This window comes from Cygnus olor, chromosome 3, assembly GCF_009769625.2.
Source record: "Cygnus olor isolate bCygOlo1 chromosome 3, bCygOlo1.pri.v2, whole genome shotgun sequence".
In the NCBI taxonomy this organism is placed as follows: domain Eukaryota; kingdom Metazoa; phylum Chordata; class Aves; order Anseriformes; family Anatidae; genus Cygnus; species Cygnus olor.
Window position 1 is genome coordinate 59736161 of NC_049171.1, and position 142784 is coordinate 59878944.

At 41.2% G+C, this 142784-nt stretch overlaps 6 protein-coding genes, 2 long non-coding RNA genes and 4 other non-coding genes across 16 annotated transcripts; 7 read left to right on the plus strand and 5 right to left on the minus strand.

Moving 5' to 3' along the window:
- Positions 1–208: 208 nt before the first annotated feature.
- On the minus strand, positions 209–1207 carry TAAR1 (trace amine associated receptor 1). The gene is given in 3 exon segments (XM_040551109.1): positions 209–367; positions 369–553; positions 556–1207. Coding segments are annotated over 3 exon segments (996 nt in total).
- A 13938-nt stretch (positions 1208–15145) lies between these two features.
- On the minus strand, positions 15146–23251 carry LOC121067174 (pantetheinase-like). Its single transcript, XM_040551329.1, has 7 exons — positions 23010–23251; positions 22772–22902; positions 21498–21690; positions 20558–20849; positions 19224–19594; positions 18886–19056; positions 15146–17790 (listed from the first exon to the last, which is right to left on the minus strand). The coding sequence occupies exons 1-7, from the start codon at positions 23220–23222 to the stop codon at positions 17671–17673; spliced, it is 1491 nt and encodes a 496-aa protein (XP_040407263.1). The 5' UTR covers positions 23223–23251; the 3' UTR covers positions 15146–17670.
- Positions 23252–26875: 3624 nt separating this feature from the next.
- Positions 26876–41116, minus strand: LOC121067175 (pantetheinase-like). The gene is made up of 8 exons (XM_040551330.1): positions 40954–41116; positions 37155–37396; positions 36917–37047; positions 35225–35417; positions 31772–32066; positions 30210–30583; positions 27632–27802; positions 26876–27380 (listed from the first exon to the last, which is right to left on the minus strand). The coding sequence occupies exons 2-8, from the start codon at positions 37365–37367 to the stop codon at positions 27282–27284; spliced, it is 1476 nt and encodes a 491-aa protein (XP_040407264.1). The 5' UTR covers positions 37368–37396; positions 40954–41116; the 3' UTR covers positions 26876–27281.
- Positions 41117–43608: 2492 nt separating this feature from the next.
- LOC121067173 (pantetheinase-like) lies at positions 43609–49823 on the minus strand. Its single transcript, XM_040551328.1, has 7 exons — positions 49376–49823; positions 49146–49276; positions 47552–47744; positions 46738–47029; positions 45124–45497; positions 44345–44515; positions 43609–43918 (listed from the first exon to the last, which is right to left on the minus strand). Exons 1-7 carry the CDS (start codon positions 49586–49588, stop codon positions 43799–43801), a joined length of 1494 nt encoding a protein of 497 aa, XP_040407262.1. The 5' UTR covers positions 49589–49823; the 3' UTR covers positions 43609–43798.
- A 1493-nt stretch (positions 49824–51316) lies between these two features.
- On the minus strand, positions 51317–67725 carry SLC18B1 (solute carrier family 18 member B1). 3 transcript variants are annotated; one of them, XM_040551331.1, is made up of 14 exons: positions 67562–67725; positions 67096–67235; positions 65273–65368; positions 63610–63683; positions 62673–62820; positions 60302–60458; positions 58664–58800; positions 56874–56975; positions 56074–56165; positions 54817–54912; positions 53955–54029; positions 52475–52568; positions 52328–52374; positions 51317–51882 (listed from the first exon to the last, which is right to left on the minus strand). In XM_040551331.1, the coding sequence occupies exons 1-14, from the start codon at positions 67605–67607 to the stop codon at positions 51810–51812; spliced, it is 1377 nt and encodes a 458-aa protein (XP_040407265.1). In that variant the 5' UTR covers positions 67608–67725; the 3' UTR covers positions 51317–51809. The 3 variants fall into 3 exon arrangements, with proteins under 3 accessions (XP_040407265.1, XP_040407266.1, XP_040407267.1); XM_040551332.1 differs by having other exon boundaries at positions 67096–67232; positions 67562–67719; XM_040551333.1 differs by lacking the exon at positions 65273–65368 and having other exon boundaries at positions 67562–67718.
- LOC121067178 lies at positions 67725–69735 on the plus strand. Its single transcript, XR_005818144.1, has 3 exons — positions 67725–67863; positions 67984–68250; positions 69365–69735. It is a non-coding gene; the product is annotated as an uncharacterized LOC121067178 (long non-coding RNA).
- Positions 69736–72080: 2345 nt separating this feature from the next.
- On the plus strand, positions 72081–76755 carry RPS12 (ribosomal protein S12). Of its 3 annotated transcripts, XM_040551334.1 has the most exons (6): positions 73003–73097; positions 73232–73283; positions 73724–73840; positions 75374–75476; positions 75979–76080; positions 76673–76755. In XM_040551334.1, the coding sequence occupies exons 2-6, from the start codon at positions 73270–73272 to the stop codon at positions 76733–76735; spliced, it is 399 nt and encodes a 132-aa protein (XP_040407268.1). In that variant the 5' UTR covers positions 73003–73097; positions 73232–73269; the 3' UTR covers positions 76736–76755. The 3 variants fall into 3 exon arrangements, with proteins under 3 accessions (XP_040407270.1, XP_040407268.1, XP_040407271.1); XM_040551337.1 differs by lacking the exon at positions 73003–73097 and having other exon boundaries at positions 73259–73283; positions 73649–73840; XM_040551336.1 differs by lacking the exons at positions 75374–75476; positions 75979–76080; positions 76673–76755 and having other exon boundaries at positions 72081–73097; positions 73649–73746.
- LOC121068853 lies at positions 74495–74569 on the plus strand. Its single transcript, XR_005819113.1, has one exon. It is a non-coding gene; the product is annotated as a small nucleolar RNA SNORD101 (small nucleolar RNA).
- On the plus strand, positions 75825–75911 carry LOC121068863. Its single transcript, XR_005819123.1, has one exon. It is a non-coding gene; the product is annotated as a small nucleolar RNA SNORD100 (small nucleolar RNA).
- On the plus strand, positions 76202–76336 carry LOC121068861. Its single transcript, XR_005819121.1, has one exon. It is a non-coding gene; the product is annotated as a small nucleolar RNA SNORA33 (small nucleolar RNA).
- Positions 76756–77091: 336 nt separating the features above from the next.
- LOC121068864 lies at positions 77092–77176 on the plus strand. Its single transcript, XR_005819124.1, has one exon. It is a non-coding gene; the product is annotated as a small nucleolar RNA SNORD100 (small nucleolar RNA).
- A 43227-nt stretch (positions 77177–120403) lies between these two features.
- Positions 120404–125736, plus strand: LOC121068344. The gene is made up of 3 exons (XR_005818817.1): positions 120404–120735; positions 122765–122948; positions 123991–125736. It is a non-coding gene; the product is annotated as an uncharacterized LOC121068344 (long non-coding RNA).
- The last annotated feature ends 17048 nt before the right edge of the window (positions 125737–142784 follow it).

Sequence of the window (142784 nt, forward strand, 5' to 3'; positions counted from 1 at the left end):
CATATAAACAGCTAAAGCAAAACACTACATATAATTCCCGGTCTTGAATGAAAGAAGACATAAAACACAATAGTTTCTTATCTGCTTGACCAAATTTGATAAGTGAGTAAACAAATATGAGTTGCATCTGTCATTTTCAGCTCTTGTTTCCTGGAGGTCAGCCTCTAGACAAGATCTCAAAGCCAGGAATCCAACCATTTAAAGGACGTCACTCTAAAAATAATTGAATCCTTGAAGAGTCCTTTTGAAAAATGTTTCCAAAAAGAATCATCTTTAATGCTTTGCGAAACCACATGTAAAAAAATGCATAAACAATTGGATTAAATGCAGAATTTAAATAACCAAACCAAACCAAAGCATCAATGAGAAACAGGAGGAGCCACATAATTCATAAATGGATCAGTTGCTGTAAGGAAGAAGAATGGACTCCAGCATATAAAAAATACTCCCATTATTATACATAATGTCTTTGCAGCTTTCCTTTCTCTGCAGCATGAAATGTGGTGCTTCATTTCATATCTCTTCTTTTGGCTAATTGCTTCAATGGATCTGCATGCCTTTTGGCTACAGAGTATATTTTCCTATAGACATACAGCATAACAAATCCAGGGATGTAAAAAGACACTATGGAGGCCACAACACCTGAAGTTTCACTAAAGAAGACAAAACATCCTCCTGCACAATGGATGTGATTATAAATCTCTTCTGCTCCTAGCAAATTTAGTTCTAGAAAGATCATCCCAAAAGCAAAACCAGCAGGGACAGTCCAACTTATGAATATCATGACCAGGATAACAAAAGTATTTATCTTTGATTTGTATCTTAGAGGGTCACACACAGCATAGTAACGATCAATGGATATGAAAGAAAGATGGAAGATGGAAGCCGTGCTCAACATAATGTCCATGCTTGTGTGGATCTTGCAGAAGAAGTCACCAAAATACCAGCAGTGCTCAACAGAGCGCACCATGCTGCAAGGCATGACGAGGAATCCCAGCAAAAAGTCAGCTGTAGCCATGGAAAGTATCAAGAAGTTGGTAGGTGTGTGGAGCTGCTTAAAATGTGATATTGAGATGATAACCATCAGATTTCCAAACACTGTGGCCAGAATAATGCAAACCATGAAGATATACATGGAAATGCGGATACTGTTCGACCAGCTGCTCTTTATGCAAGAGCCATTTACAGATTCACAGCACAGTTGCATCCTTACTGAGGTACCAAATCCACGCAGCGATATGGCACAGCTTATATGGCACGTCCTAATGCTGAGGAATGTTTGCAACCATTTTTTCTTTTCTTTGTGAGAGAAGCTGAAGGAAGAAAAAAAAAAGAGCAATCATAAATGCCTTCATCTAGTTGAACGTGTAGAAAATTCACATTTCATTATTTATGAAAGATGAAGTTATTTTGCAATTATACATTTAATAGAACGAGACTTTTATCATGAGGCTTCTCTTGAAGCACATATCTCATTTGATAAAATTAACTGTATAATTGGGTGTCCTCACACCCGAATAACAGTGGGTCCCATTGCACTGGGCAATATACTGGGTTTTCCTGGCAAATGTTTGGTAGCAGGTGGGCTGCAGGGGTGGCCTCTTTGAGCAGAGCCCAGCAGCTGCCCCATGTCAGGTCAGAGCCAGCTCCAGCTGGCTCCAAAAGGGACCTGCTGCTGCCCAGAGCTGAGCCAGGGAGCGACGCTGGATCGCCCTCTGAGAGAGCAGATTTAAGAAAGGGAAAACAACCGCTGTGCAACAGCAGCTGGGAGAGGGAGTGAGAAACAGCCCTGCAGACGCCAAGGTCAGTGAAGAAGGAGGGCAGGAGATAAAAAACAAACAAACAAACAAAAAAAAAAAAAAAAAACCAGTAAATATACTCTTAGCCTTCTTCAGCAATGTCCGTCTGAGTCCTGCAGCTTTCACTTTACCCTTGAAAATCAGTCCAGGCTCCATCAGGCCCTCAGAAGACCTCATGGCTCAGGGCTGGGCCCTCCCTACGGCCTGTTCTGGGCTGCTTTGCCCGAGTGCATGGCAGTCTCCAGCCCCACAGGCTGACGGCCTCTCCTCCAGCCCTGTCCCGATGGAGGGGGCTGAATCCACTGTGCACCTGGCAAAACCAAAATATTTCCATGAACCCCTTGTTTTCAGGCAGATGGCACTGCTTGGCCAGACCAAGTCTTACTGTAAAATCCTGTAGGCTCTAGCTGTGAGTAGGCACATAGGGAAAAAAATCTAAGAGGAGAAATAAATTTTCTGATCTTACACTGCCAAAATGTAATGGAAGAGTCTGATTAATCTGAAGCCATTAAATGCCATTTAAGTAAACATCTTTAATGTCAGGCTCTAGCTTATTTCAGTGGTAGCAGTTTAGCGTTGTTATGTGTAATTATCATGTTGATACTGTTTTAGAGAAGGACAGACATGGAGAGAAATATTCGCTGAACATTGCTTTAGTCTGCTTCTTTATTTGCTTCTTTAGGATGCAAATATTGCTGTCCTCTTGTGAGCTCAGTAATTTGACCATTTTGTGAGTCTCTCTTTTTTTGCAAAAGCATTTCATGACAGTATTCAAGCACTTGGCAATCAACATTCATTCTGGTTTTCCTTTAATTAACAGAAAAAAAATATTATAGTGAAAAAGAGATCATTAGCATATGCTATTCAGTATCATTATCATTGTGATATGACGTGATTGTTAGAAGTCAGGAAAATATTGACAGAGCAATTCAACCACTACTAACTTAACCATTTGCTTTGGGCTTTGATGCCTGTGTTTATGTTGGGCAGAACATAACAGAATAATGTGTTTTCCCCACAAACTGAAACAAATATTCTTACAAGTGCACCATGCTACTAAAGCTAACTAGAAGACAATACGGAAGATAAACTATAGCTTGCAAACCCCTGACAGCTACCATGAACACTCTGTGTTATACAGACAGACTTTCTAGTACCAGACATTGGCTGTCTGATTTTATGTGGTGGCACCCAAGCACCAGGGATGCAGTGTACCCAGGAGGTACCTTCAGGAATACAGGACACATGGAATCTGAGTGCATACATTTATTATTTAATGTGTGCGTCTTGCTTCCTCTTTTTCTACTTGCTAATTATTTAAGAGAATCTTTGCTTTTTTTTCCACTTTTCTGTAAATACCATATTTTGTTTACTTTTCCTTCACCTTTAAGTCAGTATTTTCATACTGCCTATTATTCCTTCCTTTGGCATATTTCCACCCAAAATAGAGAAAGCACAGCCAGCTGGATTTTATTAACCCAAATTTTCACAGCAGAAAATATTAGATGCCAATTTAACTATATATACTGGACCGAATTAGAAAAAAGGTTTAAACTCATTTAGGTTATAAATGTGTCACATAGATTTTTACCTTCTTTTGTTTTATGTGTAAAGATACTAAACAAATATGGTAAAACAGGATATGAAGCCAACCAAAATAATTAAGGTGTTATCTCTAGTTTCCTTTTCAACTTTTTGTTGTCTCTGTTTCTTTTGTTCTCTGACAGTGCAAGTGTTTAGCCTAAAGGAATATGATTTCCCATGGAAATAATTTTTCTTTTAAAAAATCTTATTTGCAGGGGATTTTGTTGTTGTTGTAGTTGTTGCTGTTAAACCAAAAGAAGAAACTCCATCCAAAAAAGGAAAATGAAGAAAAAAAAAAAAAAGAATAAATTGTGCAATTCTGCTCAAGTGTGTTGCTTTGCATGAAAACAGAAGCAAAATAAATCTAAACTCCTGTGGCAAACTGTCCAAATGAGCTGAATGCTGAAGAAGTTTTCAACAAGAAAGTAGAATACTTCCCTTAATTACAATGAGCAGTTGGCTTAAAATATCATAAAATATGAAGCACCCTTTCAACAAACTGCCCTCCTACCTTTCTCTCCTGATGGTCCATGACCTGGTTTAGCTGCTTCATCATATAGGCTGCCCAGGGAAGTGGTTGAGTCACCATCCCTGGAGGACTTTAAAAGACATTTAGATGTAGAGCTTAGTGGTATGGTTTAGTGGAGGACTTGTTAGTGTTAGGTCAGAGGTTGGACTCGGTGATCTTGAAGGTCTCTTCCAATCTAGATGATTCTATGATTCTATGATTATATTATGTGCACAAAAATTAAAACAAATTCAAAAAAATCAGTTCCCTTATTTTTCTTGCAGACTGGGGTGTTACAATGCAAGGTTCTCCTTGCAATGGGAAGAGAGTTTGCCAACTAAAAAAAGTGTGAAAAAACTTTCCGGCTGAGTGAGAAATCACTTGAGATAGTCAACGGGATAGAGAGGAGACAGATCCAATTGCTTAGAGCTGGAAAAATGTCAAAGAGATGCTAGGCACGCTTGTCTCTGAGAGGAGACTTCACCCTTTTGAAATTCATGGCTGTGAGCCTTCCTTGGAGCCAGGCATTTCTCTTTGAGGGCTGAACATTTAGGACTTGGTAATTACCATCTTGTAACACGTTTTACAGGAAGGTAAAATTTAAGGGAACAAGCTAATGTTGCCTTAGTTTGTAGCAAACTCATAATTATGAAGAAGTCTGTTGGCCAGCTCACTATGAGGACTTAGTCAAAGAACATACATGGATGCACACACACTGCTCTCCTGCCATGCTTCTCCTTTGAGAGGTATGGGGGCCAGATCTCAAAGGACTGATCTGGAAAAGCAGCTCTCCTTGATGTGCTTTCAAGCAGAGCTTTCATGTGCTTCAGAAGCAGCAACTAGCCAAACTCCTACATCCTCTGAGGTCCCACTGCCACCTGCCACCACAATCAGGGCAGACAATCTGGAAAGCCTATACATGCTATGAGCAGCTCTGCTCCTTGAGCAAACATCTAGTTAGGAAGTCTGTCTTTTCTTCTCCTTTTCTTTCTTCTTTTTTTCTTTCTTTCTTTTCTTTCTTTTCTTTTTTTTTTCTTTCTTTTCTTTCTTTTCTTTTTTCTTTTCTTTTCTTTTCTTTCTTTCTTTCTTTTCTTTTCTTTTCTTTTTCTTTTTTTTTTTTCTTTCCCTCCTCCCTTCCTTCCCTTTCCTTTCCCTTTCTTCTTTCTTTTTCTTTTTTTTCTTTCTCTTCCTCTCTCTCCTCTCCTCTCCTCTCCCTCCTCTCTATCCTCCCTCCTCTCCTCTCTCTCCTCTTCTCCTCCCTCTCCTCTCCTCTCCTCCCTCTCCTCTCTCTCCCCTCCTCTCCCTCCTCTCCTCTCCCTATCCTCTCCTTCCTCTCCTCTCCCCCTTTTCTTCTCTTCTTCTCTTCTCTTTCTTTCTTCTTTCTCTTCTCTTCTTTCTCTCTTCTTCTCTTCTCTCTTCTCTTCTCTTTTTCTTTCTCTTCTCTTCTCTTCTTTCTCTTCTCTTCTTTCTCTTCTCTTCTCTTCTCTTCTCTTTTTTCCTGCCTCCGTTCACAATCGCATTTTTTAGTCTGGCCAGTGGGTGCTTTCCTTCAGTTTCTGATTTACTATCCAGTCTTCCTCTTACGTGTCACATTTCTCCAGTAGGCAACTTGATTCTTTTAAATTTGCTCAGGGCTATGGAAGGGTTAGGAGTCCTAAGGGAGGGTGAATAAAATGAGGAGGAAGAGCTCAAAACCTGATGATAAAATGATATGTTGTAGGGTTATTATATTCATCAGATAGCTTTATGACAGTCATATCTTGTTTGCCTGTGTTGTGCAGTTATCTTTAGAATATGCTGGTGGAGAGGAAGTTCAAACAACAAACCTGAGAGAAGCCATTTTGAGTGTAGAACCCCTGGAGAAAGCCACGTTGCTCTCTAGCTGACTACAAGTAATGTCTACATAGTTTGAAATAATTAAATGTATTTGAAAAGAAAAATAGAGAGAAAGGGACCTGGTCACACTACAGGAGATTTTTTTTTTTCCCCTGATGTGTGGCTGGGCTCTCACCTTGACTTCACCCTACAGAAGAAAAGACTGATCCTCCAGAGCCTCCCATGGCTGTGGGGCTGGCCAGCCTTCTGCTCCTACCAAAATCTCAGGTGGCTAAGGGAGAAGGAGAAAGCTGCAAGTATAGACAGGGGTGGTGTGTAATAGCATGCTTAGTGAAATGAATGTAGCAGTTTCTAAGATGCCAAGATAATTAACTATTTAAGCAGGTCAAATTGTCAACTAATGTAGAGCAACAAAGAAATATTGGTAACAAGTGTTAATGTTATTGGTGCGTCTGCTTTATATAGGCATTTTCTTGGTGCTTGATACTGATGTGGATCATGAAAATATTCTCAGTCTTACAGTATCGAAGAGATATATGTCAAGCTCTATGTCTGGATCCTCAGAGCACTTATGAATAGTCACCATTCAACAGTCTTTTGAGTCTGTAATATTATAGTAAAACAGTTATATGTCAAAATTCAGAGTGAAGACTTGTCTACAAAATCGTTGCTGTGGCTTTCTTTTTTGCAAGATTTACATTTTTGTAATAATTAGTTTGCAGATTCTTGGATACAGAGAAAACCAAGAAAAAGAGATGTTTTCACATAGCCTATCATACATGGGTTACCTACATTAAAAATAAAAATAAAAATAAAAAAATAAGTATAAGATTATTAAAACAGGAAAGACAGGAAAACAACATCCCAGGGAATGGAAAATAGCACTTTTTCCAGATCTCAAACTCATCTGAACGTGTTCCAAAACTGGTTCTGTCCTTCTTTGGGAAGAATTTTGGCAAGAATGTCGAAAGGACACTGGAAATAGGAAGGAGCAGAATGCGGCTAAGGAGTCAGAACAGTTCCCATGGGGGAAAAAAAAAATAATATAAAAGCTGGACAGCAGTGATTTCAGCTGTGGCTCTTGTTTGCATTTATGTGGGCATGGTTTGGTCATTTGGCAGAAAATGTTGTTTTGCAGTATCCATTAGACAGAGGAAAGTTTCTCATTTTCATATGGTTCATTTTAAAAACTGGATCTCTCAAAGGAATTTAAAACTACTGGAGGCTCTGAGATGGCCCCATGGTTGAAGAGGAATTTTGAAAGTATGTAACTCCACTCACCATTTATGCAGTCCTCAGAAAATAAAAGCACATCATTACAAGAAGTTATCTTCTTAAGTTTCCATTGTACATTTGAAATCTGTGGAAAATGCACAAATTGCCAGTAAGCCATTAATTCAAATTAATATTTAATTATATGTGTTAAATGAGAAGATGTACCAACTACTGAGCTGAACATTATTGCTGCAAAACTGGTGTAATTCTGGACAATCTGAAGTTAGACCAGATTTATAGCAGGGAAATTTGAAGAACAGATGGGTTGATTGACCCCTAGATATTTTTCCATTGTTTATATTCTTGCTTTTCAGTGCAAAACATTACTTTTCCTTGCCAAGTAGAAATAGCTGTTTATACAGAGAAACGTGATGTTTATGCAATTTCTTAGAGTGTATTTTTTAGGGTCAGCCCCCAAACGAGATAAATGCAACTCTGGAATTTCCTTACTCCTCTGAAGAGGAGTAAGAGATTCCAGCAAGAAAAAAATGTTTCTACAGCAACGCAAAACACATCCGTCCAAAACCAAGAACACTCTCTCTGCACAGGGAGGGTTGTAAATCTTTATAGCCATGCTATTAGCAGAAGATGCTGCCCTGACACCAGCTTCCCAGAGGGCAGGAGCAACCCTTTGGTGCTCTCCCCAGGAGGGCTGGCAAGTTCCCCGAGCCGTGGTGCCAAAGCAAGGCAGGTTCTCTGTGCTTCTCTGCTGTCCCCATGCACCCACCAGTCCCACGGCAGCGCACTCAGGACCGTGGCCAGTTTGTAGGCATTTGGTGGCCTCCAAACACACCTCCAATGTGAAGGCAAAAACGGAGGAGGGAGGCAGCAAGCAGCAAGCACGTAGGATCCCAGCTAGGTCACTCCACACCCTCATGGCCCTGGAATAGCTCCACAGAAAGCAAAGAGCCTTGTTCCTCATTCAGAGCTGTGCCCGAAAAGAGGTTTGCCCCCTGGCTATGTTCCTCTTTCAGGTATTGGGAATTAACAGCTTTTTAAATGATCCTCTGAGCCACTACCAAAGTCTTACTGCTGTTGATGCTGTTGCTGCTCAGTACAGAAAGAATAGTAAGTGCTAACCATGGAAAATTCGTCACTGAAAAAAAAATTATTTCCTAAACTAGCATATTAGCAACTATCTGTATATGAGAAGGTGAGACTGTACCTGCTCAGGAGCTATTTCCTCGTCACGAACCGGCGCAACCTGCGGATACAGCACAATAGCGACTCATCCCACACAGAGCCCACAGCTTGGCAGCTGCCTACTTTGGTCTGACTCTGGATTACAGCCTGCTGGAAACATCTCAGCAACAGAATGACGTAGATATTAAATATCCAGAAAAGCTAAGCAGACAATAAATCTGTTCTGTCACAAGCCAGTTGCCTATGCAAAGATGAATGAATCTGAAATAAGTTAAAGCCAGGCTCATGGAAAGAAGCATACAAAATAAAAATGAATGTTTATTATGGTTAAAGTCTAGATGGAGCTAACAGCACTGAAGTGTTGCTACTAAGATAGCCTCATGGTTTCTACCTCAGGGCTCTACTTTCAATTTTGTTAGACTTTGACAAGCTTTAGCAATTTGAGTTATTTTAGAAAATTTGATGTGTCTATCCAAGACTTTCAAAAAAAAAAAAATAATACAACCACAGAACTTCAACAGTATCTGAGAACAAGACAGACTTAAAAAAGAAAAAAGAAAATAAAATGATATTGTTTCTTCTTGATTAAAAAATTCTGCTTATCTTCTATTTACAGTGCCCTGCTGTTCATATGCTTTACAGCAGAGACTTAAAAGGTGTTAATTCCGTATTTATATCTTTTTCCATCTCAGAGGAACCTAAATATGGCCAAATTGTAAATCAGCAGCAGTCAAACCACAATTTGTTTGTTTTTGAAGCACAGCTCATTTACCAGCATGAGTAACTCTGAGGTTTCTCTGAGCCCTGAGCACAACGTGTGTGGCTCTGGTCACAGCGTCTCCCTGGGGACTTGGTGTTGGGGCAGGTTAGGGAGGGTAACAAAGCATGGGCCTGGCAAGGTGGCACAGGGGACATGGGACTGAACAGGAGGGACAATTCGTGGTGAAAGGAAGGTCTTGGAATGTCACATTTTGGTTTGGAAGGGTGGCTGCTTTACGGGAAGCCACTGAAAAATAAATTGGCCCATAAAGTCTTATATGTCAATAAGCAATCTCCTGGAGTCTGTTCTCCACAGTACTCTCTGCCACCTTTCACAAATGTTGGATTTGCCTATGATAGGCGTTGTTTGCCTAGAAACACTGAGCAAATCTGAATGTTTCTAATTGCCCATCTGTAAGCCCAACAGACTGCAGATGCCAGCGCTGCTGCACCGTGGGCCATTTTTAAGGGGAGGAACCTACCTGTGCCATCTTCTGCTTCTACAGTTGTTTTCTGCTGCAGGAAGCAGCAGCACTGTGCATGAGCATCTCTGGTGCCATGGCACTGCAGGTGCAGCAGTTCAACCTACACAGAAACTACCAGCTTCAGAAGCTATGCCCTTTCATGCCCACCCTCTGCTGCCCCATCTCAGGAAGATATGCATGGGCAGTCTGACTTTTCACCAGAACAGCTTCCTCAGTAGCTGCCATATGTTATTTAAATATGCTTTGGGATCGCCAAATGGGAGATAAGGACCTAATGGATTCAGTTTGAATTGATTTATTATTTGCTATCAAGTTCCTGCTTGCTAGCCGTCTCCTGCACAATACCTGTGAGACTGGAAGGAACAGATGGCAGGAACAGGAGGTTTACATCCTTAGGTGGTTCTCCACCAGCCTGCATAACTTTTTGTTCTTGCAAGTGATGGTTGGTGGAAAAAAAGAAAAAGTAAATCTCTCTCTCTCTCCCTCTCTCTGTGTGTTTCTCTGTTTTGTTGTTGTTGCTGTTTTCCCTTTTCCAGTGAGCAATGTTGTTCACATCTGCAACCTTTGCTGCTTCTTCTGTTCCTTGCAAGCCCTGTGTGTCCACACGGACTAATGCTCTAAGTGGACCCTTGTACAGGTCCCTATTCTCATTTCCATCCCTTCTATCATGCTCTATATGCATCTGTTAACACATGGTATTAGGTGGGTCATTGAACATCTTCTTCATTTTCTGGGTTCACACCAAGAGCTGATTTTTACAAGTAGCTTGCAATTACAGCTGAAGTCAGTGATAACAATGTTTTGAATGCTTTTTAAATATATAAAGTATTTTTGTAATATGTAATATATTCTGGCATCTCAAGTTATTTTTGGCTACTGTAAACATCAGTTTATTTGCACTTCATCTCCTCCTCTATGCAAGAGGATAGAAATTATTCCTTAATTTGTGGAAGTGCTGCTATGGCAAATGTTCATAAGATATCAAGATATCATCAAATGATAAGCCTTAGAAAATCAAGGAGGGCTATGTGTTGCATCCTTGGTGAAAGAAGAGCAATGATCTTTAAGAAAAGATTCAGTAAAAAACAACTGGTATTGTAAGACTCTCTTGGTAAAATCCAAGAGAGGTTACATGAAGTAACTGTTGTAGGAACCCCAAATGAGAGAGGTTGCATGCCTACTTTTGATTTTGTCTAACGCTGAACTTGGAAGAATCCCTGCAAACAGAGGCTAATGTTAACATGAATAAACAATCTGAATGTTTAGTGCAACATTAAAGAAAGGCTTAGGAAGTCTTCAACAAAAATGAATGTTTAAACCTGTTGCTAAGCAATGTAAATGATCAAACTTAAGTTTTACTGTTTTAAAACTCTGGTCTTTATAAATAAAGCCATCTGATACTCTTGAGGTATAGCTAAATGACATCTGTTATGAAAGGCACCACACATGTACTTTTACCCACACCTGCCAAACCTTTCTATCTTTCAGTCTAGCTACCCGGAAGTACATCATTGTGCATTAATGGCTGTGTTTTAACAGCTTGCTCTTCCCTTTTTTATCTCAGTGTCAGATATATTTGATTTCTGCTTGGGCAAACATAATTATTCTTTCAAACAATAACTTTCCATGAATGGATTATAATGTGCTTTTGCAATTTGGAATCACGGTATATCCCAAATTGCAAGGGACCCACAAGGATCATCGAGTCCAACTCCTGGCTCCGCACAGGACCACCCAAAAATTAAACCATATGTCTGAGAGCATTGTCTGAACATTTTTGAACACCAGTGCTGTGACCACTGCCCTGGGGAGCCTGTCCCAGTGCCCGACCACCCTCTGGGTGCAGAACCTTTCCCTAACACCCAGCCTGACCCTCCCCTGTCCCAGCTCCATGCCGTTCCCTCGGGTCCTGTCGCTGTCCCCAGAGAGCAGAGCTCAGCGCCTGCCCCCCCGCTCCCCTCATGAGGGAGCTGCAGGCCGCCATGAGGCCTCCCCTCAGCCTGTTCTGCGCTGGGCTGAGCAAACCAAGGGACCTCAGCTGCTCCTCATACGTCCTGCTCTCAAGAGCCTTCACCATTTTTGTAGCCCTCCTTTGGACACTCTAATAATTTTATGTCCTTCTTAAAGTGTTGTGCCCAAAACTGCACACAGTACTTGAGGTGAGGTGGCACCAGAGCAGAGCAAGACAATCCCTTCCCTCAACTGGCTAGCAATGCTGTACTTCATGCACCCTAGGACGTGGCTGGCCCTCTTGGCTGCCAGGGCACACTACCAGCTCATGTTCAACTTGCTGTTGACCAGAACCCCCAGATCCCTTTCTGTGGGGCTGCTCTCCAGCCTCTCGTTCCCCAGTCTGTAAGTATAGGAGGGTTGCCCTGTCCAAGGTGCAGAATCCAGTACTTGCTGTTGTTAAATTTCATATTGTTGGAGATTTGGTTATGTTACCTGTTGTGTCCAACTCAGTGTAAGAGCATCTCTGAGAAAGTTAGAGAAGACAACTACTAACCAAGGAGGGGGTGGAAGAAAACAAATGTTTGTACATTTTGGACCAATTTTTGTACAGTTTAGTTTGTCAGCTGGGTGACAAAACAAAGTATTAGGAATTCTGTGGGGCCGGTGAACCTAACTGCTGCCAAGGTAGAAGCTATATGGATCACCATCTATAGGATCTCTCCTGGGCAGAGCCAATGGCTTCCAACCCTGGCCAGGCCCTGCTAAGTGGTGTGAGGGCTACCATGCAGGGTAGACTGAAAAGAAGACAGAGTCCAGCTGTCTGAATTCAAAAATAAATGTAGAACATCTCTTTCTCTGCAGATGCATAATCAGCAGATGTAAACTGACGTACCAACATTGATTTTAGTAGTAGTATATCTACCTCACTGTCCCCATTTGTCTTTATCAGACCTCAATGAAAAGATCATTAGGTTAACATGTTTGGCTCTTAGTGGAGACAAACTGAAAAAAGGAAAGAGAGATAGCATGTTAGATAGCAGTATTTAGCTAGCACAATAATAAATGCTATATGAAAAACTTTGGAAGGTCTCTGACGAGGATTGGGGAGTATATCCTACAAAGTCTATAACATAGCAGTGACTACCTCACTAGGCCTAAAGTTCACTCTATTCTTTTTGCTCAATTTAAGGGACTTGGTGCTAAAATGTTAAAGCTTCTTGTTATTGTATATTTTCCCTAAGATTTTCATAAATGTTTCAGAATGATGTTTTGATCTTTTCAAAGCTATTCATAAATTTGACAGAAATTACTAGGGAAGTTTTGCCTGAAAATTAAACTGAGCTGGATATTTTTGGTGGTTGGTGTCTGTGAGGAAGAAAAAGAATTCAAACACAAAGTTCCTGCATTCACAGTGAGGGTTCAAAATCACTGGAATTGCTCAAGCCACTAGATGATCATTAAGGCTTTGCAGCACTTCAGTTTTCTCTGAAAATATGAGACTTCCTTGTGCTATTTTTCCCATGAATGCTCATCACAAAATGATATCAAGCAGCGGGCATATGTTTGTGTTACACCTGAAACAGAAGCTGAAATTTTGCCTTCCAAAGGTTCTAGACAATTGAAGGAATTAGGCTTTGAGGCCCAGATATGAACCTCACGTCTTAGCACATGGTAGTCCTCATGCAAACAATTAGTCCAGCTCTTTGCCAAGTTTTAGCTCTTCACTAATGCTTATAATTCCTCAAAAAGTCAACACAACTTTCATGAAAAGCAGCTACACCTGTGTGTAGTAATTTTCATTACTGAAATCTATTTTCTAATTTCTACCTAGCAGATTGGAAGGTAAGTGCGTAGCTGGTTAACTTTCTTAGAATTCAACATAAACTCTTCTAGGTGAATAGGATTTGTTGCATTCTTCTCCAGCTTCAGAAAGATTTTTATAAATTAAAAAATAAATTATAAAATTAAATTATAAAATATAAAATATAAATTTGAGTGGTATTTGAAAGCTACTATGGTCTATATGGTGAAATATCTTTCCTTATTTTTACGTCTTTTCCTTCTTTGTTTTAGTTAAGAATTACATTACAGACAAAGATTTTATTGTCAATTCTATTTCATAGCTTCAATTTCAATTTCAATTGAAATAATTGAATAATTTCAATTAATAGAATGTGTAGTAAACTTCAGTATGCACAGTATCAGATTATTCCAATTTTAGTTGGTCTTGTTCTGCCATTAAAAAATATTAACTCCTTCCTACACTTCTTTTTACTCCTGCATCCTTACAGCATCACTGCTACAACGCTAGGAGGTCATCAAAATCCACATTAATGTTAAAAGCAGCAAATGATGATGGACAGGCAGAGTTAAAATCATGTAATTACAGTGTGCTTTTTATACTCTATATATTTCTAGTGCAAATTCAGTACTGCCATGAGAATATCTGAACAGACAATGGAGTATGACTTACAAACTTAAAATATTGAATGGTTGCTGTAAATATTTTAATACTTTCACAGATGGAGGCTACAAGTGCCTTTGTTAATTCTCAATTGTTTTCTAAACTGATAGATAAATTAAGATATTGCTGTCAATAAGCTAAGGTTCTGCTTCACCAAGACCAGTCATCTCTAGCTTTTCTAGCTGATACACGGGTAGACACTAGGTAAGACTGTTACGGATATCCGTGGCTTCTGTAGGAAGTGCTGTTTGTCTACAGCATCAGTTTTTGGGACGTTCATTTTTAGAAGGTGTGCTGTAATTACTTCCGTGTTGGGCTCCATGACATGTTACAGACTTCCATAAGCCTGAGAAGCGTTCCTATATTAGCTGTGGTAAGCCTTATAATAATTACTGATGTCTTTATTAACCTTTGCAAGTTATTGCTCTTTTTCAGTTTTCCTGCCTTGATGGTGGACAGTGACATGGCAAACAATATCTGGATGAAGTGGGGCTAGAGTTTGATTCTTGGTTAATTAGAAATATATGAATTCTTCACCTCAAACACAGGTCATGGCCATTCTGTCTGTCATCCACTAAATCTGCACTGAATCTGTGTACTTAGGAATGATTACTGCCAGTAATTCACATGTGATAACACGAGTTGTTCATAAACATTTAGTATTGTATTATTGTGGCTAATAGTTGTACAATCTCTGACTGTGCCTCACTGGTCCATGCTATTTAATGGATAACTTGAGGTTATAATGATTAAAATACGTGTACAAGAACAAGGCTGTAGCGTCCTGTTCTCTTAAAAATAACAGATTATTATGATTCTGTCACTCTACTGTTGCTCAAGGTCTGCTTGCTTTAATCCAATGTGGACAATATAATACATTAGATTTTACCCAGAGCTTAAGTTTTCCCAAAGGTGTTACCAGTCTTACTTAAGTCAGCCATAAGAGTTGGATTACATTTATATTAATGCAGTATTTTTCTACCTTCATCTGAAGTCTTGCATCAGTAAAACCTATTAAGGACTTGTTTTTCTCTCTGTATGATCAGAGACACTGTGTAAAGGCGTGTCTTGTTTGCTTTGGCCACCATCAAGGAAGAGTATTGACAAGAGAAGAGAAAGCTTTTCCAGTTCCGAGAAGGATGGAGTTCATGAGGATACCATCTGGAGTAGCTTTTGGGGTGGAGTCACTGACATGAATTACATTAAAAATTAATTTGATTCTTCTTTGGCATATCTATCCCAGAGTCAGCAAACACTCTTGATCTTTCAGAAACTCAAATACTTTCCCCTAAGGAAAACAGAGAAGAGGCTGTTTGTTTGTTTGTTTGTTTATTTATTTCCCAAAAGATGAACTAAATTATCTCTTCTAATTTCTACCTAGCAGGTGGGAAGATAAGTGCATAGCTGGTTAACTTTCTTAGAATTCAACATAAACTCTTCTAGGTGAATGGGATTTGTTGCATTCTTCTCCAGCTTCAGAAAGATTTTTATAAATTTCATGTCCATTTGGAATGCATGAAATACTCAGGATTTAGAGTATGAACATCTTGCAAAATGCTGTTTTGAGAGTGACACTGATGATCTGTGAAGCATGGAACATCTAAAATGTCCCAAAATCCTCATTTTTTTTTTTTAGATTAACATGTAAAGCTATTGATGCCAACCAGTGAAATAATATTTTAGTCAGGTGATTTGACTGCAACAAAAACAGAAGTTAAATTACATTCACATGCAGCTACAGCAGAAGTTCCTCTTCCCCCCCCCCCCCCCCCCCCTTTTTTTTTTTTTTCCCATGCTAGCAAATCTAGGCAGGTTAATAAAAGCATATTTTGCCTGAAGTGCTGAAGGTGCAGCTGAGTAAGAGATGGAGGTGAGTGGCAGGGTTCATAAGAAGGAGGTCCCTGGAGTTTGCTGCTCTTTCAGCACCTGTGTGGTAAGAGGGCTGCAGGAAGCAGCCTTTTTAAAATTTTAAGGTCATTTTCAGTATTGGAGTTTGAATGTCAGGGTAGCACTTGCCTTTCTCAGAAGATTTGTGAGGCATTGGTTACTCTTTTACCTCTTTAGGGGCACATGGATGAGTGAGCAGCACTCGGAGGATGGATGGGAAAGCACCACCTTGGGAACCACCCCCAAGGCAAAGCTCCTGGCTGCTCAGCTGCAGAGACACTTCTCACTATATGTGTGTGACCCCAGTGAAAATCAATGGACCTACATGGTCAACATGATGACACTGCAGATCTTCACAACCAGCATGTTTATTCTTGTTTGCCCTTCAGAAACTGCTGCCAGTTACAAACCAGAGAAGAGGTTCCTGGAGTGTACCAAACTGGCTCGGGGAGCAGGGATCAGCTCTCACCCATCAGCATGGTCTTCTACATCTGGATATTATGGACCCTGTACCCATTACACACCCAACAGTACTGCCACTGGGGAGTCAACTTCTCTCTTAACCAAAACCTGTTTGATGAAGGACTGTCCTGGGTTACAACCATAGGCCGGGTGAGATGCTGGACAAGCCACAAGGAAACACAACCTTGCGGGCTTGCAAGTTTGAATAACTGCTCCCAAATAGCACAGTCCCTCCCCTGAATACGAGCTCAGATGTTTTATTTCCAGGATGAAACAAATCCTAGGAAGAACCTCCAAAGTTGGGTGCTGAGAACCAGCACCACAAGGTAAACAGAAATCAGAGGATTACAACAAATTCTGGATAACATATGTTGGTGTGCTTGTGGTGGGAAGCCACAGAGTTTTTCTTATGTGCCATAGTTAGGGCAGCTCAATGCTAAGCATAGTGCATGCTGTATGCCAGTGATGTGAAGGGCAGCAGGTACAAAAGACTATGGGATAAATATTAAGGCAGGGACCACTCCAAGGCATACGTGGTGAAATGAGGCCTGTTTGCTGCAGAACATGGTAGATATAAACCAGGCCCAGGGCTGCCAAGTTTCACATGTCCCAGTTAATGGGACAAAGATATAATAATGGCTGGAAGTCCCAAATAATGCACATTTCTCACACTACATGGTCAAATGTGTCTCAGGTACTAAAACATTACATATTTCCTTCATTTTCACAGTTTCGAAGAAATTTTACAAATATCCAGTGGAATGTTCTAGTATACTACGTTTGTATGGTAAGTCTGATCTGAAATGCTTGGACCCAGCATGTATATGCCATGCATGCCAGGTGTGACATGCAAGCTTAGAGGGACTGCAGAACTGAAGATCCTTTACCGGGCAGACGTGGTGTCTGTGTGGAAAACCACTTTCTCTCTCTGAGGCTACACCTAAAACCATTTCAAATCTGTTTTTTTCTTCATTGTAAAGTACCTTGGTCTGAATGTCATCAAGGCCCATTGAGCATTAGGAAGGCCCTGCTGAATGGTGTGTAAGGCTGAGGAACATGGACACTTGTTCATGCAGTGTTCATGCAGTCTGAAAAACAGGAAGGGACGGAAGGGACAACAAGGCTTCTTTGGGGAAGATTTGTTCAGCAGTAAATTGGCAAACTTCACATTTCACACATTTCAGTATCAGTGTCTGACTAGCGTTATCCTGGCAACCTACATTATACCTTTGAAAAAAAAAAAATATAATCAGAGACTTCATGTGACTGAGCATAAATAATAATTGCATTGGCTCAAGCACTATTTAAATGATGTACCACTGATATAGGTACACAACAGAGTGTTCACATCTCTTTCTCCTAAATAAACTCAACTGCCACAGCTGCTAAGCAGAAGTGTAAGATGTAGAACAGGAATGATACAGGATAACTGCCACAACTCATGAGGAGCTCATGGATCACCATGGGAAATTCTCATCTTGTCTATGCTGACTGTGTAACAGTTAAGGAGTTACATTATGGGGAGTTTCGCAGGGGATGCTTCAGGTCCTTTTCATAACATCTTCCAAAAAGCGTTGCTGTTAAGAGTGGTTTTGATGTGCTATTCTTACTTTCCAGACGTCCATCAGGTAGCACCTAGTTGAAAAGAGAAAGAGTGATTCTATTACCCACTAACAGAGTAGCAGTATTGCATGGCACAGAAGGGATAGGCCTTAGAGGTCAAATAATTATATACAGAACTTTTTAAAGACAATCCTCTGTCTCATGCATGGAAATGTTCCTGCGCTTCAGGCACTGAAACAGAGCTCAGAAAATTGAAGTATCATGCTCATCTCTGCCACTGCCTTCCCACATTTCCTTGGACCTGAAAGTCTTTACAGTCCCTCCAGCTACATCTTTGTAAGAAAGATCATTTCCTCCATCTCATAAGAATACGAGAGTGGCAATAGCTGGTTTGTTATGTTTTCATTAGTTACTTGTACATGGTGATGCAGGTTATATCTAGGACAGTAATATTAAATCTTTTTTGATTTGTAGACCCCTAAACAATTTCCAGACGGAAGTAAAGAGAATTGCAGTATACTGGACATATGTTGCTTTTCTTAGCTACTTTTTACAGATCTGTCTGAAATCATTGTACACAAACTATGGGTACCTGGAACTTTTAAAGAGCCTCTATGACAGTCAATACGCATGTATATAAGATAAATTTGTTTCCTCTAAAGCTCTACAAACCTTTTTCACTGACTTCATTGTCTCTTGAAAGCTATTAAACAACTCTTACAAATCAATAAAGATTTCATCTAGTCTTTTACATAAATGTAATCTGAAGTTTATGAATGGAAACATATTTTGACAGAAATAAATGAAGTTCCATGTAAAAGAGTAATGAAACTGACAAACCCCTTAAAAATACCTTTCAGTATTTTTAACTGCATTGGATCTCTATCCTTATGCATAATACTCATTACTAATTGAAAACTGCTATTTATAGCTTCGGGCTGTGAAGTGGGAATGAATACTTGCTAAAGAAAACACTGAAGAGATTCTCAGCCTTAGCATCTGTATGTTCTTCTCAATGAGGATGAACTCAATCCATGCGTTTAAACGTCCTCTTGAGTTATGTTCTGCAGAACCAAAGTGGTTCTGACTTAGCTGCCATAGCAGTTTCCCTTCCTGTACCACAGCCTGGAAAACCTCATGTCAAACAGTTCCGGAGTGCCCCATTACCTCAAATTCCCCAGGGGCCAGCTGCACCCCGCTGTACAAGACCTCTGGAAAGACGTAGTTAGTGCCAAACGTGCCGCTGAGGGAGAACATGTCAAACTTGGTCTGCGCAGTCTCCACCGGCTGCCCGCATGTGCTCAGGTCTGTGCTCCTACACTTGAGCAGCGTACATATCTGTGGTGAGAGGATACAGAAAAGTAACATGCAGTAGGATTTCAATAATCAAGAGCTGGACTTGATAGAAAGAAAATTTCTTATGATGCAGGAATGATCAAGTATTTTGGAATGATTCGTTAATTTTGGCATATACAACCCATTCTCAACCCTTCTGAACAAATTACCTGCCAATGGTATTTTATGACAGAACCGTGAAGCCCATCAAATGCACCAAGTACATAAATTTCATCATTGTTCTTGTTTGACATCCTATAGGTCAAATGACAGCAGAGGTCCTTCTGGCAAACTGTATAATTTCCATCTTCGTGGTTGAGTTCACTGAAAGTGAATATATCACGCCGGACAGCTCCCAGAAAAGTGTTATCTTCTGTAAAGTTTTTGACGCTTGTAGCGTATGAGCTCCAGTTGACTGCAGGAGGGTAGGTGGGAGAAAGACGGGGTCGTGCGCTCAGCTCGGCTACCAGGAGACGTCCCTCCTCTGTCTCACTGTTGTAGTAGTAGGCAGCTGCTCCGCCGGGCGTGAACAGCCCGCTCCCTACAAACGACACGCATGGCGCCCACTGTCACCACCTCCTGGCGGGTGGCACTGTGGGCTCTGTCACCTGTAAACATGAGGCCGTCTTCAGACAACTCGTTAATGAGAACTGTGGAAGAACTTTAAATCGTGGAGACACTAAAATACACATCATAGTTAAAAAATAAAAATCTAAAATCCAAAGGTTTTGTGCTTCACTGAATCTTGAATCTGAGCCTTCAGAGGCAATTTCACACAAGGCCATACATATTTATAACAACTTAGATTAATTATGACAGAAATTAGAGCTCTGGAAGTGACATATATGCCAAGAAGGAAACTGTGGGCATAATTACATTTCATAAAAGGAAACTTAGAGCAGTGCCCAAATTCAACACAGTGTCTTAACGGCAGACAAAAATGTTCCTTTGTGGCTTTCACTTCTGCTTTGGGGAGTAGTTACATATGCAGCTAGAACAATGTTTTCTCAGTTAACAGAAAAAAAATGGCAGTAGATATCTATTCGGATCAAACCAAAATATACCATCTCAAATTTTTCAGCAGCAACAAAAATCTGAGAATGTTTTATTCAATACAAAGGAGAATTCCTTTCTTTTTTTTTTTTTTGTTATTAAGTTCTGTTTAAAACATTTTTATCCATTTAACTGTTGATTGAAATTTAAAAAACAAAAAAATGCTGCCTCTAAAGAAGAGGGTGAACATTTAACTGAACCTTTGTGCCATTTCTGAAAGAAAACCTTGCTTTTGAAATACCAAAATTTAATGTCATTCTAATTTTACCTCTCCCTGAACTTTTAACATTTTCTTGCCAGTAGTGGTTTACTACATTCAATACAACATCAAGAATATTTTTAATCTTCTTGAAATACTATTTTCCAGACACTTCGCTATTTTAAAACAATGTTGCCTGCTTCTGAATCCTGTACTATGAAGACTATTCCCCTTTTCCCCAAAGCAACTCACCTGTCATAGACATTCTGATGTTGTGAGTATTTGCTGACAATAAATTGACTCTCATACCCATAGCCCAGGCAGAGTGAAACTCCACGGCAGTCAGAAAGGGCAGGACGTTCATCCAGGCCGTTGGGAAGAGCACCGTGTCCACCTGTAGCTTGCTCACCAGCACCACGGCAGGCTCCCGGAAAAGGATGTCGAAGCAAGTGAAAATGCCAAACTTCCCAAAGGGTGTCTCGAAGGTGACAGCTTCTGGCTCTTTAGGGTAATTAAACTGTGTTTCTTGTCTAAATAGGTTGTACTGGAGGCAAAGAAAATGGCATATCAGAAACTAAAAATAAGGCAATATTACTAGCTGCCACTTTTTTACCTGAGATTAAAGCAAAACTGTGGGTTGAGATTCCTTTGGGTAAAGGTGGTTATCTGTATCTTAAAGGTCCCTCCAAGGCCACTGGAGATCTCTTGAGGAGGCTCAGTGGCGACTGGGAATCAAAGGAAGTAAAACCCTCACCCAGAGGTTTGTTGAGCAGGGGTTGAATGCATCCCTGCTGTCTACTGGCAGCAGTGCTGAGCAAATGCTAACTGCTAAATGCTGCCAAGGCATCACCTGGGAAAGTGCTGCCTGGTTTGGCTAAAACTGTGCTGAGAACCAGCTAACATTTACTGAGCATGGCCAACTGTGCCAATGTTTCATTCCAGTTTGCTCTCATTAATGTAGCTTTGAGGCATTTGATAGCCAGCATGCCTTCTGCAGCTGTGGTGCTCCTGGGAACAGTGCCCAGTGGATCAAGTGTTTGCCTGCTCTTCCCTCTGGCCACAAGAGCCTTGCATTGGATTGGCTGTCACTCTACAATTGCCTAACATTATTGTATAAACCTGTTGAAATTGGTGCCAGAGATGAAAGCATACTGATGATCAACTACAGGGTGATGCCGAAGTGCGTCTTTACCTTGTGGTAACGAGCCACCAGTTTCCCTTCCGAGTCAAAGACAACATTGGTGTTGTACTGGTAGCGACCGTCACTGGGGCAACTGGGATCACTGGAATTGCACGACTTCTTGTCCCCAATGTTTGCAACCACATAGATGGAGTTATTCCTGGCCATGCAGCTGAGACGTTCCAGCACTGGTGCCGGAGCAAATCTAAGGTGTTTTTGATGAAACAAGCAAAAACATCAACAACAAAATTACAAGTTTAAGTTTGGATGGGGAATGGATTCAAACTTACTATTCCACTAACTGCATATCCCCAGGTGGTGTAAAAGGGATAGATGGCTTCTGTTCTTTTTCTCCTCTCTGTTCATAGCATCATTTTAAATTCCCGGTGTCTTTTAGCTTTAAAAAATGGGCTCCCTGTGCTCTTCTTTCCTGTATGCTCATTGAGGCCAAGTTGTTATTTTCTGTGTGGATATAATTCTCAGCTAACATACATACAAAGCTATGGACAGCTTCAGAAAACAAGGGAGAAAAAAAATAGTCAATATATAGGTATAAACTTAACTTAAAGATTAATTTTCAGGCAAATCTGAGTCTCAGTTTCAAAAGACCTTTTTAAAAACTCTTCACTCTGTTTAAGGCAGCTGTCTATAAACTATTGGTAAAAAGTGGTCACAACATTTACAGACCCGAGGACTCTTGAAATCTTGCTTCATAAAGCCCCAGAACAGAAGAATACTAAATCTTAGTCTAGAGGCAACCCTTATCCCCTTGGTGTCCCCTGCTGACACACATTCAGAGCAGCCTGGTGTGCCATAGCAGACTGTGCAAGCAGTTGGATTTCTAAAAGGCATTTCATTCAAATCTAGAGAAATATTTTGTGCTATTTGATTAAGAAATCACCCCAGCCACATGAGCTGAGATCCGAATCACCTTGTTTAATCTATGCTTTTGCCATGATAATTAACTGGTTTATAGTTACAGAAAACTTTCTCAAGTAGTCAGAAGTGGTAAGCTTTTGCATGATTTCAAAATAATGATGTTGCCTAAAATTTCCTCATTTTCCTCCTTTTCTAATTTTCAAAAGTGAAGCTGTCTCAATGCTCTTTAGCTTGCATATTTCAATTACATTTAATTAAGAGTTCTTTTTGAAGCATTTAATTCATACAGCATTTGGGATTTTTAAGAGATTAAAAAATTCATCAGTTCTTAGGCATTTATTAGGAGCAGCTCACAACTCCATGGGACACCAGTTTAAAACCATACAAACTGGTGCAGAAGAAATCACCTTGTGGGATCAGTGCAGGGAATCCAGTTCACCTCTGGATCAGGAATGTCCTCCAGGTACGGGTAGATGGCTTCTCTTGTGAAAACCCAGCCATAAATGCCATCCTCAGGAGTCACAATGATGTGTGCGCCCTGGCAGAAGAGGCTCTGTTAAGAAGTCTCCATCAATGCATCCCTGGAGGGGGGTGGTCAGCAGGAGGAGAACACACAATTAACACCACTCAGGATACATCTCGTACCTGCTGGGCTGCTTCCTTGATGGCTCCTTCCAAGATGTCCATGTTCTTGTTCATCAGGGCCAAAGCATCTTCAGGAGAAACTGTCTTAGGAGCAGCACGTGGCAGGATGACGGTGTGCTCGTACACGGCTGCAATGAAGGTGTCTGAGGCCAGGGCCTGCAGGGCTGCCAGGGCAAACACCACAGCGTGCACCACAGGCTGGTGAAGGACCATGGCTGCTGCCTGGCAGTTGCTTGAATGCTCTGAGTCTGGAACAGTCGTGGGGAATATAAAGTAGATGGGAAGAGGAGGAGTAAAGTTTGTAACAGGTTTGTTTTGGAAGTAATCTTCTATTGAGTAATCTGGGGAAGTACAGTGCATGTCAACATTCAAGAACGTTCATTTATGGTAAGAAGAGAAAGAAACAGTTGCATGAATTGGATCATTTTCCATTTAAAATGCCATAAATAAAAGGTGAACAAAAAGCTAAGAGAAAGTGTTAGGAGCAACAGTGGTCTACAGGAGTCTTTGCAGAAGGATCTCTTACAAGCTCCGTTTGCACCATCTCCGGGCTTCCAAGCTGATCTCTGGGCTAGCCCAGGCTGTCATGGTGAGGGCACACTATTCCATACAACCTCGCTGTGTTTGGCTTCTATCAGTTAAAAATGCAGCCAGGGCTGAAGGCAGACCACCTGCATGAAGTGGAGCGTAGCTGTAACTGATACCACGTACAGTTATAAGCTGCGTGGTCCTGCCATGCCACGTTCCTGTGGCCAATGACTTATTATAGGTGGAGCACTTCAGAGTATCCTCCCTCCCAGGTACACACTGTGGTATATACTAACCCTTGAACTGTTCTGACCTTTTTGTCTCGAGCTGAAATAACCAACTTGTTTTGTGAAGATTAATTAAACAACAGACCTTTTTTGCTATTTTATGAAAAGCATTATTTTCACAATAATTAATTTGAAATTGCTTATAGCAAGCAATTTTTATTCCTCATGAACAATAATTTTTTGCATAATATTTTGGAAATAGCACTTCACTACAGTAGCTCCAAGTGCTTCATTAACAGTCCACTGTTAGAAGCTGTGCCGTGCCTGTGAGGATGAAGGAACATAACCTGGCTAATCATCTTGACTTTTCAGTAAGACATCAAAAAACATATTATTCATCCTGACAATATCTTCCTCTTCACTATGCAGCTCCATCCAGAAATCTTATTTCTGTCCATCAGCATCAAGGCCTCCTCAGGAGAAGTAGGCAAGAGCACGCTGTGCTCATAGACAGCTGCAATGTAGCTGTCCAGGGCCCAGGCCTCAAGAGCAGACAGCACCAAAACCACAGCAGAGGCACGAGCCCTCAAAAGCCCCATACCTGAAGTCTGGAAGCCACCCAAGAGGAGAACAGGGGTAAGCAAAAACAGGGGACTTTAATAGGGAAAGTCTTGCAGAAACCTGGGAATTCCCCAGAGTGACAGAAAGCCGACACCATGCGATGCAATCACTGTGTCCCTAAAGACTCAAACATCAAAGGTCGGAGAGCCACAAGCATTGAGCAATCCTGCTCCATGGTTCCACCACCGACAGAGAAGTTGCTGCTGTGCTGCAGCTGAAGAAACGCATTGCCGGCCAGATTCACCGAGTGTTCAGGCACGGCATTACTGTAACAAGTTGAAGACAAGCCCAGGTCACAGCGGAAAAACAAGCCAGAGGAGTTTAGGAAATCACAGCAAAGACCGGAACAGACACATTCCTGGGCAAAGTGCAGGGTGTGGGGTGCAGGCAGGGCTGCCAGACGTGGGTGCTGCTGCCTGGGCACCGCCTGTGCCACCCCTGTGGGGCCTCTGGGGGCCGCTCCACATCACAGCAGGGATGCCAGCAGGCTGCTTTTCTGGGCAAACCTGTTAGCACACTGCTCAGTAACTGAGCTCTGAGGATCTCTAGTCCTCAAAGATCTCTGTTAGAGCAGCATTGTCCTTGGGAGCAATAATTCCTAAATTTTGCCCATTGCACCTTGTTTTAGTTACATCTACAGATCACCCCATTGGAAGTCTTGAAGCTGAAGCTGCACGTGCAGAAAAAATCACATTTGCTAAGGTTTCTTACCTTCTTTGTTCCAGATTCAGCTGTCAGATAAAGAAATGTTTTATTTCTGCACTGGCCTGGAAGAACAGTCTGTTGTTATCAGTGGTTACGCACAGACTTATCTTTATGCACAATGAGTTGGTATGTGGACGAATGGGTAGATTTGGAAAGGATTATATTCTGTATGCCTGCCTCACTTCATACAACAACACATTTCATGATTATGAATATTATGCAATCTTTGCGGCAAAAAGAATTTAGTGCAATAACGGCTTATGCCAGCCTTCTATGAGAAAACATTCAACATTCAAACACATAAATCTACCTAGTCAGACAACAGTGGTCTTGAACCAAATCCTAAATTCAAGGTACTTGCCAGATTCAGGGTTGGGATCATATACTACCTGCACACACATTTTCTTAGCCAAAGGACTTGTATCAACAGGGAACAGTCCTGAAGGAGCTGCCTCCCAGCCTCACCACATGCTCCTACTACATCCTTCTGCACTGCAAGATGAAACCTCCTTGCATACCAGTGTCCTTTAAACTCAGATCCTTTTCTCAGGTGAGTTGCATCATGACCCGCCAGGTTCCTGGGTGATGAGGACAGTGTCTGCACTGAGTCTGTACACCTGGGAAGAGGATCAGACTGAATAATCCCTTGATAAATTGAGATCTATCTGTGGGCAGACAACAACTGACTCAAACAGTGAAGAAGGTTTTGAGAGAGCATGGCTCTAGCAGCACTGATGTTGAGCTTCCATGAGTCAGAGCACATGGTGTAGGGTTAGGAAGATTTGAGATTTTGACGAACAACTTTGTGCTATTGTGTTATGTCACAACTATTTATTTGTATTTGAAAGCAGAAAGGTCATATGGTGCCCAGCAGTGATAACTAGTGCTAGAGTCCAGATAGGATTTGCATTTCCACCTTCTTGTCAACTTCGTAACCAAAGTACGAGGATCTGAGGACCTTGAGAGTGCTGTGGTGGGACCAGAAATGGTGCCAGTGTGGGGAAAAAGGAAGTGAAATTGGGACTTACAGGGGTGTCTGACCCCTTCTAAAACACCACAGAAAGAGATGCATATCTCTATACACTAATATGCTAAAGGAAGAGGACATGCTTCCCCAGGTCATGGGGGAAGATGAGGAAGCAAAGACATGAACAGTGCTTTCTCACCGGGAGTTGCTGGTATCTAATAGAAATCTGAACCCCCTAATCCCAACAGTTAGTGCACTTGCAGGGCAGCACCGCCCAGCATTATTATCAAGAAGCAAAGGATAAGGCTTATTTCACATATGCTGGTGTTACATGATGGGGGAGAAATAGAAAAGATAGGAGGAAGAAGCTGCTACATGACACTGTCACTCAGTGATCCCTTTTCTGGCTACACACAGTTCCAGCACTGCATCCAGTACAGCCAACAGGTCTTGACAAACCTGTTCAGAACCAGCAAGCGGAATATTTTGGGTTTTCAGTTTCAAGTTTTGGTTCAACAGAGATTTCTGAAAAATGATGATTCATCTTCAGTTCTGTACAAAAAGAGCCATCAGATTTTGGTTCAGGGTGGGCTCTTTGATTGGAGTTCTAGCTTAGCCTCCATGATGCACTATTCTGTGCTGCTATGTGCCACACAATGTTAACCGTTGGCATAAAGACAACAAACCCAAAACAACACAAATAGGAGAAAGAATTGTGTAACTGTGATAAAAGAACTGACTTGTAAAGTAATTAGCACTTGTAGCTGCATATCAGAGACAAAGCATTACTGAGCTTTGTTACATGGAGCTGTCATGAATCACATTTTTCAGTGTTTTATTTACTGATTTCAGCAATCTGCAATTATAAAATATGCAATGCAATTTTAGTAAGAATTTATCCTCTGTCCCAAAATACAGAATTTCCGAGGGCTAGAAAAATAAAAATCCAGAAAACAGTGAGAGAAACACAACTGCTATTTTGTACTAATAAAAGATCAGTATTCTTATAATATAGAAATAGTTATTTCTCAATAAATGGTAGCAATAAAATAATGTTGCTGATTTTTTTTCTAAACAAATTACATTGAGAAGTTTGTTCACCATGAAGAACGAAACACAATCCTGATTATGTAGAGGATGCTGTATCTCATTTGGACGTGAGATTATTAGTGTACAGCTTCAGTTATGGTAACGTCATGGGAAGGCTGTCAGTTGTGGATCTTGTTATAGATGATCCTTCTCATACCACCGACCAAAAAGTGTCACAGTGACGACTGGTTTTGTTGGTTTTGTCTTACTTATCAAACGCCCATCATTCAATACCTGATTGGGAAAAGTAACAGAAAGACATAATTAGAGGAATACTACTATGAACAAAGAGCTCAGAAAGATGTAACAAAATGAGAAGGTACATCAGACCATATCACTTACAGCAACTAGTGACTTAACTGAAAAGTATAAAGTATGTCTGATTATTCACTATGAAAAAGTTCTCTTTGGCTGTTTTGATGTAGTCATTCCACTACTAGTCCACAGAAAGTCTAACACGAACCAGTTCCGGAGTGCCCCATTACCTCAAATTCCCCAGGGGCCAGCTGCACCCCGCTGTACAAGACCTCTGGAAAGACGTAGTTAGTGCCAAACGTGCCGCTGAGGGAGAACATGTCAAACTTGGTCTGCGCAGTCTCCACCGGCTGCCCGCATGTGCTCAGGTCTGTGCTCCTACACTTGAGCAGTGTACATATCTGTGGGGAAGACAAAAAGACAACATGTTGAGCAAGACAGAAATATTCTGATATGAAAGCCTTGTGCCATTAAATCTTGTGTGTGTTGGAATAGGTGACAGTCACAGGATTTCTTTTGTAATCTTCAATCAAAATCTCTTTCATAAACTTCACTTGTAGCTTACTTTTTCACCCTTGACCTGATTGGAGGGTATTACAGACCTGTACTGCCTTAATAGTTAGAAATAACCTTTGTTTCTGATGTAAGCACTGCCAGAGCTCTTTATTTGATCCCTGCAGGCCAGTGGCATTTCCACTAATTCTTCTAGTTGCCAGTTCTTATTTGAAGATTCCCTTCTCACAAGTCTTATTAAGATGAATTTGTGAATGGAAATTTTAGGAAAATGAAACAAAGTCCTCCTCATGTGTATACTGTATTACTGTACACACAAGTCCTCTTACTAGTATGCATACGTGTTGCTAATAACAGTTCATTAGATTGTCTAGTCGATCATGGGAAATCTGAATTTCATGTTCTCCATCCAACTTCTGGTGAATACTGGAGTATCATACTGAATCACCTGCAATACCGTGTCCAGTTCTGTCTGCCCCCTCCCCCCAGTACAAGAGAGACTTGGACATACTAGAAGGAGTCCAATGTAGGGTTACCAAAATGATCAAAGAACTGGAGCATCTCTCACGTGAGGAAAGACTGAGACAGTTAGAACTGTTTAGCCTGGAGAAGAGGAGGCTCAAGAGGGATCTTATCAACGTCTACAAATACCTGAAGGGAGGGTGCAAAGAGAATGGGGACAGGCTCTTCTCAGTGGTGCCCAGTGCCAGGACAAGAGGCCGTGGGCACAAGCTGGAACACAGGAGGTTCTGCTGGAACATCAGGAAGCACGTCTTTACTGTGCAGGTGAAGGTACTGTGCAGGCACTGAGCCTGCTGGAGTTCAAGAAGTGTTTGGACAACGCTCTTAGACATATGGTCTGATTTTTGGGTGGTTCTGTTGGGTGCCAGGAGTTGAACTCAATGATCTTTGTGGGTCCCTCACAACTTGGGATATTCTATGCTTCTATGATAGGGTCCTGGGCAACCTGGCTCTAGGTGCCTCTGCTTGAGCAGAGGTCCCTTCCCACCTCAACCATTCCATGATTCTGTAACAGATGACCATGTAATGAAGTCAGCATCCTCTGTTACAGTTTTGTATTAGCAGCTGCAGCACATAAAGGAAAGTAGGAATGGTAATGTTTTCCTTTTGTCCTTATGGTTTAACCATAAGCATTCTCCATCTTAAAGCTGATAAATGTTTACAGACACTATGATGAAATATGAAATAGGGCTAGCACTCCTGTGAAGATTCAAATGACACTGGCTGGCTTTGCTGCCAGGTGATGGAAGTGTTTGTCTACTCATGTCAGATACTGGGAGCCAGAAGAAGCATAGCTGCAAACAACCAAAGTATTATTCATCAGCATATATGCTTTCCTACTGAAATGCAAATATGCAGACATAAAGAATCTAATTCTCTCAGTGTGTTCTGAAGAAATTTAAAAAAACACTAAAACAAAAAAAGAAAAGTAGAAATTCCTGCCTGCTCTAGAATATTCAGTACTGGTAGAGACCATCTGGCAGCCTCCACAATCACTGAAATAGATTTTCCAAGTGAGCTCACCAAGAACTGATTTTATTCAAGCTGTCTTCTTAGATGCATTAGATGAGCTGTTCACTGGCTAAAACCTCTCTACATATCCTAGAGTCTATGCCAGCTGATATGCAAAGGCCCTGCTGGCAGAGAAAAGTAACTAGAAAAAATAAATCTGCTGGCACAATAACTTAATTATGAAGGCAAAGTATGGCTTTAAGCAAACTATTAGTTAGGACGCAACTCAGTGTCTTCCCACATATTTGATTAAAAACGAGGAAGAGTGGACATTACCAGTAAAAGTTGTATGCCATTTCAGTACAATTCATTGCTATAATTCGAAAAAAATGACAAAATATTAACTTCTTCATGAATCTGAATTATCAGAGCATTTCATAAAGATCAAGTGATTTTTTTAACAGCAACCATTTGATAAAGATTAAAGGAGAGATTCAGAACACTTACTACAGATACTCACAACAGAATACTAAAGCGTAGCTCCCTATTTAGCCAATATTGTATGTCTAAAAAATAGCATGTGGCCTCTGGGAACATAAAAGAGGTTGAGAGACCTCTGCACTGCATTTCTTGGATTTAAAGGCACATTTGGATATTTGGACATTTTAGCAACTACTTCCTACTGCTAACAAATAGGACACCAGGACTACAGCATACAAGAAATAAATCATTGTCCTTCTCCCCCCCTGCCCCAAGGAGCTGAAGGTTTCTCCCTGGAAAGAAACTTCCTAAAATAAGTAACACCCCCCAAAGAATCTTTACCTGCAGATAGTATTGTCCTTCAACAACATGAAGCCCATCAAAAGCACCTAGCACATACACTTCATCTTCTCGTTTCCTTGCCATCTTGTAGCTCAGGTGACAGTGGAGGTCTTTCTGGCAAACGGTGATATTCCCCTCAGGCTTAGTGAGCTTAGTGAAAGTGAACTGGTCATAGAAGATCAATCCACTGAAATCACGTTCATCTGGTATGCATTTTTCTACACCTGAAGCATATGAACTCCAGCTGACAGCAGGAGGGGAGGCAGGAGAAAGGCGAGGGTGTGAATCTAGTTCAGCAATGAGAAGATGGCCATCCTCAGTTTTCATATTGTAGTAATAGGCTCTGGCTCCATCTGGTGCATAAATGCCGCTCCCTGAGGAGAATGCAATTTTCAGTCCAAAATAGTTCAAACACTTCATATTGTCCTTTTAATTATCTCTATTGCTAGCTTATCCAGTCTTTTATAAACATTATAGAAATTTTATTCTCACCAAAGACAACTATTAGTAACTCAGTAGATAGAGATCATGCTTTGGCAAAGAGTAGCATTTATTTCTCTACATGAGGTCTGCTCAGTATAGCCTAAAGGCAGACGGTATGACCTTACGATTGTATTCATGACCTCCCCAGTTCTCTTTTCTCCTGCATGCAACAGAGTTGACTGAGAATTCCTTCTTCCTTGGCAATTTGATGTAAAAGGACTAACTACTGATTGAGACCATCCAAAACACCACACAGGCAAGTATCACAGGCCTGTCTTGATGGACACAGGAAGAGATAATAGCTGTCCAGCTCAGTTTATACCATCTGAAGACTCCGCACATAGGGAATTCACACCTGGCCAGTGCCAAGTGATGGAGGAAAATCAAGGAAAATCTGTCATGCCCATTACTGTCAAAGAGCTCTGCCCTTCAGCTACATAAAAAGGACAACAAGCAGTAGCCTATTAAGCATTTCAGTTGAGAAGCCCCAAGCCAATACTGCGATTTCAGGGCACAATGAAAGTATTTGTCTAGCTGAAATATGTTATCTCGTAAGCTAAACTCTAGAAAGTCAGTGTCAAATTCTTAAAAGAAAATGCACACGTCTTAGCAGTGTTGCCGCAATAGGTCTGAAAAAATGATTTCAACACTTTTCCACAACTGTGTTTAATACAGCTACAAATGAATCTTTCATTTGTCCAGAATAAATGGAGCCATGCATTGGGTGTACAATACAGTTCTGCATTTAAGAACAGATTTGGAGGTCTAAAGGAAAAGAGCTTAATTTTCAGAAGTTTCTACTCACGTAGAAGCAGCAGTAACTTACTACTTGTTTGGAGGCATTAAAAGAAAGAAAGGAAACTCCTGAGAAGCTAAGGAGGAGAAAAGAGAACACCAGAAATTTTACTGTGCCTTATATGCCACCAGTAGGGACAGGGTTTGGCAGGTTTAAAATTTGTTGGCTAAACTCTTCACCTTTCAGATAAACACATTATATTCCTCTGCAAAATGACCTTGCAAAACAGGGAATAAAGATTCCTGGTTATAATGATTTTTCAGACAAAGTTAAAATTAATTACCTGTCATGGACATGATGGTGTTGTGAGTATTGGAAGCTAGGAAGTTGACTCTCATGCCCATAGCCCAGGCAGAGTGAAACTCCACAGCAGTCAGAAAGGGCAGGACGTTCATCCAGGCTGTTGGGAAGAGCACTGTGTCCACGTGTAGCTTGCTCACCAGCACCACAGCAGGCTCCCAGAAAAGGATGTCGAAGCAAGTGAAAATGCCAAACTTCCCAAAGGGTGTCTCAAAGGTGACAGCTTCTGGCTCTTTAGGGTAATTAAACTGTTTTTCTTCTGACATAAACAGATTATACTATAGGGGAAGGAATAAAACCAGAAACCAGTTAAAGGTACCTACTGCCATATCCTGGAGTCATTCTGCAAAACTGTTCTGAATGACTTCAGGTTTTTAACCTGTGATGGAAGCCCTCGTATGTAGGAAGCCATCGTATATATGATCACCATAGTGCCCAAAAAGTTGACATGGGAAGACAGATATTGCCCTGGCATCTAGCTAGAAAAACATCTGGCTATCTGCGGGTCTACTGTGTCAGCTACCTGGAACTCCCATAAAAATGATCTTTCCCATCTCCCCACCGAAGTTTAAAAACCTGGTGACCCAAAAGGCACACAGCAGAGAAATGATAATGGAAGAGGAACACAGAGCATCTGGTGGGTTGGTAATTTTGATGTGAAGATGCATGGACAGACTGTACCAACACAACAGTACACGACAGTACCGGGAGGAAGCATGAGACAGCAAAAGACGACCACAAAACAGAAGAAAACAACGGCGGTGGTGGTGGGGAGGAGGCAAATTGTCTCAGCTGACAGAAAAATCCAAGTCTGTGACGATCCCTGCTTTGCAACATTTTCATTCTTCCTTTGGATTCGCCTTAACTAAAAGAGTCCTTTAATATACAGGCAGCCTAGGCAATAAACACGTAATCGAGCCAGAAAGTGGGTTCAGGGTTACTGATCTTGGCACTTGGCACCTGTGCCATGCCTGGTTGGCACATGGGGGACCAGCCTTGGCATAAGGCTCATCCAGTTTGTGAGCAAACAAGTATGTTGGCATCACCTGTGAAGAACTAGGTGGAATACTAGGTCCAAGGTGCATTAAATAAAAAACTGACTTCAGTCTAGCCACGTCAGTGTGATATATCTGGTATATGAACCCCAAACAACTTTGATGACCCTTACAAGTAGGTTGTCTTGGGTTTACATGGTGAGTGCTTGGTAGCAGGGGGCTGCAGGGGTGGCCTTTGTGAGCAGAGCACAGCAGCTGCCCCGTGTCAGGTCAGAGTCAGCTCCAGCCAGCCCCAAAGGGAGCCGCCGCTGGCCAGAGCCGAGCCAGGGAGCAATGCTGGTTGAGCCTCTGGGAGAGCAGACTGAAGAAAGAGAAAACTGCTGTAAAACTGCAGCTAGCAGAGGGAGTGAGAAAGTCTGGGAGAACCAGCACTGCAGACCCCAAGGTCAGTGCAGAAGGAGGGCAGGAGGTGCTCCAGGCATGGAGTAGAAGTTTCCCTGCGGCCTGTAGAGAGGCCCCCGGTGGAGCAGTTCTTGAAGAGCTGCTGCCTGTGGGCAGCCCCCGCAGGCTCAGTTCGGGAAGGACGGCATCCCGTGGGAGGGATCCCGCGTGGAGCAGGGGCAGAGAGGGACCGTGAGGGAGCAGCAGAGATGAAGCGTCAGGGAGTGACCGCAGCCCCCATTGCCTGTTCCCCTGCACTGCTCAGAAGGGAAGATGTAGAATGGGTTGTTTGGGGCGGGGAAGGTGGTTTTAGTTTGCTTTTAGTTTCTCAGTGTTCTGGTCCTCTAGTGATAGGAAATACATTATATTTATCTCCCTGTGATGAGTCTGTTTTGCCCATGACAATAATTGATCTCCCTGTCATTATCTCAACCCTTGAGCCTTTTCCATCGTATTTTCTCCCCCTTTTCCTTTGAGGAAGGGGAGTGAGAGAGCGGCTGTGGTGGAGTTTAGCTGCCCAGCTGAGTAAAACAACCACAGTCCTTTATGGTGCCCAGCAGTAGGGCTTGAGAAATTTGAGATGATGATAACTGAGAGAAGTAACAGGCAAAATCATGGACTGGACATTGTCTAGAATGCAATAGTTGTGAACAACTTAAGACAGTAGTAATTGTGAAGAATATATGTTGCAGTAATGTGGTGAAGGGACGAGGGGTGGCATGTGTGTATATTGCCCACTTTCTCAGTGTTGTGATGAATTATGTTTATTTTGATGTGGGGATTTTTATTTTTTTAATTTATTTGTTTGATATAAGTGAAGATTTTGATGATTGTGGTACAAGAGTATATTGTGATAATTCTAAAATAAGCTTTTCACAGAGGCAAGGGGTGGAAGGTAGCAGAAGATGATTACCCACAGACGTTCAAAATACTCAAAAGCTACTGTAATTAGCCCATACGGAAAGAAGGAGGAGGTACCATTCCTCATATCATCCACAAACTGACATCCAGAGGAGAAAAAAAAGAGAGTGGAATTGTTAATATTCTCACAGAGATAGTTCCCAGAGGACAGGGATGATAGCAATGCAGGGCCCGAATACCAGATTAGGCTCAAGGCCAGTGCTTTACAGCACAGTGAGCTGACAAAACCAAACACAGCCTTTAACAAACTCTCCGGCTTGATATACAGTAAAAGGGAGAACGTGGCATGGATCAGATAAAACAGGATCACATAGACAAATACTGAAACAAACCAGACAACACTGTGACTAGCAACTAAGTATGATAACTGTAAGCTCCCTCTACAGCTCTTTGATCAAATCTATTTATATCTCAAGCCTCCAAGCCAAATATTGGGCAAAAAAAAAAGATTGTGGTGGAGTTTGGCTGCCAAGCAGGGTAAAACCGCCACAGAAACTGAAAAAGAAAACTGAAAAAGAAAAAAGAATAAAAAAAGATACTTTCATTGGCTGTAAATGTTTCAGTGCTCTCATCACTTTTTGCTCTCAGCATAGGTCCACAAATCCTGTTATGCAAAAGCTGTCCTGAAGCTGTGCTGAAACATCATAAGAAAAACATTGATAGGAAAGGGCCTGTTTTCTTTAAATTGGACTGTTCATGTAAGATGAGATGCAGATGAACATTTTGAAATGCTGGAACACGAAGGGGTACTCTGGTAAAAAGCTGGCATAGAAAACTAGGGTTGCTCAAACACCAGGATTTCCAGTAAAAGGAAGTTAAACTGAGGCAGTCAACCAACTAACATTGGACCCGAGCAATCAGTCAAACTGTTTTCATTCTAGTCTGCTTTTAGAAACATGACAGTAAATACAAATTGAGTGTTAATACTTCACAGGAACAGAGAGATTCTTTTAAATTATAGCAAAAACCTATACGAGGGAGGCATCTGCCATGGAGCAATTACTGGCATTAAATTGTCTTGCCTAATGGAGACATTTTGGAAGATGTGGAAAAAAATGGCTTCCAAGGCCACTTCTTACCTTGTGGTAACGAGCCACCAGTTTCCCTTCCGAGTCAAAGACAACGTTGGTGTTGTACTGGTAGCGACCGTCACTGGGGCAGCTGGGATCACTGGAATTGCACGACTTCTTGTCCCCGATGTTCGCAACCACATAGATGGAGTTATTCCTGGCCATGCAGCTGAGTCGTTCCAGCACTGGTGCTGGAGCAAATCTAATATGTTTTAGACCAGGAGAAAAAAATAATAAAAAAGAGTAAGAAAAGATGTACTGACAATGGTGTCCATCACTGGATCTCTGAAGGCATGCCGACAGTATCCCTGATCCTGCAGTCACATCAGGGCAGGCATATATATAGGATGGCGGCAGTACTTCCTTGGATTGCCTTCTGTGCCTTGAGGCAGGTCCTGAAGCCTTCCCATTGGTATCCAGAAGGAAATGCTATCGCTGGACTGCCTACAAGTGCCCTGGGCACCCAGAATGGGGTCTGCAGAGAGTAGATAATCCTGGGGCTGGGAGAGGGCACTCTCATCACCGTTGTTTCGTGAAGGTCATACATGAGATGGGCCATGCAGGAGGACCATCATGCCAGATACATAGGGAGCACTGAGGAATAGAGCATGCCAGAATGTGGTGGCGGGCGTTACAGTCCCACAAGGCTGCTGCTGAAAAACCTGACTTAGGACAGTGGAAAGATACAGATATCACCTTCACAAAACCTAACTCCGGAACTGAAATAAAGACATGCTTAGACATGTTGCTACCCCCCCACACCTCACTTATTGAGAAAGACTCCTTATATTTTAGTTAACTTATGTCTCAGTAAGAAGCTGCACATCCTGCACTTCTCCCAGCATACATTCTCCATTGTGAGTCTTCCTCTTGAAACCATTGAGGAATCTCATTACAGATGTCATACCATGGTCTTAGCATCTCATCTTTGAGCAGGTGAAGAAAGCTGCATTGCAAAAGCCAGACCATGTTTGTATTTCTATGGCTGAGCACTTACTGCATACTGTATAGGTCTGAAATCCAGTGTGCAACTTCAGGTTACCACAGTCCTGCTGGAACATGACACCTGAGTGACAGGTCATGTTCCAGAGCACAGAGAGTCTAGCGATTAGGACTTTACCTTAATGTAACTGTGAAAAACTAAGACTAAAACTTTCTGGGTCTGTATCACTTGCAGATTTCGACTTTGACTAGCGACCTCATCACCTCTGTTACTAGCTTTTCAGAAACCAATTTTCAGCTGTTCACAAAAACAGTATGTGTGGTTTTATATGAACACAGCATTTATAAACAAAACAACAAAACAAATCAAAAACTAGCATTAAAAATTTCCAATTAGTTTCATTCAAAATAGTGTGGAAAAAAAATGAAAACAACAAGAAGCAGCATATCCTGGAATCAAAGCTTTTCCAAATTTAAAAAAAAAAAAGAAAAAAGTTTTGTCTACATTTAGCAACCCAAATTCAGTATATTTTCTGAATTTCTCTTTAAAGCGTCTCATTCAAAAAGCATTTTAACAGGTTTCCCTTGTCAATCTTATTATGTAATTTACCTTCATATGATATTATACAACTGTAATTCTGTAACTGAAACTTGCCTGATGTCAAAAGCATTAGCAGTTCTTAGGCATTTATTAGGAGCAGCTCACAACTCCATGGGACACCAGTTTAAAACCATACAAACTGGTGCAGAAGAAATCACCTTGTGGGATCAGTGCAGGGAATCCAGTTCACCTCTGGATCAGGAATGTCCTCCAGGTACGGGTAGATGGCTTCTCTTGTGAAAACCCAGCCATAAATGCCATCCTCAGGAGTCACAATGATGTGTGCGCCCTGGCAGAAGAGGCTCTGTTAAGAAGTCTCCATCAATGCATCCCTGGAGGGGGGTGGTCAGCAGGAGGAGAACACACAATTAACACCACTCAGGATACATCTCGTACCTGCTGGGCTGCTTCCTTGATGGCTCCTTCCAAGATGTCCATGTTCTTGTTCATCAGGGCCAAAGCATCTTCAGGAGAAACTGTCTTAGGAGCAGCACGTGGCAGGATGACGGTGTGCTCGTACACGGCTGCAATGAAGGTGTCTGAGGCCAGGGCCTGCAGGGCTGCCAGGGCAAACACCGCAGCGTGCACCACAGGCTGGTGAAGGACCATGGCTGCTGCCTGGCAGTTGCTTGAATGCTCTGAGTCACAGACAAATGGTGAAAAGGAAGCATACACAGAAAACTAAAAAGGGTCAAAGTTTAACTTAAATAAGGGAGGGAGGAAGTGCTGGCCAGTTAAAGGATTACCTTGTAATCAAATGTCTCTGGTTACATACGGAAAAGTAGGACGCCACAACATCAGAAAGTGAGGATGTCGCAACTCAGACTGAAGAGTTGGCAGAGCACACAGGCAGTCACAGAACTGTGGCTAATGCCAAGAGTAATAATGCCAATATGAAAGAATATTATTAAACACATGACTTGAAAGAGCAGTCCAATTTTTGCTGTTGTACTTTTTCTGTCATTGATTGCAACACACTTTTGCTCAACTCTGACACCCAGGTAAAGGTGGATACAGAGTCACAGAATCATCTAGGTTGGAAGAGACCTTCAAGATCACCTAGTCCAATCTCTGACCTAACACTAACAAATCCTCCACTAAACCATATCACTAAGCTCCACATCTAAACGTCTTTTAAAGACCTCCAGGGATGGTGACTCAACCACTTCCCTGGGCAGCCTATTCCAATGCCTAACAACCCTTTCAGTAAAGAAGTTCTTCCTAATATCCAACCTAAACCTCCCCTGGAGCAACTTTAGCCCATTCCCCCTTGTCCTGTCACCAGGCACATGGGAGAATAGACCAACCCCTACCTCGCTACAGCCTCCTTTAAGGTACCCAAAGAGCGCGATAACGTCACCCCTGAGCCTCCTCTTCTCCAGGCTGAACAATCCCAGCTCCCTCAGCCACTCCTCATAAGACCTGTTCTCCAAACCCCTCACCAGCTTCGTTGCCCTTCTCTGGATTCGCTCGAGCACCTCCATGTCCGTCTTGTAGCGAGGTGCCCAAAACTGAACACAGTACTCAAGGTGCGGCCTCACCAGAGCCGAGTACAGGGGGACAATCACTTCCCTAGACCTGCTGGCCACCCTGTTTCTTATGGAAGCCAGGATGCTGTTGGCCTTCTTGGCCACCTGAGCACACTGCTCATATTCAGCCGACTATCAACCAGTACTCTCAGGTCCTTCTCTGCCAGGCAGCTTTCTAACCAGCCTTTAGCGCCGCTTGGGGTTGTCGTGCCCCAAGTGCAGGACCCGGCACTTGGCCTTGTTGAACCTCATACAGTTGGCCTCTGCCCATCGGTCCAGCCTATCCAGATCCTCCTGCAGAGCCTTCCCAACCTTGAGCAGATCAACACACACACCTAACTTGGTGTCATCTGCAAACTTACTGAGGGTGCACTCGATCCCCTCATCCAGATCATCGATAAAGATATTAAAGAGAACTGGCCCCAGTACTGAGCCCTGGGGGACTCCACTAGTGACCGGCCTCCAACTGGATTTGACTCCATTCACCACGACACTTTGGGCCCGGCTACCCAGCCAGTTTTTTACACAACGAAGCGTATGCCAGTCCAAGCCACGAGCAGCCGGTTTCTTGAGGAGAATGCTGTGGGAAACGGTGTCAAAAGCCTTACTGAAGTCAAGGTAGACCACGTCCACAGCCTTTCCCTCATCCACTAAGCGTGTCACTTTGTCATAGAAGGAGATCAGGTTCGTCAAGCAGGACCTGCCTTTCATAAACCCATGCTGACTGGGCCTGATCGCCTGGTCACCCTGCAAGTGCTGCATGATGACACTCAAGATAATCTGTTCCATGAGCCTCCCCAGCACCGAAGTCAGACTGGCAGGCCTATAGTTTCCCAGGTCTACCCTCCAGCCCTTCTTGTAGATGGGCGTCATGTTTGCTAGCTGCCAGTCAACTGGGACCTCCCCTGATAGCCAGGACTGCTGATAAATGATGGAAAGCAGCTTGGCCAGCTCTTCTGCCAGTTCTCTCAGCACCCTCGGGTGGATCCCATCCAGCCCCATCGACTTGCATACATCCAAGTGCTGTAGCAGGTCGCCAACCATTTCCTCGCGGATTATGAGGGCCACATCCAGCTCCCCAGACCCTTCCACCAGCTTAGGATACTGGGTATCCAGAGAACAACTGTTTTTGCTGCTAAAGACTGAGGCACAGAAGGCATTAAGCACTTCAACCTTTTCCTCATTTCTTGTCACTAAGTTTCCCCCCGCATCCAGTAAAGGACAGAGATTCTCCTTAGTCCTCCTTCTTGTGTTTATGTATTTATAAAAACCACCTCCACCTCTGGAGCTGTTGTGGCAAAACTGAGGGTCTTAAAAACTGTTTGCTTTATTCTAGTGTCTTCACATTCCTCATTTCCTGTGCTAGATGCCATTATCTGCAGCTTGCATCCCAGAGTTTTTTTAGATCAGAGTCATTACATTATCATCTCACTGCACTTAAATGTCACGTACCTAACGTGCCAGCGACAGACCTGTCCCTTGCATTTATCCCAGAGGCTCTCCCAGTTGCTTCTCTTTAGCCGTGTGTGACTTTCCAATAGCCTGTCACCAGCAAATATGCATCTGGTGGGAATGTTTGCCCCTGAAATCAGGCAGGTAAGCCACCAGCCAGCCCGTTATCCATGTGCCTCACTGTCTGGCCACCACATGCCTGAAGCAGAGGTCAGGGCAGCTCACCCTGCACCACAGCATTCCTGCTCCTCAGCTCACCCTTCCTCACCCTGGGATCGTTCTGTTTATTGATCGAAGCAGCCTTCGTTTTTAATCTTTGACTTCAGTTCTAATGTGTTTTCCTATGACATTTTCCATTTTTTGACATTCTAGTAGTTGCAGCATTCTCATTTGGAAAAGGTTTCCTGAATAATAGGAAGCAGAACGGACTGCCTGCTTATGTCCTGCTACCACTGCAGAGCCATCTCTTAGGCAGAGCAGAAATGTTGTGGGTGAATGCAAGCACCAGAGTTCCCTGCAAGAGCAGTGCTGACCAAGGGCTTCAAGCATTAAGAACATCAATTTGCACCTACTAGTGTTCACCACTAAGTACTTCTCTATGTACATCCCTAGATACAACACGAGGCACATTCGTGAGCCTTAAATATGAGCCTTTAAAAGGCTGCAGTGGAGATGTTAGTGGTAATTGAAGTGATGTAGCTTAGGAGACTTTGTTGTTGTTGTTGCTCTGATTTTCTAACCAAATGAAACCTGTCTGGGTCTCATTAACTGCAGTGAGCCATAAGTCTGAAGGAGGAAGTGGTAAACTCTGCCGTGTTTAGGGAGAGCTACGAAAACATGCGGCCCGGAAGGGTGACTACTGCAGCCAGGCGGGCACAGAGGCACGCGGCTGAAGTTGCCCTGCCAGGACAGGGTTTCTCCAGCAACGTCGGGTGTCTGGGCCTGGGCCAGCAGGCACCACTGCCGCCTGCCTGCAGAACTGGGGGCTCACCCAGGGCCAAGGAACTAACCCGGGTTAAAAATAAATAAATCACCCACATATCCACTGAATCAACCCCCTGCGAAACTACAGCAGTCCAGGCTATACACGACTACAGGCACTGTGAGAGGACTTTTATCCTAGAGCTCCCTCTGTTTTTCACACCTCCGTTCTCCCAGCCCACTCTCCTCCTTCCCTGCTACCATGTGAGGACAGCGGTTGCCTGAGGACTTACTTTGGTGATACAGGGTGTAACTGGGTGCCAAGTCAGCTTAGCCAAAGAGGCAGTCCGCCTTCAGATCGTGGTCGTGCTCCTTGTGCTGAGAGAAGCTGCCTGGAAAATGACTCCTCACGTGCTAATCTTTGCATGGAAAAACCTGTGTGACGGGACACGCCTGAAACCACACAACCCCAGCAGATCAGGCAGGTCAGGTGGCCAGGCTGAGAGCAGACCCCTCTCCTGTTTTAGCCCAGCACAGGGCTGTCCTGTGTGGCTGTAACAGGACACTGTGTCCAGGGGTGTACACACACATGTGGAGATACAGTACTTTTTTTCCACAACAAGTAGAGTGTTTTCCATTACCTCCATTGTATCCATTACATAGGGTTACCATTTGATGCATCTATATACTGAAAACTTATTTTTACAGTGTTCATTTTGTTCAAAGTGTTTTACACCCTGCAAGTATATTTATTTATAATTTAATTATTCTATGACTTTGGTCAGATTAAATGTGAATGATTTTATTTCAAAACAAACCTGCAAAACAAACAACCGAATTAACCTCACATAGAAATCAGCCAAATACCACACAAAAAAATCCAATGCACTCACTTGGCACGCACAAGTATATTCAGTCTGTTCAAGCTATTAGCCAGCCTTTGCAAGCACCTGCCTGCACTCTTGACTCTCTTCACATCAGCATCAGCAACCATTTCAACTGGAAGACAGATATGCCCCTGCGAAACTGCTCATTTTGAGAATTTTTGACATGGATCCACCTGACTGCTTGAAAAAGGTGACACAGTTATCAATAGTTTTGTGGAATGGAAATGTTCCACACTGTAAAACTGTGGTCAGGAAGATCAAGTAGCCTCCTTCAACTGCAACTTAGGGCATGCCATGCTAACACATTACTCCATGTGCTGAGCTGACTATCTGATTTGAAGCAACATTTTTAAGGGACTTGTTTTCTTTTTCAAAGGAAATGACAACTTAAAATTTCAACCATCTGACTTCAGAGTTTCTGTTACTTTTCTCTGGTTTAGAACAGGGTGTATTCAGAGCTGGAGCTGAATGATGTTCTGGAACTGACTTCTGATTAAAAATCATAGAATCGTTAAGGTTGGAAAAGACCTCTGAGGTCATCTGGTCCAACCATCCCCCTACCACCAATATCACCCACTAAGCACTGCATGGGGTTGTTGTGACCAAAGTGTAGGACCCAGCACTTAGCCATGTTGAACCTCATCCCATTGGCCTCTGCCCAATGACCCAACCTGTCCAGGTCCCTCTGCAGGGCCTTCCTACCCTCCGGAAGATCGACAGCTTGGTGTCATCTGCAAACTTACTGAGGGTGCACTCAATTCCCTCATCCCAATCATCAATGAAGATATTAAAGAGGATGGGCCCCAACACTGACCCCTGGGGAACACCACTGGTGACCGGTCGCCAGCTGGATTTCACTCTGTTCACCACCACTCTCTGGACTTGGCCATCCAGCCAGTTTTTAACCCAGCGAAGAGTGTACCTGTCCAAGCCATGGGCTGCCAGCTTCTCCAGGAGAATACTGTGGGAGACCGTGTCAAAGGCCTTGCTGAAGTCTAGATAGGCTGCATCAACAGGCTTTCCCTCATCCACCCGGTGGGTTACCTGGTCATAGAAGGAGATGAGGTTGGTCAGGCAGGACTTTCCTTTCACGAACCCCTGCTTGCTGGGTCTGCTCCCCAAGTTGTCTTGCACATGCTGTGTGATTACAGTCAAGATGACCTGTTCCACAACCATCCCCAGCACTGAGGTCAGGCTGACAGGCCTGTAGTTCCTTGGGTCCTCCTTACGACCCGTCTTATAGATGGGCGTCACATTAGCAAGTCTCCAGTCATCTGGGACCTCTCCGGTTGTTTATGACTGCTGATAGATGCTGGAAAACAGCCCAGCAGTCACATCCACCAGCTCCTTCAGCACCCTCAGGTGGATCCCATCTGGCCCCATGGACTTGTGACAATCCAGGTCGAGCAGCAGGTCTCTGTTTCCGCATGAATTGTGGGAGGTTTGTTCTACTCCCCGCTGCAGACAGGTCAGGAGGCTGAGTACCCCGAGGATAAGTGGTCTGACTATTAAAGACAGATGTAAAGATGGCATTGAGAACCTCAGCCTTTTCCTTATCCTCAGTAGTCATGTTCCCCACTGCATCCAGTAAGGGATGGAGATTCTCCTTGGCCCTCCTCTTATTGTTAACATATTTGTAAAATTTTTTTTTTTTTTGTTACCACAGTGGCAGGTTGAGCTCATGGCAGGCTTTAGCCTTTCTGATTTCGTTCCTGCATATGCTAGCAACTTCCTTGTATTCTCCCTGTTCAGTCATGTCAGTCTTCTTCCCCACCAGCTCATCTTACGGCACACAAGGACAGCATGCTCCTGCTCCTGTGCCTTGAAGACTTCCTTCCTTAGGAGCATCCAGCCTTCCTGGACCCCTTTGCCCTTCAGGACTGACTCACAAGGGACCCTCCCTACCAGTGTCCTGAACAGTTCAAAATCTCCTTTACTATGGGTCTGGATCCCATACCACTAAAGTCAGTGGACTTTATTTTCTATGTCCCTTGTTCCCAGTGGGAAAAAGGTCAAACCTATGACAATCCAAAGCTACCGTATAAAAACAGATACAGAACTGTCTAGCAGAGTAATTTATTTTTGTTGCGAAATTAAGTAAACAAATCAATGTGCAATGATTATGTTGTTAGTGCAACCTGAGAAACAGAATGACATTATAATTACGTGTATTAGCATTAATGTTACGATTAACTAATATTATGATTAATTAGAAACAAGCAGACAAGATCCTAAAGCATCTGCAGTGAAATCATGGTGAAGCTTGTTCTGTGTGTGGAGGGTCCTTTTCATACCATCTCCCGAAGAGTGTTATACTCAAAACTGGCTCAGACGTACCAGTCCGGCTTATCACACGCCCATCACTTAGTACCTAGTTATTGAAAAGTACAGTAAACAGGAACGTGAACAAAGTAATATTATTGTATGACAAGCACAAAATAACATTCATTGATGTTGACCTAGTTGAGAGAAGTCTTAGAAAAAAGACAAAGCAAGGCATGTATGAGTCTTTTACATGGAGCTACCGTGTTTGAGGCCGTACCAATTCTGTCTTGGGAAAGATTTTACTCTAGGAGAACTGGGGGGAAATATGGGCTGATCTGGGAATTTCCTGACAGCCCATAAGAGTTCCAGTTATTTGTTCAGGTGATAAGAGAATTGTGAAATAGAGTTGCTGTACTCAGGCCAATTACTGAAACTGAAGACAGTGATATCTCCCAAGTTGCTTCCATGTCTCACAGTGGCTTTTTAACCATTTGTTTTACAGGGCTGACAACTCCCAAGGGTATCTTACTACCTCAAATTCCCCAGGGGCCAGCTGCACCCCGCTGTACAAGACCTCTGGAAAGACGTAGTTAGTGCCAAACGTGCCGCTGAGGGAGAACATGTCAAACTTGGTCTGCGCAGTCTCCACCGGCTGCCCACATGTGCTCGGGTCTGTGCTCCTACACTTGAGCAGCGTGCATACCTGTGGTGAGAGGATATAGAAAAATCAAAGTACCAGTAAGCTTTCAAAAATCAAGAGTTGGATTTTCAATATTTTGACTAATTAATATTATGATTAAAATTACAATTAATTAGAAACAAGCAGACAAGATATAATACTAATAAAAAGTCTAACAGCAAAATTTAAAAGAACCAATACACTGGCAAGCCATTTGGGTACAAAGGTTTTATCTGTAATTTAGTTTCTTCATTTTGTAAGATAATTGCACATTAGAGAGTAACATCAGCAAAATGGCAAAATCCATGTCTCTCCCTTGTGACAAGAGCATCCCTATGAAGACGTTAAGATCTCTTACATCTTCTCTCCCTTTTGTACACATATATGGAAACCTTGAAGTGTTAGAGCGTAGGAGATAACCCAGAGTCTTGACTTTCATCATTTATAATACAGACAGAAAAGTAGGATCAACATCACTAACGAAGTCAAAATACCTCATGAAGAAAACAAATGTTTTGAGAGGGGCATAAAAATGCTTCCTTCTGAACCACCTCAATCAAAAATGGGACAAATACAAAGGGACTGCAAAAATAATGTTCTAGTCTGTCCAAATAAGAATAGAAAACCTTTACCTGCAGATAATACTCTCCTTCAACAACATGTAGCCCATCAAAGGCACCCAGAACATAAATGTCATCTTTCTTCTTCTCTGTCATCTTGTAACTCAGGTGGCAACAGAGGTCCTTCTGGCAAATAGCACCATTTCCCTCAGGTTCAGTGAGTTCAGTGAAGGAGAAGAGATCATGATAAACGACTCCACTGAAATAGTGGTCATTTGATGGAAGCCATTTGATACTGCTGGCATACAACTTCCAGTTAACAGCAGGAGGATAGCCAGGAGACAAACGTGGACGTGAACTCAGCTCTGTCACAAGAAGGTGACCATTTTCTGTTTCAGTATTATAATAATATGTTCTTGGACCATCTGGGGCATAAATACCACTCCCTGCAAACACACAAAACCAGGAAGATTTTAATCTGAAAGGCAGTGTTTATGGTACAAGTAAGCAGTCTTCGCTAACTAAGCATGTGCCAAATTTTATTCTAATGTTTACCAGACTCTTCTGAAACTAAATTAAGCCTTCATACACTACAATCCTGGTCTAATGCTTTTTGCAATCAGCGGAACGTAGACCAAACTCTGATGTTTCTTGTAAGTGGCAAGATTAGTACACTATGCTGTTATATAGGATTTAAGAGGCTGAAGATACATATTCCTCATTAAGTTTAGCTCCATCAGAAATCAGTATTTCTGATTAAAGTGAATGGTAATGCTGTCAATTCAAAACAATCCTGTAAGGAAAAGAAATTACCAAAAGTCACACTTCTATGCAAGTTCTTTACACAGATGCATCTTTAAATCCCAGAGTAAAACCTATCCATAAAGAATATGAATTATCTAGCTTAGGGTCATCAATGACTGACAATAGCAATGGCCCATATTTGCTTTCATTTGGAAGGCAAAGTTCAAAGATGCTTTTTAGCAACACCAGTATATTTCTCACGCTTGTTAGAATTAACAAGTAGCATTAAATTTGTGCTTGACTTCTACCATCTGTTCAGTAAAACTATACAGTGAAAACTTCACAAGGTCACCAGTCCAGAAGCAATATTTGCAAGACTTACAAGAGCATTTCTCAGCACTAGGCTTCCACCTAGTGGAAGAAAAGAGTTTGGCCCTTCGCATTAACAAAACACGCATAAACACCAAGGTCTGGGTCAGAAGATGTAGAATCACGTGTTAAATCTCAGAACTGAGCATTTAACAAACAACTAAAGGTGTCCCAGCTATCTTAAAACATTTCTGAGTTCTTACATACCATATCTTGATTTCCTCTTTATCTGTACAAGTTCTGTTGTCCTAATCCACTCAGAAGGTGGTGAGGCACTGGCACAGATTGCCCAGAGAGGTTGTGGATGCCCCATCCCTGGGGGTATTCAAGACCAGGATAGATGAGGGCCTGAGCAACCTGATCTAGTGGGTCAATGGCAGGGGGTTGGAAATAGATGATCTTTAAGGTCTCTTCCAACCTGAGCCATTCTATGATTCTGTGATAATCTTGTTGACATGCACACGTATGCCTAAAGCTTATGGGTATTTCAGCCCACGTCAAATGGACTACGTAGATATAATAGATACAATGTTATCCACATGAACAAGGTCAATTAGACCAATATCACATTACCTGTCATATCTAAAGTGGAGTTGCGTGTATTTGCTGAAAGAAAGTTGATGCCCATTCCCATAGCCCATGCTGAGTGAAACTGGACCGCCGACAAAAGTGGAAGAGTATTAACCCAAGCAGTTGGGAACAGAATTGTGTCAACCTGAAATCTGCTTGCCAGGACCACAGCTGGGTCATGAAAGAGTATGTCTGCACAAGTAAAAATGCCGAAATATCCAAAGGATGTATTGAAAGTCACAAATTCTGGATTCTTGGGATAATTAAACTGTTTCTCCGTCACAAAAAGGTTATACTGGTTGTGGAAAGGAAGAAATGAGAAAATAAAAACAAAACATTAGAAATCAAATTATTTAATTCAGAATAATATTCATTACAATACTTATTCACTTAAACACAAATAATGGAGAATATATTTTGTGGACATGTTACTTCTTAATTTTTAAAAGAATTCTTACCAATGCAAGAGTAGATAAGCACAAATATTCATCGTTCTGATTTATACCAGTGAAGGGGATTTGTATTTAGGTAGCAAGAATTTAGGATGTTAAAGTTTTAATATTTCATGTGTCACTTCCTACTGAGAAACAGTAAAAACAGAGGTCTGAGTTTAATTAATTTTATTTAATTACTTGCTACTAATTTCAGAATAGCAGGAGCATAGGTATCTTAAGGCAGTGACTTTTACTCACCATGTGAAACCTGCTAAATAATGACTCTATGTACAAATACACGTAAGCCTGGGAAGTAGCCTTTGTTCCAAATCTTTAATCACCCATGGATCATACACTTCCTAAGCTTTGTAGAATTGTCTTACCTTGTGATAACGAGCCACCAGTTTCCCTTCTGAATCAAAGACAATGTTGGTATTGTACTGGTAATGACCATCAGCTGGGCACCTTGGGTCACTGGAATTACATGGCTTCTTGTCTCCCATATTTGCAACCACATAGATGGAGTTATTCCTTGCCAGGCAGCTCAGTCTTTTCTGCACTGGTGAAGGAGCAAATCTAAGCAGCAGGAAAGGAAGGAAATAAGACATCAAAAACGATGAATCAGTATAAATGCCAAAAATAAGGCTACAGATCACAACAATAGGTTTAAGTAAGGCACTCCTAATACAATATAGTTGTTTACTGTTATTCAACAGGACACAGTGTTTTTGTTTCAAAACTTAGGATGCTGAAACTCTGGCTTTATCTAATGTCAAAGACTGAGGAACACAGCAGTTTCGTCACAATGAAAGCAAATCTTTGCACCCTCTAATTCTCCCCTCTGCTGCCGTTGTGTAGCAGAGCATTGATGTGACAGTGACATATGGGCTAATCTCAGCATTTTGCTCCAATTTGCGATTCAGCTGCCATCTTGACGTAGCTCAGGATTTGTTTCTTCTGCATTGTGTTCTGCATTGGTTCTTTCACCAAATCACAGAATCATAAAATCATCTAGGCTGGGAATGACCTTTTAGATCATCCAGTCCAATCATCAACATGATCTACCCAGTTCCATCACTAAACTATGTCCCTTAGTGCTATGTCCACACGTCCCTTAAATACCACCATGGATGGGGAGGCCACCTCTTCTCTGGGCAGCCTGATCCAATCCCTAACCACCCACTCTGTGAAGAAATTCTTCCTAATGACCGGTCTAAACCTCCCCTGGTAGGATCTGAGGCTGTTTGCTTGTGTCCAAGAGTGGCACCACCATCCTCACGGTAAACTCCTTTCAAGTTGTAGAGAGCGATGAGGTCTCCCCTCAGCCTCCTCTTCTCCAAACCAAACAACCCCAATTCCCTCAGTTGCTCCTCATAAGTCTCAAAAAATTGTGTGATTTATTAAGGAAAATAAAACTTCACCTTTCTTCCCTTTACAATGCTGTGATATCAAGAAGAACTGGGTCTGATCACGCTTTAATTTGATGGAAATAAAATATGTTAACAGAATAAAAAGGCCACCATGTCATACTTCTTGTTCACTTAGGGTCAAGATCAAAAAAAATGTAAATCTAAAATAGTGCAGAATAAGCTTTGAGTAGTAGTAGTTATTTTATTCACTTATATTTGTAATATTCCTAAATCTTAAACACAGAATCATAGAAATGTTCTACACCACGTATGGAATGCATTATGAAATAGTAAAATCCATAAGGCTTTTTTTTTTTTTCCACTTTTAAATAAATCTTGACTTTCATGAGTATGCTAACAAAACCCAGAAGAGTTAAAGCGAGAAAGACCTATGGAGAAAAATGACAAAGGAAGCTGTCTGAAGCTACTTATGGCAACTGTACAATGTCTAACTAGTCTTCTTCTCACAGCAGTTGTATATAATTTTAAATGTCTTGGACCATTAGCACTCCTAAACGCAGCTGTTTTTGCCACCAGACCATTCCCCCTTGCATAGCAGAGACAATACCTTTCAGGATCAGCACATGGAATCCAGTCCACCTGTGGGTCTGGAATATCTTCAAGATAAGGGTATACCGTCTCCCTTGTGAACACCCAGCCATAAATGCCATCTTCAGGAGTCACAATGATGTGGGCACCCTAATACCAACATACAAAAACAAAGAAGAACATTTCTGTCTCCCCCTTATCAATGATGAATGTTTAACAAAAACAACGTCTCTAATTAGGTCATAATACCTGACTGGCTGCTTCTTTGATGGCCACTTCCAAAACATCCATGTTTCTGTCCATCAGCATCAAGGCCTCCTCAGGAGAAGCAGGCTTTTCAGTGTCCTCTGACAAGAGCACGTTGTGCTCATAGACGGCTGCAATGTAGCTGTCCAGGGCCCAGGCCTCAAGAGCAGACAGCACCAAAACCACAGCAGAGGCACGAGCCCTCAAAAGCCCCATACCTGAAGTCTGGAAGTCACCCAAGAGGAGAACAGGGGTGGGCAAAACCAGGGGACTTTAATAGGGAAAGTCTTGCAGAAACCTGGGAATTCCCCAGAGTGACAGAAAGCCGACACCATGCGATGCAATCACTGTGTCCCTAAAGACTCAAACATCAAAGGCCGGAGAGCCACAAGCATTGAGCAATCCTGCTCCATGGTTCCACCACTGACAGAGAAGTTGCTGCTGTGCTGCAGCTGAAGAAATGCGTTGCTGGCCAGATTCACCGAGTGTTCAAGCATGGCATTACTGTAATAAGTCGAAGGCAAGCCCAGGTCACAGGAGGAAGAAAGCCAGAGGAGTCTGGGAAATCTTAGCACAGACATTCCTGGGCAAACTGCAGGGTGCGGCCGGGGACTGGCCCGAGGCCGGTGCTGCTGCATGGGCACTGCAGTGGCTCAGGGCTGCTTGGATCTGTTTGGGTATACCTTGCACTTATTCACAGCTTCACAGACTGTGCAGCTGTTACCAAAGCAAACTGGGTATTTAGACCTGCCATCAGATAAAACAGGCACAGCACAGACTGTGGGAGTGCTCAGTCTCCCATAGGAGATCCCACTGCTCCGCTTTAACCATGGTTTCTGGACCCCTAGATAATCGTGGCAGGAGAACATGCTTGTGAATTAGTTGATCTGAAGAAGAAATCTGGAAAACAGGATCCCAATTCAGGTTTTCACCTCCACTGTATACATGAAAGAAGGAAGAGAAGATGTAGTGCCAGAGCAGTTAGTTAAGCCCATCCAGTTTCTACTGGACTGCTGGCAAAGCTCACAAGTTGCAGGACAGCTCATTATTTTCAATGACATTTATGTTCTGGTAATTCCTGCCACTTAAGTCCTAACAGCACAAATCAGGTAAGTAAACAAGTAATTCCACAGCAGAGCTGATGAAATCTCATTTCTACAGATTTGCACCTTATGCACTTTTCATTTTCCTCTGGTTCTCAGCTCCTTCTTACGTGCCTCACCGTCAGCACGTGCAGGACTGGCATTTTATACTAGGCTGAGCAGTACACTCTGGATCTCAAAAAGGATACAAAAAGAAACAGAGCTATCGCCAGGATGTTCCTAGAGGATGATTGCCCTTTGCACCCTAATGCTTCACAGTTCTGCCAGCTAGCAGAGCAAATTTTCTTGGTAATACCCTGAAAAGGGCTCTAGCAGAGCTGATTGGAGATTGCTTGGAGTAGACCATTTTTCTTATCTATGGGAGAAACGGGTACCACAGACTACCCACTTCTAGGGCCCTGTTCTGGGTTCAAAGACAAAATATGACTCATACCACAACCAAAGACTAAAAGTCTAGCGTGAGCTTGCAAGGTATGCCCTTACCTCCTTTTGTGCTAAATATCTAGAGGAAGGGGGGATTTTTTTTCCTCTGTTGGAAAATGGTAGTCCTAACTTCTCATAGATTTACTGTTGCAGAGTCATCTAGTACAAATATTACAGATGGCAATTATTAGCAAAACAGATCTCTCCCAGACCAAACTAAGTCTTCATATATAATATTACCATGTTTGTACATACACACACACAGAGTGCACTGCCTCATTCAGGACTGAAAATCAGTTCTGTGTGGAGATGCTATGTCTTCTCTTCATTACCTTTGCTTCCCATTTTCATACACTTTCACATAATACAACTGCTGGTAAACACAAAGACTTTTCTTATCCAAGAAAATTCACAAAACTTAGGAAAAAAGTTGCTTTATTGAAAACAGTATTGTGCTTAAGTGCTTTGCCATTTCAAATGCTGTCTCAACATTTTATGTTATCAGTTAAAGTATTACAAGATAACCTTTCTTCTAAAAAATACAGAAAAATCACAGTAGCAAAAATAGTAGCTTTATCCAAGAATAATGCACAGCAGGCTCAAGTACAAAAGCCAGACATTTGAAAACGCACCTCTTCACATACAGTGGTACACTGCATTTGGAATACAATTAAAGAGGCCAACAGCTGAGGGTTACTCATCAGTGCAACCAATCCACATGAGGACCTCCAAAAGAAAGGCAGTCATTTAGTGTTTCAAAACAGTGATGCAGCTCCAACTAAACCACAACTGGTTGTTCACTAAGGGGGTCGTGCATCCCGACTCCAGAATAATGAAACACTGTTAAGTCCACTCATCTCAGACACTAAGTTAAACCACAACAGTAAATAGAGAACCAAAATAATTTCTGGCTATGTTTCACTAGCCAACAGATGAGTTCGTTCTTCATTATCAACAGGAGGATTTTGCAGGCCGGAACTCGAACTGTTTGCAGAAGGGAAAGAATGTTAGGGAAGAAACAAGTTTAATATTCTCTAGATATTTCTATGCAATACCAACATTATAACATAAAACCCACATGTAACACGGAAAAAGCTACCTGGATCATTGAATTTGGCTCCCTGCTATTGCGCAGAAACACATACTATTGCTTTCACACACATTTCTACTGACACAGCTCTCAGATATCCTCCTGGAGGAACCATAAGTAGGGTTTGCTCTTTAATGCCACAGACCTGTTGCTCGTATAGAACAGGCACTGCCTGGTTCAGGTCTCTGTTTAGGTCAGCGAGGATTTAGTAAAGCATAGAGACAAAGTATGTAAGCAATATTTTTACTGCTCATTATTAGGTTGATAGTGAAGAAACAAGGCAAGCACGACTTCCAAATATTTGCTTTAAGTAAAATAAAGAAAAATATCTCTGCATACCTTCGTCTTGTGGCCTCAGCAATATAGAATATTCCAATTGCAAGTCCCTTTGAGAAAACAGTCAGTTACAATCATAACAACAACAACCTTATGCAACAGTTCTTAATTGCAATAGATATAAAAAGCAAAACATTTGTAATTACTTACACTTAACAGTGCCCATCCTCCTTGGATGGCTGAGGCCCATTCAAAACCCAGCTTTTCATTTAGAAATCCTCCTAAAGTGGGACCCATAAATGCCCTGCAACAAATCAAAACGAGGTGTTGGCATCCCAAACAAACAAAAAAACCCCACAGATTATATTCTGTGCTTAAGTTTTATTGCACTTTGTGGCCTCCCTCCATTGATTCTCCCTTTGTCAAGAAAGAAGTTGTCCTCCATAGACCTGACTTGCCTATAATCCACAGTAAGTATTAATTCTTTGTTTGCCATGGCCCCAATAAACCCGTTCAGATGCCTCCTCAGCTGGAGATAGAATCCATGTCAGAAGGCTGAATGCACTCTTTTCTGTAGCCAGGATGGCTTAGGGGCTCCATTAAAGACAATGTTCTAACAAAGTGTCTAGACAGACTGTTTCTACCATAAAAGAAATTTAAACCTTCATCTCTCAAAATTTAAACCTTCCAAACTTCAAGACAGAAGACTGATGGATAGAGGCAGGTAGGAAGGCACACTGTGACAGATGTGGTTCTCATTACCATGGTCATTACAAGGCTGAGCTGTACGTAACATCCCTGCAACTCTGTGCCTGTGTAACAATGCCATGAAAGGTTATGCTGCTGCTGTCACTTTATGAAAGATCTTACATGATATCAACACTTGCTACAGGAAAGGATAAAACTTTGTACAACTAGAGAAGCTACCTGGAAACAAGTCATAATAAAACCATGTTTAGTAGAAGCAGAAAACTGTGTGTTGCTAAAATTATGCTGCATTTATCTGTACTGAACCCTACACCAAATAAATAGGACATCTAGCGCTTCAGCTAGCTTACAAAAATGGTGTGAATACATACCATTGAAACTCACAGAGGACTAGAAGGACTGATTAAAAAGCATCCTGAAAGTGACTGCCAAGACGGGGACCCTCATTTCCCACTGAGGGACAACTCTGAAAAGTCACTCAGAAGGTAGCATCTTTCACTCACTTCCAGGGCAACCACTGGCTAAGAAACTCAGACACCCTCTGCTAAGTTAAGCAAACAGAGACCCTGAGTAACAGCTATGGTTGAAAGAGAATAGAGGATTCTAACCAGGACAAATGCGGGAGGAAAAAAATAAAATAAATCAGAGTCCATCTCTGTCTATAATATGCATTAAAAAAATCCAGTGGCAACAAAACAACCATACGGAAGGGTAAGTTAACATCCACTTAATCGCTGAAGCTTTTTGCTATGAAGGTCAATACATTTCAAGGAAGACAAGTTCAGAGTACATTACCTTTGTAAGATAAAAAGCTTTGTTTTAACGTGTCCGCTATGCACCTGTTCAGCAAGAACCTCTTGAATGAAGGTCCATACAATGACTGCGGTGAGTGACTTCTATTTGCAATTAGCACACTTTCACATCGCAATAGTGTAGAACAAGCAAGCACTACTAGCTTACAAAAAGGTGACTGTATACCTACCCAAGGGACCACATGGCACTGAAGAGCCCCGACACCAGCCCCAACAGACTCAGACCTTCTTCAAACCCATTCTCACTGCAGAAAGAAAGCCCAGTTAGAGTAGCACAATACATCGCTGCACCGCACTCTATATTCTTCTCCTATAAAACTTTTTCCTTCTTTTAACTTATGCATAACATGAATAGTTAACAAGCAAAAGTGTACACCAGAATCATCTCTGTTTACCCAATACTTTCTTCTTTCCTGTTTCTCTGGAGGACTGCAGTGCTACTTCTCATCTCGTATGTCTTCTGAGGGAGATTCCTAACATCACACCATTACTCAGTCCCCATATTTCACATGGTAAATGTAAAACAATGACAGGTGGCTTTTAAGTAGAGAAGACCTTATTTCTAGAGGAACATGCTAACAACAGTAAATCAAGATCCTTCTAGGTCATTGTTCCCAAGCTACATCATAGACCTTGTATTTTGAGCAAGTGCAACTCCTGTACGTGCAGCTGTTAATGTTAACGCAGCCCGAAAATCCAGTGAAAGTTGCTGGCTACTAAATAAATCATTATGTATATGAAACCACACCCAGGTCATCCCATATTATGAGACAGTCAATTCATTGTGCCTGCAGCACAGATGTACATATTTACAAAATTTTATCTGAAATATAATGACTGTGCTTTATTTGGGTGCTCAGTCAGAAAACCTTAGACAAAAGAGTAGAGGAAACATTTCATTCTTACTCACTGCCTTGGTCTCAAAAATGGGAAAAGGCCACAACAAAACCTACTTTGCATTCACCTCTGAAATTACAGCTTGAGCTTCCTACTAGTAGTAACATGGAAGATGTGTTGGACAGAGTTACTTACTATGCACAGTGCAGTATCTCTGGAAATACTGGGATAGCACTCATGCCAAGGGAAAAGCCAATCAGAACCAGCACTAGGACAAACATCCACAGCTGACTGCAAAAGAGGCATTTAAACAACAGCTGAAGACTTTTCAAACACCATTTGACTGAAGGCTGTTATATAAGCTCATCATGACTGAACAGAAAACTAAGTTTCTTGAAGCCAAAAATATTTTTATTGTAAATGAACAGTAAGGCTTGAAAAATAAAGCTCTATGCTTAAAAAAAACAGACTTTGCAAAAGCTTTTAAAAATCCTCAAGTTAAGTGTTTCTCTATCAAAGGCAGTTCAATTTAAGAGGAATACACAGAGAAGCAGACAGACGAGTTTAATTCAGCAATACATACATCCAAGCTCCAGCCTCAGTTTGTTACACAAGTGAAGGATTTTGCAGGTAAAATTACATACTCTAATGTAATATACCCCAAAAAAAACAATGTTGAAGAATTTACTGATTTCTTTTTCTCACCAGCTCGGCTTGAAATGCAGAAGTCTAGGAGGAAGCTAGCTCATTTGAAAAGCAGAAGTCTAGGAGGAAGGAGTTGACTAACTCTGCATATTAGCAAGCCCATCACCACCTTTAACAGAGTATATAACCCAGGACAAAAGGACTAGTCAGCTGTTTTCTAAATGTAGCAGGGTTTTGCAGTGAAGTAACTCAAGGATTATGGCAATGCAGAGTTCAGGTGAAATAGACATAGTCTCTACTTGGCTAGCTGAAAACAAAGCTATATCCAGGCATTATTGCTCAGTAATCTATAAGGAAAGAAGAAAAATCAACAGCGCTGCGTAGCCATGGATATAAAACCCACAGTTAATAAATACTGATGAAATTGAGAAAACTGCAAAATAAGACAGAAAGAGGATTTTGGTTTGCTACAGTGTAAGTGTCACAGAATTGGGAGGCAAGGAAAATAAAAAGCAGCACTAGTTCCGTCACATCCATTAACATAAGCAAACATCATAACAAAATGCAGAGGGAAAGGATGCATTTCAAGAAGCTGCCATTTCTACCTTAGCTACACACCTCAATTTTCAGATGCTTTCACTGATTTACAGTTATAATCTCATATTAGAAGTAAAAAACCAACACACACACAGTTTCATGGTCAGAGGTACTAAATTATAGGCTTGTGGACAAATATGACTACAGTCATGACAGCTATCACTAAGACGTCACCTAAGGAGACAGGTTCAAGAAGAGGCAGTTCTGTACCTTTCAATGTGCAGCACAGGAGCAGGTCCTAACATGAAAAAGCACAGGGCTGTTATTAAGCTTCCCGATACCATCAGCCATTTCCTGAGGTGCTGTGAAAGAAAAGGAAGAGGTATGCAATTTAAAAATGTGAATATTTAATGCAACAATTTTGTCTTTCCTAATAATCCAAAAAGTACTGCTCCTCTAGAGACCGCCATTACACACAGTTTCTCTGCCAGTTCTGAACACCACCAAGAACTACCAAATTCACGTTTCCTCACCACCAATGCAATCGCTGCTTAATACAGAGATTTCAGGATACTGAGTAATGCTGCTCTGTCAGCAAAATATTTCAGGTCTTACTCTTCCTTAGCATAAGAAATATAATACAGCACTGCATGCAATTCTCATATACAAAGGCCATTATTAGTTTCTGACAGGTGGTGGCAAAAAAAAGTCAAGAGAATTGGCACCACCGTTCATGCACACCTTCCAAGTCTGGGTTTCCTTGATAATTAGCCGTGGCTGCCACCCAGACAGTTTTAGATGCATCTTGCTCCTTTTCTCAAAAGAAGATAAAATGAGGTGTGGACAAAAGCATGAGCAACTGTAAAATGCTTTCCCATTATCTGTTCCATATTGGATGGAAACACGACCTTTAAGTTGACAGTATTTAGTGGCCATGCAAGGTCCTGAAACAAAAATCCCTTTACAGCAGCAGGCCAATGTACATTGCTTCCATATGGGAAGTCCTCCAGTTTCAACTAAACGTACCGAGTGTGCTACTACCACTCCACAAACAACAGGATAGTACTCACTGGCAGTTTGTCACTTAGGAGGCCGAGGAGGGGAGAAGACAGGGAGTACGAGAGTGCCAGACCAAGGAATACTAAGCCCACATAACCAGCTGGAAGTTTGAACTATGAGAAGGAAAAAAACACAACAACACACAAGCCATGTATGTTACATTCATTGAAGGGCAATCCAAGAATTATATTTTAGGTCAAATAACTGCCATCTGTGCATGATTTTACGTATTTTATTGATACCATACAGAGTTTTGGCAAGTATTTGAAGTCATCAGTGGAGATCCAGTTTTCTTCCGTTCCTATACATGGAGCAACAAAGTCGCACATGACTGAACTCAGATAAGGCCTGACCAAGGCACAAACTATGTCCCTACACCAGCCCAACTGGGTTCTAACACTGATAGCTGCCACATTCGAAACAGACAGTTGACACACCGAAGTTTAGGTGGATTTAGTCTTTACCTCTCCAAGCTTCAGTTTTATTTTCATTTTGAAAAGCATAAACACTGCAGTCATCCACGGCTAATCAGGGCATCTTAAAAGAAAGCAGTGCTGTAAAACACAACTATGGCTTTTCAACCAAAGGAGGATTTTTATGAGATTGAGTAAGAGCCTTTTAGCAAATACCCCGAGGCCTACGTTTTCCTAATGCAGCAACATCTCTATATTGAAACAAAATGCATAACGAACAAAATGCATACTAGACTCTCACATTAGGGTTTTAACTACCAGTTACAAGGTATTCCAAGGTGTTTCATGTGGCACAGACTACATAAATATTCACTATTTTCTTGCTATATGCAAGAACACAATAATGACTCTAATTTTGTGGTTAGAATACTTGCCAAGAAGGCTGCAGTCACTTCACGGCAAGTATCTGCTAGCAGAGAGAAAGCAAACGAGCCACACCAGTGCACACTGTTCTACCGTGGGATCATTACAGATCCTGCCTGGGTGTCAGAAGACATGCATTCACATCTCTCTGGGTGCAAGAGGTTAGCACCAAGCCTCCTCCCCATCCTGGATGAGCGCTCTTAGTGCTGAACTAGACCCGGAAAACGTAGCAGCAGTACTACAACCTGTGAAATGCTATTCCCTAGAAAAACAATAAGTAAACCACTCAAAAAGCATTGCTTAATTTCAGGCAGGAAGAGAATCATAAACCGTTTACCTGAAATTCATTACCTTAACCATTATTAGAAAGATAAATAAAATTATATATAAATAAATACAAATATTGAAATTAATTAAAAGCAAATAAAACATTTGTCTCTTTAATGAGTGCTGAAGAACCCAGCTAGCAGGCTACATAGTTGCAACCAATTTCACTTTGGCTTTGTTGTAAGAGAAAGCTGGGCTGTGACACCATGCTCCCCAAAACATGGGTCCCCATCAAGAGATACACCACTGCCAATGACTGTTGCAACTTTACAGAAGTTGCTTTCAGAGAGGAGGAAAAAGTCCCTAGTTTATAGAAATTGCCTATTCAGAGAACGGCTTCTGCAGTTGAAAGCCAATTAAGAGGAAAAAGCAAATATTTCAAAAGCCCCCAAATTTACTCAAAGTTACTGAGACCCTGTGGCAACAGATGATGTAAATGGAAGCTGTGGCAACAGATGGTGTAAATGGAAGCTGTGATTTATCAGCACTGTAGAAATCAAATCATTTGGAAATCAAGTTAATAGCTAATTAAACCAATGCAGTTAGATAAGACTTAATGTTGTTTGGGATACTACGGTATAATTTTTACCAGTTATTCACTGCAAGTCAGGACTTTCCTGCATGCTAGCAAGACTTACCTTCTTTAGAATAAACAGAGACATTGTGGGATCCAAAAAGCCCAAGCACGCACTTAGAGAAAATATAGTAAGACAGAGAAGTAAGACTTTTGGCAGAAGAATGAGCTTCCAAAAGGACTCCTTGCTAGGGGTTGAATCTGTTTCAGCAGAAAAGGAGGGGAAAAAAAATCACATTCTTTTCAGTGGCATAAGTTTCAAATGAAATAAATAAATAAATCAGCATTTCCTCTTTTCTAGTCCTATTAAGTCCTATTTTATTTCACAAACAAGTGAAAGTCAATATTAGACTATTATGCTTATTTTTTTATGAAAAAAAAAAAAGATAGCTGAATAAAAAAGAGAAGTATACGATTTAGACTCCAAAAATTGCACGTACCCCACTCAAATAGAACAAAAGCACTTACTATTCCTAGGTATGTGAAAATGCAGTTACTTCTCTGCTAGCCCTTTTAAAATGAAAATCTCATAGACACATTTCATTTTAAAACAAACAAAGGGGGGGAATAAAATCTCTCAGTACATCCCACGTAGATGAACCATTCATATTCAACCAGAGAAATATACTCTGAAAATAAAATGATTATTTATCAGTTGAGATCTGTTTGAATTTTTAAGCAACTACTCATTCAGGTCTCCTACATGTTATGTTCTATCTGTATTCCAGACAGGAAGTTTCTTTCAGATCTCTCTGTTAGATGTCATTTCTAAATCAGACTCTCTTCTTGATGCTGTTTGTGCTTTAATAGTTGAATGTAATCTCAGAGTATATATATAAACTAAAGTTCATTCATTAGCATCTATTAGCTCAGAGCTAACATTTATTAATGTAGTTTCAAACTGGCCAATAATATCATTATTCTGTACAATTTCAGCACTCAGAAAAAAAAAATCATCAGCAGCATTTGGTTAACCATCATAAGTTTCCTCTCAATGACAGTATATATGAAGTTAACCTCCAAGACTTTTGTATGGAAAAAACAGGTGAGAAAAACATGTATTTTAAAGTTTCTCCTAGAGAAGACTAACAGAATTGGAAGTTTTCAATTGCCATCCTCCGCGAAGACTTACCTTTAAGTTCACAATCCGTTCAAACAAGATCACCTAAAAATCTAATCAAATGTGTATGACCTCCAGCACTTCAGTTTAAGACCTCATTTATTAATTTTAACATTCTTTCATGTTAATTTCATCAGGCATCATTCAGTGCAAATAACCCCCTTTTGTTCTCCCTGTAATTGTTTCCCCCCCACCACTATTAACCCCTCAAACATGTCAAACTCTCTTGTTCTAGGCAAAACCTATTTCCATCTTCAAATAGGTGCAACAACCAGATGATACTAAGAAGATACAACCTTCACAGGCCCTGAAGCTGAGAAGATACAACAAAACAAAAATCTCTCTCAGCTCACTTCCGGAGTTCTTACTGTTTGTCCATCACAGGGATGGACATGACATGTTGGATAAATTCCAGGCCAACTGCATGCATTATTTAGTATTAAAACACGGGCCTGATCAGGATCACAAGTTAATTTAACCCTTTGAGTTGGGTAAGACTCCAGAAGCTGACAATTTTCTAAAGGGAAGTTATATAGTCAAGAAATGAAGGTAAACAAAGGAGGCAGGAAGAAGGGTGCTTACCATATTTTGGTAGCATGCACATGTTCACAGGTACTAAGACCAACACCACACATCCCAGCGTAATGAAAGGGACCTCGTAACCAAAAGATTGATACAAAAAGCCACCTAAAGGTGGGCCAAGAACTAGTCCAAGCCCTGTAAAAATTTCAAGGCTACCCTAAAGGATGAAAAAAACAGTCAGTACGCTAAGAAATTCAATGTAACAACAAAAAGCAAACCACTTCTCTGAGAAGCAATATAATGTGGTCAGGCTAGTAAAAGAAAGAGACACCTCATTGCTACAGGGGTAACAGCCAGTGGAGACTTTAAAAGGTCAGATAGCAAAAAGAATTTTACAGTTGTCTGTGGGACAGCAATTATCTCCTGCTTCACTGCAGTGAACCACCTGTACCCAAACCCACTGCAGGGTTAACCACGTAGCTATCACCTATGTGTCCAGGTTCTGAGGTAAAACAAATGCTCTACTGATGGAAAGCATCTGTAGGCCAACGCAGGCTGAAGTCATCATCTCTCCCACTCGGCATGTGAGAGAGGAGAGACGATCCCACAGCCTTGGTGGTGGGGTGGGTCTTGAACGAGCCTACCTGGATGGGTCATTATTTCATGAGACGAATGCATCAAGGTAAAGGCTTCTCTCCACAACTGACTGGATTTGCTGACTAGGGGGCAGGAAATAACAGTGAAACTGCAGCAGGGAAAACTCAGATTATTAAGTTATGGTCAAAGTAATCTGGTATCTTTTAGAAGATACTGACTTTAAAAGGACAATAATGCAACTACATTTAAATCTTGTGTTACACCACCAGTTACCACCACCTGCCTCAACACTGAATTAATCAATGCTTGGACTGCCCTCCTTTAACAAGTAACAGCTTGTGGTAATAGCTGCTCACAGGTGAAGTTTTGATAACTTACAGGACTCACAAAGATATCATAGGGATTAATCTACACATGAATGTTGAATATCTTTAATTGTATTGACACAAGTCAGAGGGGACAAACGCCCCTACAGTAGGTGCAGTCAGTAATAGCCAAGCTCTTTAGCCTAGGGTCCCAGCGTATTCCTTTCCTAGCAGGAAAGGAAATAACTAGTAACAGTATTTCACTAGCAAGTCCTCAACATTTCTAGCCAGATTTGAGAAATTTTGGTGAACTTCAACACCCATAAATTAACATAATTGCATCCAAATAATGCTTTTACTTGTGCTGTTCTAGGACTAAAATATTTATGATCAGTGAGACTTCAGTTCAAATCTGGCTTTGCATCATCTAAGCCCTTCTGAGTTAATGAATTAATGGGACTGGAGGAGGTGCTGTGGCACTGCATTATTACAGGTAAGGGGAGGACAAGGTACACCTGATATTCTAAGAAAAGTGATACTGTTTGTGTTATGCAGTGTATACATCCCTCCCATAGAGGGAGGATGTTGACAGTTGCTGAACTTCCCGCTTCAACAAGGCTGATTGATGTGGCTGCATTTACTAACTCCCCCATACGTTCTTTAGGGTATGGATAGATAAAAGGTGGGCTGTAAGCCAATACCAAAAGGGTAAGGTGTGGAAAAATGCTCTTCACTTTTCAGCACTATCATGAGGGGCAGTGGGAAGTGAGGATAAAATCCCTCTTCCATTCCTTCAGACTTCGTGATTTTATCATAGGGTGAAACCTGCTGCAGCTCCTCAGCTTTTCCTTCTGCCTCCTGTCTGCAATCACCACAAACAGAGCTCACAACACCTAGAACTCTCCAACACATCCCTTCAAGAAGAGTAATTCTACATAAACGAATCTGAAGAGGTTTCATTCTCATGTAGAACAACACTTCATGATATATAATATGGCAAATGGACTAACAGCTTAAAGTGACCTGTCTTTTGATAGTACTCTGTCTTGATCTTGTCTTGATAAAGGTAGCTACCAAGCCACCAGCTGTGTTACATTTCTAATTGTTCTCTTCAGGAGACCTTCATCACCACACACTTTTCACTTATGTATCATTTTTATTGTGCTGCCACTTGTGTGGCAGCCAGAATTACATTTATTTTGAAGTCTGAGTATTGGATAGATAATCTGCATAGCAAGGTAGTATTTTAATAGCCTGGTTTCAACCAATAACTAGTACCATTGATTCAGCCAGCTGTCTTCAAAACATATGCAGCATGCACTGCTTTGATTATTTACGTTCAGCTGAAGTTTTGCTAAGGTCTAAGCTTGTTTTAGGATTGTGATTCTGGATTATGAAGAAAGACTACGTGACAACTTCGAATACACTTGCATAGGAAACAGCATATTTTATCCTCCTGGTTTTAGGCTGCCTACAGCAAATTCATTATATTGTGGGAACTCGGCTGTAACGCTGCTTTTGGAACTTACCATGACAGTAGCTATATTATTAGGAAATGCCTTTGCAAGGATTGAAAATGATGCTGTCATTGCTGCTGCAAAACCTATTGCATCCATCGCTCTTACTAAAAAGCAAAAACCAATGAACATTGGTCCACTTGGCACCTTGTCCAGTATTCTGTGAAGAAAAAAAAAAAAGTTAATACAGACCTCTCAGGATGCAGCAAGTCATCCACTAAAGGCTCTGAAACATAATTTCTTATTAAAGAGCACAATTACAAGACACTCAATACTGTCTATTACTACATCATTTTGAATCGCATTACTAAAGTCATTCAAACTATCAAACCATTTCAGACAGCCTTCTCCTTTACCCCTTTCTTTGGTGCTAGAAAAGAGAAGGAAAAAGGGTAGTGCCCTCCCAAGCCATGAAAAACACCAGTGCCACCTTCTGTTGTATTTCATCGCTTTTCCAAGCAACTGTGCAAGGAGTCTGATGTACTGAGTTACAACTACCTAATAAGAGCTTATTTAGTTTTTAATAAAGTTTTTATTTTGCTAAAATGAGTGGCTTAGCCTCACTGGCTGACAGGTGAATCTTGTCATTTGCATTCAGTGTTGTTTTATTAAGAAAGCAACAATTAAAACACTGTGCATAAGTAGTTCCCTTCTTGCTGGACTTTGACAAATTTCTTACAGTTCATTAACTATGGAAGTTATTTTTATATATAGAAACTTTCCCCTTGGCTTTCAAAGTACTACACAAGCCTTGAAACCTACTGAAATGGAGAAGGGTTCACTGTGCTTTACAAGGCATAGATAAAAAGTAAAGATGCAAAAAGCTAAGTGACCTAAGCAAAACCTAAATGATGCTCAAGTATTTCCAGTTGTGTTTTGAAAACATCTTTTCATATGGATTAAGGTAATTAGAAGACACATGCAACAAAACCAAACAAAAATTACTCACCCAAACAGAATTGTCACACATCCTGAAACAAACATCCCTGCCACAAACATGAATTTTGCACCAATCTGTGTAAGCTGTAAATTAAATATCATTTCGACGTTATTATTTCAAGCCGATTTCAAAAATCTCTCAAAGCTACTGTTAAGACAAAACATTTTTGGCATTTCATAGCCTAACTAAAAGATCTGGAGACAATTCTCCTGCCTGTGTGTCTTCGCGCAATACTGAACCTAAAAATATTCTAACTGGGGTTAAGTGACTGGGTTAAGTGACTTAACCCAGTTTTCAGAATGGTAAGACAATGGTGCAGTTAACTATTTCACAGCTGCATGCTGCAGCTTCAGCAGGGCAGCAGATTGCAGCAGCATTCCTCATTACAAGCAAGAAGTAATACGTTCCCCCTCCAGTACTGTCAGCAGTGCCAAGTCAGCAATACCTGTCACGTATATGGCTCAGAAAGAGTCAATGGAAGCCAATTTTAAAGTAAATCTATTGAGGCCTTTAATAGCAGGAAGTTTTGGAATAGGGGACACGGTAAATTCAGGCCTCCCCATTTATTACCAGAAAAACAGCCCCATCTTCCTTCACTTCAGACTCCATCACTAGATAGTAAAGGACGATGAGAGGCATGCCATAAAACTAACTTAATCCAGTAACAAAGTACACCTGAGGTTCTAATTCCATGCTGTAACATCCCCTAAGGAAAGCAGGTATTTCAGATGGTTTTTCTTGTTCAGGCCTGGACAGAGTCCCCTGTGTTTCAGCCATTATTACTGAAACCTGAATTCTGCCAAGTTTCACTGAAAGACTCAAGTTTTCTGACTGCTGGACTGTCCACCTCTGTTGATAAAGACTTGTTCACTTCACCTGCCTTCAAGTGAGGGTGGATCTCTCCCTCTCTCTTCTGTGAAGTACTCAAGTGAGGTTGTGCCATAGCTAAATGCCATCATAAGCACATACAATGGACTTACCAATGGCACTTGTGTGGCACCTTGATGAGCCACCTCATCACCAGGAACAAACCTTTCACCATGGGGTGAAAGGAGACTGCCCAACCAAAGCAGCTGTTATATAATTTATCTATAATCACTCCAGATAGAGAAAAATCCTGAATCTGCATGAAAACTGAAGCTGAAAAAAAGGGAGACGTCTATCTCATATTGTGATTGGATGAAATGGAAGGTGAAACTGAGTTAAGCAGCAGAGTCATAATAGGAGGAAATGTTAAGAAAAAGGCAACATACCAGAAAAGAAGAAGGGTGCAGCAGACTAAAGGAAAAAGAACACCTTAAGAACACAGCCAAATCAAACAGAATATATAAATACGTGCAATAAATAAAACGTGGGTTTGGGGTAAGAGAGGTAAATTAAAGGAAAACTGATGAGCAGATTATTCTGAAGCAAACAAAACAGTTAACCAGAGAAAAAAACAGCTGCATGTCAGCCACCCTATGTTGCCTTCAAAAACTGTAGAAGAGCAATTTTGAAATGGTGCTGACAAGATCTAGGTCAAATTCAGACTGACTGGCCAGACTCCAATTACTGCAGACAACCTTCCAAGAGTACTACTGAAGAGACACCTCTTTTCTCACCCTTAGAGAACTATCTTCATGTAGCAACCTGTGTCATCACAGAAATAAGTCACAGCTGCAATTATACTTACATAATTTCCCAAGATTAAAGAAGTCAAGAAATTGACCAAAGCAAAACATCCAAAAATCAGACCAACAATTGTGTTACTGGCACCTTTTTTTTCTGCCTGCAAAAAAAGATCACAACCAGTAAAGATGGAGACAGATTCCTCGGGTGAATAACATTCATGCTTTGCGCATTCTTTTTATCTCTATCAGTGCAGTTACAAACCAATTTCCGTTCTCAAAGGCAGTAGGTGCTCACAGGGTAACACCACAACAATTCAGACACCTTCCACTTCTATTTAAGCTATACGTGATCAAAGGAAAAGCAACATTAATTCTGCAATGAATGGAAACACTCTGTGGTTTGTTATACTACCGACCAGGTGACCAGACTTTATACCGATCACTCTAGCTGGTGTGCAGTGGAGCTACCTACAAAGATTTGATCCCTCACACAATGGGAAGGCAGTGAACAGAGAAGTCTGTTAACTTTACTGTATTGTGTCTACCCTTCACCATCTTTGCTATCCTCGTCTAAAGGGTCTAGAGGGCAAGATGTATGAAGAGCAGCTGAGGTCCCTTGGTTTGTTCAGCCCAGAGCAAAGCAGGCTGAGGGGAGGCCTCATGGCAGCCTGCAGCTCCCTCACGAGGGGAGCAGAGGGGCAGGCGCTGAGCTCTGCTGTCTGGGGACAGCGACAGGACCCGAGGGAACGGCATGGAGCTGGGACAGGGGAGGGTCAGGCTGGGTGTTAGGGAAAGGTTCTGCATCTAGAGGGCGGTCGGGCACTGGGACAGGGTCCCCAAGAAAGTGGTCATGGCATGGAGCCTGACAGAGTTCAAAAAGCATTTGGACAATGCTCTCAGACAATAAGGTCTGATTTCTGGATGGTCCTGTGCGGAGCCAGGAGTTGGACTCAATGATCCTTGTGAGTTCCTTCCTAGTAGTGATATTCTGTGAGAAAAAGTGCCAGGCAAGTTTTTGACTTAGACAGCTGGCACAGCACACTTAGGTACAAGCAGTACATTGGAATATTTACAGCAAAAATAATGTTAACATATTTTTGTTATTAATTGGGAACAACTTGACCATGAGAGAAATGAACTTCTGTTGCAAAGGCATAATGGCAATTTTTTTCATCCCATATTTAAGCACTGCATTCATTCAACATGAACAAAGACTGTGTTTTTTCCTGCAGCTACCAGGTCAGTAAGTTTAACACAGGGAATGATGGCCAAGCATGAGTTAACAAAGAGGGTGATATGAATAAAAAGTCCTTGAGTGATTAAGGTACTGAAATGCAAGTCAGGACGTGGCTCAAGTTTTAATCTCAACTCTACCCCCAGACTGTTATGCAACACCGGGCAAAACAATATTTCATTTCTATCTCTAATCTATCCTGTCTGTATAACTCACAGTAATTTGTGACTTACCATACTAAGAGCTGGATGTCAACTAGGAGACCTGATTCTCAGACTTGAGACGGCAGGGAAGCTACACCCATAGAGGTGACTGCAGGAAATGGCTGCTGAGCACAAGCCTGATTAGAAAGCCTGAGCACACGTGAAACCAAGCAAGTACACTCTGTCATATCGTTACTTTGCTGTCTCCTTTACGGTCATGGGGACGATGAAATTAGTCCATGGCCAGGATCCAGGTCACTGTTACATGCGCTCTGAGCTATTCTGGACAGCATCAGGCTACCACTACGAATTCCCATAACTGAAAAGTAAAACTCTGCTTACCCACAGCTATAAAGGTCCCGTGGTGCCCGAGATCCTTTTAAAAGAAGTTTCAGTGTGCAAAAAAATAAAAATAAAAATCTAAAGAATAGCCGGCTAAATTGTTTACCTCCGCAGGGAAAAAAGGTCCCAGGATTGAAAAGCATATCATCGAACTGAAGTTTATAGAAGCTGTTGCAACCATTGTGAATAGCTGCTCTCTGGTAAGCCTCCTCGACTCCTCACCAAGCGCTTCTGGCGTGCTGTCTTCTTGAAACGAGAAATTGGATGTGTACGCATTACAAACGGAGAGAGGACAGCACAGTTCGCAAAGCAGGGTTGAAAATTCTGCTCGAAACCCCCATCCTCCCGGCTCTGGGGAATAAATCGCAGTAAATTGCTCCGCTTTCCAACCCCCTCGCTGAGGCAGGAACAGGGGCAGCACCTGCCGGGCAGGCAGGGCACAAAGCAGGCTCCCCCTCCAGCCCCGAGTCGCGGCGGCGGCCCCGCTCAGGCTGCCCGGTCCCGTCCCGCACCGTCCCGCACCGCCCCGCACCGCCGACCCCCCCGCAGCGCTCCGCGCCCCTCGCCCCCACCTGGCGGCCGCAGCGGCCCCGCGCCCTCCGTGGCCCGGCTGCCCATCGCGAGCCCGCGACGCCTCCCCGCCAGGCAGCGGCCACCGGCCGGGCGCCGCCGCTCGGGCAAAGCGAGGCCGGGACAGAGCCGCGGCCCCGCCGGCCGCCGCCACTGAGCATGCTCGGGCTGCGGAGCGCGTCCTGCGCCGCCCCGCGGGCAGCGGCGGGGGGCGAGCGGGGAGCGACGGGCACCGGGCAGGGATCGGGGATCGGGATCGGGACCGGGACCGGGACCGGTCTCTCTGTCCCGGTGAGAACAGCAGGTGAGGAAGAGCCCCGCCATGCCCACGGGGATGGTCGCGCTAAGGTATGGGGGTTCGGGTTCCGGCCATTTCAGCTACGCCTCGGGGTTTGTTTAATCCTTTATTTCTCCTATTGTGAAGGGATCTGCAGCGCCGTGGGACCTCCGTGGCTGGGTGTAAGCGGCAGGCTGTGCCTGGCGTGTCTTCAGGAGCAGTTCTGCAGGAGGCGTGCTGTGCGGTGTAACGGGCACCGGGCTTGGCGCAGCCTGGCGATAACCAGTTGGATCTGTGCGTATGCCGCACGTCTGTCTCAGGGGCATTGCTCGCTGGGCCTGGCAAAGCAAGAAGTGCAGCTCATCTTCTAGGTACAGCAGCTTTAATATGTTACAGGTGAAGAAAAGTGAGGAGGTAAGGAGAAAAGCTGTCCTAAGATCAAGTGGGTATTTGCTGCTTATGGCTATACCTCGCCTAACGATGTTTCCAACAAGTATGGCAGCGTGCATTCTAGAAAAGCCTCACAACAGAAGTATAAAATCCCACGTCTTTTAAAACAGTAGCAATACTACTAGGGTCTGCAGGGAGCTGGGATCAGGAGCCCAAGAGGTCCTTTCCACATCTGGGCAGCTAAGCGGAGCTCTGGTGGTAAGGGAGGGATGGGCTCCAGGGACTCCGCTTTGCTACAGCTGACTGACCTGGTTGCAGTTCCCGAAAACCCAACCGCTGTGGTCCAGCTTTGCTCTCTAAGACTCTTCAGGTGTGACTGGCAGCTGCTGTAGGGCTGCTAATTTGCCTTGTAAGCACAAGCATTAATCTGGTTTAAATAGAGCTGTAACTTGCCTGTCTTCCATGACAAAGGGCAATCGGCATTGCTGCTTGGGAGTGGTAGAACAAGCAAGGTGGCTAATCATCTGCACAGCCTATAGCAAGGTACAGGAACAGTATAAGAGTAACAGAAGAGCTGAATGGCAATATTGTCACAAGAATTAGTACCTGTCAGCTGGCCAGGAGTAAATTCAGGCTGGAGCTGAGGAAGAAGCAACACAATTGACACAACTTCCTATTGGAAAGGGGGGGAAAATGAGGAAGGAGATCAAGAGTGAATTGTTATTATAAAACCATAATAAGAGGCAGACCACCTACTGCTTCAGGAGAAAAATCAGTAATTACTCTTAAAAGCACTATTTTAACTATGTCATCAGAACTCCATCTAGTCACCAGTTACAATATTAAGATGCATAATGGGGATATTTCAGGGCAAATATTTCCATTTATGTAACTTCAGAATCCCCCCACAGTGACAGGAAAAAAACAATTGTTTTCTTATCACAAGGTTAGGAAACTTTAAAACTATTTATCAGTCCCAAAGAACAATAGCCATGAGTTCCTTTGTTGAACCATATTTTGACGATATATTTTGTGGCATATATTATAGATGTGAAGTTAAAAAAAAATCCCTGAGAACTACCTTGATCTTTTCCTGTCTGCCTCCAGAAAAAGCCATAAAAATAAATCCTTTTCACAGATGCTGCCCCTTGAACAGCCTTACCCTCCCCAAAAAGGAAGAACACTTGAAGTTGATCCTGATTTCAACAAAAGTTTTCATTCCAACTACTTGCTCTTTTCAGTGCAGATGCACATTCAGCAGTATAACTCTTTTCCAGACCCTGTCCTCCTCTCATTAATAATTACATGCAAGTAATGAATAATCCAGTAAAGCCTGTGGAATCAGATTTCCACAAAGTTCATGTGTGCAACAGAAGGACAAAGTATGGGATGTAGCAGTGATGTACTGCGATCAGCATGAGCTACGGCTCAAGTGATGAAATGGGGCTGTGAACTCTCTGTGCATGCATACAGTTTACTAATGCAGTGCTCATTGTTGTGAGAAGAAAATGGTTGGCAGAAAGTTTGTTAATTCTTTCTATCTTTTAAAAAAAGGAAACTACAAAACCAGATATGAATATTTATTAGCCTTTGAACAGGTACTTGTTACCAGCCTCTCAAAAAAGCCTTTTAAGTCTTACAAGAAGACTTTTTTTTTTTTTTAAAGCACACAAGCCTTTCTTGCTTATGTCATGTCTGCAGCAACTTAAAAAATATCTTTCAGATTCAAATCATACGTAGAATTCGAGCCTTGGAGCAATACTACAAATAGAGTCTACATCCATTGCCTATTCTGCAAGATAAAAACATACTAAGAAAATTGCTTTAAGAACAGTTTTTTGTGTGGAAATCCAGGATATTCTGAAATGCTTAGCACATTTGGGAGTATGTATCTTATGTTATTGTACAGTATATTTGCAGAGATCTTAGAAACACTTTTAGCTTACAATCCAGAAATCACTTGGTGCTTATTTGCATCATATTCGTATTTTTTTTTCCGTAAGTCATAGTGGTGCGTGCAGGTAGTTAGAAAGTTTACAATTGCCGTAAGGTAACCATATGATAACCACATCCTTTGAGACTCCAGCACAGAATCTGTGGAAGGCAACAAAAAAACAGCAAACTTACTCAGTTATCACAACACTGAAAATTCTTCTTCCATCGGAGTTGAAATGCCGTAGCTTGTCCTCTTTCTGAACCCCTAGAATGGTCTCACCATACTTTCTACGGGCACTTAAAACTTGATATATGCACCTTTTGCACTTTGAGTAGTGGCACTTGGTTGGCTGTTCTGAACTATTACTTGGAGGTGCTTGGAAATACTCATCTCACTTGTCTGGGCTGGGGAGCAGGACTTCGGTTGGAGATAGGGTGAGAAATGGATAAAAGTAACCTGCCCTCAACAAAAATCTTTATGATGCAGAATGTTTTTCTGGACTGTGTGACCAGGAAATAAATAAGATAATTTAGGAAGAGTAGGATAGAATATATGCTGATGTTATTTGCTGGAAGGCTTCCAGCTTGATGTTCTGAGAAATTATGTTTTGGAATGAAAATGAGATAATTCTGTCTTGTGACATTAGAAATTTATCATAGCGCTGCCTGTGCTTTGCATTTCTTGAAACAGACTTCCTTATGAAGTAAGTTTTGCAAAGATTGCTCAGAACTGAAATTCGGAGCTGATTGTTCAGAGTTTGGCGGTGTTGTGGATCTTTCTTGGGAGTTTGCAGTAGCTGACCATTTTGCCTGTCTACCTGGCTGCCTCGCTGTCCTGTGCACTGTCTGAACTCCTTGGTACTCAGTTCCTGGCAGTTAAGTTAAGCTATCATGAGTCTGGCATTCTGAAGAAAAGATGGGTTGTGGTTTCCAGGGTAAGAACAATGTGAAAGTAGAGGCTACCACAGCAAGGGACTAGGAGAGAAACACAGATAGAAAAAGTAGGAGGAAGAGGACGTCTGAGACACAGTGAACAGTTACATACTCACTGCAGTACCACTCCTTTGAAAAAGCCCCGTGGGTTCAGTTGCCATTTTGATCATACAGGGTAAAAAGAGGAAGGTTGCTGCAGTGGAAAGGCAGGACAGCCAGAGGTATCAAGGAATCAAATGGAGACCATGGAGGGTAGCAGCTATAAGCAAAGAATTTTTAAATACAAGCAGTGAGATAGTGAGTCTGGGTGGGTTGCCCTGAGCAGCTAGCTGGTGAGAACCCAAATTCTTAAACGTCATGTGACAGCATCTTGTGCATACTCTTCCTCTCCCCCTGAAGTGGGTTCACATAGGAAGGTTTTGGTAGCGGTGGGCTTCAGGGGTGGCCTCTGTGAGAAGAATCCAGCAGCTGCCCCATGTTAGATAAAGGCCAGTTTCAGATGGCTGCAAAGGGACCTGCTGCTGGCCAGAGCTGAGCCAATAACTGATTTTGTTTGTGCCTCTGGGAGAGCAGATTTAAGAACAGGAAAAAACAAAAAAATACAAACAAAAAAAAACTGCTGCACAACAGCAGCTGAGAGAGCAAGGAGTGAGAACCAGCCCTGCAGACCCCTAAGTCGGTGCAGCAGGAGGGCAGGAGGTGCTCCAGGCAGGCAGCAGCAGTTCCCCTGCGGCCTGTGGAGAGGCCCCTGGTGGAGCAGGCTGTCCCCCTGCAGCCCATGGGTCCCACATGGAGCAGATCTCCACGCTGCAGCCCCCCCGTGGAGGAGCCCCCGGTGGAGCAGGTGGATGTGGCCTGGAGGAGGCTGCGGCCCATGGAGAGCCCCCGCAGGAGCAGGCCCCGGGCCGGAGCTGCAGCCCGTGGAGAGGAGCCCACGCAGGAGCAGGGGGGCTGGGGGGAGCTGCCGCCCGTGGGGGACCTGTGCTGCTCGGGGGGAGGAGGTGGAAGAGGGTGGTTGGGGGGAAGGTGTTGGTTGTTTTTTTTTTTAGTTTCTCACTGCTGTAATTTGTTAGTAACAGGTAATAAATTAGATTAATCTCCCTGTGCTGAGTCCATTTTGCCTGTGATGATAATTGTTGAGTGATCTTCTGTCCTTATCTCAACCCTTGAGCCCTTTCCATTGTATTTTCTCTCCCTTTCTGTTTGAGGAGGGGGAGTGACAGAGTGGTTGTGGTGGAGCTTGGCTGCCCAGCTGGGTAAAACCACCACAACTCCTTGAAGGAAACTGGACAGAATGGTAGAGCAGGTGGAATGCCAACAGTGTGCTGCGCCCACACAAATGCTGAGTTGATGTTAACACGCTGTACAGTGGAGTGGACTTTCAAACTGGATCGTATATTTTCTTTAATTATTATATACATATACCTACTGTGCTATACCAACGTTGCAACACAGAGTTCAGTGCCAACGAACACCTCCCCTCTACATATAGATAACAGGTTTGTTGCCTTGCAAGTGGTCTAGGAAAACTGTTCTTACATATTTGACTTCCAGAGACTATAATTTCCTTGTGATTGTGACCTCTGCTGTAACGGGGATCTTTCAGATGTGCATACTTCCATCTCCTGGAGAGAAAATATATTGCATGTACCCAACAGCCTTCTGGGGGACTTCTTGTGTCGATGATGATACTGAGGGAGGGAATGGTTTATTGTTGCACTCAGTACAAAAACTCTTTAGATCAGGGGCAATAATTCGGGGTGATCACGTAAACCTGGGAGGCTGCCAGCGCGAGGAACGGGCAGCGTTGTTCCTGACAGCTCTGCGCTTGGTAGCTCAGGGTGCGAGAAGAAGCGCAGCCCCCCACCGCCTTCTGGTTACTTTTCGTCAGGCACCGCCGCGGGCAGCCCCCGGCCTCGCGCGCGCCGGGGTCCTCGGCCGCTATAAGAGCGTGAGGCGGAAGCCCCGCCCCCTCTTCGGCGTGCGGCTGTCGGCGGCGGCGGGTGAGCGTGGCGGTGGCGGGGCCTGCCGGGCTCCATCCCCGCGGCCGGCCGGGCATCGCGGCGGGGGGGCGCGGGGCGGGGGCTGCGGGGAGGCCGCCGGCACTCACCGCGCCGGTCTGTGTCTGTATTTGCAGCAGGAAGCCGGGCGGGAGCGGCACCCACCGAGAGGGCCATGGCCGAGGAAGGGTGAGCGGGGCTGGGGCTGGGGGGGGGGGCGGGAGGGACGGGGGCCGACTGGGCCGCGCCGGGCCTGAGCGCCCCGTGTCGCGCCGCTCCGCCTCGGCCGGCTGCTGGGGCCGCTGCACACGCGGCCCCCGGCGTGCTGCTGCCGCCGCCCTTCTGCGGGCGGGTGCTCGGTGTGAGCTCCGGCTGGCGGGGAGGCTCTGCACGCGGTTTTCCTTCCCCTTTGTAAGGGGCGCGTAAGCTGGCAGGCGCACCGCTGGGGTTTCTTGAAATTTATCTCAACTGCTTCTATTTCTCACTTTCTTACTCTGATTTAGCTCTTCGGTTTGCTCTTCTGCTGTAATTTTTTAATGGTTGGATACTTGCAGGTGAACGGGAAGCTTCTGCTTAGAGGTGTGAAGATTTTGGCATGGACAGAGCAATAATGTCTGTCTTCTGTTTAGCATTACTGCTGGAGGTGTAATGGACGTTAACACCGCCCTCCAAGAAGTGCTGAAGACCGCACTTATCCACGATGGCCTGGCTCGTGGTATTCGTGAAGCAGCTAAAGCCTTGGACAAGTAAGTGTCTAGTATTTCCTGTCTAATTTGTGGTGAATAGGAAAACCGGGTAGGGTGTATTGTGAAGAAGTATGCTAAATATGTATAGTGCTTTTTTAGTCCAGATTTTTGTAGTTGGATGTTTTAGCATAACCATGCTTTTTCTGGTAGTGTTTTTTTTTTCAATGCCTTTAACTGTGACTTTAAAATCCTGACACAAAACTCAATGACTCGAGGATGGCATCATTTAGTATACTAGATTCAGTCTTTTTGGAGTCCCAGGGCCATCAAATTTTCATGTAGATTGATTTTGTGAAGACAGTGGATTGGCTATGTGAAGCTATGGAAATCTGAGGCTCACTATGGTGTTTTAGGAAATGATAATCTCTTAAACCTTGATAAAAATTTGACCTGGGAGGCCTAGCACATATGTCAGACTTAAACTGGAACGCTTAATTTAGCTCTTACAAAAAAGATCTTGCCTTTATTTTTTTTAGCTTCACTTCTTGTTGTAGCTGTAAATAATTGCTTTCGTACTATATCAAAACATTAAACCTGTCATTCATGTGCCAGTTGTAGAATACAGTTACGGTTTCTGGTAGCATGAAGTAGGCCACCTATCTGCATAGGCACAAACTTTTAACAATAGCCTTAATGTTGAAGTAAAGCTACAGTGTTTGAGTGATGACTCCACAAATTGTCGGATACCCCTTCACTCCTGTTATGAGTGATAACAGTGGTCTGACAAACCTGTATGCGAAAAGCTCCAAGATAAGGTACTAAATGAGAGAAGTGGAACTTACTGGATGAAAAATAGTCGGTAAGAGTTCTTTTAAGACACAAACTTATGTAATGTGAGTTCAGAGGATGATGTATGTGCATGGCTTAAGTGTGTTTGTGTGTGATGGTTCTTGCCTGGAAGCTGTTTCTGAAACATTCTGGTGAAGCTTGTTGTGAAGAAGGCTGTAGAGAACATAGGTTTTGTTTGCTGTGGTCAAATTAAATTAACCATAGAAGACCTATACAGCTCTCTTTGTTGTCAGGTATCCCTTTGATATTCTTAACATTGTACTGCAGTATACAAAGATCCTAATTAGAATTGGGGCCCTGTCATAACAGCTTCTTTGGACGTAAGTAGAAAAGATTGTTCTGAAGAGCTTATAACAACTTGACATAGAAATTCATTTTTTGATAATTGTAATGTTGAATTACTGCAATATGAGGTAAAGAGCAAAAAGCAACTTGTGACTTTATTGCTTTCTAATAAAGATACCGGTTGTTTATGTGACGTAGTGTTTATCCAGTCATTACACCTTTTTCCAGTGACTGAGATTTAATTTAGTTGGGTTTCTAAAAGCTTCTGAAACTGGAATAGAATCTGATAATAAAGCTAACAATTCATAAGTACTGTGTTGTGTTTGAGAAACAATAAGTGCTAGTAATTATATCAAAAGTACTTACGCACATGCTGAGTTCTGTTTGTCATGGTTTCGATTACTACAGAAGGCTTGGTCAGCATTTGAAGTTACATTTGTCTGTTTTCTTTTTCTTTAGGCGCCAAGCCCATCTTTGTGTCCTGGCTTCAAATTGTGATGAACCCATGTACGTGAAGCTAGTTGAAGCACTCTGTGCAGAACACCAGATCAACCTGATAAAGGTGAGTGTATGAAATTCAGACACAAGTCTGGAACGGTTACTGTGCTAGCAATCTAAGCTACTCGTCTCATATAAAGAGCTGAACCTTGAAACACTGTGCTGTAATTCTGTATATGGCTTATCTGAGCAATTTCTGAAAGCAGCAGTGACTTCTCAGTTCTGTGTGGTTCTCATACGAGCAACGCTAAAACCACAGACATAAAAATGGCTAAGGATGTGTATCATGTATCTTAGAAAGTTGAAGTGAGCTTTTGTCCTCTATACTAAGATAGAGAATTCATTAGTTAGTGGTCATGGAGTGTCGGAAGAGTCTTAACATGACTTCATCTTCAAATTAGAGAACGTAAGAGCTGTACAGTGATGAGACTTTGGCTCCCTCTACTGATATTTGTGAGGAAAGCAGCCATATGTTACCCAATACTTCTGAGAGTACAGCAGCTTTTCTGTTGAACCCAGTTATGTTAGAGATTATTAGTGCTAATGTGTTGCAATATTTTATGCAGGTTGATGACAACAAAAAGCTGGGCGAATGGGTAGGACTCTGCAAGATCGACAGAGAAGGAAAGCCTCGCAAAGTCGTGGGCTGCAGCTGTGTGGTTGTTAAAGTAAGTTGATACTTGCTTATTTCTTCTGGAAGTGAGCATATAAGGAAATGTAAGGATGCTTTTGTGGCCTCTTGCCAAGAAGCACTAAGGAGAACATACTAGAAAAGAATCTTAAGAGTAAAATCCAGTTAATGATGTCTGCTCAACTTGAAAGTGTTTTGCAGAGTGTATTTTAAAATAATGCTGGTAAAGTAAAGCCACAGTACGAGCCTTGAAGACTTTGTTGTCTTTGAGGTCCCAAGAGATGGCTACATCTTCACCATAAGCAGTAATGGTTTTTGCATGTATTTACGTACTTCTTGTTACTGTTTCACATTCTGCTTGTATTTGACTTCCTTTAAGCAGAAATGAAAAGCCTGCATGGATCTGTACTAATGGTTATGCTTAGCTAAAGTAGAATAGTCCTTTAATAACTAAGGGGAAGCAGCTGGTAGATCTGATTTCTCTTGAGATCACTTTTTTGGAGGGGTGTATGTGGGGAGTGCCTCGAGAAACACTGTCAGAGAATCAGTTGTCCTGTTGTCCTTTTAAAAGTAGGATATAAACTCTAGAATGGGTCTGTATGTTAATAATGGGTTATTCTGTGTTACAGGACTATGGCAAGGAATCTCAGGCCAAAGATGTCATCGAAGAGTACTTCAAGTGCAAGAAATGAAAAATAAATTTTGAACCTGATGAGAGTGTGTGTGTTTAATGGGTCTGTGGAATAATTCTTTGGATTGTAAAGGATAACATAAGATTTAAGGACTTGACAGGTCTTGGAATAGTTCTTAAATATTTTAACTGTTTCCTAAAAAGGTGGTGGGAGTCCCTGCAACTCCTATTCCATGGTGCTTCCTTTACTGTTCCTAACATGAAGGTTAGCTGCTTAGGGAACTTGTCACAGCTTCTGAGTTGCGTAAGTGCAGACAGTTGATTATGATCTTTGCTTGCACCTGGTCTGACAGTGCTTAGGCCTCTACTTCTGCAGGGGTTCCAGACTAATGTGTGTGGGGAAGTCTGAAGTACTGCTGCATCTGTGATGAAAATTTGGCTCCCTCTACTGAAGCAAGTGAGGAGAACTGCCTTAATTGTTACCCAAATCTTCTGAGATGTTGCAGGAATTCTTTAAATACATCTTAATTTATTCAGGAGACTAACTTGGCACTAGGTGTATTTTCCTTCCCTCAGTTTTGAAGCAAATAATGGGTGGAATTACTTTGTAAGTAGTATTGCCATGCACTTGTGATTGTGCGGGAGTTCTTGGCGGTCAGGGTAGCCAAATTTGAGATCACTGCTCAAACAAGGCAGTGCTTAACTGACTTGTCCAGTGGCTTGATTTCACTGACAGTGGTAAGGTACAGAACTCATTTGTCAATTTTCTGTTTTTTTTGGAAATGAGGCAGGATTGGAACAGGTTTAAGATCACCTCTCTCCTGCAAGTTTTGCATGTCTTGCATTTTCTGCAAAGTAGAGCAGCTGTTAAGTGGGCTCAAGGATTTGCTCCGTTACACTGGTGAGTAGGGCATGACTATAGTAGTGATGTGGGGCTGGGCACCTGTACATGTGAGGAGGCTGGAATGCATATGTACTTCTCAGGCTCTTGAACTTAAATTTTCATTATCGCTTGTAACCCTTTTTTCTTCATATCCCCAGCCATTTGTGTAGTAAAGAGGCAGGCATCTCTGAATGATGGGCTCAGCAAGCAGATTGACTTTCCTGCAGCTCTCACTAAAGCTCATAAGGTTTATCTTGTGTGGTGCTTTTTTTTTTTTTTTTGCCATGACACTCTTGGACAACTTCCCAGTAGCCAGATCTGGGTGACCTGATTTCTGAGAGGTTTCTGTGGTAGCCTTTGAGGTATTCTTTCATGTTCCAAGACTGGTTAAAAGTAAGAACCATGTTTATTGTTTAACTTAGGTACTTTCACTCTGGTCTGCAACTTTGCAGTATAGGTGTTAAACACAACTTCATTACACTTTCATGGATGTTAATCATGTTGCAAGTGGAGGTATAAATTAGGTAAATTGGTAACAAGTTACAGTTGGTATTAACAGATGTATGATGAATATTACCAATTACTATTCTGATCTTTTTGCATATAGTTGAAATTACAGAAATTCTGTTGTAGGTAAGAGCCTTGGTTGCAGATCTCATTGGATTACTAAAGGCTTCTAAACAATATAACTTGTATGAGTGTGCCTTTCTAAATGGAGTTTAAAGACTGCAAAACTTTCAGTTTGGTTTGGCTAATAAGCCTTGAGTATATCACTTGTATGTAGGCACATGCCAAAGTAGACTTCCTTTTGTCTTAAGGGACTACATCTTCCATGGATTTGCGTTTCTTTTTGAAAATACGTAAAATACTTAAGCATCCCTGTCCTTAGCATTTTTATAATGTTCCTAGCTATATGCTAGAGAAAACTATATGAAACAGTAGTGCTGGTGGCAGTCTAGTTATATTTATGGTTTGCTTTGCCTTGGTCCTGTGCTCCATCATAGCTAAATCTTCAGTGGGATTTGGGATCCCAAACTGGAGCTTGGTACCTGGGTTCAATAGCCTGTGTGCTGCAGAGGTTGAAAGTTGTTGATGCTTCTGTACCAGAATATATATAGGAATAGTAAATCCTGTCCAATCCTTATATCTTTGGACTTGGAGCAACTAATGTGCAATTCAGTAAGCTCCTCTGGGGTAGTGGGTGAAGATTCATCAAGATAAAATCCCCAGACTTGCACGCTCAAATCTGAGGAAGTCTTTGAGCCTGTGTAAGCTAATTGAACACTTCCAGGTGTTTGTTTTGGCTAAAACATGACACTTTTTAACATGATGCATGAGAATGAAGGGGAGTGATGCCTAATTCAGATGGACTTTGCCCTAGACTACAAAGGGAGTTTAAATGAGTAAGTCGTGTACAAATATTTACCTTCTGCACATATACAATCATGTGAGGTTCCTCTAACCTGCTTAAGGTTCTGGAGCTTTTTGGTAAAATTGTGGTTGTTTCAGCATGTGCAAATGATAGATGTTAAAATTTATCTGGTTATGCCCTCCTGAGTGAAACTTAATGCACTGGAGGCCAACTCCACACTAAACTGTTTGTACGTTTCTTAAAAAACAATGGTATCTTTCAATGTGAAGCACATGTACCAATCCATGTTGAAGCTTTGGATGGGACTATTTCTTAATTTGGTTTTAGAGGAGAAAAGTTGAAGGATCGCACTGGGAGAAGAAAGAGGAAGCGTCCAGGTGAATTGTAATGCTGAAATGATTGATCTTGAAGAACTGTATCTGAGAAGTTAAATAAAGGTGATAACCTTTTCCTTTAATAAAATTACATAGAAGTTGTCTGAATGTTAATTAACTTCATACACTCAGGATGTGAAAGTCTGTTGTGTAATATCTGAAGTTTTTCCCATTTGTGCTTCTCCCAACATCTTACAGAGAAAAATAATTCAATGTATGTATTCACTGCTAGATGGCAGTAAGTAATGCTAGATGGCAGTATCATCACTCTTTCTGTCTGGCTATTACAAAAACATCCACGTGGTACTGCATTTCAGGAACAAAACCCTAGTCAGAGTTATGGCCTACATGTGGAAGATCATCTATCCACAAGGATGGGTAACTTATAGCAATGTGAGATTTCTTAATTTGGGTTGTATTTGTGAAGGAAGAAGCTAGGAAAGTGCTGTGAAGAAATGTCACTGAAGGTGTGAGTACAGACACCTAGATAGTATTAGCAACATCCTATGGGGGATTCAAAATAAAAATATCTTGTGGCTGGGAAAGCTCATTTTGTTTTCGAGCCATCTGCATGTCATGTTGGCCAGTACTGGGTCTGTGTCCTGTATGTGTCTCTTTGTTTTAGATCAAAAACTCTTGAGCATCTGGGCACTTGCCCATCCCATGCCTTGCATTTGCACAGCTCCTGCTGTGATGAAGTTGTAAATTTGGCTGTGGTTCTTGTTGGGGAGCCAATTACACCTGCCATCCATGCTTTGCCATGGCAATGCCCCTGCTTTACTATCTGAGTCCCTTAGAGTCAGGCATAATGGCAGTGATCTTTTGTGGCATGCAAGTTTGGTTAGGGAGGAAGTAGGTGTCCTCGTAATGTAGTGGGAACCCGAGTGCTCACGGGGAGGGATTCGTTACCAGGACAGCTCATTCACATCAGGAGCTCCCAGTGTAATATGCTGCAGAGTTTTACAGTAGCACAAATGTCATGGAGATGGGATGGATGGATGGATAGACATGGCTTGTCAGCAGCAAGTCACTGTGCTGTGCACCTGCATCTGAGAGCTTCACCCTTTGGACAACGTTGTTTATTCTGCCTGCTCTGCCAAGAGAAAAGTATATATGCCAATTTTATTTAATGCTGAAAGTATGTTATGGCTGGGGAGCGTTAATCCCCCACACAGAAAAATATATTTGGTATTAAAACGCACTATCCTTAACACTTCCTGCTACAAACAAGTGCAAAACAGAACATTTTCTGTTTAATGTTCCTGGTTTAGAATTGCCAACACCAACTTGGTTCTGTTTGTCATACTGTAGGACTTGCATACCCCAGCTGTCAGCCAGTGCTCCTGTTGTGTCTGCTGTGCTAAGGTTGGTGCAGACAACGTGCTTCACTTTCTGAAGACCTTACCAAGATCTCCCATCCAGTGCTGAGAAGGATCCCTGGGCATGGATCCATTTGTCAGTTTTGCCCTCTGTACTGGAGAGGATGTGTTTGGGGTTTGAAACATCAGGAGGATTTTTAACTGTGTTTAGCCATTGAACTGGATACTGGGTGGTGGACAAGCGCAGAGCTGTGGCTTGATTTATGTACCCTGAAGGAAAACAAGAAATGGCAAATTTTCTCAAGGGTTATAGGCAGTTAGTTTTAGACAGTTAAGTAAAGACAGTTAATTTTAGACAGTATTTTTTTTTTCCAGCCATTGGTTAGCAAGCAAATGTTTATATTTAGGATCTTACAACCAAGTTGAACACATGATGTAATTAGTATGCTGTCATATGTAATGATCCTACATAGTCACTTTCTCATGCATTAGCATTATTTTTGTATGAAGGTCTACCAGTAGAATACCCTAAATCCACGCTGATTGCTTCACATAGCTACTGGAATCGATGGTGTAATTTTATGGAAATAAAACATGACCTTTAAACTTTCCGGCATTGGTAACTGTCCTTCCTCCTTTCAATCCCCAAAGTGTCTGGGTCATGTAATACTATACGAACTGGTGAGAACTAATTTGAGAGTAACCTTGACTTACAGGAGCATTTCCCCTGCTCTTCCAGTTCAAAAGCAGTTATGGAGACTTTATAGTATTTAAGCAAAAGTATTTAAAATATTTTCACTGGGACTTGTGCCACCAGTACAGTATTACATAAAATGGGGATGTTTTCTCTAAGGAAAATAACTGCATTTTCCTAAAATTTACAAATTGATATAATTTTATTTGTACCTGATTGGTTTATTAAAAAGAAATCCTGATATTTCATATTGCTGAAAGATTACTAGGTACAAAGCAGAGTTATACAAAAATATTCGCAAGTGGAAAATATTTATGTACAAATCAACCTAGACTTTTTTTCGCTTAAGTGATTGGAAGTTATTTTTAAACTCTGAGTAAGTTTCTAGCTCAGTAAATATCAGGACTCTGTTCATCTTTGCTGTAGCCTTATTGAAGTTATTGTCATAAGTTTTACTGTTTGAAGCACAACAGTAGACTACTTTATACCTTAATATTCTTGTAAAAATACCAATGAATAGGTGGTCAGATATTCTTTTCTAAAAGCAATGAAATAATAGGCATTTAGGCCAGTGTCTGGTATGCGAGGTTCCTGCCCTGTAAAATTTTACAATCAAGTTATGAAACTGAAAAAATACATTTTATGCTGACATGCAGACAAATGTTTATTAAAGCAAATTTCCTGATTTCTTGCTCCAAAAAGTTGTAATTCCAGTATGCTTCAGTTTTTCCTTTTTATTTTTTATTTTTATTTTTTCATTCCCTATTCAAATGGTTCTAAGATACTTTCCACAGTGAAAGAGTTCAAATTCTTGGTAAAAATAAGCTTTGTATTTTGAGGACCAAGTTGAAAAAAGTCATGCCCCCTAAGTAACCTTTTATATTGATTGTACTGTTAGCAGCCAGTGTGTTGGATAACATAATGCAGATACTTAGGACAGGTTAGGAAGGCAAATAGGGGGAAAAATACTGAAATGTTTCTAATTTTAAGAGTATGTGTTTAAGGGAATGGAGGTCATGCGTTGTAGAACTCATCCACAAAAAATGAAACACCCTCAGATACCACATATAAAAGGTGTTTGTATATCAATACAAGATATGGTAAATATATATATATATATTTTTTTTTCTTCCCCCCATTTGAGTGGACAATATTCAAGTAACACTCTTCAGCATTGCTTCTTTCAGGGTAGAAAAATACAATGTATGTCAGCACACATATAAGATACTTTCATGTGCATGGAATTTAGCAAGCTGCTATACTTTTTAATACATATAAATTCAATTCCCATTTCTGCATTGACTGACTTTTACCCTTCCATTTCATGTGTATGTTTATATCCAAATCAAAATCTCAGATTAATCTGACTCTTTCCTCATGACTATCTAACCATCTGTTTCAAACTCATCATGACATCTTTTAATATTGCCTCTTAAGACTAGCATTATCTTGATCCTTTTCTGATCATTGCAAAAAGTAGTGTCATTTTTCTGGCCTTCAAGCCTATGAGATGCCATCTGTATTTCAGTTTTGCCATAATTCTTCACATTCCTGACTCCTTGTTTGCAGTTTAACGTACAATTTCTCTCACTACCTTGGAGCAATCTCCCTCTCTTTGTGTATCTCCAGGTGGGCCTTCTTGATGTGAACCATGGCGTGAACCCATTCCTGTATGATGCACAAGGTGCTCACCTTGCATTTGTTAGGGCCTTTTCTGATACAGACTTACTTAATTTATTTGTTGCTTAGACTGCAAAACAATTGTTGGAATGCTGTTCAATAAAGTGTCAATAAATAAATATTTTTTTCATATGCTCAGCATCACGTTTGTGACAAGCTCATTTTAAGTGCCTGCAAGGTTACTTTGCTATTCTTTTCCAGGTTTTCACAAAAGGTTTCTGTTTTCATGATGTCTGCATAGAAGGATGACAAGGGCTAAACCTCTTCAGAAATGGGGAGTACTACCCCAGGCAAGCTGTTCACAACCTGTAGCCTCTTCACAAGGCACTTTTTGGAGAGGAGGCAAGCAGCACGCTGGTGATAGCTGTTCTTTCAGAGTAATATAGACATATAGACAAAAGCAGTATTTCCTTCTGCTCCACTTTATGTATGTATCTCTTCTGTATTTGGAAAAAAAAAAAAAAAAAAAAGTCCTGGATGGCCACACATACTGCAACAATTGAAAACAAGTCCTCATAGCAAATCTGTTAGAAGGCTGAAGCAATATGCAGGAACATTTTGTTCTGAAGTGAGTTGGAAAATGTTTCCTTTTCAGCTTGTGATTACATGCTAGTTGCACAATTCGGATCTCTTTTGTTGGTATTAGTTCATTGCATCAGCTACATTTGCACTAGCTAATGCATCTGTCCTGAGAACCTTAAATGTTTTTATCTTTTGAACTAATAAAACCTGGGCAACAGTGTAGAGAATGTCACATTATCCTGATTGTGCTTTATTTTTTAGTTAAGAGAAATTATCTCTGAATCCCAGTAACAGTTCAGGCCTAATGTTATTGTTTGAGGCTGCCAAAAATGTGCAATTTTGTTTTTAAATGGAGCATCTAATTGAGATTTGGATTTAGATCAACAGTCTGAACAACTGTCACCCCTTACTTTCCAGCTTTCAGCTGGTAGCAAAAGGGGGTAAAAGATTCTCTCAACTAGTAAGCAAACTAGTCCTCCACAGGCTGCTTTATTTGTATATATGTATATATAAATAATAAAAAATAAAAAAGCCACCTATGGTTTTGTGGTTAAAAATGGTGATGTAGATTTGACCTCTGCCGTTGAGCTCCTATGAGAACTCCTATGTTGAGCTCCTCTTAGGCAAATCACTTGGAAATGTTCACAAAGGGTGATGCGTGTTTATTTTCTGGGTGCCCCAGCTTGCCTAAGCCTTGTTCTGTGGAACTGCCAGACATTCACAACTATTGAAACCTTGCTTTAAGCATAGAAAGTTACTTTATTTCTGAAAAATAAAGCATACAGGAGTCTCAGATGAATGAAGCTGAAGACAGTTTGACCCATCAGTTACTGTGGTACTGAGGCAAACCAGCGTGCGCATGGTGCCACCACGACCAACTTGGGCGAGTGAAATATTTAACACGGATAACATCGGTTGGGTTGCTACTTTTTTTCTTTATTTTTTTTGTAAATGCTCGCCACTGGGTGTTCAACCCAGCACTGTTTTGGAGCGGCACCATGGCGGCGCGGCGCTGCCCGGCTGCGACACAAGATGGCGGCAGTGCTGCGGGCACGGGGCGGCCGCGGCCTGGCAGCGGCCTGGAGAGTTATAGGAGCAGGTGCTGCGGTGATCCCGTCGAGCCGGCTACATAGGAAACAAATGGGGGACTGAAACTCTTTAATTCCTTTGAATGCTGTCGATTTTTATGCATATTTTCCAGCATTGTAGCCTTGTAAAATCCAAATGAGTCAGATGTTTCGGCTTTTACAGCGTGTAGAAATGTGTTTGCATAAACCAGAGGGCTTTGTTGTACAGCTGTGACTCTAATCTGTTTTTCTCGGAGCTGTAATGCACAGAGCAAGCGGTATTGTCTGCTTGCTTGCTTTCACAGAGACATCTTATTTAATGAATTAGCCAGAAAATTTGCGGAGGTTTTGGGGATATGTTTGAGTAGTCGATTGTTTAGAAATTTGCTTTGTACATTGGCTAGCTAAGTAGCACTGTATGGGACTAGAAAACACCAGTGTCAAACGAAGCATTTAACAGATTACACAGATTTAAGAGCCAGGATAGGTGAAAGCATTTTTTTTTTTTCTCTCTGCTCCCTCAAGTGTCTGATGTATTACAGCGTTCAAAGCATTTCAGTATGCTTATATTGTATTCACACATATGCAATGTATTTGAAACATTCCTACCAAGGAGATTGTGGTAAAAACTGTAACATGCAGCTTGCTGGGTTTCATTGTAAAGTAATATAATCTCCACATGTGCGAAAGCCAATGCAATATTTTATTTTTTGCTTACCCCAGGGAATGTGATATTAAATTTATCAGCTGAAGTACTTGAATGAGAACTCATAAATATTTTTTGAGGTGCATCAGTGGTGTACACAGGGAGGGAGAAGACATGCGGCATTGGGTGAGGAGGAAGTAGTTCATACTTCTCATTCTCTGCTGTCACATAACAGCTATGCGTTGGCTTTCATATGGAGTACTGGCAATTTTTCTCAGTGATTGAAAACAAGTTTTAAATTGGGGAGAATTTGTTAGTCACTGATTTTTATTGATAATTGAGATGTTCACAGTGCATACAGTGCTCTGGCCATCTTGGAAGTAGAGCGGAGAGCTACTCAAAAGAGAGGTATCATTCTGAAAACATTTTAGAAGCATGGGAGAGACTGTTGGACTGTTCTTTTTATCCAATGCACTGTAATTGTAGACAGCCTAGCTGAGTGTAGTACTGTAAATCTAGGAGTCTGTGAACTCCATTAATGGAGTTATCTTCCAGGGCTTAAGCATGTATCTCTGCATAGTATTATCCCGTGTTGTGTTAGTCTAGTCACTTGTCTGGACTTAATTTGGGTGTCTCCAAAACAACTTTGTGGTTATTTAGAATAATCCAAGTCATGCTGAGTTAGCAGCTCTTTGTCATCATTTGCTCAATGTTCAGCTGCAGCCAAAATTACCCATTTCAGGAGGGTACTGAGAACACAACCAAAGACATCATTTTGCCACTGTAGAAAATCTTTGTACACCCACATCTTGAGTGCTGCATGTAGTTGATCTCCACACTTTGAGAAGAGTGTAATAAAGACACGAGAAAAACAAACAAACAAACAAAAAAACATCTAACGTTATTAAGGGGATGTAACAGCAGGTGTATGCTCTCACTTCAATTTGGAGAGTAAGGTTCAACAGGGTTGGCATTGATTTACCAAATCAAGAAGGCAGTGCAGAAAATGAATGCTAAACTTACATACCAGGTCCTATAATACCATTTTGGGGATGTGAATTGAAACTGATAGGAGACAATTTAAAATGGATTTTAAAAAGTGTCTTTCTTCAAAGCATTTGATAAACTTGTGCAACTTACTGTTGCAAGAAAGTATGAAGTCAACACATATCAAGAAATTCAAAATGTATTAGACAAATTAATGGATAAAAGGTACAAATCAGATACTTTTGGGAATAGGTAGGGATATTACTTACGATGTCCCTAATCTAATAGCAGGATGCAGGAGGAGTATGAAGATTGGACCTGAGATAGTCTCGTTCTGTCTGCTCTCCCTGAGCAACTTCTGCAACAACCACTGTGTGAGACAAAACAGGGCAAGTGGATCATTGGTCTCATCCTGTGGGGCATTCCTGATAGGAAAGGATATGGCAGTCATGCTCCTAGGAATACTAAAAGAACCCAGAGAGGTGCCCAGAGTCTCTTGTTCCATCATCACAGCCATTAAAAGTTACAAAAAGATTTAATAGCACTTCCAGAGAAGAAGCAAAGAGGGGTGGCTACTCCAGTCCTCTGGAAGTCAAGAAGTTTGGGTGGCTAGAATGTTTTTACTAGACTTTTTCAGGAACCTGCTTAATTAACGTCTGGCTCAAAAATGAAGACTAACGGGCTGTAGGTGGTTCAGTGTAGTAGTCACTGAAGTGCAGGAAGCAATAAGCCCTTTTACTGTTACTTGAGAAGACTAGAACTGAGAACATACCTAATCCAGTTCGCTTTCTACATGCTTGTAGGTGAGCAGATTAAAATGCTTTTAAGCTTTTTGCGTGCTGAGGTTTCTCAGGTCTTACAGTGGACTTTGCCATCTTGGGAATTACATTACTGTGATGCACTTCACTTGGAACCACTTGTCAATCCAGTTCAGAAACTGAAGTTGCTGCAGGACTGAATTTGGCACATGCTGTCTGTTGCCCTGCAAGTATATTGCCTTTGTGCACCAGGATGGGCTGCTTCCAAAAGGAGCTGTAAGTCATTTCTTCTGCTGCTCTATAGGATCTCTAATGACCCAGGCCTGCCTATATTAGACAGTAGCTCATCTCTCCCCACAATATTTCAGCCATCAGAAAAGGTGAGCTGGCACTTTTTTGGTGTAATAGTGAGGGAGCTCTTGGCGCTTCAGAAAGCATTTCTCCCTTTGATCTAAAATAGTCCATGCACATTGACTTAGCTGGCATACTGCAAAGTTCACCAGTTCTCTTAAGTTTTTCTGAGAGGAACAGAATTGTGAAGGTGGTGAAAGGGTGAGTGGGGGCAAGGATTTATTTGTTTTTTTCTTTCACTTAGCTGTTGTTGGCTTGCGATCTGAGGAGTGAAGTTAAATTTGTAATTTGTAGGGACTGTATTTTGAAATATTTGCCAGTTGCTCCAGATAATAAAATAGGGAATTTTGCCCAGAGGAGAAGAAATGAAAATAAATAAATATGGATCCTTTTCACCTAATTTACGATCTGCAAATATGGTTCCTCCTCAACCTGCATGATTAACCCTCTTCAGTCAAGAGCGACCATCTTGATTACATCTTCTAACAATAAAAAACCATGAAAACATTTTTTTCATAAGAGAAAAGAAATCCAACAATATCAGATGACTACAGTGTAGGTTGTTTTGCCATTTGTACTGTGTTTTTAATGATTTTACAGCCAATATATTAATTCTAATACTTCACCTTTCACATCAGTGTCAAATTTAGTATAGACAGTTTAATGGAAATTGCCCTTACTCATACCAACTGTGAACACAGTAAAGCTGGTAAGCTGTTTTGTATGGGCAGCCTATAAGCTGATACTACTTTTTCCAACAGATGCTTGTTATGTTATAGCTGCTTTGTTTTTTGACCATGTGGATGTATCAGGAAGGATTACAAAGATTTGTTTAAAATGTTGCATTTGATTAGCATTTTTGAAGCCCTTTATACTACTTTTAGAAATACTTTATGGTTTAAGTGCTTATAGAAGATGTTTAATTCCCAAAGGAAAGGGTGCAGCAGTTCTGTGTTAAGGTCTCTGTTCAAACTTATTATCCCAGCCTCAGAAATGTGTTTTCACTAAGCAAAGAGCATGATAAGCTGAAGAAGAGGGTGTGTAGTTTAGGCATTTGGCAGTGCTTCCGCTGGAGCTGCTGTGCTGGGGTAGTGGTGGAGGTTCATGAAGTGAGGTGTTCTTTCAAGTCTATCATGTCTCAGCTACTTTACAATCTCCGGAGGGTCCCAGGCAGAGTTTCTATGAGCTGTGCCTTGGTGTTCACCAGATAGTACGTGTGCTGCAGATGTTTTAGGCTGATCACCTGAAGTCTGTGATAACTACAACACGTGGTACGTTTTGGATGATCTCAATAGTAAGTCTAGTATCTTATTTCTGAGGCATTTTTGCTGCATGAAGCAATAAATTCAATTCTGTCATCATTAGGCAGGTGTTTATATGTACTGCAAGACTTTAATCTCTCTCCAGGGAACAAAATACTTTAGGGGCCCATTCTACTACTTGGAGTTTGCTTTCCATCTCTGGCATGTTTCTGTTTCTCTCCATGCCAGGAGAGCAAGCATGGTTTAATGGTTACGATGCTGGCCTTGGATTGTTTCCCAGTTCTGCCAGTGATTACTGTGAAACCTAGAGCAAATCTGTCCCTCAGCTCACCAACCTCAGACTGAAGGTAACATGGCTTTTTTTTTTTCCTGCTGTGTGCTACATCTGCTAAGCCTGGAAGCTCTTCAGGTCATAGGCTGCTTCGTGATAAGTATATGTGACATGGATCCTGGTCCTGGATAGGCCTCTACATAAAGTCACAGTCTATCACCAATAATGGAAGAGAAGTTTCACCTATGGAATACTTGGTGAAGAGTCCCCCAAGATACAAATGACTTACTGGTATGCTGTATTTTGATGGTCATGTGATGTGCCACCTAGAGATAGGTTTTTGTGGCATGACTGCTGTAATATTTGGGCTTGGAGACTGTTAGTGTGTACTGTCATTATTTTCCTAAAACAGGTTTGTGCAGGTGGTGAGTTGACTTATAACTGGATTGTGTATTAATTTTGTTCAGACTTACCCAATTCTCGTCCATGTAATGTCTCCGTAGTTCCTGTAGGAAGTCGCATAGGTCCCTTGTACTCTCCATCTTCTGAGGGACTGACTCTTTCTGGCTGCAGTGGTTCCCTGGTCTGAAGGCAGTTTGCAGCATCTGAGTGGCCTGGAAGACGTGGAGTCCACTGCTGGCTAGTTGTCGAGCAATCATTACTGAAATTCTGTGCTGAACCTTGGTGAAAATTACATGGGTAGACATGAGAAAACTCATCAAACAAAGAACTGAGGTGGAGGGAAATGCCTTGAACCTGCATTGAGTAGAGGGCTTAGAAGCCCACTAGCTCTTATTGTCAGAAAATGATCTCAGGGATGAAAAGAACAGCATTTTAAAAAGCTGAAAGACGAAAAGCATTTTTAAAGTGTTGGATCCTGGGAGAAAACTAACAAAAATTCAACAGGTTCTCGCAAGATAATTTTGGTGTGCTATATAGATTTGAAACAGCCCAGCCATAAAGGCAATGTTAAAACAATTATCTCAAGGAATTGTGGTCAACTGAAAAAAATAAATAAACGTTTCCAAGTAAACTTCCCGTACTTAGAAGATAGTATGGTAGGATAACATTAAGGCAAACAGACTATGAGAAGCCCAAACAAATCCTTACAGCTTTAAACATGAGCTAATTTGTTGTATGCATTAAATCAAGACAGCAACTACCACTTGCACCGAGCAGTTAGATTAATGTTTTCTCTTAATCATAGCTATAGTTAAAAGAAAATACATGAGGTTAAAATGATATTTGTTTTACTCTTGAAAACATTTACAAATTCATCATCTCATAAAATGTATTTTAGTCTAATACTTCAGAAATCTGTGCTGATAAAAAGGTGAATTTTCTACATTGTTATTTTGCAACTTGTAGTTTGTTTATTTAAGGAAAAATACATCATAATCTGAATTTCTTTTTCCCAGAGAGACTGGACAAATATAATTGTTTCCTTTCCTGAATCCAGCTCTGCCTTTATTCACACACATACAAGTATGTATGTGTACATATACACACTCCAAGAGGATGGCACAGTTTCCCTACAGGGAGGGGTAGTGTACCTGCAGATATTTGTGTTATCTCTACACATGTATTTCTTGGCTTTAATAATAATGACGACAGAGTTCCACGCTCATTTGTACTTAAAAGTCGAAAGTGCTTAAGAATTTTTAAGTGTACAGTACTTTACTCGGTAAATTTTATTCTAGCAACTGAATGTTCATTTTACTAGCTGTTTCCTGTGTTAGGAAGTTTCTTTAACAGGAGATTTTACTGATCTCTTTTGCAAAGTTACCCAACCCTCTCAGTCTCTGTATGGAGGGAGTGTCCCGACCCCTGCCCCGCTGCAGGTAGACCTGTGCAGCCAGGGATGGTGACATCCTGGGGCAGGAGAGATCTTGGTCTGTAGTTTAATGGATGCAATCCTGAACTGGGACTGGGGGAAAGAAATTTACTCCTTGATGCCCAAGTAAATTCTTGGGTCTTTGCTTTTATTCTTTAGTGACTCTCTAAAGTAAAATGCTGAAGCAGACCATGGGACTTAATGCCAAAATTGGTTTCCCTTTCTTCTGGTAAGTGGCCTGATCTCTCCCCTCTTGTCTCTGCTTATGACTTCAAGGCTGGTTTAGCAAAGCTATGTACCTGCAAGGTACAGTTATCACACATGTCTCTCTTTACTCTCAATGGAAAAAAAAAAAAGTGATCACTCAGTCTCATCTTAAAGTAGATATTTTAAATGGTGGGAGAAATGAAGTGCCTATGTGTTGGGAACTGTGAAGGGAGCCTCTGATGACCAACTCAAACATCTGCCATGTACCTTTGGTGCACAGGCTCATGTTATGCTGTGAACAAAGCTAGCTGAAGCCAGATCGGGATCCACCATAGCCCTGCTTTCTTTTGTCGCAGAAAAAACCTCAGTTAGGCAGCCTTTAGTTTTCTTACTTCATGTGTTTCCTGCTAGAGTCTGAGTAGTTGCCACTAATATTAAATTGTTGCCACTAATACTAAACACTTCAGATTTGTTGAGAATGTGGAGAATCTCTCACCTAAAAACAAACAAAACCCTAAACCAAACCAATCATTAAAAAAACAAAACAAAACAAAAAAACACAAACAGAAATTCTCACAGAGAAAGAAGCACATTGTGCTCTGTTAGCGGACTGCATGTGGGGGAAGGCATTGGAAGCAGATCAAAGGCAGGGTCAGAGCTTAAAAACAGTGCGCACAACACCAAATGGCCACTTTACCCTGACCACAACCACCTAAAAACTTTTCAAAGTTGCAGTTTTGCTCTCAGCAGAACTCAAATTGCAACCTGTGCGACTGCAAACCCACATGCACAGTAGGGTATGCTGAAAGTCAGTAAAACAAATCCCAGCAAATGTGAGCACACTGCTCAACTGACCCTGCTTTTAAAGCAAGATGGAGCAAGTAGAGGTAGATGGCTGGGCCCTTCATCCTCACTGTTTTTGGTGGAAGGTGATATGCAAACTCTTAAATCTGGCTTCAAGGTTCATTAGTCCTAGAAAGAAAATGATTAGCAATGAAGAGTTCTAATACAGCAGAAGATCCTTGTCACCTCTTCCAGAGCACCTTCATTCAGGATGGTATATTTAAAAAAGTAATGGTTTCCTTCCTTCTGAAATCTTGGACAGACATACAGGACATGCCGTTTCACCCCATTTTGTTAGAAGGAACCAGAACTGTGTGCCCACCTTTTGTACAAGACAGCTGCAATGACTTGGAGCTGAACCCTAGCTTTATGTAACATGGGCAAAACCACAAATACATATTTCTGTAGAAAAAAAAATGCACAGTATTGCTTTCACTGAGTTTAGGAAACAAAGTGACCCTACAAAATGCAGAACAGATCAGATCTTAACTCATGATAATGTCTTCCTTTTTTTTTTTTTTTTTTTTCCTTTCTGGCTACAGTTGTAGGACAATATGTTTGGGGGACAATATCTCTAATTATTTATTATCCACCTTCAAACTGCATAAGGCTTTCTTAACAAAGCCCATTAAATGTCTCCAAGCTCCACTGTGCCCTAAAAATTGGAAAAAGCTGAGTTTTGCACTGGTTCGGCACTCTTGATTGTGTTAGAGGAGAGCCAGGGAGCCAAAATGCAGGACAGCGAAAAAAAGAATGGCAGCTTGACAGGGATGGTTCATCTGGATGGTGGGGTCAAAATAACCCAACAAGTAACAGACTCCAGATTAGTGCTGAGATCTGTGTTGTAGCAGGGTAGATGCAGCTCTGATCTAAACAGTGAGCCCCATAAAGGAGTTAATGGGAGCGAGGGAAGAGGGAGTTTGTTGTGTGGCCATACCTCTTTCATCTGACAGCCCCTTCTAGCTGTGCTTGGCCATGCCAACCCTAAATCTCCCAGAAATTTTGGTGGAAGTGCCTATTGGAATAGCTCTGCCCTTGTGTATGAGTTACACAGTCTTAATGTGCTTCCTGATTTATTTCTTCTGGAGTGTCTCATTTGTCAGTCTTGAGGTAAACAAATTATTAGGGAGCTGTATTACAGCAGTGATGCTGTACATAAAGCTTGTAGCATTACCGAATTAGCTGTGGCAGAGACGCTGAAATGTAAGTAGAAAAGGAAGAAGGTAAAACAGAAAATAGTAAGATCCAAGGAGATAAAACACCCTGTACAACTGGCAGTACTGAGGCTAGAGAAAGCAGGTCCTCTCCTACTCTGTTCACTGCCCCTAGCCCTGGGCTGCTAAGATTTTCTTAAATGTCTGAAATAGTCTTAAAAGGGTTCATATCTCCCTAATCCTCGTGGTGTTATTTGAAATGGTTTACCAGTGGTGTATTTACAAGGTTACACACTCTGTCATCCCAGGATAAAACTAAAGCTTCAAAAACAAATACCAAAAATCTGTCATTCTTCTTCCCATAATACCAAAACTATCTCCTTTCTCTGGCTTTTGTCAGAGCAGGGGGTCAGTTCTGGGCTTCAGTTTATGTAGTCACAACCAAGATAACTATTAAGAGCACTTGTACACATAGGAACAGTCCCTGAGTGCAACCCAGTGAAATTCACAGTGGGGCTGTGCCTTTCCTTAGAGCAGGAAATCACTCATCTGACAGTATTATAAAACATAAGACCATTATTAAATGGTTTTCCAGTAATTTTTCAGTGCTCAGCAGAAAACATTATCATAACTGATATACACTAATTTTCTCTTGGTTATGTGTGTATCTAGTGTAAATTCCATTAAAGCACAATTACATTTATGAAAGGGATTCTGTAAAAATGACCTGGTGGTCATCCAAATTTATTCTTTCTATGACTCCAGATCAAATTTGCCTACATTAAAAATATATTTTAAAATTGACAGCATTGCAGATTCCACCTGGAATCAAGTTGTGTTCTTTCTGTGTTACACTAGTAATGAAGATGATTTAATTACTTAGCTGACAATGTTATTGTTGATATCGCCAGGTAAATTTGTGGGAAAGCGACCACTGGAACAAGAAGTTGTAACAACTGCAGCCTTAAGTAAATAGTTAAATGGAAGACAGCAGTGTAAAACTGAGGCTGGGTGGACATTCAAGCCTCAGCATTTGCCAGGCAGGGAGCTCCATGCTGTCCTCACATTCTTTAAGAGCGGAAAGGTTTGATTATGGTTAGTATAGGAATAATAAGTGGGAATAATTGTTGTAAAAATGGTTTAGTGATGGGACTCAGTAAGTCGACAGTTGGACTTGATGATCTCGAAGGTCTCTTCCAGCCTAGATGATTCTGTGATGTGCAAGAGAGAAGAGAGTCCATCTGCCATGTCTTAGTCTCTTTCCATCTTGCTCTCCCAGGAGTCGTAATTGTAGGATGTTACCAGAAGGAAAATGTGTTGGTTAGTCAAGTGAGGAGATATATCTGAATGACAAAGACAGCATTGAGTGGGAAGGTGACATCCTGAAGTTTTTCTGATTGTTGTGATATTTTAAGGCTGAGAGTTTAGTACACATGTTGAATAAGAGGACTTAAGCAGCTTAAATCACTAAGAAGCTCACTTCATTGGTGGTTGTCTTCTGTTTCCTTTTACCTTGGCTCTGGAGAACTTCTGTAAGAGCAACCTGCAACCCTAAATCCCACCCCAGATTTTTTTGTGTTACTGTTGGCCATTTCCCAGGATCCATCAGAAGGCTGCCTCATCACGCATCACTGCTGTATCACTTCAGCCCCCGCTGCACCCCCATCAATGCTGGAATCATTTACTGGCCATTGTGCGGCTTCCCCAGAAGTAATAGGTCTGCCTGCATTCAAACATTTTGCATATACAGCTTTGTCAGCTAAGAGCATGGGGAGACAAGAAAAGAAACATACCACTAATTAGATCGGCAGTTCTGGTTAATGTTCTTATACCAGGAAAAGCTCTATTGAGAGGTACAACTTATGTCATTTGGGTAGCTGGTATAAACACTGCTAGCAAAAATCTCCTGCCAATTTACACTACGTCTCCACTAGGAGAGTTTGTAGTGAAAACGAGGTCTGCAAATACTTCATACTACAGAGGAGGCCATATCCATGGGATGGGAGCGCTGTTATGCTGAAAGATAGGATTCAGGTTTTCTAGTCCAGAGCGGAGTCTGAGACTACGTGGAATTGGGATAAATTTTTGGCAAGTTTACCCCAAAGTCTCCTAATACTTTAAATGGGAGCTTGTCCTATAAAGCAGACGCTTGTTGAATGTTTTCTCTGTCTGGAAGCTTCGTACCACCTGCAGAGGCTCCAGTGTGCGATCCAGAGCACATAGATTCAGGTGGAAGAGCTTCCACTGACTCTGTAGGCAGTCTGGCCCTCTGTTTTTTTCCCCTCATCTTGCTGAACGGAGGTGCTGCAAGTCCCCTGCCCTTGCCCAGCACACTGGAGGGGCTGCGGCTGAGCTGGGGGAGCAGCATCGGGTCATCTGAGTCTGGCGTGCTGGTGCAGGGTGAGCAGCGGCTCCGTGAAATCACTGGTGGGACGGGGATGAAGGCCTTGTCGATGGCTCATACAAACAGAAAAATTCTGAGCAGAAATATTACCCTTCTATCTGGTTTAGAATAACCTGGACCTTGCAGGACTCATCAGTGCCATCACTGTGAACTAGATGGTAACAAGTGGAGTGAGGCCATGCTAGAAACCAGGCTGCGTGACCTAATTTTTTAAAAATCCAACCACACTGTGAATAAAGTGCAGAATTAAAGTACCCGTTCACGGGGGTTTCATGGCTTTAAGAGCAGACAAGAGGGAAATGTGGCTTAACATAAACTTCATTTTGAGGGAAATGGACGCACAGTTGATCTATTAATTATAGTCAAATTAAAGGAAAATATTATTTCATATTTTAAGCAATCCCTGGCAGTACCACTATCACTGTTAATGTTTAAAATTAAAAAAAAAAATAGTGAAACCACAGTTTTCATTGTTTATCTGCTTTTGTGTGTATCTGTTTAACTTAGTTTAGACTATGAAATTACTAGACTTGTCTGGTTCACTTTCTTTTATGGGCAGTGCAATGTTCTGGTTTTCATATACTATAAAAGTAGTGATGCCACAAAATTACAAGGGAAATTCTTCAGTCCCTCAGTATAGATATAGTTAAATCCAACTAAACTATTTTCATTGCCTAGGATGAAGAATCTTAAATAAAATAAACAAGCCACTCAGCTAATAATATAAAGATCATTTTAAAAGCCATATTATCAGACCATTGATGAGAATTTTCAGTTTCATACTTAAATTCAAACCTTTTCTTTAATAAAATATACAGTCATTTTCATACGGTATAATGTCTATAACCAACTGTACATAACAGGACTGTAATCCTGTTGAGCTGCTGTAATGGCATGAACCACAAAAGCAAAACCTGAGTGGTTTATCAATGTCAACAAACTCCCAGATGGAATTACAGTCTTATGTGCACTGTTCAGTTGTATGCTATTCATTATAACATATGACAAAAATTATGCTTCTATTAAAGATACACAGATGAGAATACGTGTTGTTGAAGTGGACTTGTTTAAAGAGCAGAAGTAATCCGTCGGTGCAAAGCAGAGTCATTTTCAGTGCAGGATGTGGCCTGTTGCATAGTACCTTTTCAGGCATATTTACCGGATGACGGGGACTTGATTCAAGCTCTGGAAAGAACACAGTGCTTCAGGCTCAGTAGCATGTTTCTGGTTATGTCTCCTCAGCTGCAATTTTCTTATGTTGTCTGCCTCAGGGAAATCTGGCCATCTCCGGAGAAAGTGTGAGCTGGAGCACGGCACTGAGAATATCTGTGAAATAAACCACGAGAAACACCAGCCAGGGAAGTCCTTTGGGACCCATCAAGACTTCCTAACAGAGTGGTGCTACTTCTAGGATGTATTAAGAGTCATTATTTTGTAAAATTTCAAAACAAATCCAACAGCATAGATCCCAAAGTTTGATTTGCTGTCTATGCAGTTGTGTTTGTCATCTTTATAGAAAAACCCCGGTGTAAAGAAAATCTTTTTCCTGGCTTTAAATGAAATTACAACTGGAAAGCAGAGTGATGAGAGGTACATGGAGTTCAACTGTCACAAGTAAAAGTGTTTTCTGTGTTGGACCTAGTTTAGGAACCCTCAAAATATTTCAAGGAATCTTTAGTACTTCTAACACACTCTGTGAAATAATTAAAATAGATGGACTTGCCAATATTTACAATATTTCCAAGGGTAATGACTGCCTAGGCAGGGAGGAGGGCTAGCAGCAGAAGCCGCGTAGCCTGTGGCAGTGGTTGGCCATCTCCCAGGACCACAGGAGGGACATCAGCTCTGTGGATGACCATGAGGGTCCAGCAGTTCACTCCAGGGAACTGAGCCACCCAGAGATGGGCTCCGCAGTGAGAACAGCCTGCTTGTGTGGGTTTAGTTCCCTGGAGCAATGGGTGGCAGTAGCTGGGCAGAGTCAGCTTGACGTGGAGGATAAATTCCCGCTGCTTCCAAATGGACAGCGTGGACATGAGGTTCCCTTGCAAGACAGCAAGAGATTTCATGGGCAACGACTAGGAAATCAGCCTGAGCTGGGAGGAAATATTTTCATCAGGCTAATCTTGGGTTTTCTTTGCTTTAGTAAAGCAGAGTTCGCAGATTTCATCCTGGTGCCTCCTGAGAGCTTGCCCCCTAGAGTCTTTCACAAGTTTTCCTCATGCAAATGTTCAAATTGAAAGCCTTCCCTTCCCCACCCCCCCAAGGAAAAGACTTAGAATTTTTACAAGTTTTCCTGTATTATATTTTTGCAAGTATTTTTAATTATAATATATATTTTTAGTTATGTTATTATATTTTTGTATTTTTTTACATTAAGTATTATATTTTGTATCTTTCATTGTATTTGTATTCAGTAATTTCATGACATATCAGTAGAAACGTGATTCAGGCTAGCAGAAACACCACCATAACATGTAATAGCTGTAACACCTCGCATTCTGCTCTTAAAGTCAAAATGGCCAGCTTTGAACTGACTGGAGTATCAAATCCTCTTTTCGATAGCAAAATGTCTCCTCTTCATCTTCTAATGAAACCCCTTGATACCTTTCCATAACAGGCACACTTGTGGCTAAGGGGAACAAGCACAAAAGCATAAAACCACAAATGAAATTTAAAATGAAATCTCAATTTGCAGAACAACATTACCTGTTTTCCAAGACAAATGCCAGAGAAGCAGCATATTTTAGAGAACTGTTGTTATTATAATTCAGAACTCAAGGGGGAAAAAAAGATAATTGTAAATGCTTTCTGCACGTATGACTTTGTTATGCTTGGCAATTTTCACATGGGGACTAAAAGCAAGAATAAAACCAGGTGTGACAGAGCCCCCCTGCCCCAGCTCAATGATCCCTTCCGAAATCGTTCGGTCTGCCTGCAGTTGGGTGGGTAACTCTTGAGAGAGCTAGAAGTAGCAGGTGAGAGGGTTAAATAAGCTTCTTAAACAACTTCCATCCTGCCACTGCCCTGTTTTAAAATCCCTGAATTACTCACCGGCAGAACTGTTTATTTCATTATTAAAATTAGGCTGCAGAGCTCTCCCTTCTCCCACCCACGCATGATGTTCATGGAAGGAGAACTACTCCCACGTGATTACAAGGTTTGCTATTAAGTGTGAACTTCATATTTAATTGTAATTGCTAGCAAAATATAATTTAACAGCAAAGTATGCTGAATTTGTAACAAAGTACCCCTTTTATTTGAGCAGGAATATGGATACTGCCCAAATGTATCCGCATGGTTCCAATTAAGGGGAGGAATGTTTAATGTAAAACTCAACTTGATGAAAATAACTGAAGTTTCTGACAAACCAATAAATTGGAGTCTAGAAAGCTCTGCGTATACAGTACAGTCAGGGAGGGGCAACACCCGCTGGGTCATCAATTTTGGTGAAGTCTTCCTGTTCGTTTATACTAAAATAATACTATGTAGGTAATTCAATTTCTCCCCAGCTGTAAACATAGAGTGGAATGCTGTATGCAGATCTGGCTGAGGATGGAGGGGGGCCTGGGCTTGCTCGTTAGCCCCTGTGCAATTTCCAGGCTGAAACTGTGAGAAACTAAAACCGGAGGTGCTTTTTCTTTGTTTCCTTTTAAAATTATTTATTTATTTATTTATGTTTCTCTTTAAATGCTAGCACATCAACAGCAGTGAAGAGGTCCCACCAAATACCTGCTCAGAAGGGTTGGGTGTTGGTTGGAGGAGATCTGCTCATACAGCTAGCTTTCTGTAGGATCTCCTGAGGATCGAGGCAGGCTGCAGGGAGACTTCCAGCCAGCAAGGTCTGCTCCTCCTAGCCTTTTGCTAACAGCAGGTCCAACCTTGAGGTTGTGTTTAAGCTCAAGGTAGTGCTGGGATCAAATTGTAGCCTTAGATATAGCTATATAAAAATGGATGTGCCCCATTAACTTCAGAGCATGGCTATTTATTTAACACAGGTTTTGGTATTTGTGTTCTATTTTTTTTTTCTCATTGGAATTACTGAATTATAAATGTAAAGGTGTGGTGGTTAATCAGTCACATACATGAAGGAGGAAACCTGTGGCGGACTTATTGTTCTGGCAGCCTGAAGGCTGCATGTAAAACACAGCCCTTCTTGGGAGACCTGCCTTCAGGAGCAGAGAGGCTCAGGGCTGTGAAAGACCAGAGCCAGGGGATATGGGCCACATCATTCCGATGGGAGCTGTGGTACATGGTAAATGAAGTAGTTGCTCAGCTCATCTTCCTCACGAAGCTGGGAGGATAGACTAGGGGAGGTGGGACCTTGGGGAGTTTAAAACGACCTTGGGGAGTGTAAAACAAAGGTAATAAAGTATTTACCTTTTCACTTACCAGCCTGCCGTGGCCTACCTAAGCCTCGTTATTTCTCATTGAACAATTCCCCTTACACACTCATTTTCTCTTGCTCTTGCTCTGCCTTGCCTGCTGGAAGTGTGGTTCTCCCCAGCACTGCTTTCAGTACCGACCACAGCAGCACCAGGCCCCAGCCGGGTCACCATGTGCTCTGGTGCTCACCTACCTCCCCACCAGGACAAACAGCTTTGAAAGACAAAGGAAGAGCTGGCTAATTACGTTACCTTTTCCTTCCTTCTGATGGAGAAATCCACTTATGCTTTAAATGCAGCAGCCCGGGTTACTCCTCCCCTCCCCGGGCCAATGTAAGAGCAGACTTTAAAGCAGGACTCTAAGTATCCATGTTTGCTAGAAATGTTTGGCTCCTCGGTCCGGTGACCAGAACAAATTATTCACTTGAGCAGAACATGATGGGCTTTTATGTCCCATTACAGGAAATACAATCCATGCAAGGTTGAGGACATCGTTGGGTAGCTGACCTTGGAGGCCCGGCTTGAAATTATTGTTACCTACCTCGTGTTCTTTCCTTCCATTTTCTGTCTGCTCTCTTGATGCAACTCCATTACAGTCAGCATTTGAGTGTCCTGTTTAAGGCTGAAAGTGTTATTTTTGCCATTTTTTCCTGTAAGTTTACAAATTCAAAATGCTCTCTCTCAAGTAATTTTGAAATATGGTGACAGAAATATGGGCTGTATAATCAGCAGTGACTGAGAGGATCTAATATGCATTTCAGGCTATCAGGATATATTGTTCTATTTTCCCAGAAGCTTAATAATGAATAACCATAAACCTAGCATGCTTATATTAATCTCTGTAGGATATTACAGTTTGCACTCAAGACCTGAACCATTTTTTCAATGACAGCACCGGTTAGTTTGTGCCTTTACCATTTCTTCTAGCCCAGACAGGTCAGTCCATAAAACAGATGGTATTTCTTACTGCCCAGAGACAGCAGGTAGAAGATAATGCAGGGAGATAAAAGACCATGTTTGTATTTTCTATTGTCAAAATAACGTCAACAAGTTAGGTGTACGTAAGATATGACACTTCGGAAGACACTTTTTGTTGGTATACTAGAATTTTAAATTGTCTATTTAATAGACTATTAAATTTTAATTAATAGTTTAACATTTTTGTACTCTCTTTATCTCATGAATATAAACTTTACAGGGTGCTAGATAATCTTTTTTTAGGCTCCCTTTTCCCATGAATGGTTAGAACTGATGATCTTAAAAGGTCCTTTCCAACCTGGGCTGTTTTATCATTCTATGATCCTAAACTTATGCAGTTGGGCAAAATGTAGCTTGATAACCAGAAGCAAATTTAAAAAATCAGCATTTGGTCTTACACACATCTGTAGAGATACTGGAGTGGAATGATTCTGCCTGGGACTTGTATTTATAGGTGTCCCCCATCATGGGTACCTGTTACCTGGCTGCAGGAGCTGCTGACAGTAGAAAGTGCAAGGGCAGAAGATCCTGTGAGATTGTGTGGTTCAAAGCCCACCTCAAAAAGTCATCAGCCATATCCTTTCCTCCAGTGATGTGCTGGAAATAAGTCCCTGTGCTGTGAGTATTTGCTTGCTTTAGAGGAGCTTCATATCAGCTGTAGCTGCATTGCTTCTCTGGCTGCCAGACCAGCTAATACCTTGGTAATGCAGTCATGCAGCTTGTTCTGCAGCGAAGTTTGTATTTGTATGTCCTCTTTACTCCCTGATATTGAAGATTAAACATATCTCTTGTGCTTTTCTAAAGCCTTTACATAAATCTTTCATGTCAGTGCACACATGAGCAACTCCCGCTCTGCTGTCTGTGTGGCTGCTCCCCAGTACAGTTCTGCTTCTAAAGATATGCGTGGCATTCGTGGACCTGGCGCCACTGCAAGCAGGCCGAGGACAGATGTTAGCTGAAGTGAATCTAGCGCTTAAAATGTCAGTAGGTTTTGTGCTCTTAAAAGTGATGGACTAATGCTCTTTGGCTTGCAGCTGGAAGAATGTCAGTTTCTCCAAGCAGTTTTGCCAAACTTGCTTAGTCTTGGCCCATATTCCTTCTGCTGTAGAGGCTTTAGACAGACTAAACAAAATACTGAAGAACATCCATTTGGGAATAATTTTGCCCTGGGATGATGATGACCCAAACAATAAGTCTTCCTCACTTTTAGTTTTTATCATTCCTTTTTCTCTAGTGCTAGTTTCTGCTGGTCATGGGGAGAATTTTTTGACTTGTGGACCAAGATGACAATGGCAGACCTGTGGTCTTGTTTTGTCAGTGGTGAAAAGTCAGAGCAGCTGAAAGATAGACCTGCAGAGGACAGTTTAACATTGCTATTTATGTGATCCTCAGGGTACAGATGTTCTGCTGGGTATTTCCATCACTGTGACAAGCAGGCAGCATTTTGTTCTTATCAGGATTTCCAAATGTCTGGGATATTGGAGCAGAAGTAACTGTATCTTTCTAGAGCTTATTTTTTATGGAATGTATTATGAAAAGGGGTCCTTAGGAAATAGCAAGTCACCAGAATGCTTATTAAAATGACCTTAAGGTCAGATTCTGCCACTGTTAATCACAACAGTTGTACCTTACTCCATGAGCTTTCCCATTGGATTCAGTGGGATTACTTAAGGAATTTGGGTACTACCTGATGGGACCAAAGTGGCAGAGAGGCTGGCCTTAATAATTGTAGCAGCTGTAATGCAACATTCCTTTGTTTTTACCTTACATTTTAGATAGTTAAAAATATGTTGCATGAAGCTTAGTTTCTTTTGAAGATTCCTTCAAAAATATGAAATTTTATGTAACAAAGATATTCTATCATTTTAATCAATATTTTAATATATTTATTGTTGTAGTGTGAAGTCTCCTTTCCTGAGAATATGCTTCTGGGTTAGAATCTCCCCCTCTTTTTTTTTGTTCTAAAACATTGCATAATAGGAAAAAGAAAATAATTTTACTCTGAAATATCCTTGAAATTCTGAAGGTTTCACAAAGATAGTTTCTAGGGTTTGTATTTCTGTTTTATTTTAAGTCACTTCTACCAAGTAGCCTGATTTAGAAGCAGACAATACCTCTTACTCTTTCTGACATTATAAGTAGTGAACTTGACTCGGTATTCTAACAGCTGCATGAAACAGAATGGGGATGTTACATAATTCTGTATATAAATGGGAAACTCACCTACGAAGAACCATTTACTTCCACAAAATAAAGAGATGAGCACTTATTTACACACTTTTATGCAGTGAGAGAAAGGGATGCAAGAATTATTATTTTTCTTCTCTTCACTGGAGAAGAAAATGAATTGGCTTAGGTTTCACTCTAATAAGTAGGTTCTTTTCAGGCAGTCACACCAACCATTTCCTAGGGTGTTTGTGAGAACATTCTTAGCTTTGAGTGTTAGTTCAGGTTGTTGAACTTGAACTCTAGGTCTTGAGCACTGCAAGAAGATATTTTACAAATAAAAGCTTTCAATTTTCAAAATAATAGAGGTGTTCATTTATTTTATTTTATTTTATTTTATTTTATTTTATTTTATTTTAATGTATTTTATTTTTATTATTTATTTTATTTTATTTTATTTTATTTTAATGTTATTTTATTTTATTATTTATTTTATTTTATTTATTATTATTTTTTTTATTTTAATGCTAAAGCCAGTAAATTTAAATGGTCAAATACAGTATAATTCTATGACACATCTAGTGATGTAGACTGCAGCATAGAATTCTATGCCTTTACATCAAAGGGTTTAGGCTCTGTGCTAGTCCTATGCTCAAGAGTAAACTTAACCCTGTCTAGTCTAACTGTGAAATAATTCATGTCAGTTGTTGAAACTACAATTTTTAAAAGGGCCTTAATAAAGATTCGACTGTATTTGAGAATGTACTATGCAAACTTAATCCAGAATAATCAAATGTCAGTATGCAAGTCAGAAAATACATAGTTTCATACTGTTTTCCCATGTCCTGCTGATCTGACTGTGTTATTGAGATGCTTCCTGTTAAATGCTCTGTGATGGAAACAACCATGATTATAGAAATTAGAAATTAGTGTTTAAAATAAGTGTAAGTTTGAATGATGTCACATGAAGAATCAGGATTTTTTTTGCTTCTTTCCATGAGCCAAAGTGTGCTTTAAGAGTACGTATATAAATGTCAGTGATTCTTGCAAATTTTGCAGATATAAGGGTGAAAAATCTGTTCCAGTGTTTAGCTAAGCAAGAATAATTATTTCTTATTTGTTATTTTTTCAGTGTAAAATGTATTCCTTAAATAGAAGGAGAGCCAAAGGAATTTCATGTTATTTTTGAACATAGATTAGTCAATGTGAACCATTAACAGGCAACCTCTGTGCTGAAAATACTACTGAACTATTTGGACAATATTTCTGAAGAATTACTGCATTCAAAGGAGAATGCGATTCATATTGCACCTAAAAGCAAAAAGGAGATAGCTGATTTATCAGTTCCAGAGGGGGAAAATTCTTCATCATCCATTCTGGTTTTGACACTACGAGATTGTTCTTTACTGCTAGCTATAAATGTTTTTGTCCAACACAGTATTAATAGCTCAAAAGCTGAAGGCTACATTACTCTCCTAGAAAATTCTTTTAGACACCAATATCTCAGCCCCTGAGAAGTATTTTTTTCCCCCAACATTGGTTCTACTGTTCTGCTTTCTTATCCGCTGATACGTTATGTATTTTTATGTGTAATTTATCTCTCTGAGAGATCTTTTAAGTACTTTTTCCTCTGAAATAATGAGTTCGCAAGTTATACTTAGGTTGCCGTAGCTTTCTTGCTTGCATGTGATCCTAGCGATGCCACACCTGCAGATTTGACTGTCCAGTCTTAGGATGGTGTCTGGAGAACGGATCCCATGGTGCTTGGTGCTGTGCCAGCATAAACCAAGACACCGTGACTGCTCTGAGGAGTTTGCAGACTGAGCACAAGATAAGGAGACAGACACCAATGTGGGGAACACAGAAAGAGCACAGAAATGCTGGTCAGCCATTAATATCTAGAGACAGTGCTTAGGAAAGTCGCCTCTTCAGCCAGACCTTGTGCAGTGCTGCTCACTGAGGTGCCTGCAGGCATGCTTTCCTTCTCTTGGGTCATCTGCGCTAGACTTCTGTGTAAGGGCCCTAAGGAAGATTAGAAGAAACCACCTGCAAAAAACTTTTCTTGGCATATAGGGTTAAGCCTTGAGACATTCCTAGGACAGAGACATCTTTTGGCTTCTGTGTGTGTATAAGGTTATTTAGTCTCTTTTTCCTCAGGCAGACAATCCCTGAGTTTCTCATTTCATGGTTTGAGTTGGCTGGAAGCAAGATGAGTTTATTGTATTTAAATTTATTTATGTTATACTTGTGACTATTTTATTTCTTAATATTTTAAACGTCATAAATATTTCAAGTGCTGAGAGCTGAATCATTGCAAACCACAATAAATTCCAGTGCTCAAGAAGTAATCTGTCCAAGAAGTGGTCTGTCCCCTCAGCCAGAAAGGCACAGGACCAGAGGGTTCTCCTTCAGGGGACTGGAGGAAACCTGTGAGCAGGACTCGGGTGTGCAGGCATCCCACTTGAGGTACGAGTGGGTTTGTGGGCTCTAGAAATGCAGTAAAATGACTAGCTGGTAACAGGATGACACTTGGTTTGCAGCCTTTGCAGGAGAGGCAACCTGTCTTTGTTACACACCCGTGTAGGCCTCGCAGGGGATTCCCCAGTCCCAATGTCCTCTGGGCCACCATGAGGCCTCTGCCCTCAGCAGCAAGCAGGAGACAGGGGCCCCACCTCAGCTTAGCACCCTGGGGGTGGCATGGTTGCCTTTGGAGGGAGCTTGGCATCCCCATTGCACATCCTGCTTTGGTGGCTTCACACTGTCCTTGTCCTTTTCTATCTACCGTGTTATAGTCACCCCTATATTCCCCCTATTTGCTACAAAATCAGGTTGAGGGCTTGTGCTGAGCTGTCTGACTATACCAACCCCTCAGTTCCTGTGAGCATCAATTCCTTCCAGGATGGAACAAGAATATGCTACTCCCACCTTGCTGTCTGCAACCCACCTCCTTGTTCCTAAACATATATATATATGTATGCTTGTGGGCATTTAAAATGTCTCCTTTTACAAAAGGGGTGCAGTCAATCTAGGGGTAAAATGTTCCTCTATAAGAGATGTTCTGAGTTACAAATCCTTTGGAAAGTATTACATCTTTCTGGGTCTTTAAAATACAGAAGAGAATGATTTATTTTTCTATTTCAGCACTTTTTACATACTCTAACCTCTGCCATCTCATTTTACGTTATGTTTGCTTTTGCTCTTATTATGCTTATTTTTATTGCCAGCCTGATCAGGTGAACATCTTTGGCTTTCTCTATCAATTTTCCACACTTTGTAGTGTGTATTGCTTGCTGTCTTGGATTTGTTATTTATTACTGTATTTCTTTTTTTTTTTTCCTCCTCTTTGCCACTGGGTCAAAATGCTTTTGTAGCCAAAGTTGTCATTCTCAATTGAGCAATGGTAGTCTCGTGTCTTTATAATTTAATAAATCTTTTTTTTTTTTTCAGAAGCACTTCCATGTTTTACCATCTATTCTTTTCCTCTCAGTTTTGCCTGTGGCATTCCTTATTTTTGAAAATTAGACTTCCTGATGGACAAAAACTATGTTTGTGAAATCTGGTTCTGAGACAACACATTTTTAGCCCAGCAACTGACAACTTTTTTCGCCAGAACACAACTCAAAATGGAGGCTAATACCAGTGCTGAACTTTCAGCCTGTAAAAAAATCTTTAAAATAAACCTACACTATCACAGAAAATGCTGCTTATATGGGGAGGGAAGAAAGCTTTTGCACTTGGAAAGTTTGGGGATTTCAGAACAATTCAGATAGTAATTTTCCATTAACCTTGCTTACTTAGGTGGCATTAATTGCTGGCATGTGTAATGCTGATTTTTCCTTACGAACCAGGAGAGTGATACTTCTGAAGAGGAACTCAACCCCTAATGCAAAATTCATTGTCATCAAACTGGTATCAGTGGGATTTGGATGAGTAAATATTTCAAAGTGTATGTGTGAAGTTTGCATGTATATCAGAAATCTGTTGTTGACATCTTTTTCTGCTTGGATTTCTTCCACCCATAGTTGGAAAAATGAAAACAAGCTTGATATTATGCTCAAGTGGCATCCCAAATGCAAATATCCTGCCTTTGGCTTTCACTCACCTGGTGATTGATATCAACCTAATTGTATGGTGTGTTTTTTTTTTTTTGCTTGTTTGTTTGTTTTTCAGGATATGGTTACATAACACCAGTATTAGAAAACACAGCACTATGATAATTATAACTGTAGTAAATTAGAAACAAAAAAGATTTTGAAGATGTTTGTCTGTTCAGTAAATTTGTGCTTAATCTCATATTCAGGAAAACATTTCTATGGAAAAGGGGGTTTACAGCTTAACATCAGTCATAGGGCTGCACCACACTAAGTCACGTTTCAGATAGAGCGAAAATTAGGTAAGCATATAGGTGTTTTTCAAAATGGAGACTTCAAGCATAGGTGCGAGAAGGCGATGTTGCAAGAAATCAAGGTGAGGACTGTGTGCTCGTGTCGGGTTGTACCCATGGATGTGTCTCTGGTGAAGTGTAGTTCCACACAGTCCCATAGATTCCACTCTGACAGCACCATCATGAAAAACTCAGCTAGCAATATGAAGAAGCAAGAGGGAGGAAAAATAAAGCAAAAGTTTTTCTTACCAGTCATCCGGGACACGTTTGGCAGAATGTAAGGCAGTGGTTCAGAAAACTGGGAAGTCAAGCTAGAGATGCAGTTTGTAACACCATATTTTCCAACAAACGTTTCCACATTTTTCAGCTGGATTGCTGTTGAGAAGATTTTGATTAGTTATTAATCAAACTTATTACAAAATTCAATGTCTGTAGTTAATTTATGAGTAGTTCTTGGCACACTTCAAACAGCTGTAATGGCTGTACAGTGTATATGGTGTATTTCTGTTTCCTGACTGGGTGAGGGGAATGAGATTTCCACTGCAAATATTTTTTGTAGGACTTCAAAATTTGCTTTTCCCGAGTATTTAAAAATATTTTGAATACTGTTTCCATGAGCATTCCTGTTTTTGCAAACACAAAGTCAACACAGTTGAAATGAAGAGTTTAAAATTTTAAGGGAAAAATAAAGCATTTCTTTTTTAGTGCAATCCTCCCACCTGACCTGAAAGTCACTTTAATCCTAGTTCTAAGGTTTCATAGGGAAGTACACAGCCACAGGCACGTTCACACATTACTTGTGTTCATGGAAGCATTAATTGAATTTCCAAAGTCCTGTCTCAGCACATGCTCCCTGCAGTGGGAAGGATTCTTTAAAAGTCTCTCTTTCTGTTGGATCCCAAATCCTTGTGACAAATGGTCTCATGTAGGAGAAGGAGGAAGGAAGTGTCTAATGTTCAAGTTGATAACCACTTATGGGAATGACACTGTAGCATAAGAGGATTTTCGTTGGACAAAAGGAAAAACATAGTGACGGGGCTAATTACAAAAGAAAAAAGAATCATGCAGTGGTGTTCAAAAGCAGTTTTACTTTGGGTTCCTGAAAGAGGAAATACTTTTCCTATACCATAAGTAATACTACCAGCAAGAGATAGCCCTTGAGTATTTCTGATATATTTTTTTAATCATTGGCTGACATATGAACAGAGGCAACAACTTCACCTTTGACACAGAAGTCTCACAAAAATGCACGGGAAAATGCCACCCTGCAGCTTTCATTAAAGGTGGCTTTTCTAAAATGCCTGTGATGCAGATATCCATACCCTGCTAAATACAGACTGCACCTGCATTCACTTCTGCAGCAGGATAGGATGTGCTTGCTGGACATAGATCAGGTTAGATCTCCTCTCTGTCGTGCTCCTGTCAGTCACTGCACATACGGACACGGAGGGAAACCTGGCACTGCAGCATTTAATTGAACTGAACCAGCATTTCTTCTTGCTATTTGCTACTAGTGGTCAAGATGACCTTTCTGACCAGTGTATTTAGGTCTCGGCATCAGTCCGACTCCATAACCCCTGCACAGGACTAAGGGGATCTAAAGCTCAAACTCAGCTTGGCTAGGTTTCTGGGGATTTTACAATTGAATTTTTCTTTTGTTTGTGCAACATTTCCAAGAAATACTTTAATATAGATATATGTATATGTATATTAGCATAGCTGTCTGTCAATTTTCACGGCAAAAAAGTATTTGGAAACCGGAGAATAGTAATAGTAGAGTTGTTTTTAAAGGAATCACCCTACAACCATTCTAGGCCAAAAGCTTTTATTAAAGTTTTATGAAAATCCTCCCTGTTTTTTACATTCCAGTTGAGTCTATTAGCTTTGCAGGTTTTGATGATCTAGCAGGTATAAGCACTTCTCACATTAAATGCAGTGTTGACAAAGGAAATTCACTAGCAAAGGTTTCATTAACTGGGGATTATACTGAAACCTTTTCCCAGAATTGCCAATAAATGGAGCCCTAATCCAAAATTTGGCTTTAAATTCAAGTGCAACTAATATAATTTTGTGTTTGGTTTAAAATTACCTGTGGTTATTTTCTCATTTTTGCAATATACAACATTATGTCATCTGGACTCTCAAGCAGCATTGTACCTATGATGAAAAAGCAAGTTTAAATCCCGTGTATGAAAGAAACTCCAATTTAACTTGAGTTTTGAAGGAGACAAATGAGCCTGATCCTGCGAAGCTGGAGGGGTAACTAGTGGAAATGATGCTGCAAGAAATGGACATGCTGCTCCGCCAGGACTGGTCCTGAGATGAAGGTCCTGAGGTGACACATTGACAGTGCATCAGCACTGCTTGGACGTGAGGACATGCCCTCCCCATGTTGGTCAAAGCTTACTGTAGGGAGAAGCAGAAATGGGCTGGAGGCAGGAGGGTGCCCATGGTGCCAAGGGTTTGAAATCCCCCAGAGCGAGCAGGATCTTCAGGCCAGGGGAAATCTGGTGCCATCATGGGCAATGGGAGTTTTGCTTCTGACGTAAGTGGATTGAGGATCTTTTCAACCTTGGTACAAAATAATGTAATACCCTCCTTCTAATCTCTCCTGCAGCACTGAAGTTACCTGACAGGATCTCCTGGTTTACTCTCTCTGGTCATGCCGAGAGGCAACAGAAGCTCCTTGAACCAAGAAAGTCCTGTCTCTAAAAAAAAAATAAATTAAATAAATAAAGGAATTTGTAAATTTACACACTCTGGGTGCATGGGGGCATGGGGGAGTCATATGCAGTGTTTCTGTTTGTGCAATACACTGTCCTTTTTTCTCCCTGTTTCTAGGAAAAGAGTTGCAATGTCAAGTTAGGGGGTTACAATTAGGGAGGTGTTTGTGTTGTGGTCCTGTTTTCTGAGGAGGAGATCTGTGGCCTGGAAAGGCAATGAGAGCTGCATCCAAATCTCCTAAACTCGGTGGGAATCTCTCCAAGGATCTCATAGGCTCAGGGTTTACAACGCAGTCTGTTAAGATGAAGTTTTTGAAACTACCTGAGGGAGCTGAGTATAGCTTTCTATTAAAATTAATGGAAATTGGATATTTAAATTCCTTAGACATCTTTGAAAGTCTTACTTCTAAGTAGCTTATAAAGATCTAATGTAACTTCCATTGCACCTAATTTACAGTTTATAGTTAAGATGATGTAAACCCTGGGTTTCTTTCAAAATGAAGTTCATTTATTTACAGCTCCCAAAGCTAAGCCACTGTTTAGCATTCTATGAAAAAGAACCAAATATTTTGTAGCAGCATGCGTTGTGGTCACAGTTAGTGTTTAGGCTTGCATTTTACCCAAGACAAGGAGATTGCAGTATCTCATGAAGAGAACTGAGGTGAACTCATAAATCTGAAGTCTCTTTTGTTATCTTTTTTAAAAGGAGCTGCAACTCATATCACCCTAGGCTTCCTTAATGGTTTCACATAAACAATGGAGTGCCTCAGGAAAATCACAAACTCTTCTGTCAACAGACAGCTTCATTTTCCCTCCCAGATTAGGGTGGTCTGAAACTATCAGAAGCTGATCTGACAGAGTAAATCTGAAACAAATTGCTGTTGCTATAATCCTTCCATGGCATGAGGTTCTGCACAGGAGAGAAACCAAGTATTGTTGCATAACTAAATTGGTTTGGCTTGTGGTTCATTAGCTTGTATTGGATGGAGAGTGCTAGGTTCCCTACAATTCCTATCTATCTTCCTATTTTTCTTTCTTTATTCCCATATTTCTTCCTGTCTTTTTATCTATCTGAAATTGCTTGGGATATATTTCTTCACCCTCAGAATAATGTAAGAGAAGCCATCTCCCAGCATCCCCTGATTTTAAGGTTGATCCATGGGTGTGAAATAAAGTTCTTAGTTTCATCTACTAGAGATTTTCTTGTTGACGTTTGAGAAATGTGGTAAGATTTTTTGATGGTTTATATTTTTCATGAGACTACTATTTTATTTGAGGTTTAAATTTGATTGGAAAAAGCTGTTAGTCATGACAGCAGCATTGAGTAGCTTGGTAAAAGTAATGCACAACTGCTTGAAGTCCTGGAAAGTCTGTAACGGAGGTGACCAGCACAGTATTACTAGCTTCCAGCAGCCTCTGCTTCCCTTTGGCACTGATAGATCCAGTTTGGTAAGCAAGAGCAGCTCTACATTACTCCCAAAGACTTTAATGGGAAGATGTGGTTCGGATGCTGTTTATTGCCATTTCTTGTACTGGATGTCAAAGGCTGATTGGCTCCATCCTGAGACACCTCCAAATACTGTTGAGCATCATTTTGCTGAGCAGTTCTTAAGGAAAGTGGATGGATGATACAGGGGAAAATGACATTTCTTTCAGTTTGAAGAAGGCATCTCTTTGTTCTTAATTTAAGCTGCTGAGAGAAGTGCCACCAAGGTGGGTGTCACCCCAGGTGTGCACCATGCTCTGTCTCAGGGCAGAAGAGGGAGCGGTGGGAAAGGTGGGGGATTTCACAGAGGGTGGCACCCTGAGGATGCTTGTCTCCTCACTTCAGTACCTTCCCTTCAGTACTCTTTCCCCTTCAGTTATTATCTGCGTGCTCATCAGGACTAAGCAACTAGTTGAATCGGTTTGGGATTTTTTCCTTCTGCAAGTAAAACACCACCAGTGGAAGAGAGGGCTTCCCTCTTACATCTAAGTGTAATATAAAAAGGATCTGTGCAAATTGAAAGGATTTTTCTTTCTTAGCAAAACAGAAGAGCTGAAAGATTTTAAAGCCTAATTGCATCAAAGGAAGGAAATTAAAATTTCCTTACAGGAATTCAGGTTGCTGAAAAATTCAGGCCCAACCCAGACACAAGTATGTTTCATATTAAAACTTAAACAACCAGTCAGTATAATATTTCCTGAAGTTTCATCCATCATGCTACTGGTTTCTGCAGGGAGGGAAACATAACCTTCCCTTGCTATGTCTCAGGGAAAGTAAATAATATTGTTAAGAAGCTTGTCATATCACAAGTGCCTAATTAGGGAGGCTTGGGGAGCTGGCAAGTTTGAAGACTTCATTAAACATGCTGCAATGCCCCGAGGAAGAAAAATGTAGAGGGATATCTGCAGATTATATAGGCACAGGCTGACCTGCATCCCTGTACCGCCAGACTGGAGATTGGTGTCTCCAGAGAGGACAAGAAAGCATATAACCGCATGGGCTGAGGTGCAGAGCTGACGAAAGTGTGACTGAAACAGCTCCCAGTTTGCTCTCCTGCTTGGAGGAGCGTCTGGAAAAGCAGAAGGGTTTGGCAGTAGCCCTGCACGTTTTGAAGACAAGCAGAGACCTTCTGGATCTGGGAAACAGGGGTGTTGGTACATGATGAGGGCAGCCTCACCACTGACAGAGGTGCCAAGCTGTGAAGCACTGCTAAGGCTAAATGCTCTAGGCATGACCAGAGAAAGTCATCCAGACACCCAGGAAATCTTACTGTGGTGGGAGGCATGGCCACTTCAAGCCTTTAATGATAAAGCAACTTCGCTTATTCACTACAGTGGGAGGAAATCCTCCTTTGTGACCTTCTCACTAAAAATGTAAAGGTGGTTGGTAATTTTTATTTAATTTTTTTATATCTTAAAGGTGATATTTAAAAAATATTTATTTTCTGATGGAAAGTTTAAATGTCTTATAGGGAAACAGAGTCTAAGAACACTGAGCATTGCTGTTTATTTGAAATTGAATTTCTATTAAGGAAAGAAAGAAAGAAAAATGTTCTAGCTATGTATTTGACACATTTGCATGACTAAAAAGTAGAAGTCATGGGGAAAATTAATATTAAAGGCTTGTATAAACATCTCCTTAAAAACAGAGTGAAAAAATAAACAGATAATCCTACTAAATTGCTTTTCATGCCGTGAGCTATAACTTCTATAACTTTGTAACAACTGTGTTTACTACTAATGAACCACCAAAATGTCAGGACTGTATGAAAGAACTGCCACAAGTTGTGATTTTATGGCATAAGCTTAGAAAAATCTTCAGTCAATCAAGTCCACATCAGGATTAGGCTTATAGAGAGGCTTAATGAGACATTAGCAAGGCCCTTAATGGAGCTACCGTGAAGGACACCTGCTGAGGATCTAGTCGGACATCTCTTTTAAACATATTTATACCCAGCCTCTGGGCTGTGGGCTTGACATGCCAGGTCTGTTTTGCTGATCAGACTCTGCTTGCAATTGTTTACAAGCTGAGCAACAGGGGGGCAAAGCACTAAATAAATAACATATTGTCAAATTGTTTCCTTGCCCAATGCTGGTTTCTTATTAGTTCCTTCCTAAACTGTGATCTAGGAAGGATAAAAGCCTGAAGAGAAAAAAATCATCCTTATACATTTTTTTTAAACTGGTGACTTGGAAAATTCTGCTATTGTTATGACAGGTACCTTTCAGGTGCCTCCATCAGTTAACATACCTCTTACTTTTCACTCTCACTTGCAAAATATAGGAGATATTTCCTGTTGTTTACATGAGTTTTATACCAGAGCAATTCTTCTGGTAATTTAACTTGGACAACATGAAAATACTTGCCAGGGTCTTCATGATGTTCCTGCTCTAAGGGATTTTATTTTTTTTCTACACAGGTCCTCTGTCTTCCTCCTTTATACCACTTGAATGGTGAACAAGGACATGCTCCTTGGTTATCCTTGTGCCTTGGCATGCCTGGCTGCTCTTCATGAATTTTCTCTCCACTCTCCACTGTTGCATGTAACCAGTGGCTTTCTGGGATACAGGAATAAATCATCTTGGGAAATAAGTGGGCTTGGGCTTGAGTCCTCGTGGAGACTCTTCACACCGTATGGGTGCACTTTGGTGTTCAGAGGTGGGCTGATGCTATCTTCAAGACCTGGGGGAAGGGGAAACACTTGGGATCTCAGCCCACATTGTTGCCCAGTGTAGGTCTAAGATGATGTTTATAACCAGATGTTTACTTTTGGATGGACAGCTGTTTGTCACCTGGCTCTCCCACCTCTTTGTTTATCAACTACCTTTGTGGCATTTCCTAGGCAGCCCATACGGGGTATAATACAACACAGGAGACTACCTATAAGATACCCATATAGCCCACATAAATGATCATGAACTCCTAGGCAGCTGAATCTGTCTTTACAAACTGCAGACTAACAGCTTGGGTAGGATCAAGGCTTTTACAGGATTAAGGCTTCTGCATTTAAGCATCCATCTGCATGTGGGCTAGGTAACTGAATCCCATTCCGGTCAACACAGAACTCCGAGTATAGTTTGTGAAGTCCAAAAAGAGATTTGGTTGAGAAGTCACTGAATTCATCTGTCCATGCACAGATGCCTGATACTATTTAAGATGCTGCAGGGTGCATTGCCTGACCTTCTGCCAATTTAGTAAATCAGAGGTCTCCTGATTGTGTCATCATGTGTTATCTTTATGTGCCCTATGGCTGTATTCTGGATACTCTAGAGCATCTCAAACAGCATGGGAGCAAATGCAAGCACCCAAGCTCTAAATATATAGTTTCAATTGAGATGGACTGCCTTTCAGACACTGTTGATGGCAGTGAGTAGATCTCCACCAGCTAGAATACAGGTTTACACACCTGTATGTACATATCTGAAGTTACGCATCTTAGTGCAAAGCTAAATCTCACCCTGTAAATCACAGGTTGGTTGAAGACAGCAATACTGATATTTCTGCTGGATCAGAAAACATAACAAGGTTAGCTACCACACACATAAGGATTACAAAAGAGAGGGTAGATGCAGCCAAAATTTCCAGTAGGGTATTGGTTGTATTCAAGAGTTAAACTGCCCAGATTTTGTTTCAGAGCTGCATGTCATTTTGCCTAGAGTGAGAGAATTCAGAAGTTTGATCATTAGCTAGAAAAACTACTGCTTTGCATTAATTTTATTTTATTGAAGCACTAGAAAAAATTACCTTTGCAGCTGAAAAACGTGACTTGAAACTGGACTATTCCAGTTAACGCCTATTTCAGAGAAATGCCACCCACCAGTTTTTCTGAACAAGATCAAGAATCAATTTATCAGTGCTCACATTAACTATAATGCCAGGTCCTTAGCTACTTTACTTTCTTTAATTACCTAACTTTGGTTGCATATGGAATGCCCTAGAAAGCTCAGATGTGGCTCAACCATCTGGCATTGTATTATACAGTTTAAAAGGTGTATTTAAGACCTTCTGTGGCTGGAATAACACTTCTGTGGAGCTAGTGCTCTGATCTTTGTTCCAAATCAATCACAGTATTTTCTTATGAGGCCAGAGCTACCATCACTAATTAGGTCTTTTATTTTGTTTTACTAGATTATCTGGTTTTTAACTGTAAGATCTCCTTGTTCAGCCAACAGAACTTGAATATTTGGATAAAGTTATCTGGGTAAATCTATGCAAACTCTCAGACAAAACTAACTGAGTTAATTTAAGATTGCCACTTTCCCAAAAATGTAGAAAGCAAGGTTTTCCGTCTTTCCGAGATCCATGAACACCCATCTGAGTATTGCAAAACAGACCTCATCATAGCTGAATTCGTTTGATTATATGTCATTTCCAGACTTTGCTTTTGTGTTATGATGATGTGATACGACAGGGAGCACCAGGAGAACCTGATGTTCAGTGTCCTCCTTTTGTATGAGTCAAAAGGTAGATATTCATCTGAATCAATGCCTTTGCCACCTCGTCTCCTTCACGTTTCAGGGAATTATGTACATTACCTGGTGTACTCTGTAAAATAGGCAAGTGAAGATACAGTATTAAATAGGATCAGAATGAGTTAGGAAAGTACATAGAGAAGAGGAAGACGGCAAGGCAAGGAGAAGCTGCTGCACCTAAATGGGTTACCAGACCTTATGGTATTTCTGGATGTTGTCAGCAGGTGAGGTTCAGAAGGTTTGGGAGTTGCATTTGGTCAGTGTGTTAGACTCCACTGCAGTTAGTTTAATGCAATGAAGATAGCATGTAAGTATAGGTTGCTGGCAAAAAGGTTTGTTACTAACTGCTTCTGGTGAATTCTCAGCCCAGCCTGCCTCCTGGATTTAGAGTTTTTCCTTCTCACTTCAGAGGGTACAAGAATTTCTTTTAAGAAATCTCTTAAATAAATAGGAAATAATCATTGGCAATTTTGCATGTCCCAGATTCATATTTTCTGATATTTTATCCACTGGAGGTGCCTGCTGATAGTCACTTGCATCCTTCCAGAGTATTTACCTCCCATACATCTGGTGGGGAGAGGAAACAACCACTCTGAGCTTGTGTGTATTTATAACCTGAATCTTTTGGTCTGTGAGGCTCTTCTGGAGGTGGCAGAGAATGTACAGTTTTAGTTCTGGTTTCTGGGAGTATCCTAGCTTTAAGATTACTTTTTTGTCAGTCTTTATCTTGGTCTGCTGTACCCCACTGATTCTGAGTACTGACTGGAGCCTAAAGGTGCTTTGGAATGGCAATTTCTATGACATTTTACAATCACAGGCCTGGATTAGCACCATCAATATGTTTCTTTCATAGTTTTGAACCAATTTAGCAATGGCTGTTTTGCTTTGTACTACACCTAGTGCCTTTCAAATGAAAAAGCTGTGCTCAAGGCCACCTACAAGATAGCTGGGATAAGGCAGAGTTGAGGCCCCATTCTGCACAGATTCGAACGCAGAAGCTAAGCTTTCTATATGGTCCATAGAAAAGGGAGTCTGCACACGGCTGAGAGCTTAAACACTACCACCAGGAACTCTGATCCAAAATGAGCTATATGTACTGAGTTTAGGTGCCACCGGTCCTGGAGGGCTGTTGCAGCTGGTTGAGTCATTCCCTTGGATTTTGAAGAGATTAAAGCTATTCAGTCATGCTTGCACACCATAGGAAGCAATCTAAATCTCACTCTTCACCTTTTACTCAGACTCTAGTTTGGGAGTTTACAGAGTGCGTGCATGGCAGAGAAGCACAAGTAGTTTCTTTGAAAGATTTTTTCCAGGCACAGTTTAGCTGACCAGTATCACCACCCACATCTCAACCACCATATCACTGAGACACTATTATAGTTCAAAATAATTTTCAGCAGTGTTTTGGCCTTCAAATTGTGGCTGGCCTTTGAGGTACTGTTTGGAATCTCAGTTTTGTTGCTATTGAAAGAAATAGGAGAAGAAGCAGGTCTGTGAATACCACTAGCTCTGTGCTGAGATGAAAATACTACTTTGGCAATATGCAGGCTGAATATTTTCCTTCGTCAGATGTACAATATTGATTTTGTTTTGATTTAAGCAGCACATTTAATTATGCTACAGTTTTATAGAGACTGAATTCACTTTCTGTATGGAATAAAGTAGTAAATAATGCATATGACATTTCAGCTCAGTATTAAAAGAATTATCCTCTTAGATAAAAACCTGTCTTTGATCAAGTTTTTGTCAATCTTTAAAAGCAAAAGTTGCTTTTTGGATTATATTTGTTTCAGTATGCAAGTGTACCTCAGGGAAAGATCACTGTGAAAAAAAGAAAAGAAAAAAGAAGAAAAGAAAAGAAAAGAAAGAAAAGAAAAGAAAAGAAAAGAAAAGAAAAGAAAAGAAAAGAAAAGAAAAGAAAAGAAAAGAAAAGAAAAGAAAAGAAAGAAAAGAAAAAAGAAAAGAAAAGAGAAAAGAGAAGAGAAAGAGAAGAGAAGAGAAGAGAAGAGAAGAGAAGAGAAGAGAAGAGAAGAGAAGAGAAGAGAAGAGAAGAGAAGAGAAAAGAGAAGAGAAGAGGAGAGGAGAAGAGAAGAAGAAAAGAAAAAGAAAAGAAAAGAAAAGAAAAGAAAAGAAAAGAAAAGAAAAGAAAAGAAAAGAAAAGAAAAGAAAAGAAAAGAAAAGAAAGAAAAGAGAAAAGAAAAGAAGAGAAGAAAAAAGAAAAAAGAAAACAAGAAAAGAAGAAAAGAAAAGAAAAGAAAAGAAAAGAAAAGAAAAGAAAAGAAAAGAAAAGAAAAGAAAGAAAGAAGGAAAGCAGACCTGTCATCCAAATACCTCTTTATTATTCAAAAGCCTCCAAAAGAAAGAAAGAGTGAGGTCAGGATGGTGTACTTGCCAGTAAGTAAGCTGAAAAAAAACAAACAAACCCACAATTATGGCACAGATTTCAGCAACAAAGATCCCTTGTATGAAGTATGGGCAAGATTTCTTTTCCATATAAACCTGTCCACATCTGAAATAGCTCTATTGATTTCAGTATTTTCCACAGACCTGTACCAGTTCTTTGTCCCATGGGAGTTATGGATATTGGACAAGTTATTGGTACATGTCAAAGCACAAAGTTACAAAATGAATAAATAGCAAATGCTTAAATGTGCTCCCATTGAAGTGCAACTGGTGACTGCAAGAAAAATTATGCTATGAGGAAGGTCTGCGTGAGTGTCTCTGTCGAAGGCCTAGCTTTTAAACTATTAAATAGTTTTGCATTTCTTGGATCTTGGTTTTAGGATCTTTGGACCTCAACTGACTATGTCTGAAAATATTTTAAAAGAAGTGTATCAGAAGACCCCATCTCCTGCCAGGACTCTGGGCTCCCTGCCGCATGAGGAGGGTGAGCTGCACAGGAGCTCAGGCCCCAGGGGACAGAGATGGCCGTGCTCCTCTGATGAAGGCACCTTCCAGCCTGTGCCTGTGCCTGTCTTTGCTATTGCTAGAGAGTAGTAGAGACAAGGAGCCGGTATGGTTTCCAGCAGGCAGTAGTGTCATTAAAAAGATGAGCAGCACCACATCTCGGCTAAACTCTAGGCTGGCCTCTGTGGATGCCTTTCCATTGGGCCTCCCCAAAGCTCCTCTTTGCCACCCTGGAAAAATCTTCTGCCTCCCAGCCACAGCTCTTATCCCACGGCACACTGACTGGGCAGGGGACTTGGCAGGGACAGAATCCTCAGCTCAGAATGGGACCAAACGTTCCCAGCAAAACTACCCCATTGAGTTGGCATTGCACCCTGCAGGAATTGCTAGCGAAGAGTGACTGTGCTACAAGGTACCACTCCAAACTCCCAGTGAAGCTATTGGACTCCTTGGATGCAAATCTCAAGGAAAATCCAGTTGAAAAAAAAATAAACCTATTTGGAACTATATAGAAAGTTTTATGTTTCTATGCCATAGGTAATTTATGTATTATCTTTAACATTTGTGCCATGTGTTCTTAATTCTCCAACCTAAAAATCTAACAAGCAATTTTAAAAAGTCTTGTAAAAGTCCCAAATTTTTTGTTTCCAAGTTCTATCAGAAATCAATAAATAAACAACGTAGTTTAAAAATTAAACTAAACAATATCCATACCTTAAATACTATTAAAAACAGAATTAAAACTGCATAACAAATTGTAACCGTTAAGTCATGTCCAATGCAAAGTAAAAATCCTTCCAAAAATGCCTATGTCACAGAAAACTATAGTGTTTTAAACAAGGGTCTTTTCCTGATTTTTTTTTGCAATGGTAATATTCTCTAGGGGTTTATGTTAAGGTTCATTTGATTCTATTTCTTTAATTAGCCAAAACATCTTCCAAACAAAGATATGCATGCAGCAACTTTCAATCAGGAAAACTAAATCACCGTATCTTGCTGCTTACAGTTTTTATTATTTTAATATGCAGTTAAGAAAACATAGCAAGTCTTTGTTTCTAGAGAATATTATATTCCAGTCCCAGTGCAGCAGGCATAGCCCTTCTCATTTGAGGAGTAAAATGGCCATGAATATATTTGTTCTGCAAAGCAAAGCCCACCAAATATGTTTACTTTATCCTCTCAAGCATGTGTGCCCTGTGCACGTGGCCTACTGGACATTTTGGGAAGAATATCCTCAGCTGCATTGAATTATAATTTTGTTAAAAGAAATTAAATAGCTTAATTGAAAATGCTTAATCAAAATAAAATATTTACATTTATTTCTGTAGAGGTGACAGCAAAAGAGAAAGGCCAGCCAGCTTACCTGTCTGCTCCTCCTCTAACTAGTTTCAGATTTATTAAGCATATAAGAGGAAGAGAACAGGAGTTGTATGAGGACTGAGCTAGCAGTGGCAATGATTACAATAATGCAAGAATTTCTTTATGTCTTTCTTTTTATGTTGTGCTGTCCCAACACCTGACATGATTGGAGCTGATGGATATTTTTCTACTGGCTTTTACCTTAGAGGAAACAAATCTACTGACAAGAGAAGCTCAAGGAAGACTTTTGAAGCAATGTGATTAGGCTTTTTATCCTGACTTGTGTCACAGTCTGAACTTCATACTTCTTGATTTCTAATGCAGCTTTCAACAACAAAAGGGAGAGAACACCTAAGGTAGTTTGGGAATGCCAGTAAATGTGGAAATCATGGAAATGGCATCCACTGAAGAAGTTTGAAAAGCAGAATAAGAGATCACACCTCTGTAAAGCACCATCAAGGGAAGAGATTCCTGGGCAAGACAAGCTCCACAAGCTTAAACTAGAAAGTATCATGAAGCTAATAACATGCATTCATTAGCTTCTAACTGGAAATTTTGGAGGCCTATTTTCCTGTTGTAAGTTTTATTTATTTATTTATTTGCTATAAAAAAGCATTCTAAGGTCTAGAAATAGGCAAAGACACCATGACGGAAATAGTCTTATGGAAGAAAATTGTTATATGTTATCATTTGCAGTGATCCTTTTCGTCTATCCTTTCCTTTTTCCTTCTTTTTCTTGCTCAGATGAAGAAATGTAATGGAGAAGAGAAGAGCACTAGCTCTCCTAGCCAGCACTGAAATGGGTAGATCTGTGATTCAAGAAAAAAACAAACAAAAAACAGCTTAAAATAGGGTTACCATGCACTTGGGCAGACAGTTAGTCTTGAATAATCTGACAGCAGTCTTCACCACCATGCACCATTCCCAGCTCATGGCAGAAAAGTCTAAGGACATTGCTCTGGCTAAGAAAGAAGTCAACTCATAGTGGCCTTTGCAGCTAAAAATAGGGGGATGTCAGTTTGCTGCCACATGACACTTTTTGGCAGGGAGCTGGAACATTTTCACCCTGCAAAGCAAGCCAATGGCACTGGATTTGTGTGGCTCACAACCTCTCCGCAGGGACCACCTGCTCCTACAGCCCCAGTTCCCATGCCAGTCTTCACCGAGGGCTCTGGTTTGTTTGCCCTGAGAGTCTTTGAACAAAGCGTCCACCAAGTGCCACTGCCATCCCTTTCCATCAAGACAAGCCAGCAGGAGTTTTCCTCAGAGGGTTGCTTCCACAGAAGGAAGCCTTTCCAAGAACAGTAAACAGTAAACATACCAAGTTCTCGCCCACTGCATCAGAGCGATGCAGAATCCTGTTTCAAAAATACTGTGTTGGTGAGGCTGACTTCGGCATGTCACACACGATTGCACAACATAACACGGTGCAATGACGTGAGACAACTAAATGACAAAATGCTGGCTCTCAATCAAACATGTAAAGCACCTATTTTCGGCTCTACCATCTGCTATCAGTTTGCACAGTGTCTTTCCCAGCTGAAAACACAAGGCAAATTGGCACAAATGGAGCATTCCTCTGGCTGGTCACAGACTGCAAGATACAAAATTTTCTTCCTCCTGCGGCCAGCCCATCTCTGATTTATTTATTTACTTTTAAATTTCCATAGTGAAGAAGGGTGTTTTGTGTAAGCTAACTCATGATAAGTTAAAAAACAGTCCCATAGGATAAATGTTCTCTATCATCCTACCACGCAAAATGGTGGTATGTCACTTCTACCTTAAAAATAAGCATGCAGAAATTAATAACTGAAATTAATATCAAGATTGGCTTAACATTTTCTAGTGAAGCTTTTTCAATGAGGATCCTCCTTCAGTTGCTTGACACTCTACAAAATCATTAACTCTATTGTCATCTATGGATAAACAGAAAAAGTTAGAATAAGTAATTTTTTGTAGTTGGCAAATAACTTTCTGTGAAAAAAAAAAGACACTTTGGGGTATTCAATGTGAAAATCAACAAAACAAAACAAATCCAACATCTAAACTTTTCTATAGAGGTTAAAAAAATCCCAGCCATTTCCTGGTTATTTCCACTAAATTGATTACTCCTTTAGAGTCCTGATTTGGAGGGATGGAGCTGATCTGAAATTCTTTCCTTTATAATAAAGATCAAAACTACTGGGACTTTTGCTGCTTTCTTCTCTGAATAAATAAGATGTTTCTGAGTTGAAACCCTGGCTCAGTTGACTTCACTGGGGCCATGATTTCACCCCAGGAATTATTCTAAAAGCATTACTCATTTAATAAGCATACCACACTAATTCTCTACTGTTTCCGTACGAGCACCTCCCAATGCCAATGTAAACCCACTGCACAAAGCTACATTAAAGCAATATTTATGGTTGAGATCTTAACACAAAACTCAGGAAACTCAGAGTTATGGTTCCCCCAGCCAACCATAACCAGGGGTAGCTTTAGTGTTTTGCATTACTGTGTCTATACTCTGCAATGTATGTCCAAATACCAGTGACTGAGTTATAGCTGCTGTGGGAACTATAGCTTTGGGTTTCAGTATATTTTTGCATTTAAATTCTCAACCCAGGTCATGAACAACTGTGAAAGTTATGATTGCAGCAGAGTTTAGTATCTCCAGTTTGCTGTTCTTGGTTACTGCTGAGGGTGACATGGGAGAACGGTGAGATCTCTCCGTGGTGTGGATGATGGAAAGCCTGAGAGCTTACCTTCTCTTACCTTCATGAACAAAATACTTCAGCTACACTTATAAGGTATATAAAGATTAACTCTTTCACAAGCTTTGTATCATTCATCAGATACTCTGGGAGAGAGCAAGGGAGTTAATAGGATCTGACAGAGATTACTTAACATGACTAATTCTAATATCCAATTAACTTGGTCAGAGACAGGGAAGAATAAGCTGCTTTTACGTACACTTTATACAGCATTAGGCAAATGTTACATCTTCACCTCAAGGGAAATAAGGCTGTTTTTACCCCGTGCTCTTAGGAAAAAACTGCAGGAGATGTGGAATGGAGAAAGTTTGTGTAGTGGGCAGTGCTAACTAGAATCACTCACAGTTATGTGAGAGATTCTGCGCTCTGCAACAGCACCTCTCTTTCTCAGACCTGGGGCAGTTCATGGGAAATTTTACCTGTAAGCTAGGTAGTTAATATGCAGTTTATTTCAATAATTGTTTCAGACATGAACATTGTGCAGTAAGGAGTAAAAATAGATGCAATAGCTTGACAATAACTGGAATTTGATGCAGAGATTTACAGTAAATTGAAGATAACTTTTGGTAGTGTTTCTCAAAGGGCATGAAATTGAACTCTGACTTTACGAAGCCAGCTGACTCAGGAGTTGGGTAATGGCTTGAATGCCAAAGAAAGAACAGCAAAGGCTAGAAGCTCTCTCCCTGCAGCCTGTGCCAGTGATGGGCTGGAACTAACTAGTCTGGCCACAGAAAGAACTGAATAGCTGAAGGCTGCTTGCATTTATCTACCATAAACATGGATGGAAATGAAATTACATAGGCATCTATTTCCTTAGGTGGAAAGTTCAGAAACAGAATCAAGTTTGTACAACTCCCATTAATTTATCTGGGAGGTATTTCTTGGGATTCTCTAGCCTCATCTACATTGGGACTGTGATCACAATTTGTATTTATTAGTGGACAGCACTTTTCTAAGGCAAGTTTTAATCTTGTCTGTTGGGAAAATGATCCAACCAAAGCAGAGCATGATAACTGGAAAGAGAACTGCAAGTGCCTACTAGCAGCCACTCCAAATCATCACCTTTGTTTGCTTTCAGATGTTATCAACATCCCACTGCAAGGATGAATGAAGTGATATATCTGGCTCGTGGACCAAGACATGAAGAGTGTTTTCCCTTGCTCTTAACAGATGCCAGCAGCAGCACACAGCTGAACTGGCTCTTCCAAAAGTTAATCCCTTTTGAACATGGCTGCTGATATGTTCATGCCTCATGCTTATATGTCTTGGCTTTTAGTTTTACATATTGAATTGCTTGGAGAAGGTCAATATGTACAGCAACAAAATTCCCACTGACTACATGAGTCCAGCTGCTCCTGCCCCATATTTCCATCAGATTCCCACCTCTGTCTGAATATAGCAATGATATAATTGGATTGCACAAGAGCAAAGCTGACTGTTTTAAGGCCAGGTGGTAGAAATATTTTGCTTTGTGCATATTTATTTCTTTAGTGTATTTTACAGACATTCTAACACATTGCTCTGTTTTAGGTAAGAATTAAAGCCAAGCTGCTTAACCCAGGGCTTTTGCAGCACTAGGTCAGACAACAGTATATTGCTTTACATAAGTTTACCACTGTTGTTCACCTGTACATCCTAATGTGTGGCCTGTGTACAGTGCTATGTCTAAATAAGTATGCATGGGGACAAATCTTTTGTATGCATGCATTTAATATCTTGGAGAAGGGACAGAACTAAGCAAAGCTCATAAAAAACTGGAAAAACAAAAACAAAAACTCCCAATAAGCTATTTTTAGCTCTGTACAAGAAACATGTCAATTGTTTTGAGATAATCTTTATTGGAAACTGCTTGAAGTATAAACATATGGACATTATAACCCTTTGAAAAAGGTTTGCCTGTGCTCTGCTGAACTGTTGGTTTATGCTGAGAAACTGTTATTTTATAGTCTTAAAATAATGGAAAGGAATTAGAATTGTTTACAAATTGCTTACTATAAATTAATCTTGAGGTATGGCATACTTCTTGCAAACTGCTTGATCATCTACAACTTGTTAGTATCCCTTAATTACCAGCTCACCAGAATATCAGTTTGTAAATCCAGAACTCTAGTAAGCATTTACCACAGAATTTGTAAAGCAAGTTGGAATTAGGTGTAAACATACTTTTCAGCGGTACTTGTGTTGCTGAAAAGAGATATTGTTGCCATGGTGGCACAATATCAGGCTTTTGGGTAAAACTGAATTATCTACCCCACTGCCCATTTAAATCACAGTTGGTGAGTCAGTTCCTACAGACTCCTTGAGTTCTGGATGTTTCCTGCTGCTGAGTGATATGAACCGCTGTGTTTTGTTTTGTTTTCTTTTCTTTCTTTTGTCTAGTTTTAAGAAAAACTGACTGTTTACATGCATACCTGTCATGAAGCAGAGATCTCTAATGGGAACTAAAATCAGGAGTGGCATTTAGAAAGGCATGGATTAGCTGATATCTACAGCTTAACTTCATGTAACCAAGGGAAAGATGCAAGTCTTTGCCCCTTCGTTTTCCATGATTTCCTTTTACATGTGTAGAGTGTTTTGCATACCTGTGACCTTTCAATTAACATTATTTATATCTCAGTAAACTGCCGTGCTACTTTTCCAGATGTCCTAATCCTTTATGTAAATGAATTTATGAAACCCAGGCACTCGCCTTCAATGAAACCTGCCAAATCCACTGTGTCTGGACCCACATGCACTGTAGACTAAGCTTTATTTGCATAAACTTGTTCTGTAAGTGTAATCTTACTTATCATCTGCAGAGTTAAAGTTTCACTAATGTAAATCCCTGACAAATCAAATACAGATGTAAGTCTTTGCCCTCAGGCTCAGCCTGTCAATTCACTGCCTCCCTTGTATCTTCTCCTTGCTCTCTGCCTCTCCCCTTGCAAGTATTTTTTAGTACTAGTAGTCATTTAAAACTGTTTATGTAGATACATCGCAGGTACTAAACATGACACTGAACATTAGTCATTTGGGCTTTTTCCTTGTGATCAAACTGCCTCACAAAATAGTGTTGGCATGTAATCCTGGGTGTCTGCTTGCAACACCTGGAAAAATTTGCTCTGCCAGTCTGCGGGTGCGTTTCAGTTCGCCAGGCGATGTTCCAGATAAGGAGTCAGGCTCAATAAATGGTTAATGTAAGCTGGCAAATTCCATAATGCAGCCAAGGAAAATTCAGTCATAGGGCGGTAGGGGGTGTAACTCCCTAAATCCGTGAGCAAGAAGGGGTGGATGGGGTGGGGGGATGATGCCTGCACTTGACGATCCATTATCTGTGAGAAATGAAAATTCTCTTCCAGTCATAAAACCCGTAGATTTAAAAACAAAACAAAATCTGCCAGCTCTTGAACCTTTTATGAAAAGGAGGAAAATGTTACTTTTGAATTCAGAGGGTGTTGGCATACACTGGGTTTGTTTCTGATTACTTTAAGGTCTAAATATGTTTCCTTTGCTGGTACCCAGTTGCTGTTTATTTGGCTTTAGTCTTTGATCTCCCTTACGCTGGCACATCATAAAAAACATATTCTGTTTGAGTTCTATATTATGCAGTTAGTCTCTGCTTGGTATGTTCACCAGGCTGGTTGTACCTACAGAATAAGACTCTCTTTGTTTTTGATAGACTCCAGGTGTTTATCATTGTAACTTACTAATGGATTTGACCACAGAATATGCATGCAAGAAGCAAACTGAAAACCTAATGGCAAAATTACTGGTTTGATAATTCAATGGCCTGCTATATAGTAACCACAGGAACCACACACATGCACACATGCATACACAGGAACACAGACTGAGTTTTGTAAAAGAAGAGATCTTTTTAAGACCCTGCTTACTGAACTTTCTTGAGATGAATTTTCTGCACTGGAAATTAAGTTTTACTCCAGACTTATTTGTCACCTGGAGTTTTCTTGGAAAGCTTTCCAACTTTAAGCCCTGCTCATTCAATTCCACATCACTGTGCATTTTAGGAAGGTCCTGTGTCCAGCTGAGGTGCTTTGGTTCCTAGGGGCTGTGCTCCTTGCAAGTCCAAGAGTTGACTGTGCATTAGCCTGCCCAGCTAATGCAGTCCCCAATGGCTTGGGGAGTGCAAATGTTAAATGTAGCTTCTCATATGACCTTATAGCTTCATATCATGTATTAACCCCAATGCTTTGCAATAGCCAGAGCTACTTTTTTTTTCTTTTTTTTTTTTTTTTCCCAGTTCCTTCAAACCCAACTAATTTCTTGTTCCTACACATACCGCCAAATGAGAATTGCCTTGTTAAAGCACACCTCTCTCATCACTGTAACCCAGAAATAATCTGCTGTTGAATTCTTAGGAGGAGAATTTGTAGCAAAATGGCCAAACATATCCACATGCAAAGCCAGTAGAACAGTTTCTTCTGAGGATCTGCTGGAAATGTAAAGGATTTTTATATCCTTTTGTCTTTGCATACGGCATTTACAGGAAAAATACCTGAACTGCAGGCTGGAGAGAGTACACTGTAAATGTCAAAGAAGCCACCCCTGGAGTTAGTATTGATAATAATGCTAGATGTTGGGGACACTTATTACAGTATGGTGTTGTGGCTGAATAAACTTTTGTTTGTACCAGCTAAGAATATGTTTAACCAGCACCTGGGTTTGTTGGAGACTCTTGTTCTCTGTCCCACTGCTCTCAGAGCAGGACTTTTGTGATGAGTTGTGCCAACAAGCTTGTGCCATTGACACCACAGCTTCTTCACCAACCTCTGTTACCTGCTTGGAACACAAAACTAAGTTGGAAATGCCATCCAAGCACTGGGGTTTCCTGAAAAACTTCATCAGTGTCTTGAATTTTGCAGGTCAATATCACCATTATAACGCTCACTGTATAAATTGAGTATGCTACATGAGAATGGCCTTTCATCGCCAACAGCTCCGTGTTAAGGAATTCACATTTTGCAGCATTGAGTTTATTCTTCACTTCATCAATACTCAAAAACAAAACAAAACAGATGTTATTTCATTATTCTAGTTTAATAGAAATAAAGACCAACTTCTAGAATTATTTCCTGATCAGATTATACAGGCCTTCCACAAGGAAAGATGATTTTTTTTTTTCTGTCCAAACACATTGTACATAAAAAGTATCCTCCTAATGCTCAGTATCTTCTCCCTAGTATGTATTATTTAATGCCCTGAGATTTTAGAAGTAAATCTTGGATCAGCTCATTGATAAAGTTTAATGTCTGAGTCCCTTAAGAAATGCAGTATTTATCTTGGGTTCACTTGAACATAGTTTCAAAAATGGAGCTGCACAGATTTATTCTGTATGTGCCTATACATGTAGACAAAATCACATATAGGTGACCTTGTGTGATTGCAAGATGTTATTAATGACACTTGTCATAGTTACAATTAAGATTAGGTCAGTAGCTCAGGTCATTAATAAGTGAATCCATTGTGACATTAGATGTAACCCAAACATTTGTCACTGATGAATTTTCATTTCTTCTATTGTTTGATCATTTCCATACCATAAAAAGTTGAAATGCTTTTTGAGTCTAGATATGGTGCTATGTTTACTGGCTCCATAAAAAACTGTCAGTTTTTTATACCATTGTATGCACAAGTACTTCCAGTTTTACACACAGCTTAACATAGCTGTTGTCTAAGAACCATAGATGTGATGATCTTTAAAAGTGTATAGAAAAGACTCTGTGGATAGATTTATCATGCTGAAGTTCAGATTTACTCCATTTATATCTTCTAAATATTAAACACTGATGTTTTACTACTTTTATCTTTGGCTGCAGGAGAGGTTACTCTCAGAGGTCAAGCACACTTTCTGTGTTGGTTACTTGTGTTGTTGCCATGCTGATACAGGGTTTTAGCTAACACCCATGGGCTTGTCAAGCTCTTTCTGTTACGAGAAGAAACTGATGCAGCAATTCAGCATATTAACAGAGAACACATGTAAACCCTGTTTCGAGGAGGATAAGGAAAACAAATGGCAACAGACAGTTTTCCTGCAAATGATTTGTAAGACTGTCCTTCCACTGCATCCCTAACTTCTGACAAATGCTTTTCTGCCTCTCTCAGATAGACAGTTTGCCAAAAAAAAAAGTCTGATTCCCAAATTACAATTTGATTCTGAGTCCAGACCTGAGTCTGAATTCCAGCCCTCTCGTGCAGCGTGGCTTTGGTTTAGGACAGGCCCTGGTGATCTTGTCTTGAACAATGACTGCTATTATTTCCAGCTACTCATATAGAAAATGAGTTTAATTCCTTGGACATGAAGGAAGTCAGATCAGCCTCTGGCACTTCTGTAATCTGTGGATCAGGTACAGCCAAAGGCAGCTAATAACATTTGCAAAAGAGTGGAAAAGGGAGGGCCAGGAACCAGGGCAGTGAAGGAAAAGACAAAGAGAAGATCAAAGTGACTTTAGGGAATGGAACAATGACAATAATTCTTAAGTCCATATCATACAAACAAAAATAATGTATTGAAGAAGGCAGAACAATGAGGCATAGAAAAAAAATCAAAGAAAAAGGAATCCTTACCTGTCTTTTATGTTGCTTTAAAATATTTTTCTTTTTACTTGGGAAGGTAAAGTCCTACCCAGAAATGAAAAAAAAAAACAAAATCAGTTGATTTTATACAACATACTGCACAGCACTATCAATCCCTACTTATGTTCTTTTCTACCATGACAGCTTAATTTAAAGGAGAAAATCTAATTTCCTGTGCCTATTATATATCCAGTTAATTCCAAACTCTCATGTAACAGTTAACATTGCTGACAATTAATAGAGGAGGCACAGCTCTGCTGGGATAGCTTAGACCCACTCTTATTGAAACACTGAATAATTTAGGTTGGAAGGAGCTTCTATAGTTCACCTGGTCCAGACCCCCGGCTCAAGGCAGGGCCAATTTAGATTGTGTTGCTTAGGGCTTTGTCCAGTCAAGTTTTGATATCTCCAGGATTAGAAATCCCCCACCCTCTCTGGGGCCCTGTATCAGTATTTGACCACCCTCATGGTAAAAATATTTTCCTAATATCTAATCAGAAATTTTTCGTATTAGAACTTGTGCCGTTTGTCCCATCTTTTTGCTGTGCACCTCTGAGATTAGCCCTTCTCTATCTTCTCAGTACCCTCCCTTTAGGTAGCTGATGCCAGAGGTAAATCCCCCACAGCTATCTCCAGGCTGAGAAAGCCCAGTTCTTCTCATTTCCTCCAGCCCTGGCTTTCCTGATGGCTCTCCACCAGCCTGGCTCTGGTATGTCAACGATCTTGCACTGAGAAGCCCACAACTGGGCACAGGACTCCACTGTTGGCTATACTGGTGTAAATGTTTCCACAGAAGGACTTTAACTGGTGTCTAAACTTCCTTGATCTAAGACTGGATGTGAATGCTCTGTTTGTTCCTACAAGATACATAATATGTATAAGGCTGTGTGTCAGTCCCGCCAGGGAAGAAGCTCAAGACTGATGGGGATACAACCTCTTTCAATAAACAGTGTGCAGACTTTATCCTCTCAACTGATAAAAGCAATTCCAACAAATTTTTTTTAGCGTTAGAGCAGGCTTCAGAAAACATAAAAGTCTTCGTTTTGGGCATCATCAGTGCCAGAGAAGCCTAAGAAAAGAAAGTATCTTCCACATCATTTAATGGCTCGGGAACAAATTGCTTACTCCTACACAGACTGGGTTGTCTGGGAAAATCAGAAAAATGTGTCTCCCATTGTCCATAGCATCATACCTGTGCTTAAAGGATCTCACCATCCCAGTGAGTGGGATATGAAACTAATACTTCAGAGATTTAAATTCTGTTCAACTTTGTGAACATACCCAAAATGCTTTATGGGATCTTCTATAATAGTAAAAATCAAATATATTGAAGAAGTGCTATTTATTTGCCAAGTATGTATTTGCCTTTTGAACCTATAGTTGAATTGTAGATGCAAATTAATGTTGAGTATTAGATTGCTACAGCAAATTCTGAATACATATGTCTAAATTTTTCTTCTTGCTGTGCATTTTGTAAAATCAGTGTGGACACTTTGAGAATGTACTGCTAAATCTCAAAAAAGCGGGTACCAGCTAGTTTTTTAAAGATTTAGTAGCTATTTCTCTGAATCAAATCTCATATTTAAGCTTGTAGTAGTGTTTCAATAAGTAGCTAAATGAGTATTTAGCCTCTGCTTAGTTTGCAAGGAAGAAAAAAAAAAGGTACATCATCCAGCTTCATGTGTAACAGGCATCATTTTCAAGGCAAAATTTACTCCTAGCTGCCACCTGTACTTTGGTAACTTCTCTAAAGCTGCAAGACCCCAAGTAATGGCTGTATTTGCCGTGGTAAATGGTACGTGCCCTGTGAGATCTGATACGTACCGCAACGTGGCTGTTATTTGATCCTGGGGGTTTCCGACAGAGACAGGTGCTTATCATTCTTGTTCTTGTTCCTCCTGTCATGAGTGGTAGTTATGGAGACCCTGAAGGCAAATCAGAAAATAACAGCTTAACACTTTTATCAATGATGCAATCAAACTGAATGATTTAGGTGTCCTGGGCCAGGAGAACTCACCCACACATTTCTCTTTGAAGCACTGATAGCAAAATGTATTTTAGCCCTTAACTTAAAAAAAATGTAAAATGTTTAAGGATAGTCTTCTCAAGATCACAGTCTCAGGAGCTCAAGACTATTTCAAATGCACCATAGGAGCAAGCTTGTATTACTGCTTTTTAACTTCCAGTACTCATGCAGCTTTGGCATTTGCATATCCACTGAGTCAGATTTTTAGATATTGTTGAGGGTAGGGTTTCTGAGACTGAAGTCCTTACGAAAATTTTAGCTGTGAGATCTCACAGAGGGAGCAGAAATACCACCTTCTGAACAAACGTGTGGCCTGTATAGGCTCTGGTGGCCCATGTTGGCTAAACACTGACCTTTGGGTACCCTTTGGGTGTAACTTATGCCTCTAAGAATGTATCCCATTTTGGACACTGCAGCTGGGTAGCTCAGCAGCTGAACTTGGAGTGACTAGGATGAGATAGGCAGGGTTTGCTCACCTTTCATGGAGAGGTCACCCACAGTTTGGTTTTAATGTTTATTGTTTCTATATTTGGTCTTTTAATTTTAAAGCACTTCTAAGATCGATAATTAAATTGCCACATGGGAACAACTCAGCTCTTGGGCTGAAAAATGACATCTCAGTACGACAATGGTTGATGATTGTTCCATGCAAACCTGAAATACCTCAAGAATCATACAAACAAAGCTGGTGCAGGGGAATGGGTTAACTGTGGACCAGCTGCTGCTCTCATTTATCATGCTAGACACAAGGGTGTGAAGTCCTTATTTCACAGAACTGGAAGCCTGTGTGGTCATGAAAAGTAAACAGCAGAAAACCAAGCTATTTAAAAGCAGGAGGCAGCTCATTAGTTTGTCCCGAGCCAAACCCTGGTGACCCAGACCGCCTATCCACAGCCTGGTGGCTGTCAGCTATGTCCGCCTCTCCCACTCCCAGCAGAAACCACTACCGGCTGTGACATCAGGATGCCCTGGGAAGCACTGTCCTTCCCCAGTGCCTGCTGCTGCCCTCATGACTGGTCAAGAGAGGGCTTGGGAGAGCCCTGGCGTCTCCAACCACAGCAGACCCCACTCCCAGGGTGGCCTCATGGCTGGCAAGGGGCCCCATCTTCCCACGGTGCCCCAGTGTCAAGCACACTTCACCTTCTGTAGTTTGCTCTGGAAAAGCACACCGCTTCTGTGCCGGCTGTCAAGTATCTGCAAAGTATTCCGGCCGCTTCTGTAGGGTCTTCCGAGCAGCGAGGGGGGGCAGCGAGAGGATGTTTGTTTTAAGAAATGAACGGGAAGCAATATTTGGCTGTAAGCTTATCTGGGGGTGGGCAGACTGGTAGAGCATGCAGGTTGTATTTCTCAGAGTTGAATGGGAACAAGACAGCAGTGGAAACAAAGCACTCTTTAAGGAAATAAAAAGAGAGGTAAAACTGAAAGAGTCCTTAGCGTAGCATTTTCAGTTTATGAGGCGTTTCCTCTTCCTGATGAAGATGGATGGCTGAACTTTTCTGCACATTGTTGTTAAAAATGACTGGGGTACAACTACAAATAGCTGTCTGTTCTCCTGTCTGCAAATTCCAAACACAAAAAATGCAAAATTTAGCATTGGGTTCAGTGTCACATCCCCTGTGAAGCCAATGGAAATGGTATAGTTTACACCAACATAAAATGTTGCCTGCAGTCTGGATTGCTAAACCACAAGGGTAAGTAGTGAGAAAACATATTTACAGACATTTCAATGATATCTAGAAGCCTTTTCCCATGGCTGTGTTTCCAAGCATCTTCATTTGCTTATTGTGAACTTTTCTGTAAATACAAGTTGTTGCACAAACTTTTGGAAGGTCAGATTTATGAGCATATCAAAAGTGCTTCTTTCACACAACAAGATAAATTCATTGATTAATGAAATGATTTCAAGTACTCAAAAGAAGAGTTTAAGAATTGTTAAGTTATCTAGTTCAAGAACTGGGGAAACATACTGGAATCTGAGTGACCAGTTGCTCTATTGAAACCACAAATTCATGACTACTGAGTAAACCTTTGAATATATGCCAAGAATAAATCTGATGAAATGTGTTGGCCAAGTTGTTCAATACAATCTGATTGTCTAGATAGGCTTGGAAATAATAACATTTCATCTACACAAAGTCAGGATTAATTTGAGGGCTACCTGGATAAAATCTGGAAATACATATATTTAGAAGATTAGACAAGGTGACCTAAAGATCTGCTCTGTCTTCAACCTCATGAATCCTTATGTAAATACTTAATAGGGCAGATTGGTGTCATCTTACAGGAGTAACCATCAAAATTCTTCTTGATAGCAACAAAATGTGTTCTTTATGTCTCATATTTGGACGTGTGTTTCTGAGCCCTTGTGCTGTTCCCATGGTTCCTTTCCTAGGTCACCTTGGAGAGGCAGAGCTCAGAAGGAGGCCCAAGGCCTACCTAGGTCCTTGTTGAGGTGGCCCTGGGGAGCCAAGCAGTGATGACCAGTTCTGCCCACAGCTGCCCAGCTGTGTGGATGTTGCAGAGGAGAAAGCGCATGAGCATCCCATGCTTGGAGGGTTCTCTTGGGCAAACTAGCTGTTTTTTTGAGCTTGGCACCAGTACTGTGGTCCGTCAGGCAGACAGCTGCCCAGGACTCATTTCTTGCACGAACACCAAGTCTTCCTCAGCTGTCCCCAGTAAGGCAGATGACATATGTCAGCAAAATGACCTCCACCTGGCTGCCTGGAGGAAGCTCAAGGGTGGCCAGGACAATGCTGACACGGTGAGGCCTACACCGTATAGAATATATGTAAATAATTCCCATTCAGTGTCTCATTTGCTGTAACTCAAGGGCCATGTTAGCCTTTCCTGTACTTGGCAGTTCACATTAAGTGGGAGTGCTTCCATGATGAACTTCCATAACCCCTTTCATGCAATAAACGCACTTTTATGGTCTATGCCATGGTCCATGCCTGGTCTGTGCCAGGTCTGGGACAGGGGCCTGGTGGCTGTGCACAGAAAGTTTGTGCCCCTGCTACAGCAACATCCCCGATTCCCTACAGCATTTATTCACCAGCTACCTATCAGGAACATTCAGATCTTTAGACTAGAGAAAAACATTTTTTAAACTCAAAATTAATTTTAAAACATGAATGTGTGTTCAGAGGGCCAAGGGAGGCAGGCAAGACTGGATTAAGGCAATCTAGAAGCATCAAGAAAAATGTGCATTAGGCTGCATCGTTGGATCGTTTGGTGATTTAATCCTCAGTTATGGGGCAAGAAATCCCTATGCAACGTGCAAGAGGATTTGACAGGAAGTGAGACAGGAGAAAATGAATTGTTGTGTCTTGTGATATGCAAAAGTGAGCCAGGGGTGAAAGTGTATGATGACAAAGCTGTTGGCAATTTAAACCTTGGCTCAGGCATAAAATAAATACATTATTCCTGATGGTGAAATTGAACGGTGCTGTCATGGATTCATTTTGTCTTCCTCATGTTTTCCTAGCCCCTTCTCTGTCGTCTGACCTGTGGCATTCATCTCTGCATGCCGATGTTCTGAAATGCTCCTTGAATGTGGCAGGTTGTGAGTGCACTTTAATTGCAGGCCAGGCTGCATGCTTTAGAGCTGAACTCCACATCCAGATCCCATTAAAAACCACAAATTTTGGAGGGCATCATAGCAGGCCCTCTGCAGATGGCACTGATTGGTGCAGTGCTGGTTCGGAGCATGGTAGCATTTGTGCCATGGCTTTTACATTGCTTTGGCATGTGAGGGGCTCAGCAAACTGGCCAGGAGGCTTTTCACAAGTCTAGAAACAAGGTCCTTAAAATTCACAAGACGTAACATGGAGCTCATAGTGGAAAAAAGTGAAGGAAACTCTAAAAATATTGTGGCAATGACTGCCAAAAAGTGGGTGTGTTGGGAACACTGACTTCCTGTTTATGTCACCTATGTATTTTCACTTTAATGCTTTTTTTTTTTCTTCTTTTTTTCCCTCATGCTGTCTGCTTGTACCTCCTCTTTCCTCTATAGTTTTTACATCCTCTAAAAATGTCGCCCTTTGTCATGCAGTAGATATTAGCACAGGGAAGGTCTCGGGGCCCAGGCCTGGTGGTTCCTGCAGTGCCCGACAGGAGGATTTCCTCCTGGTGCATGAGAGGTAACCTCTGCTTCCATGCAACTGAGCTTACTCTTATGCCTTTCAAAACATTTCCTTTTCAGTTTGCACCAGATAGGGGTAAAATAAAGTGGGCAAGCTGATATTTTCATTTGGATAATGTCGTGTCCGTCCCCTCCAAATTTCATTTGCTTATCTAAGGCTTATCTAAAACTTTATGGGCTTGAGGATACACTGGAAAATCACGAAATCAGACATTCTTGGCAGTTCTGTACTACTTCCTGGCCTCAGTGTGGCTGGACATACCACAGGCACAGCTTGTCACACAGTGTTTTGGTAGCTCTAGCTCTTTACAGATGTCTAGAGCCTGGGTATATATGAAAAATTAAATAAATGAATTATTGGTGGAATTCTGTAAGCGCTCCGGAGTGGCTGGTGCTACCTGCAGCTTTAGGCTTGTCTCGTTTCTTGTTTTCCGGGAAAAGCAGCTGACTACTGCTTGCTCTCAGAGCACTTCAAAGTGAACTAAATGCTGCCCATCATGATGGGCCCTTGCTGCTGCCCCTGGGAACTGCGCTCTGAGCCAGCCATTTTGAAGCCCAGATGTAAAAGAGCCTCAAAAAGACCTATTTACATTTAAATTCCTTATAAAGTACTTGGTGCCAAGAAGTTATTGTGACTGTGTCTTATGGATCTTAATGGGGGGAAAAAAAATGAGCCATTTTACTAAAAATATATGGAATAGGGTTAGCCTGCACCTTGTAAAATTTTATTTTAAGAAACTAAGGCCCTGGTCCAATCACAATGAGGTCAGTGGGATGCTTTCCACTGATTCAGTGGGCTTTGGATATGACCCTAAGACATTATTTTCAGTAATAAGGACTGTGAGAAATGTATCTAATATTAGAAGTTTATTGTTTGTATAATTCTATAATTAAAATGGCCAGCTGCTGTAAAAAGGCTTCCTCTGAGCTGAATGTCTGTATGCTAAATTTGACTCTGAAGCAAAATTAAAGATGTTGGCTCTTGGCAACAAAGGATTTCTGCACAGTGATCCAAACAGGATGGTGTCTCAGCTGTCCTATTCCACAAGGCTCTGTTTCAAGAGATTTGTCCAAGTCCTCCATCACCTGCTCCACAAACATGACAGAAGAAGCTTGCCACCAATGAGTAGATTTGGATTTACTATTTACATACAACAAGAGTGTGACAAGAACAAATGTGACTGATCTGACCCATGCTTGATTTGTGTTGTTCTTGTACAGACTCAGGAGAGCCTCCCCTGAGTGTAGTTTCTATTTCTTCGTGGTCCTCATGGCCCGAAACCTTGAACACCAAGGCGCTTGCTGTCGACACCATCTGTACAGGCAGCCCAGGAGTCCAGACGGATGGAGGCTCCCTGGAGGAAGCAGCTTTTTGCCAATGTCTTTAGGAAATAAAAGGAACTGCTTGGGTAGACCGCAGCCATTTGTATGCAGGTGATCGTCTGACGTAATTTTGCCTCTTACAGCTGCTAAATGGCAGAAATGCCATCTGTATCTGCCATCTGTGTCACCCATATCCAGGGTGAAGGGTGTGACTCTAGACAGGACACAGCTTGCAGGATGGAGGTGCAAGAGAAGAACTGTTGTGGGATTACCTCCCTTTTGGGGGCTGAGGGCCCCCTGAGAGTGCTGAGGGTCACATCTGTGTAAACCTTTCTGTTTAAAATCCCCGTGTCTGCCTGGCAAAGTGTTGCTCGTTCCTGAGTGCCCTGAGAGCATTATTTAGCTTCTCAGTTTAGCATGGGAGTCTTCGGCCAGTGTCATTTAAGCAATTTTCACAGGAATGCCTGGAAGCTGAATCAGTCCTTCTTGCTGCCCAAGAGGGAAGAAACAGTTCAGACAAAAGTCTTTCTAAGAAGTTAAATTTCAGCCCACCTCAAAGCAATCTGGATAATACTGGATGGGAATCACATATGCTTTATTTCCTTTGTTCAGTGAATCCAACTGCATGCTACAGTCAATACTTCTGCTACAGCTCTTACTAAGATACTGGCTGAAGCCAAATTCTGATCTCACTCCAGCTTCACACCTGAATGACTGCATCTCCTGCAGCCTTATTGAAAGATATTGTATATTTGGACACACGTTAATATTGGTGAGCAGTTGCACAGTCCTAACTGGTCCTACTGGAGTAAGTAATGACTCATAGATTTGAATTAACTTCAAAATTTGGCTATTAAACATCATTTGACCTCTTTACCTTTTTAACATATGTTGATTAAGTAATTCTTTGGATATGCTATAGAGGTGACTTCAGTTTTGATGGCTTTCCATATAAAATGGGACATCTATGTTTGCTTTATCTGGACCACATTTTATAGTAAATACTTGGTGTATAGAGGTTGCTTTAAAGGTGAATTATTATTATTACAGTGGCATCTAAAGCTTGATCATTGCCAGGACTCCAAAAGCCATAGTAATGGGGAAGTAGACTCCTTGATAACTGTGCCTGTTTTTCGCATATGAAATCAACAAAGGCAGAAATCGACACAAAGCTGAGAAAATCTTATCTGATATCACCAAACTGGCCTTTTACAAATGGATATTCTCAGCAATGTTGCACATAGCTGATACAACACAGATAACAATTAAAAGGAATGTCTTTCCACTGCATTTGGTGGTTTCCCCTTATTTATCACGCGTCAATATGTATGGTTATATGCCACATATTTAGACAGGTATGCATACTGTATACAGTCTCAGAGAAATGGATCAAGCTTTTTGTGGATATTTAAAAAAAATGAAAATGGAATGTTGTAAAATAAAATTATTTTTATTTATTTATTTATTTATTTATTTATTTTAATAATGGAATCATAGAATATCCTGAGGAGGAAGGGACCTACAAGGATCATCAAGTCCACCTCCATTTTCATTATGCTTAGTGAAGATGTGTAAAGTGTTTAATTATCTCTCATCTTGATCAGGTATTCAGTGAGACTGATAGCAGTACATCGCCCTTGAATTCAGGCTGATGTTGTATATCTGTGCCAGGCACTGTTGTGTGGGGGCTGTGATGAAAACCACAGCCTCTCCTTTCTGTTGCTCATCCTGTCACATATTCCCGTGCTTTTCTTGTGCTGTCATTACTGCTCACGCAACCATGCAGTGCTGGAAGAGCAAAGAGCAATAAAGAGATGGGCACGGGAAAGATGTTTTTCGGCTGGATCAGCTCCCTGCTCCAGCTCCCTGCAGAACTTAACAAATTACACGCAGCCACAAGGGCACAAGTAGCTCTCTGTAGACTAAGAGGAGGGAAGAGAACTCCTCCCCACCCCCTGACTCCCCCCACCCTTTTCAACACAGCTCAGACTTCTGGAATAAAATAATCATGAAACTACAGCTTCAATCAAGCAAGCAGAATTACCTGCTGAGGGCTGGTTTGTGGGGGAGCAGAAAAAATAAAAGTTGAGAGGAAGCTATAGGGTTTGATGAGGTTTGTCTGTGTTTGGCAAAGACTTTTTCCTTTCTTTGAGTTTCTTGGAAATGTCTTCTAAACATTCCAGGATTGGTTTTGGTCCTTAAATACTCTTCAATGTTTTATTTAAATAGTGAAGAGCCAAATTCTTCCCTCAGATATGCATGCAAAAACTCCCACATTAATCAGAAGAATTGTCTGCACACATCCTAAATGCAGGAGATTTCTTTGTGGTATGCACTTTGTTTCCTAAGGAGAAGTAAATTCTGAAGACTCCTCCTGCTCACACAGATACCAAAACTTTGCATGCTTCCAATGTATATTGGGGGCCAGTTGTTCTTGCCCCACGGTAAGCACTAACATATTTCATTTCAAAGACTGCCCATGGAGCACAGGATATACCAGGACAGTTAAAATGGAGAATCCTACATTCTGATTTATGAGACATGATGAGGAGATAGGAGGAGGTGCATGAAAGAATGGGATAAGACATTAATTCACTGAAAAGAAATTGGTCCATCATCTTTGATTTAAAATGCAGGGACTGAAACACTAATGTAGGTCTTTAAACTTCTTGATAAAACACTAGTGGACTTAAAAATAGGTTTTAAAAACTGAGCTGCTGTTTTGATTTGTAAAACAAGTTAAACCAAACTTGACAATAAGGCATGTGCTTTAGATTTCCCTGGTTTGAGGCACTGTTTACTCTGGCAGATATATCCTTAAGTGGAGCTTTTTTTCCCCCCTCAAAGCTGTTACATGGTAGACTGATGTTGGCTGACCCTGAAGCAAAAATTTGAAAACAGCACATTTATTTTCCTCCTAATGCTAAACACACATGCCATGCAGCATTTCTTGGTCTAGCTGGAAAATCTTCAAATCTGGACTATTTGTCCCTTTTACCCTGACTTTAATGTTTTCATGAATATAAAAATAACACAACGAGCAACGGAATGTGGGGGACCAGAGGGTGTGTGTTTTGCAGCACGAGGGCAGCCTGCAATTTGTAGGCTGCAGATTGAGACCAGCAGATGGGAAGAACCAATCAGGCAGCCCAGTCCCATGTTGTGCTGGTGACAATGGACTTTTCTGTATGCCACAGTACCGAGCAAAGTACCCAGAGTGTGTCTGGACAACTGGGCAAAACTTTTAGCAGAACTGTAAATTTGCTTTTTGGCCATTAGCTTCCTTAACACAGGCGTACAAGAAGCATTAACCCTTCCAACACTTAAGTTTATGATTTGGCAGGAGGCAACATGTAGCTGCAGTGTGCTGGACATTACATTCTTGTTCTTCAATTAGGAGCAAATGCTTAGTCCGTGGCAAAATAGTAGGTTGACATATCTGAGTAGGAAGAGACCTACATACATATTGATGCATGATAAATAAGGGGAAACCACCAAATGCAGTGGAAAGACATTCCTTTTAATTGTTATCTGTGTTGTATCAGCTATGTGCAACATTGCTGAGAATATCCATTTGTAAAAGGTTAGTTTGGTGACATCTGAAAAGATTTTTCTCAGCTTCGTGTCAATTTTTGCCTTTGTTGATTTCATATGAGAAAAACAGGCACAGTTATCAAGGAGTCTACTTCCCCATTACTATGGCTTTTGGAGTCCTGGCAATGATCAAGCTTTAGATGCCACTGTAATAACAATAATTCACTTTTAAAGCAACCTCTATACACCAAGTATTTACTATAAAATGTGGTCCAGATAAAGCAAACATAGATGTCCCATTTTATATGGAAAGCCATCAAATCTTTGCTACCAGTTTGAAAAATTCATTGGAAAAAAGATAAATGTGCAATATTGATGATATTTAAAGATGGCTCTGAAGGAGGATTATTTTGGGGGATGTAAGTATTGCTGTGCCAGTTCAGAGTCTGAGGTACAGAGATTTTGTAGAGGCCACTTGTGATTGCCTCTTGTTTAACAGCTTTCATGTAGGTGTAAATAAAACCAGCGTACTTCTACAGCCACTCTCAGCCTCACAGACACAGATTTCTCTCTCTCTCGGTGGAAGCCAACTTAAAAGGATGCCTAAGTCTTCCAGGAGTCAGCATAAGGGTGTCAGGGTAGATTACTAGAAGGAACAACATGAGCTCAACTGAAGTTGCCGTTCCTACTCTTCTTGCTAACAGAGCAGTGGGTTGGGTAAAACACTGAGGGTCTGTTCCATGCAATTCTTGAATGGATTTGACTGCAATGGACTTCAGCTAAATGGATTAAATTGTTAAACCAATTTAAGAATGTCCATGTTAAAAGATGAAAGAAATTACTTAAACTGGTGCCAATCCTCACATCAGCAAAAAGGGAAAAAAGATTTAAGAAAGACGAACTTATAAAAGATCATTCCTCTTGATGAAATTTCTAACTCTTTGCCAATGTTAACTGAAAGGAATGAAAAAAAAAATCCTCTGGAGAGCTTTTAGCAATTAGTTCCTGTTTGCAAAGAATCTGGGCCCGTACTACACCAGGGCGCTGGGCCCAACCTTATTTTTATTTATTTTTTTTTTTTTCCAGATGCATAAACTGGGCTGCATCTTGTTAGAGATGCCCAGCTGTGTTTTCCTCTCTCTTTCACAGCCATACACATCACTTTTCATCCTGTCCTTTTCATCACCTACTGCTTCTATACCAAGTAAAGCAAGTGAAAATGTAACATGATCTTACATATTTTGCAGATTTCTACTGCTGTTTAGCAGCTGGAAACACAGGTTAATGCAGCACCCTGAGACACAGTGATGTGGCCATGAACCTTGCTGATATTCTGCAGCCATCGGTGGTACATGGACCACAGTTCAAGCAGCTCTGTTAGACGGTGCAGTGGTACCAGGGGTCTGGTACACACAATCTTTCATTGCATTGTGGAGGGCCAAGCTGACTTTCCCTCCCAGCTAGTGTATAAACTGGCTTTAGTCTAGAAATTATGTGCCTGACTTATTGATAGCTACAAAGATAAGGGAAATCACACACTGCTATTTTTCTATGGTTTCTAGATGGAGGCAGTGCTATTGTATTAAATCAAGATATGTTAGTCTTCATCTGATACACATCTCTAGTAGATTATGGGTGAAACCTGGAAAAGCCCAGTAGGTCATTGTGCCTGAATAACATGCACACTAAAAGCTATGGGGCCAGTCATATAACCATTTTGTAATGACTGTAGCAGAGGGATGTCCACCTGCTAAAATCATGTGTATCACAGGTTTTTCTCATATGGAGCTGACTAGTGAAGATTCTGATAGTTTAGGTTAGGTGTTCATATCTAGTCCCCTCAAAAGAACTATGAGGAGGGTTGCTATCCCCTGGGGATCTCTTAGATGCTCTCCTTCTGTCCTACCAAAACCATCCCACAGGAGTGAACCACTCCAGAAGTGCTTTGAGGAGATGAAATGAGTGCAGCCATTGTGGTAGAACATTTTGCCAGCCTGTATAGGAAAACCCTGGCAAAAGACACTTGCATTTTTCTACCTTTACATTTTGCAAGGATACATTTAGGTTGTAGCTGGTGAAAATTAGAGATTATGAATAAAATGTGTTTTGTTTGTTTTCTGTAAATACAAAACTACACTGCTGGGCCAGAATTTCAAGGACTTCAGTAAAAGATATGCTTTCAAAGGCAAAAAACAAACCAATATGTGCAATATGTGCTGGTGTCCTTGAATGCAGGGATGTTGCCTTTGAAAAAATGATGTGCATAACAGTACCT

Coding starts and splice junctions, on each gene's coding strand:
- LOC121067174 (XM_040551329.1), bottom strand. CDS start 23,222: ATGGTCCTTCACCAGCCTGTGGTGCACGCTGTGGTGTTTGCCCTGGCA. Junction 21,691..22,771: donor CCCTGCACTGATCCCACAAG/GTGATTTCTTCT, acceptor AAAACACCTTAG/ATTTGCTCCGGCACCAGTGC. Junction 19,595..20,557: donor CATCAGAATGTCTATGACAG/GTGAGTTGCTTT, acceptor TGTCGTTTGTAG/GGAGCGGGCTGTTCACGCCC.
- LOC121067175 (XM_040551330.1), bottom strand. CDS start 37,367: ATGGTCCTTCACCAGCCTGTGGTGCACGCTGCGGTGTTTGCCCTGGCA. Junction 35,418..36,916: donor CCCTGCACTGATCCCACAAG/GTGATTTCTTCT, acceptor AAAACATATTAG/ATTTGCTCCAGCACCAGTGC. Junction 27,381..27,631: donor TGGCCCCTGGGGAATTTGAG/GTAATGGGGCAC, acceptor TTTCCCAATCAG/GTATTGAATGATGGGCGTTT.
- LOC121067173 (XM_040551328.1), bottom strand. CDS start 49,588: ATGGGGCTTTTGAGGGCTCGTGCCTCTGCTGTGGTTTTGGTGCTGTCT. Junction 47,030..47,551: donor TGGTGGCTCGTTATCACAAG/GTAAGACAATTC, acceptor TTCCACAACCAG/TATAACCTTTTTGTGACGGA. Junction 43,919..44,344: donor TGGCCCCTGGGGAATTTGAG/GTAGTAAGATAC, acceptor TTCAATAACTAG/GTACTAAGTGATGGGCGTGT.
- SLC18B1 (XM_040551331.1), bottom strand. CDS start 67,607: ATGGGCAGCCGGGCCACGGAGGGCGCGGGGCCGCTGCGGCCGCCAG. Junction 63,684..65,272: donor CTTTAATCTTGGGAAATTAT/GTAAGTATAATT, acceptor TTTAATTTACAG/CTTACACAGATTGGTGCAAA. Junction 54,030..54,816: donor GAGATACTGCACTGTGCATA/GTAAGTAACTCT, acceptor TTCTTTCTGCAG/TGAGAATGGGTTTGAAGAAG.
- RPS12 (XM_040551336.1), top strand. CDS start 72,701: ATGTGCATACTTCCATCTCCTGGAGAGAAAATATATTGCATGTACCCA. Junction 73,098..73,231: donor GCGGCTGTCGGCGGCGGCGG/GTGAGCGTGGCG, acceptor CTGTATTTGCAG/CAGGAAGCCGGGCGGGAGCG.